The sequence below is a fragment of the Anabrus simplex genome, chromosome 3, assembly GCF_040414725.1.
Source record: "Anabrus simplex isolate iqAnaSimp1 chromosome 3, ASM4041472v1, whole genome shotgun sequence".
NCBI lineage: Eukaryota > Metazoa > Arthropoda > Insecta > Orthoptera > Tettigoniidae > Anabrus > Anabrus simplex.
In genome coordinates this window covers 275,674,533-275,818,711 of record NC_090267.1, presented here as the reverse complement: position 1 = coordinate 275,818,711, position 144,179 = coordinate 275,674,533, and the positions used below count along the sequence as shown (strand labels likewise).

Below are 144,179 nucleotides of genomic sequence, written 5' to 3'. Positions count from 1 at the left end.
TATGTGTGTGCACCCCTCTGAGTGGGAGTGGAAAGGGAATGAAGTATACAAGTAATAGAAAAGACCAATATTACAGTAGAATCCATACTTTTCGGCGTTGCTGAGATGAACAGTGACACTCCAGGTGTCATTTAAGTCCGAGTTCACCCGCATTGGCACGGGGGTGAGAAGGGGTGAAAAAGAAAAAATCTAAAATAACCGAGATTATGGATGAATGTATGTTCCAGCATATCTTAAAAACAAACAAACAAACAAACAAACAAACCAATAAAAAATGACTGTGGGGGCAGGACTCCCCTAACACCGAGACACTTGGATGCCGTTTAAGTCGTAGTTCGGGCCCAGTCGGAATGGAGGTTGAGAAGGGGTGGAAAAAAAAAAATGTCCAAAATGACCGAAACTATTGATGCATGTCTTATATTCCAGTATAGCTCTCAACTAAAATTGGTGCACACGACTTGCTATACTACTGGAAAAAAATGACGTGGGGTAAGACACCCCTAGCACCCCTGGCGGGAGGGATGATACTAAAATATAATTGAAAACAACAATATTACTGTCAAATCCATAGTTTTCGGGGTCACTTAGATAAATACTGACACTCCGGATGCCTTTAAGTTGAAGGTCATACCCCATCACAGCTCTCAACCAAACTCGGTACGGATATGAGTTACTATCTCGAAAAGATACCGTAGGGGTAAGGCACTTCTGGGGAAGGAGGTGATGTGTAGAATAATCAAAAACAGCTGATGTTTAGTGTCGAATCTATAGTTTTCAGGCTCACTGAGATGAATAGTGACACTCCGGATGTCGTTTTAAGTCCAATAATAATGTTATTTGCTTTACATCCCACTAACTACTGTTTTATGGTTTTCAGAGACGCAGAGGTGCCGAAATTTTATCCCGCAGGAGTTCTTTAACGTGCCAGTAAATCTACCAACACAAGGCTGACATATTTGAGCACCTTCAAATACCACCGGACTGAGCCAGGATCGAACCTGCCAAGTTCAGCACCCATCGGAATAGTGATTCAGAAGGGGTGACAAAGAAAATGACCAAATCCACCAAGTTTAACGTTTTTTACACAGTTTTCGGTGCCGATTGGCTGATTGGTGACAGTCCCAGTGACAGCTGGAATCGTGTAGACCATATCTACAATGCAACGCATAAATACATTACGTTATAACTTATTATTATTATTATTTGTTTGAAAGGATCAACTACTTCCCAGACTATGTGGGCTGCCACAAGGAAATACTTAAAGGCAAAACAAAATAATCTCAAGCTAGAACGTACAATTATACACATAACAATATTTCTAAATTTACAAATTTATTAAAGAGTTCATAAACAAACAATCAATCAATCAATCAATCAATCAATCAATCAATCAATCAATCAATCAATCAATCAATATCACAATTAAGAAAACTTTATAAAAAATCCTTGAAACAGGTAATACAAATCCTAAAAGTAAAAGGTGTGAAAGAGAAAATTACCAAAATTGTAGATATATGTGTGTATAGTATCTTCCAGAATTGTTCTTAACCAAACTTCGTACAAATACGAATTATTATCTCAAAAAGATACTGGAGGAGTAAAACACCTTCTAGCAAATCTAGGGGAGGGAATAACGTACAAGAACAATTGAAAACGACCAATAATGGCGTCGAATCCATAGTTTCCGTGGTCGATGATTTGTATTATAGCACTCGAGATGCCGTTTAAGTACCAGTTCAGCTGCGTAGGCATGGCGAAAAGTGGTGCAGGCAAAATTGTAATTTTATTTAAACATATATTGGTAGGTTTATTTACTATGGATCACATACATAAATTTCTCATTCATTTAATCATTTTTCTATTTGTATCGACAGGCAAAGGTGACTTTATACTCATTTTCACAGTCTACACACAAATGTTACAGTATGCAGAGAAGATTGGAAACAACTGAACGATGACTCCTAAATTCAACTGTATAATCCATGACTCCAGAATTTCTCATCCTATAATGAATGAAAACCTACAACCTGTTTTCCAGTCAATGACCAGGTCAGGGATGGCGAGGATAGGAATTGTACCAGCTGCCAAAGCCTGTTGCACTCCTCTGGGGCAATGATTAATGACTGACAGATGAAATGAAATGATAGTGGAGTGTGTTGCTGGAATGAAAGATGACAGGAAAAACCAGAGTACCCGGAGAAAAACCTCTCCCACCTCTGCTTTGTCCAGCACAAATCTCACATGGAATGACCGGGATTTGAACCACGGAACCCAGCGGTGAGAGGCCGACGCACTGCCGTCTGAGCCACGGAGGCTTCTCTCATCCTATAAGTTTGACTTTATAAAGCAGAGTGTCTTCATACAAGTAACACTTAAGCAAGTATAACTTAACAAAGCAGAACTTGACAGATGACTGCGAATACCAGAAATGTTTAAGTTGACTTCACAAATAAGTACAACTTTATTAAGTCATTCTTGTGAGAGAAATAAGTCATTGATTATGAATACTGGCCTTAGGCTCCTTTTATAGTTACATGCCACATGCTACACGCCACACGCCAAGCATGTGAATTAACATTGCTTAAATGGGACCATTTTATACTTACCTGCTCGCATCTCGTGGTCGCTTCCTCCCGCCAGGCATGTGACTGAGGCGAGTCGGGACGAGCAGGTGGCCGCCACGCCTGACATGTCACGCCGCGCGGGTGGGACCAAAACCTTATGGGAATTTTTATAGTTGACGCTTCATGCCGGGCGGTTCAGTACAGTTTGTGGTCTAGTCGAGTGCTAACCAGGACAATGGATGCTGGATTAGATACGGAACTGCTCATTAGCGAATGCAGTGTAGATCGGTATTATGGGATCCAGGTAACGAAGACTACAAAAAACGAGATCTTCGGAATAAGGCGTGGGAGTAAATCTGCAGCGTTATCACCCCTACGTATGAAGAAAGATTCATATAATGCACACTCTCGAAACCAAACCGATTCGGGTCAGTCCCAATTGAGTTATGTCCTCCCAAATCAACCTTCTACATCTTTGTCTGATCCAGGTAAATTCCAAATTTATTATAATGATCCACATCCATGCCGGCCATCATATATTTGCCTAGATGAATCTACACATTCTTGGAAATCAGCAAGTTCTGAATAGTTTTAAATGTGAAATGACTAGTCAGCAATATACAAAGGACATGAACTTTACTCAAAGCTAAAGTTACAAACATAATGTTAGAAATAATTTACATTTAGTTTTTTACATGGTATTTTATATAATGTTCTTTGTATTTAATACATCTGTAGATTGTAGTTTCACAGAACCACTCTACTGGACGAATGGGCAGGAAGTGTTTTCTTGTAATATGGAACTGACATTATATTTTTCCAAATAACTCATCAAATGATTTTGGGGTCATCCTAAAATAATTAAAAACATTGTTTCGTCCTCTCGTGGGTCAGTGTAAAGGATTTTGAAAGCTCCTATCATATACTGTATATTTGAATGTTCAGAGGATGAAAACTGAAATGCCTTTTCCTCTTTTTTTTTCCTGCCCTTATCTCGCAGAGGTATGCAGCTGAGAATACTTTAGATGTAAACTCTGACATTGTACCTGCTCGACAGATACGAAACTATGAAAGGGTCCTTTCCAAGTGCGAACGCCACATGCCTGGCTTCAAGCATGTGGCTTGTAGCATGTGTCATGTAAGTATAAAAGGAGCCTTAGATATATTGTGTACACCATTGTGTGACAATAGCTTTGAACATTTTACCTTGGTTTTATAAAGGACAGACAAGTAACCTTACCAATCAACCTACCAGATATCAGGATGAGCCTTGGTAGATTAGATGTACAGTTTATTCGTATGTTCCATGCAAAATGTCAATTGTGTATGACTGACGGTTTCAAAGCATCAAGAGGAACAACTTGACACAATAATTTAAATAAGTAAAATGATTACACAATTTATGTTTCAAGACCTTTTTGTATTGAATATGTGAGATAAGCAGATAAGAGATTTTGATAATGGCAATATAAACCAAACTCCATAGTGCAACAGCCCTGAACAGCCTTGGGCTACCAACTGACTGCTGCTCAGCCCAAAGGCTTCCAGATTAGGAGGTGTCATGTGGTCAGCACGATGAATCTTCTCGGCCATTATTCTTGGCTTTCTAGACTGGGGATAATTACAACATACAATGTAATATTATATTACACCACAATTAATGTGCCACATTCATCAATGTATAATTTACCAATATCAGCAATTTGAATTCAATTATTAAATATGAACATATTGTACCAGGAAAATGTCTGACAATGATTGTTGGACCAGTGTTGCTGGTTCAATACCAATCAACCAGGTACCCTCCCAGGTAACGTTACACTCAAATCATGTAGACATAGCATAAGTTCAAGTCTCCACGCTATGAAAATGTGGATAAATATGCATTTTATAAGTTAGACTACTCCAACTAGACAGTGTGATCAAACAGTTCTTGCTCTTAATGCTCTGAAACCAGTCATCATATGCAGCTGAAATTTTGTATAGAAAATATCAATAAACTGAATTTCTTGTCTACCAAGTCTCATTCCAATATCTGGGGGATTGACTGGAAAGGGTTCCTTGTAAGAGATCAGATCAAGGGTGAAAACAGTGACTGTGAATGCAGTGAACATATTACCTATTTTATACATTTCATTTTGGGTTCCATATTGACATATAATGTTGATGAACTCAATTCTTAAAAAGAATTTATTATACAGTTCCACCAATTCAATACTAATAAATTATTCATATTACCTATGTATAAAATGTTCCCCTCAAAGAAGCAAGCAGTCTATGTGAAGATCAATGATGACAATTTGTATGGAAAGATAAGGAGAACAACTACAAACAATCCATATTCACATACTCATGCTGCAAATATAGTAACTCACTCTCCTTGAGTGAAGAGCATTGCAAACACGTGTGTGTGTGTGTGTGTGTGTGTGTGTGTGTGTGTGTGTGTGCGCGTCTCTCTCTCTCTCTCTCTCTCTCTCTCTCTCTCTCTCTCTCTCACACACACACACACACACACACATAAAAAAGAAAGCTGGGAATTACCTTTTCCAGATAAAATCTTAAATAAATTTGTTATACATACAGCACATGAATATTACATTTTGTAAAAAGACATATAATTAGATGATGCAACTGCTCCTATCTTTTCTGGGACAATAATGAGAAGGGTTTAGTCCTTACAGGTTTGATAACTTAGATGTACACCTGAACATGTAAAATCCACTGACAGTTTGGCACCAATAAGATGCATTTTTGAAAAGTATGTGGCTAAAAATACCAGCCAGTACTACACAGAAGATTTTTTTTGCTATTTGCTTTACGTCGCACCAACACAGATATGTCTTATGGCGACAATGGGATAGGAAAGGCCTAAGAATGGGAAGGAAGCAGCCATGGCCTTAATTAATGTAATTAATTAATTAATTTCCTGGTGTGAAAATGGAAAAGCATGGAAAACCATCTTCAGGGCTGCCGACAGTGGGATTCGAACCCACTATCTCCCGGGTGCAAGCTCATGGCTGCGCGCTCCTAACCGCACAGCCAATTCACCCGGTAGAAGAATCCAACATCCAACAAAATTCAGAAACTTGTCCTACATCATTTAAAATTTAGGCAGAATATACCTAGAATCAAAATCTATGCATCAGTGGATTCCAGAATGTTTTACACTAGTAACATGTAAACGTATCCTGATACACAATCCAAACCCCTGTCACCACTGGCTGTAATTTAAAAATGGATGATTATTTTACATGAAATGAGTTGGCAGAAGACCTGAAGAAACACAGACACACTATAGCAGGCACTTTATGGGCTAAGAAGGGTATGATTTACAAAAGAGTTGTTGCATCTAAAAGAAAGACCTCTTTATAGTTGCATGTTTGCCTATGGCAAAAATGCCTGGTTACATCTTACATGCCAAGATTAAGGAAATCATTCTTATGCTTTATACTATATGCTCACCATCAATGAAGAATCAAGTGATGCTAATAAACTTAGGCTTTTAGATTTTATATCTTACCTGACCAGATGAGATAAAGGTAAGCTGTTCTGTCTCACAAATCAGTAACAGATGGCCACTAACAGTATTTTTCACAGTAATTACTGAAGGATCTACCAACAGCTACATTCCTTTCAAAATGAACACAGGACTCTACAGGACTGTCATACAATTCTTGAGACTTTGACAATGGTATTACAATAGCTTTCCGAGCATATACTGGAACTATATGTAAGTCAGACCACCACTTACAATGTTTCTAGCAAGGTTTGGTCCAAAGGGAGTGACGGTTTTCCATTTCCATTTGACAGGTCAGGACTCCTTTGAAACAACTTGGCAAAATAAATGAAAATTAGTGGGGTGCTATCTGTACCAGTAGAGCTTATGGCAGAAAGGTAGTAAAGGTAAGGGACTATGGCAACCAGTACACGCCTCCCGTTGAAGCCAATCCCAGCTATATAGCCTCTCTTCCTTTTCCTACTCTCTCTGTCTTAAAGCTCCGTGAGGAGGCCGGTCCAAGTTCCACGTTGCCAATTGGTTAGTAGCTTTACGTCGCACCTGCACAGATAGGTCTTATGGTGACGATGGGATAGGAAAGGCCTAGGAGTGGAAGGAAGCGGCCATGGCCTTATTAAGGTACAGCCCCAATATTTGCCTGGTGTGAAAATGGGAAACCACGGAAAACCATCTTCAGGGCTGCCGACAGTGGGACTCAAACCCACTATCTCCTGGATGCAAGCTCACAGTCGCGCGCCCCTAACCGCATGGCCAACTCGCCCAGTGTTGCCAACTGGTATACCGTAGCCAAAGTGGTCGGACTATATAACAATGTCTGCTTTAAGTCATATCATTATTTGTAAAGTGTGTTTGTGAAATCAGCTAAATATTTATAGTGCTAATGTGTTCATGTTAATAAGTGCTAATAATAAATGTACTGTTATCAAGACTGGCATTTTAGTGCAGTGTAAATTTTACATAGTAAAATATTCATAAAATGTAATTTCAGATTTGTCTCAAAAATTGGTAATGCAATTTTTCAAATTCTAGCATTAAGCCAGCAAACTTGGAAAATGCCTTCAAAAGTTAATATTTGAATTGAAGTATAACATGTGTTACTAGCATCCTTCAAAATTATGATAATGTTCATGATTTTTGGTTTCTTACGATAATAATACATTCTTCTTCTCCTCCTCCTTTGCTCCCTTCTCATTAAGGTGGACAGGCTTCAATTTTTGAAATTTTGGGCAAAGCATGTGAGATTTTAGAAATTAAGAATCATGATCTGTGGTTAGAATATCTAAAGTTTTGTTTTTGCTTCGGATTTCAATAAAAAGAGGTCCTATAACTAACGATCGCAAGTTTAAAGGCACTTGAAACGACAAGGTAAAAGATGGCCTTGTACCTATCACAACCCACGTTTCAATTATAGCTTTGCATCTTACATTGTGCTGATGCCTATGGCAGGGTCCGAACAATTTCCCTTCTTTATGTATACAAAAATGTCTTAAATATTTCTCCCATCCTCACCCAGATTTGAACCCAGAATGTTGGGCAGGCCAGTCAAAGTGCCATTCTGCTGCTGAAATGTACCTAAAAATGAAAGCAATCGTCTGGAGATAGACTGGTAAAAGCCTGTGAGGGAGGGGAATTATGAGTATGTCTTACGATATTTGAGCTGATAAAATTACTGCTGAGCCACCATAGAATTTAATGTTATTCTAATGCTCTCATGCCCTACAAGAGCACTTGAAAGAATACCTGTGTTTAATTTGAAGAACATCATTAGAATGTACTGGAGGAATGGTGAAGCTACTGGTTCTGTTGTAGTAGAACTGAAAAGTTATCTTCACCATAATTTATTTTCAGCTTTCTGTTTCTGTAATGACTACTAGAATGTAACTATTACAATTTTATTTCAAGAAGTAAACTTAAATTACAAGTAAAAATTACATTTTGTAAAAAGTAACGTTTACAGGTAAAAATTACTAATAATCACAAGTAATTTGATTACTTTTATTCAATTACACTGCAACTCTGGTAATGGAATAACAACTGCTTGTAAGGATTGCAAAGAATATACAGTAGGGGAAATACATATTCATACAGCCTGATATCAACACAAAATCACTATTTGTACACAGTTCAGATCACTAAAACATAAGACAGATATGCTTCATCACTAAACATCATAAACGAAACAATGTGAATAAACGGAGAAAGTTTGTAAATAATAACGAAGTATGTCATTGGTCTGGATTAACCCAGTAACATAAGTATTCATACATCTTATTTGTCTTTCAACTGTACAGGGAGTGGATACATCCCCCTCCCTGTTCAGTGCCCAGCTGTTATTGACTAGACGTCGATGAGCAATGCACAGCACCGGTTCAGAGTTCAAGCTGGTATTGTTATCCGAATGAGGTGCAAGACCAACAAAACTATGGTTGCTGAGAGAGAGATCATGGAATGGCTTCATAATCAAAATAAATCATATTCTGAAATCACAAATGTAGTATGCAGAAGCTGTGCTACTGTCCAAAGTGTCAAACAACAATTTTATACAAACAGAACTCTTGTAAACAGCAAAAGATCTGGCTGACCCTACAAACTGACGACTCGAGAAAAGAGGATGGTAGTGAAAACAATCATGAAGAATCTGAAGATAAGTGCGACAGAAATAGAAGCCCATGTAGAATATTATGGTAAATATATCACAAGTAGAACTATCAGAGGAATCCTTCTTCACATGGAGTATAAAGCTCGGGTCCCCAGGAAGAAACCCTACATTAGTAAGAAAAATCAAGTAGCCAGATTGCAGTTTAGCAATGAGTATGTAGGAAAAGATAATGGATTTTGGGACCGAGTTTTATTTAGTGATGAAAGTACATTTAATATATTTCACAACAATGGACGAGTGTTGATCTGGAGAAAGCCTAATACTGAGCTGGACATCAAAAATATCCAGGCTACTGTGAAGCATGGAGGAGGTGGAATAACGGTATAGCGCTGCATGGCAGCTTCAGTGGTAGGAGAAATAGTTTTCATTGATGGAATTATGGACAGATTTGATTACCTGGATGGACTGAAGGAAAATTTGCAAAAGTGTGTCGACAAACTGCGCACTGGGAACAAATTCTATTTCCAGCAAGATAATGACCCCAAACATACTATGGAAATTACCTGTCTCTGGCTGCTCTATCATACACCACACATCCTGAAAACCCCAGCTCAGTCCCCAGACCTCAATCCAATCGAGCATTTGTGGAACGAGCTGGGGAAAAGAGTAATAATAATTATGTAATTTGCTTTACGTCCCACTAACTACTTTTATGGTTTTCGGAGATGCAGAGGTGCCAGAATTTTGTCCCACAGGAGTTCTTTTACACGCCAGTAAATTTACAGACATGAGGCTGACATATTTGAGCACCTTCAAATACCACCAGACTGAGCCAGGATTGAACCTGCCAAGTTGGGGTCAGAAGGCCAGCGCGTCAACCATCTGAGCCACTCAGCCTGGCTAAAGGGGAAAAAGAAGAAGGAAGCATGACATTACAAGGAAAATGAAGGTTAAAGGAACTTTTACTACACGAATGGAACGTAATTGGTTCTGAAATAAAAAGGGACTTGGTATATTCCATGCCAAAACGGCTTACACAAGCTATCCATAATAAAGGAAAGCATATCAAGTATTAAGAAACAACTTGGTGGAGGTGTTACTTATAGAAACAATATACGTTTGTTCGTATATGAATACTTATGTCCTACGTAAAAATGACATTCCAATGAGGTGTTTTTTTTTTTTTTTTTTTTTTTTTTTTTTTTTTTTTTTTTGTGTGTGTTGATTTTCTGTATGTATATGTTTAAATCAAGATGTTAAACAAATGTTCATTACTTAAATATGTTCTCCTGTATAATTAAATCTGATAAAATGTTGTTTCCACATAGACCCATCTGCATGAATACTTATGTCCTGCACTGTATGTCTTTGTGAGATCATAATGTCAGGGTAACTTGTAAATATAAAAAAATGCTTATCATTAACGATATAAATAGGGAATATGTTGAGAGAGAAAAAAGAGACCAAAAAGAAATTACAGGAAATATACTTTCTTTCTTCTACTACCAAATTCCACTTTTGCAACATAACTCTTCACACTGCTCTGTTTGGAAATCTGGAAGACAATCAGAGGGAAGTCCTGAAGAAGTGGATATTGGGGAAGCAACAAATTTCATCAGGTAATTCTCAGAAATTGTCTTCAAATGCTAAAGCAGATTTTGAATTGGTGTCACCAACATTTATTCAAGATTTAGGAAGGCTGGAATTTATCCTTTGGACCCCCCACCCAAACAAATCCAAAAATGTCAGCACAGGAACATGAAGATTGTGGTGAACAAGTTTAATGCAGATGTGATACAGAGGTGAGAATTAAAGCAAACTTGGCAGAAAATAAAAACTAAAAGCAACTTACCTGAGGCAGAAACATTTGAGAATATGAAGATAAAACTAAATAAAGAGGTTGTGAAGCAGATGGAAATGCAAGTTCTGGAAAGGAAAAACAGGCCAGAACGGTCATAAACAAGACAACTACACTTTTCTTTGTTTGCCTTATCCATTCAAGATGTTGGCTGTCAGCATGCTATGTTTGGTTTGTCAACTGTGATTTTGAAGACATGAGCAGAGTTCAAATTATGCCATGGTATATTAGTGTGAAGGAAACAACACTATTCTACATAATCTTCATACAGGAGAGTGAATCAAAATTGATTTCAGAGCTTTAAGGGAACTGCAAAGTATATCATAGGTAAAGCTATCAAAGTTGTCAAGGAAGGATTAATCCAAAAGGGATCATTTCACAAAGAATCTTCCAAGGACTGTAACATCCAAATATTTCTTAAAATATAACATATTTCAGAATTTGACCAAACACATGTAGTTCAGAAAATAAAATATCACAGAGTTAGGAAAGACTGACATGTTTTCAAGTACTGTAATTGTTTGTAAATTAGGCCTATACTAATAGTAGGCTAATACATACAAGCAGGTTTATGAATTAAAATACATAAATGTCTGTATTCAGTTTAGTTTACGATACCATCGGTTATGTAATATATCCAACTGTCATAATAATGTTATTTGCCTAACGTGCCACTAACTACCTTTTCGGTTTTCAGAGACGCCGAGGTGCTAGAATTTAGTCCCGCAGGAGTTCTTTTACGTGCCAGTAAATCTAGCAACACGAGGCCGACGTATTTGAGCAGCTTCAGATACCACCGGACTAAACCAGGATCGAACCTGCCAAGTTGGGGTCAGAAGGCCAGCGCCTCAACCATCTGAGCCACTCAGCCCAGCAATCCAATTGTCTGTTCAGAATCCGGCGCAAGCAAACCTGATAATGTACAGTGAGAAAATATTATATCTGAGTCACCATTCTCTTCCTACAAAAAACCCCCATGGTGCAACAGCCCCAAAGGGCCATGGCCTACCAAGCGACCACTACTCAGCCCCAAGGCCTGCAGATTACGAGGTGTCGTGTGGACAGCATGATTGATCCTCTCGGCCATTATTCTTGGCTTTCTACACCGGGGCTGCCATCTCACCGTCAGATAGCTCCTCAATTGTAATCATATAAGCTGAGTAGACCTCGAACCAGCCCTCAGATGCAGGTAAAAATCCCTGACCTGGCCGGAAAAAGAACCCGGGGCCTCCGGATAAGAGGCAGGCACGCTACCCCTACACCACGAGGCGGGCTCCTACAAAATAAAAAAAATAAAAAGCCTACAATTTACAACTCAACATAAAATAATTTCTCAAAATCTTGCAAACTTTCTACTTTTTTTTAAGCACTGGTGAATGAAGTAAATTTTCATATTTCCAAATTTCTTTCAAGAAAACTATATTTCCCCAGTTTCTGTAGATAAGTATAAGAAAGTATTTCGAACTCACAATTTATGCATTTCATGCTCAGAAAGTAATCATCAATCAGTATTTTGAGAAATCATCAGTACTAGAGAAGCCTTGAAAATTTAATACAAGTTCATAATGAATATCACTCCCCACTTGGTATGAGAGAAACCTTTAATTTATATCAATGATTGGTATAGGTGGCAACGGACTAGGCCTACATGGGAGAACCAACTGAGGAGATATGGGACCCTTTTTTTTTTTTTTTTAACAATTTGTTTTACTAGAGAAATAAATTTCATTTTATGGGTCCGTATTGAACTTTGATTAAACTAAATTAAAATAATAAGTGAGTTAAATCCACCTTTTCAATACAAATTAAATAGTGTTTATTAAATAAACATTTAATGGGACTAGTTTCGACCTATTTAAAAGTCATCTTCAACCATTAAATGTTTATTTAATAAACACTATTTAATTTGTATTGAAAAGGTGGATTTAACTCACTTATTTTAATTTAGTTTAATTTGTTTTACGTCGCACCGACACAGATACGTCTTACGGCAACGATGGGATAGGAAAGGCTTAGGAGTGGGAAGGAAGCGGCCTTGGCCTTAATTAAGGTACAGCTCCAGCATTTGTCTGGTGTGAAAATGGGAAACCATGGAAAACCATCTTCAGGGCTGCCGACAGTAGGGCTCGAACCCACTATCTCCCGGATGCAAGCTCACAGCTGCGCGCCCCTAACCGCACAGCCAACTCGGCCGGTGGACCAAAAATGGCCAAAAAATCTTTAAATGCGATTTTGGTACAAGCACACCCTCCAAACCTTGGGGCCTGCTGATATATTTAAACCACAACTTTGAATACTTTTAACTGTGTACACTCAATCCAGCTTTCCCTTTTCTCAAAAGTAACATTTTCTAGAATTCAAAATATTCCAGACTAATCTGTTTTACACTGACTAGCTAGCTTCAAACTTTGCCCAAATGAGCACAACAAGTTGTTCATAATTTGTAGTAGGCCCATCCATTTTTAAAATGGTTGAAAACTTTCAGAAATACCATAAGTAAATGCATGGAAAAACATCAAGTTTTTAAGATGCAATATCATTTATTTATTAAAATGTTGTTAGAAACATAATCTTTAAATTAATGACAAACATACCATAGTACTACAAATTATTCCTTTGACCTTCCCAAGCTTAACAGCTAAGTTTAATATCAGAAAACAAAAACTCAGTGTGCCTGGAGCATTTTGAATAAGACCTCTTTTGAGAAGAAAAAAAGATCCATAATTCTGCAACTAACTTAGGCCTAATTACTCACTTCAAACCAAATTTTGAATACTTTAATGCAGACTAAATTAACTGTCTCACCAAATGTGGTATGAAATGGATATAAGTTCAGCAGCATCCCCATTAAAATAAATACCATAAATAAATAAATAAATAAATAAATAAATAAATAAATAAATAAATATAGCATTAAAAGAGAAAAATCTGAGAAGACAAATCTATTATCAGCACACTTTTCCTGGATAGATTTACACCCTAGTGCTGAATCGGTAGACCTCGGCAATCTTTGAGATTCATACTGGCAACCTTTGAAACACAAACTATGAATCGCGTATGCATAGCCTGTGCGACATCTGGTGTACACTTTACGTACTAGTACTGCTGTTGTTTACACAACAAAGCCAAACTATAGAATTCATGCCAGGAACAAGATTCACATCGAGAAATTTATATAATGTGTGTGTGACACAGTTGTTGGCTTAAGATAATAACGGTTTAGAAACTTCATATAGATCGATCATATTATCGATTCAATTCAGATTTCATTTCCATTCAGTTGGCAGCACTACCGGAACCGGGATAGCTCCCTCCTTACTTCTCACCCCCATATACAAATCTATCCAGGAAAAGTGTGCCGATAATACACTTACGATGGCCACAGTTAACGCCGATCTCAGAACTCAGATTTAGCAATGGTGCACCTTTCTAATCAGCGAGTGTTATCTAAGATAAACCAGTGTTTACATTTCCAAATAAAAATGAAGGGAGATGTTCAATAAATTTCCAATTCCTTTGCAATCATTTAAGAAAAGGCTAGGAAAACAACAGATAGGGAATCTGCCACCTGGGCCACTGCCCTAAATGCAGATCAGTAGCGAGTGATTGATATTTAAAGAGCACAGGCCAAATACTGATTGCAGCTTATGCTAGCATGCTATTTGTTACATAGTATCTGGAGAAATATATTGAACAGTTCATCAAACATAAAATTTAGTATTATTTTTCAAACTTAAATACCTACACATCCTAGCAAACAGTAAAAATAAAATAAAAACTAATTGGTCTCATTTAAACACATAGGCCTACAACTTTCACAATCACTTCCCATGCTTTTTTTGCTTTCGGCTGTCAGACATTTCACTAAGTGTTTTCTTTAATTTTGAACTGGCAGCCCTTCTTTTTATAGGATCAACTTTTGGTGGAGAAGGATGTTGGAATTTATACCTTGCAACTCTGCGAGCTGCTTCTCCACATCCATGAATTTCTGGAAGAGCATGACTAAAGCAGTACATTTTATTGCAATGTTCACACTTCTGACCCATTAACTGAACAGAGGTCTTGCAGCCATTAATATTGCAAGTATTGTTCAGTTTCTGAAATGCTTCAAGGAGTGAATCAACATCTTCTGGCTCTTTCTTCTTCTTTTTAGATCTATTAGACTTGCTCAAATTTGGCTGACATGTTGTCGAGGCATCTTCACAAGATTCCAAGAGTGGAAGGTCCAAAACTTCAGCACTAGGGTTGCAAACAGCTTCACTAATCTTATTAGGTTTTGAATGGTCAGATTTTGTGACCTGTTCCCTTTCTAACACTTCAACACCACACTGATTGGAAGATGACTGTCGTTCAGGTTCCTGATTCAGATGCTTTTTTGACTTGGTTTTCTCTCGTTTTAAAACAGGTAGACATACGCTACGCACAACAATATGTCGCTTGTCTCCCTCACCAACACTTTCATGCTGAAAAGAAAGGCTTTCTGCAGCCTCATGTACCATTTTCCTCTCAAATGATGTAAGATTAGAAGGAAATTTATACTCATTACAACCAGTTTCAAGCATTAAAGTTTGAATTTTATCCTTCCAGAAATTAATATCATTCTTGTTTTCATTTTTGGATTCTTCAAGCACCTTTGCAGTAACTGAGAGGTTCTTCGACTGTTTTTGCTTAGGTTTAGTGTCACGTGCAGAACCATTAGTCTTATTTGAAGTATTTACTTTCTTCTTCTTTGCTATATTTGTATGTTTAGCTACAAACTGAGGCATTTCTATCCCATTATTAATTTCTTGCAAAAATTCATGGGCAGAAACTACTGTTCCCTGCAGTTCAATATGATCAAGAAGACTAGCTATGGTTTTATCTCGACCCACAGTATTGGAATCAGCAACCACACCCAGAAAACGGCGTGCTCTGCTGACGGCCACATTAAGTCTCCGACGATCAGAGACAAATCCCAAATCACCTCGTGCATTGGACCGAACGAGCGATAAGAGAACAGCTTCTTTCTCTCGTCCTTGAAATCCATCCACTGTACGAACTTCTACTGCTGGATAGCTAATTAACTTAGATTTAATACATGCCACTTGTAGAGAATAAGGAGTTATCACAGATATTAAATTTTCAGAAACACCAGCCTCAATCAAATGCTTTACAAGCATATAAATTATATTAGCCTCTCCTTCATTACCTCGAGATCCAGCATCATCCTGCTCCATTTCGCCTAGGTCACAGCCAGCTGTATTTACAAAGAGAAGAACAGAACTTGTCTCTTCAGTTTCTTCAACTCCAGGAAGATCTCTCAGCAAATGATCTTCCACTGAGGAGTCAGCCTCAAGTTTTTTATCATACATTTCCTGTGAGACCCATGTCATGATATCTGCATGCATTCTATACTGATGAGTAAGAAGTCTGTAGCCTTGTGATCCAAACTTCTCAATGGCTCTCTCCATCAAACTCTTACAGAGACCACCCTCTAATGCAGTCTTGCTCATCACTGTGGGAGGTAACTGAAGGTGATCACCAGCAAGAATGACTTTATTTGCCCACGGCAATGCTATCCAACATTCTGCCTCTAAGGCTTGAGAACATTCATCAATTATAACAACATCAAAGTGATCTTCTGGTAAATCTCCTAAGGGCCCCTCTCTGCTAGCTGTGACCAATGTTGTTAAAACTACATTTGCCCCAAGAAGAACTTCCTTCTGAGCACGATCTTTTCTTGCATGGAGTTCTCTTTTCAGTTCCTTCAACTCTCCACGTAAATGATAACGTTGTTTGTTATTGTTAGTCTTTTCTAACTGTCTTTCACAATTTTTCAGCTCCTCTTTCACATCTCTCAGAACCTGTGCACTTGAGCCTGCAGACACAGCTGAGTCCAAGGAATAAACTTTGATACTATTCAACATTCTAGCTGGGTGTCCTAACCTAACTACTTTAACACGGAATTTCAATAATTTTTCAAGTACATTATCAACAGCTATATTGGATGGTGCACATACAAGTACCTTATTTCCCACATTTGTTAACTGTATTATAATTTCAACTAAGGTTGTCGTTTTTCCAGTTCCTGGAGGGCCATGAATTATAGCAAAGTTCTTCTGCTTCAGAGCATATTCAACAGCTTCCTTCTGAACAGAATGCAACTTATCGTTAACATATTTTAACTTGCCTTCTGAATTTAAAAGCTTTGGATGAATAGGAACTGTTTGCAGTGATGCCTTCCCAAACAATAACTCCACCAACACAGAAGCAGACTGAGCTACTAAGGTTGGAATTTTCTGAAGTGCCTTCCTCATTCTCTTGTAAGTTATAAAAGAAGCAGTGCGTATGATAACAAAACTACCACCACTTTCAAACTTACTTGTTAAGTCTATATTGAATGACACAGCTATAGAATCATCATTAATGCACATAACCACTCCAATACCAATCAAAGTTCTCTGCATATCCACAGTTGTCACAGCATACACAACATCCCCTGAGGTTATATGCTGCTGATACTGTTGTTTCTTCTTACTTTGTTCCCTTTTGAATTCAACAACATATTTACCATGTAAGGATGAACAGGAGTCAACACATAAGTTGCGAATTGCTAAACCATTCACTTCAAGCTGTGATAAGTTTGAACTGTCTTTCAATCTGTCAGATTCCTTTAACTCTTCATTATATTCTGCTTCCAGAAGTCTTAAATGTAACTCGATAAAATCCTTCAGTTCCTTTTCATCAATGGTATCCATTCTTAACAAAAAATCTCAGACCAAAATAATTACACCACGTAAAACTTAACAGGGAAAAACATTAGGTAAGATCCTTTACATAGCACATCCACTAACATTTTCATACACACGAACACATGGTGCGAACAAATAAATGACATTCAGAAATGAAACAGCTGATTAATATCAGGGTAGCCAATAGTAGCAATAAAAATAGCCCATCCACAATCTAACTTCTGTGAATAAATGAATTAATAAACATAAAAACCTATTTTCTAAGCAAAAATAATGCACGTATAATTAAATATATCACCACCATCACTATCATGCCTCTGGCAGTTGTCTGGCAGGATTCACTTCAATCCATCGGTTTCTTCATTTGCAACAGAATGGCAAGATTGAAGATATGTATCGTATCGTCATTCGGATTCGTTCCCATATTCACTCCTAGGAGGCAATGTATCCTCACAATAAACCTAACATAATTCGAAATAAACTTCGAATAAACAGCGTAGTATTTCTCAGCGCGAAGACATTGTCGAAAAATAACAATAACGAAACCGGAAAAGTTTTTTAAAATGTTGTTCGATAATTTCAATATTTATATACTATAATAAATAATGGCATACATAGTTCCTCGGTAGTATAGTGGTCAGTATCCCCGCCTGTCACGCGGGAGACCGGGGTTCGATTCCCCGCCGGGGAGGACTTTTTTCCAAATTACTTTACAGGTTAATTTGATGCTATTCGTTTATACAAGTTTGTAAAGTTTGTACAGTCTTACCTGAAGCTTATTGTTGTTTTCTTCATCATCATAACTAAAGGATCTTCTGTTTTAGATGGAATCTGAACCACAGAAATAGGTACCTTCTGTTTTAAAAAATACAGGTCGCCTTGGTAAAAAGCCAGCTCGAAGGTTGTTAGGATCCCCAGCTCGATGTACCACCCAGTGTCCTGAGGTGAGAGAAGTGAGGTCTGCATGTTGCTCCTTCACTGACCCAGATAGTATTATTGCATATCATTCAATCAAACACGCCGAAATGTACACACCCCACAAACCTTACCGTACTTTAACACCAAAAGGATTCTTATGTACAACTACAAGATAATTTGTCTCAGTAAAAACCTTCTACTTCTTTTGCAGGTCACGGATGCCATCTGTATAGTATACCAGGACCTGGCTCAGTTTTCCAGTCGAATGCCCTTCCTGATGCCAACCCTAATTGAAGAGACTTATTCTAATTGTGTGTGTCTGTGGTGATTGGAAGTGTATTATGTTGTGTCACAGCAAACAAACTATTCAACATACATTTGGCATAATTTAAAGATCAAATGTTATTGAAATTAAAGTAAATAACAGCTTAAGAGTAGGCGATACTCTATCTACAAGTATACCAGTACGGTAACTAAAATTCTGTGTAAAGCCTCCAACCAAATACACATACAAGACTATTTTTGTGGTTATATTTAATTTTTCATCCTTTACTGTTTTTAATTTTTGTTCAGATATTGGCATGACAATGAGAGATTCATAGCGACTTATTTGTTGTTCATCAACAAACCCGTGTTGCTGTAGCCACAGTTTTCTGTTCTTGGTAGTCCTCTTCATTTCTGTATGAAAACCACGCCCCCATCTCATTGATCATGTTTCACAGGTAGGACATCATCAGTCACCCTCTCAGTTCCTTCCCCAAAATCTTGCCTTCAAGAATATTCTGCCTAAGGAGGTGTCCAATTAGCTTTGCTTTCCTCTTCGCTGTTTTCATTAATAATATTGTCTTTTCTTTCTTCATTTGTTTGGTCTAGAAAGCCAAGAACAACGGCCGAGAGGATTCGTCGTACCGACCACACAACACCTCGTAATCTGCAGGCCTTCGGGCTGAGCAGTGGTTGCTTGGTAGGCCATGGCCCTTAGGGGCTGTTGCGCCATGGGGATGTTTTTCTTCATTTGTTTACCCTCCAGGATTGGTTTTACCCTCGGACTCAGCGAGGGATTCCACCTCTACCGCCTCAAGGGCAATGTCCTGGAACGTGAGACTTTGGGTCGGGGGATATAACTCGGAAGGAGGACCAGTATCCCGTCCAGGCAGCCTCACCTGCTATGCTGAACAGGGGCCTTGTGGGGGATAGGAAGCAGCCATGGCCTTAAGTTAGGTACTATCCAGCATTTTTCTGGAGAAAGAAGTGGGAAACCATGGAAAAACACTTCGAAGATGGCTGAGGTAGCAATCGAACCCTCCTCTACTCAGTGGACCTCCTGAGGCTGAGTGGACCCCGTTCCAGCCATCATACCACTTTTCAAAATCATGTCAGAGTTGGGAATTGAACCCGGGCCTTCGGCGGTGGCAGCTAATTGTACTGACCACTACACCACAGAGGTGGGTATTGTCTTTTCTCCTATAACAGTTTATAATTTCTTATTGTGAAGAGTTTGGAACGTGCTAGAAAACAAATATTTATTTCAAGAAGAATTGTTGCTAAGGTACAATTTTCACTATTATTTTCCAATATTAGCACTCATAATTAGCGTTAGGCTTCTTCTTCTTCCCACCACCACTACCACCACCTCCTCCTCCTCCTGTTTCCAGCCTTCTGGGTCGGGCTGTGAATCAAGGACCTCCACAGTGGTCCATCTCTCCACCACTCCTTTCTTTCTCCAATATTTCTTCTACTTTTACTCCTCTCTTCTTTACAGGCTTCACCGAACCAATCCACCTTTTTCTGGGTCTTCCTTGTCGTCTTCTTCCTATTACTTTCTCTGTAAATACTGTACTTGCTTTAGAACTCTATCACCTTCCATTCTCACCAAGTGTTCAAACCATTTCATTTTACAGGTCTCAGTCTTGTCTTGCAGTTTTAGGAATCCAGTTCTCTCTCTAATTTCTACATTTCTGATCTTATCTCTTCATGCCTTCCCAATTATTCCTCTAATGAACTTCATCTTGGCTACTTGAATTCTGCTTTCCTCACATTCTGTTGTTATCGATGTGCCCGCTGCATATGTCAAAATTCGTGTGTAATACATGGAGTACTGTACTTACAGAATATTTTTGCATTTCTCTGGGGCTTCCTGGTTCCACACTATACCTCTCACACACTGGTAAAACCTGTTGGCTCGCTGGATTCTCTTTCCAATGTTTTCATTTATTTTCCCATCTTCTGTAAGTACACTCCCCAGATATTTGAAGCTTTTCAAAACCTCTAAAGATATTTCCTCTTCCTTCTCTGTTACCTCTCATCATCATTATTGTCACACTCTTCTCCACACTTATTTTATTTTCATATTCCTCTGTCTTCTGATTCCATACAGTAACTTTGTCTTGTACTTTCTCTTCATCTCCCCATATTACTGTCATCTGCAAAGTCTCTCTTTCCTCTTTGCTTCTCATGACTGTGATGAAGAGAAAGGGTGAATATACTTCCTTGTTGAAGTCCTGTTTCTACACTGGACCATTTTCATCCTAATTTGATTTTCACACTATCTACACACTTTTCATACATAATCATTTGTACTTTTGTTCTGCCTGCCCCAGGGGCTCTTAACTTGGGAGCGTGGGTTGCCAACCATGGGGCCTTCAGCTGAATCCTGGCATTGCTTCCACTTACTTGTGCCCAGGCTCCTCACTTTCATCTATCCTATCCAAACTCCCTTGGTCAACACTTGTTCTTTTCTGACTCCGATAGTATTTCAGCATTGGAGGCCTAGGGAGTCTTTCATTTTCACACCCTTCATGACCCTTGTCTTTCTTTGACTGATATCTTCATTTGTCGAAGTGTTGGATCCTTCCCATTTTTCTCTCTGATCAGTGTTATATAGAGGATGGTTGCCTAGTGCTGTTATTTCCTCTTGAAACAATAATCACCACCACCACGACCACCACCACCACTTTTGCTCCGCCTACCTGTTTTATATCAATGGATCCCAGACCAGTTGCCATGGAACACTGTCATATAATATATTTTTGCTATTTGCTTTACGTCGCACCGACACAGATAGGTCTTATGGCAACGACGGGATAGGAAAGGGCTAGGACTGGGAAGGAAACAGCATTTGCCTGGTGTGAAAATGGTAAATCACGGAAAACCATTTTCAAGGCTGCCAACAGTGGAGTTTGAGCCCACTATCTCCCAGATGCAAGCTCATAGCTGCACTAACCTAACCGCACAGCCAACTCACGCAGTCATATAATATCTATTTCATTTGGGGTCTAGGTGCAAATAGTAAACACCAAATGCTGATTGTCCCATCATCGATGCTAGGGGCAGAATACTCATAGATTTCTTATCATTGCACGGTTTGCCTTCAGTAAAAAAAAAAAAAAAAAAGGACTCACATACTTTGGTCCTACAGGTGAAAGCTGGATTGATATTACAGTAACTACAACAAACTCAGCTCACAAAGTACAAAACTGGAGAGTAAGCGAGGAGGTCACTTTGTCGGATCACAATCTTATTCTCTATAATGTATTACCTCACATCACTACAAATATGAATTTCACTCGAAAAGTCAGCAACTCCCCAAAAATTTGCCACTCAAGTTGGGAAGTGGTACTTGTTTCATCAATAACCATTGGAAGGGCCTAATAAACAATTCTGCAACAAAGGAACAATTAGAAACTTGTATTACGATGACCTGGTATGAACTGAACGAAATTAATAAAAGTTTCTTTTCATCATTCTTACCTATGACAAAATATGATCCATGGTGGTCTCAGGAACTTAATATTCTTAGGAAACAGGTTAACACACTGAAGCAAAGATTCAAGATGTGAAAAACTATTGATTTCAAAGAAATATACAATAAACATTTTAAGGATCTTAAACCCTTAAAGCAAAACAAGACTCCTGGACAAAATTTTTATGGAGAGTAATATAATGTCACCTTGGAAATTGTACTAAATATGTAAAATGGCTTTACAGGAAGATCAGCCCCTCAAACTCTAACTCTTCTAGGTGGAGCAAAACCAGCAACTGAACAGAAAATGTCTAAGACACTTCTTCACAAAGTTTTTCCAGATAATAACCTCGAACAAGACAAAGAGCGACATACAAGCATCAGAGCCTACTTGATAACAGAAATTACTCCAGACTCCCTACTCATAGATTTCTTATCATTGCACAGTTTGCCTTCAATAAATAAATAAAAGATGGACCCACATACTTTGGTCGTACAGGTGAAAGCTGGATTGATATTACAGTAACTACAACAAACTCGGCTCACAAAGTACAAGACTGGAGAGTAAGCGTGAGGTCATTTTGTTGGATCACAATCTTATTCTCTACTAGCTGATGTACCCGTGCTTCACTACGGAATTCTACATTGTATACGGAATTCTAGTGTACACGTGAGCAAAATTATATTAAACTGCATAGCTCTTAACGTTACCCTAGAAATGCGACAGGGAAGTCACCAAACATCTTTTCTCATGTGAAGACTGAGTTAAGGAATTTTCACTGTAATGGTAGACCTGCTTGCATACCATCAGTCACAATCAGGTTGGGGAGTTTTCATTGTAATGGTAGACACTCTCCACCTGCCTTTTTCGATCCTCAGCAAGAGTGTCTTTGTGGTTTTCCCAACTGATCCATATGAAATACTCGTTCAAATGAAACACCACACATTTTGTCACTTTCAATGAACAGGACTACACTGTCGATCTAACAGTCCAAAAATCCAGAGCTGGAATGACCAAGCCGCAGACAGCCATGATTTGTGAACAATCTTCGTCCTTTTTCGGCGGGGAGAGGGTCGGATAGTGGAGACTCCCAGGGCAAAAACTATGCCCTTTTACTAATCTGTTTCCTAGGAGTACCCGATGAGTCGGAAAATATTTCACTACACTGGCGGCGGAAAAATCTATCTGACTTGGAGGCAAGTTTTTCCTCCAAGCCAGAGGATAATTTGGAATAAAATGAATGTAGAATTTAATAAAAGAGGAAAGTGCTTTTCTTAAGAAACGGCTCTTTAAAGGGGTTGAATTTTGAGTTATTTAGTGAATTGTGGTGCTATAATTTGGAATAGTCCTAAATTGTTATTCTAGACCAGGTCATACTACTACTACTACTACTACTACTACTACTACTACTACTACTACTACTACTACTACTACTACTACTACTACTCTGCTTTAAATATGTACACTGGTCATTCGAAACAGCACGTCAGAGTAGGGGTCGAATAACTGGCATACTATGAAGAACCAGTGTGTTACGTACCAACTGTATCAGAAAATGTATGAACCAGAGGAATGGCATCCTAAAGAAGAAAGTTTTCTAACTCCCCAGCTATTTCCCGCCAATATTCGGTCAGGCTATTATAATCCGTAGGCAGCTGGAGCTGAGAGGCAGCATAAGAGACAAATAACATCACAACAAACAATGGTCAATGTGATGTTATTGTTGATCAATGTTATCAATGTTTCGGTATTGCAGTCCTTCTTCCTTTCTTCCGATTTTGAAATACTACTAATCATAGTCAGTACGGTAAAACTGAATAAAACATAAATGATTGGAAACTGTACTCTCTATAACTTTTATTATGTAGTACTTTTCGATAGGACCAAAAACATAGGTATTTAAAAATTAAATTTTAGGCACCTTCCCCAGGGTAAATACAATTGTTTATAAATTATACTGTAGTTTCTTATTCCCCGACTCTATATACCGATTTTCATTAAATTCGGTTAACCCATTTTCTCGTGGCTCGGCGTCGATATGCACTTAGCAACAAAAATACAAATTTATGAATATCTGTGTTATAGCTGATACGGTAAAAATATATGACATAAAAGGTCGGAAATTTAAATCTACATAACTTTGGTTATGTAGTATTTATCGATACGACCACTAATAATATAAATATTTGAGAATTAAATTTTAGGCCTTCCTCTAAACTACCATTTCACTCAGCGTGAATAAAATTATACCCTAGATTATAGCGACTTGTTCTCCGACTTTGCATACCAATTTTTATTAAGATAGGACCAATAATGACATATATATTTGAAAATTAATTTTTAGGCCTTCCCCTAAACTACCATTTCTATTAGAGTGAAAAAAATTATTTATAGCTTAGATTGTAGGGACTTATTCCCCGACTTTTTATACCGATTTTCATTAAATTCTCTTTAGCCATTTTCTAGTGATGCGTGTACATACAGACAGACAGACAGACATGATGGAAAAGTAAAAAGTGCATTTCCTTGTTACTGTGGCCATGACCAATGCAGAAATACCATTTTTTTCAAATTCTGAGCAATGTACAGACAAAACTTTTATTTTATATATATAGATAATGTATTACCTCGCATCACTATAAATATGAATTTCACTCGAAAAGTCAGCAACTCCCCAGAAAGATGCCACTCAAGTTGGGAAGCGGTACTTGTTTCATCAAAAAAACTTTGTCTTGTACTTTCTTTACATCTCCCCATATTACTGTCATCTGCAAAGAGTCTCTTTCCTCTTTGCTTCTCATTGTTTTTAAACTTTCATTCATGACTGTTATGAAGAGCAGAGGATGAATACACTTCCTTGTTGAAGTTCTGTTTCTACACTGAACCATTTTCTTTGTCCTAATTTGGTCTTCACACTACTTACACACTTTTCATACATGGCTATAATCATTTGTACTTTTGTTCTGCCTGTCCCAGGGACTCTTAACTTGGGAGCATGGGTTGGCAACCATGGGATCTTCAGCTGAATCCTGGCATTGCTTCCACTTACTTGTGCCCAGGCTCCTCACTTTCATCTCTCCTATCCAACCTCCCTTGGTCAACTCTTGTTCTTTTCTGACTCCGACAGTATTACAGCATTGGAGGCCTAGGGAGTCTATTTTTCACATCCTTCATGACCCTTGTCTTTCTTTGACTGATATTGTCATTTGTCAAAGTGTTGGATCCTTTCCATTTTTCTCTCTGATTAGTGTTATATAGAGGATGGTTGCCTAGTGTTGTATTTCCTCTTAAAACAATAATCACCACCACCACCACTTTTGCTCTGCCTACCTGTTTTATATCAATGGATCCCAGACCAGTTGCCATGGAACACTGTCATATAATATCTTTCTGCTATTTGCTTTACGTCGCTCCGACACAGGTAAGTCTTGTGGCTACAATGGGATAGGAAAAGGCTAGGATTGGGAAGAAAATGGCCATGGCCTTAATTAAGATACAGCCCCAGCAATTGCCTGGTGTGAAAAATGGGAAACCATGGAAAACCATTTTCAAGGCTGCCGACAGTGGGGTTCGAACCCACTATGTCCTGGATGCAAGCTCATAGCTGCGTGCCCCTAACCGCATGGCCAACTGGCCAGGTCATATAATATCTATTTCATTTGGGGTCTAGATGCAAATAGTAAACACAAAATGCTGTATTTCCCATCAACGATGCTAGGTGCAGAATACTCATAGATTTCTTATCATTGCACGGTTTGCCTTCCGTAAATTAAAAAAAAAAAGAATGGACCCACATACTTTGGTCCTACAGGTGAAAGCTGGATTGATATTACAGTAACTACAACAAACTCAGCTCACAAAGTACAAAACTGGAGAGTAAGCGAGGAGGTCGCTTTGTTGGATCACAATCTTATTCTCTATAATGTATTACCTCACATCACTACAAATATGAATTTTCCGGGTTGAGTGGCTCAGACGGTTAAGGTGCTGGCCTTCTAACCCCAACTTGGCAGGTTCGATCCGGTCTCAGTCCGGTGGTATTTGAAGGTGCTCAAATACGACAGCCCCGTGTCTGGCACGTAAAAGAACTCCTGCGGGACAAAATTCCAGCACCTCGGCATCTCCGAAGACTGTAAAAGTAGTTAGTGGGACGTAAAGCAAATAACATTATTATTATTACAAATATGAATTTCACTCGAAAAGTCAGCAATCCCCAAAAATTTGCCACTCAAGTTGAGAAGTGGTACTTGTTTCATCAAAAAATTGAATGCAGTAATAACCATTAGAAGGACCTAATAAACAATTCTGCAACAAAGGAATAATTAGAAACTTGTATTACGGTGACCTGGTACAAACTGAATGAAATTAATAAATGTTCATCATTCTTACCTATGACAAAATTGGATCATGGTGGTCTCAGGAACTTAATACTCTTAGGAAACAGGTTAACACACTGAAGCAAAGATTCAAGATGTATAAAACTATTGATCTCAAAGAAATGTACAATAAACGTTTTAAGGATCTTAACCCTGGACCGCACGCGCCACTCTGTATCACACTACTGTGCGCGCAGCGGTGTTTGGACCGCATAACGCAGTTTGCCAACTTTCTCGAACATTATGTGCATTTTATCATTCTTAGGTTAAGAAAATTTATTGAAATAATTGAAAGATGTAATGTGTATTCTAAAAAGGCAAAAATATATCCACTTTATGAAATTGAACATGTTTTAGAGAACACGCAAATACAAGTCAAGAAATGTAGAGTTATGAAATCAAATAGTGGATTTCTGTTCCCAATGAAATTAAGCAAATTTAGTTTTCATCTTCAGCTTCTTGACTGCACTTTTCACAGGTAACCTTATGCTGCACACATTTTGATGACATAGGTCACAGGTAACACCAGTCTTCGTATTTTTGTGCGTTCCACAAATGAAGCAGATTTTCTTTTGTGATGCACTCTTCGCAGTCTCCTTGACTTCACGAAACTTCAATAAGAATACCTGTAAATCACTTGGAAGAGACAGAAGCTGAGCTCTTTCTCAGAGATTTACCTCCATCGGACTCAGTCCCAATTCAGTGAGATATTTCCTTCTCACACAATCCGTTGATGGGCTGTTGGCCAGAAATATCTTGTACAAGTTTATACCTGCAATATCGAGTTCATGGAGAAACACTACAAGAGGCCATCGCCTGGTTTTCCTTGCTGTTGTATATGTAGAACTCATCTGATCAAGAGTATCTGTGCCACCCTTGGTCCCTTTATAGTCAACGATCACGAATTGTTTATTAGTTGTGGGATCGATTTCACCTGTGTCATACATAGTTGATAGAAGAAGGACAACTGTCTTCTTTTTCGTCACATAGGACACTAATGTCATATCAGGTTGTAATCCAAACATGCTAGAGCCAACCTGGCGAGATTTGTCCATTAGAAATTCAGGAGGTATTTCCCTTTTTTTTTTTTCTTTTTTTTTTTTTTTTTAAGTTTCCCAATGAATATCAATCCTTGCTCCAATAGGTATTTGGCCAATGGAATGCTACTATAGTAATTATCAGTGGTAACATTCCTATGTGAATTCTTTATTGGGTCAGTTAGTCTTTTGACGATGTTCATCGGTTTGTTGGAACAACTGTAAGGACCTTCGGCTTGCTTGCCACAGTAGAGTTCCAAATTGAATGTGTAAAATGTCCTACTGTCGCACAGAGCATAGAATTTGAGCCCATACTTAGCTGGTTTTAGAGGCATATACTGGATAAATCCACAGCGACCACAGAAAGCTACCAACATCTCACCAATTATCACAAACTCCCCTGAAGAGTAGGAAGCCTGACAATTAGCAACAAACTTCAAATGGAGTTCTCTGATGGCTGCTAATCTGTCTGTCGCAATTCGTACATTTCTAGTACTTACGTCATCAAAACGCAAACATCTCATCAAAAACAGAAAGCGGCTGGAGCTAAAATTTGCTCTCAGAATTATCATTGCAGTAGGGCCTACCGTCTCATGACCAAAGTTCTAAAATATCTGCACGGTTGCCCTTTTTAGTTGCAATAACAAATAATGCCCCCAAAAGTGCCATAATCTCGGTACATGTAGTATCCTTGTAGTCCCTACTTCGCAATTCCGGATTCTTTGACTGACACTTGGCAACATAAATGTTAGTGTATCTCACGATATCATCGATCATTTCAAGGGAAATTATTTGCAGGAAAGCATCCATCGGTGTTGGAGTGTTTCGTGCATGTGCTTTTGGCCCAGGAAACGTCTTCACGATATTTTTTGAACGGGTTCTAGAATCATTCATAACCACAGGAGTACTTTTCCAGATTGTTTCACCATCTTTTCCAATATAAAATCTAACATCGTTGTACCCCGTGTCCTCTTCAATTGGAATATCACTCATAATAGATTGTGCCAAGTCACTAGAATGATCATCATCTACCAACCCTTCTCCTTCAAAATCGATGTGACTTTTGAAATCACAATCACTGTCTACTCCGTCTTGCTCTGAGAGTTCCATAAGCCACTGTTGGATGTCATCAGGTTGAATATATCTTCTTCGATCCCTGTAGCGAAAAAAATAAAAACAGATTACTCTATTTATATACGTATAATACTTCATACCTGCAATTATATACATAATGAAGTATCCACCTCCATTAGACACTAAAACATTCTGGAAGGAATGTTGTTACAGTGGAAATAATGTATAACACCACTTGGAACAGTAAACGTAAGCTCTAAAACATACTTACATTTCTGTGCGCGTTGTGGTGCATACGCAATTTTACGATCTATTCCTAATAAGTTAGGTGGAGTAATTGCATTAGTAATATCCATTGCAATCCTTCTCATTCTCCCCTTTACTGCAAACAATAAATTCCGTGGAATCCAATTTTATCCAATATTAGGAGATCCTGATAATTTTACTCCTGCTAACCCTTTAGTTACACCTGTCCATATTCAACCCAACCCATATCCCCCCAATTTCAACAATACACCTGCCAAAATTATAGATCTAGGTACTGGAGCTTCCACATGTGCTTTTGGTAATCATAAATGAACAAGAAATATTGGAATTTTTACTAAAAAGGCCAACGGTGGAGACTGTCTTCACGACTGTTCCCACGCTGAACTGCAGCATTACACAACATATCAGTAGTGCTGTCTGATGCTTAGCAGAGTAAGCAAAGATTAACAGTGAACCTAATCAGGCTGAGCGTGCATTAAACGATAATACAAATCAATCATTCAAAAGTGCGGTCCAAACACCGCCTACGCGTGTGCTCTGAAGTTCTTAAAGCAAAACAAGACTCCTGGACAAATTTTTTATGGAGAGTAATATAATGTCACCTTGGAAATTGTACTAAATATGTAAAATGGCTTTACAGGAAGATCAGCCCCTTCGACTCTAACTCTTCCAGTTGGAGCGAAAACAGCAACTGAACAGGAAATGGCTAAGACACTTCTTCACAAAGTTTTTCCAGATAATAATCTCGAACAAGACAAAGAGCAACATACAAGCATCAGAGCCTCCTTGATAACAGGAATACTCCAGACTTGCTACTCATAGATTTCTTATCATTGCACAGTTTGCCTTCAATAAATAAAAGAAAAGATGGACCCACATACCTTGGTCTTAGAGGTGAAAGCTGGATTGATATTACAGTAACTACAACAAACTCAGCTTACAAAATACAAAACTGGACAGTAAGCGAGGACGTCACTTTGTCAGAACACAACCTTATTCTCTTTAATGTACTGTCTCACATCATCACAAATATGAACTGCACTCGAAAAGTCAGCAATTCTGCAAAAATTTGCCACTCAAGTTGGGAATTGGTACTTGATTTAGTTGCGCTTTGCACTTGATATAGTTAATGTATTTGACAATGCTTGATATCCAGGCATTCTTTCCTGGTTGTCAAAATTAAAATGTCCTCAAAATATTTACAAAACTGTGAAAGAATTCTTAAGTAACCAAACTGCCCACATCATATTAGGCAAATCATTATACTCCAAAATCATCACTAAAGGTTGAAGAAGTGATGAACATGAAGTAGATGAAATTATTTTAAAAAACAATAATGAAAAGAATAGTCCAGGTCCAGACAGGGTAGATCACATCATTGTGAAACAGATACATAATACTGATCTGGACTTCTGGATTCTAATTTTTAATAAGTGTCTTCAGTTAGGATGCTTCTGGAAAGAATGGAAAAAAGCAAAAGTAGTTCCCATTCCCCAAAGTGAATAAGTCCAAATCCAGTTATGTATCAGGATGTTGTGGTACAAATTTGCTGTCAATACCAGGAAAATGCTTTAAAAAAACTAGTGATTGAAAGGTTAAATTTCTTTCTCAAATCTGCTAGACTCACACCAACACAACAATACGGCCGAAAGGTAAATCCACAACAAATGATATTAAAGACGTCACTGATTTCGTTTGACATTGTAGACAACTTAGTCACAAGTGCTGCCTTTCCTGTCCCATCGTCGCCATAAGACCTATCTGTGTCGGTGGGACGTAAAGCAACCAGCAAAAAAAAAAAAAAAAAAAAAAAAAAAAAAAAAAAAAAAAACTTACTACATATTAACTACATGTATTTTCTCTGTTTTTGCCTTCTTTAAATTATTTTCCTGCATTCCTCTGATAATATTACATAATTTTGCTGTCCTTCCTGGTTTCTTCCATTCCTTATTTAATAGGCTAGCAAGAGTGTAAAGTTTAGGTACAATTATACCTACATCTTTCCCATCTTTCTTTCTGATTTTTGTTGCTTTCTTACAGTTTTTTAACAGATATGTGTTCATGACTTTCATTATATTTTTTCTCTCATGTCTTTATTCTTGTATACTCCCATCAACCACCAAATTATCTCTCTAATTTCCCTTTTTGTTAGCATTTATATCTTTATTGCCATATTTTCACTTATTTTATGAAATTCGATTAGTGCTCTGCCTTTGTTGTTTGTCTTTCTGTGTCTCATTCTTTGAACAACCTTCTTATAAAATCTCTTGTCATCCCTTGATAATTTCTTTCCCAGCAGTATCCCATTCCTGTCATCTATAATCTTCTTCACCCCATCCACCCAGTAGCCCTCCTGCTGATGTATCATTTGGTGCTGATATATTATGTGTAACATTTCATATCCTGCTCCTGTTTTAAGTCTCAACAAATACTTAACTATTAATTTCACAATACCTGCCCGTATATTCATCCTTTCGCACATCATTCTCACTCCACTATTTGCACTACAGTCTGGTAATCCCACAATTATTTTGGCAAATTTACTTACAACTACACCTAGAATTCCATCATCTACTCCCCAAATTTCAGCTCCATACAAAAACTTTGCTTTACCTACTGTATTAAATATGTTTTTCTAGACTTTATGCTCAATGTTTGGCATTTTTTCAATAAATTACTTTTATACCAGCCAAAGTATTTCATTTTTGCTCTCTTTACCTGTTCTATCCATCTTTCATTGCTCCCTAGGAAATCAACTATTTTTTAAAATACCGGTAACAAAAACGGGAGTACCCCAGTGCTCAGTACTAGGTCCTATTCTATTTTTTATTTATATTAATGACATACAATCTTTAAAGGGAAAATGTAAATAATTTGCCTATGATATCTTAATAATCTATAAAGGACTAAATGAAACGCAAATTATGGAAGATATAAATTGTGACTTGAACAAGTTATCGGACTGGGCTTTATCTCAAAAAATGATCATAAATGTGACTAAAACAAAATACTTAATCATTTATAAAATAGCCCATAAGATCGCAGCGGCTAACACTGCTACCCTAAAGGACCAAGTAATAGAGAGAGTCAACTCAGCTAAGTATCTTGGTATAATATTAGATTCAACACTTTCCTGGAAAAGCCATATTGATTATGTAATCAGCAAAATTACCCCTTTGATAGGAATAATGCACAGATTAAGATACAGTAATTTCTCTTATCAACAATTGAAGCGTATATATTATGCAATGATCCACCCACATTTAACATACATAAGCTTCATTTGGGGAAGATGTATGTCAATAATTTGGAAATCCTACAAAAAAGAGCCATCAAAATCATGTATGGATTCCCCAAACCATCACATGAAGGTTTTTTCAAAGTCAAATATTCTGCCATTACATAAACAAATTGCATTTTCATCATCAGTATGTATAAGCTAGACAGGAAATTAACCCACTCTATTGTTAACTTCTCCCATTTTAGTGAAATTCATAGATATGAAACTAGTGGATCATTAAGGATATATCACTCTAATTCAGTCAAGTATGGAGTGAAAGGCATAGAATCATCAATGTTTAGGGAATATAATGTTTTGCCTCCTGTTATAAAGAACTCTAAATCTGTTATATGTTTTAAGAAAAAACTGAAGGAATACGGTATTACTCTTATACAGATATCTTAATGTAATCTCTATATAACTTGCTTTAATTAATACAATAATATATTGTCCATATTTAATATTTTACAGCCATGCAATATCTGAATATACTTCTGAAAAACTATGATGCTAACATGTTAAAAAACAGTATGTCTTAGGTATCCAAAAATGTACTTGTCACTTTACAGAAAAAGCTATTATATATAATTGTGTCGCCTTAAGAAAAGTATGTACCGGTACTGTATTGTCCCTATCATGAGCCAGAGGCTCATGGGACCTTTTTAAACAAATAAATAAATAAATAAATAATAAATAAATAAAATTAATTAATTAAAAAAACTTCTAGCTTTGTCTTACCCATCCACTCTTTGAAAGCTTGTGATCCCTTTTACAAACCATGACTCTGGTTTTCTGTAGATTAAATTTCAGATTCCACTCCTTACAATACAGGTAATACTAATTTTCATCTAGACAGGTTTTAATGTACTGTAAGTAGAAGGATGTTGTCTGCAAAGATCAGGTGTGAAATATCTTGGTTCTCGGTACATGAAGAAGCTCCTTTCTCAAAGCTTTTGATTGGAAGATATCTTTAATAAACAATAAAAATAAATTGGTGACAGTTTATCACTATGTTTGAGACCCATTGAAAATATCTCCCCAATTACTACACCATCTTTCACTTTGATAGAAAATTTAAATTCTGAATACGTATTTTCAATTGTTCTTATAATTTTCCCTGATATTCCGATATGCCTTGTCTTAAAGACCCCATCTACTCACCAAATCAAAAGCTTTCTCTAAATTGATTACTGTAATGTACAATGTGCTTTTTCTTCTTTATGTATTTATCCATTATTGTCTTTATTACCATTGTATTATCACTTGTTCTGAATCCTGATTGAAATTTTGACAGGATCAAGCAACTTTCTGCCCAATACACTTGTTTTGCCAATATCCCTGTATATATCTTGCTTAGTGAATCTAATGTTATCCTTCTGTAGGCTCTGTGCGTTAATGGGAGAAATGCACTGCTGCGCTGCGAATAGTGAACATTGTAAGTAATTGCATGTTACCACTCAAATATCTGCAGTAGTCTCGCCATGTGTTACAATGGCCAACTAAATAATAACAGTGGGTCTTCAGAGTGTTTTATGTGACAGCTATCAGCCTAATTCGTCCAATCTTGCAGAAAGTGGTCATATTTACAAAAAACAGTTTGCAGGAAATAGCAACAGAGTAATAATTGCTAATGTGATAACATAAAGATTGGTTCACTGGATAACCTACCCTACGTAGTGATTTATGCATCAGTAGTGGTGATAATAAGATTATTGTTAATGTACGCATTCAACAATGCCGTCTTCAGAAAAAAATGACGTTTGTTGTTTAAAGGGGTCTAACAGCTAGGTCATTGGCCCCAGAAAAATGTAGTTTTGGCCTATTTCTAATACGATATCATGTTAGTGTATGTTAATGCTGCTATGGAGGCGATTTTCTTGTGAATGCCTTCCGTCAGAGAAATGTAAGCATACTTCAGCTGTTATTTATGCAGTTCACTCTGAACTAATCAACCCTGTGAATGTTTTGTTGAGAAGGAAGCCATATTTTCCAGTGTCGACTCAGTAAAATGTAACTTAAAAGCTTTTCAGTCTGTCAAACACACGGGTTAAATATTACACCAGGACAAATAGAAATTTCTATTCATCCTGATTACACTATAATATACCTGTAAAAAAAAAAAAAAAACTATTGAACAAGGAACAAAACTATACACTATTGAACAAAGAATGACATGTTTCGTTCTTTATTTAATAGTGTGTTTTTACAGGTATGTTATAATATAATATTTCTATTGAACTTGCATGTTCGACAGACTGAAAAGCTTTTAGGTTACAACCCTGTGAATGTTCTTGCCCTCGCATTTCAAACACGGGAAAAGAAAAATTTAACAAGGGGAACTGATTAGAAGAAGTTTTTCTAAGGCAGAGGCTTGATATTGGTCCAATTGAAATTCCTCATTTTGAAACCGCATGTGCATTATCAAAAACGTTGCATAAAGAGAAAAAATCAAAACACTTCAAGGTGCCAAATGAATGATTATTTACATTATATTTCTGTATTTATAGTACCAGTGATCAAGTCCACCTCCATAGTGTAATGGTCAGCACTGTAGCCACCATCCTTGGGTTCCCGGTTTGATTCCCGATACTGCCAGAAATGTAAAATTGATATTAGGGCTGTTATATGGTTAAAATGGTACATGCAGCTCATATCCACTAGGGGTGTGCCTGAAAAGAGTTGCACCACCTCGGAACAATGAATGAATTTATTTATTTATTTTCCGTGTCCAGATACACTGCTAATTAATGTTTTTCCAATATTTACGTATGATTGCACATTTGAAAAATATGTTTTTCTGCGAGCTTTTGGTATTGTGTAATGTAGGTCTATTTCTGTAAATATATCTGTATACTACATTTTAAAATTAATTTTGTGAGATTGTGAATTAATACTATAAAATTTCATACTTTGCTCTTTATTGAAATATGGTATTATTATATTATTATACTGGCTATCATTAAGACTATGGTTATAGGAAACAATAGTGTGTCTATTATGGGCTGATGACCTAGATGTTAGCCCTGTTTAAACAAGAAGCATCATCATCAAGCATCATCTACTATTATGATATATGTGCTTTAAAACGATGGCCTACTGCCGCTTACTTCGCAAATATAACATTGCTATAATAATTTGTTTGTAACTGTTAGACTACTTGTAAAAAATTAAAAATAAGTTTCATAAAGAGTTATTTTGTATTAATTAAAGTATTTAAAATGAGTTGCTTCTTGCAATTCACTGCTAAGATCCATCATCTTTTCAAATCAATTTTGCGAGATTGTGAAAGAAAGCTCTGTATTACAGTATCCATTAATGCAGCCAACAGTAAGCACATAATTCTGCCACAATATTATAGCATTAAAAATAATAATCTGAAGATAGCACAATAAAATTATTAAATACAGTACATGCATGTAAGCATCGTATGTACTCCAGCTCCTTACGGTCAATTTTTTATGAACATGCCGCTAAGTAGTTCTCGTAGTATCCGCCCAAAGTAGCACACTACTATACGCACGGAGCCTATAGTTACATGGATTTGATCTTTCACCACGTTTCTTATATATAGGGCAGAAAATACCTTCTTGCCATGTTTTTGGTAATATCACTCCATCGAAAACCTTGTGGAATGTTTTTACTATGTTTTAAAGGATAGTTAATCTTGCCTGCTTCCTTCCAAAATTCATTGTTGACACTCAAAATCACTCCTAATTTTCCCTTCTACCCTTTTTCTAATAATTCTTTTACTTCATCAACTGAAATTCCCTTATCTAAACTAGGCAGGGTGCACTCCAGTCTCCTCAAAACCCTCATCTTTTCTAAATCTAAATATCGTCACCATTTAACAGTTTTCTGAAGTATTGGATCAATCCTCCATGACTTATATTTACTTGTGTCACTTTTTCTTTTTTTAACGTTCAAAAGACCAAGGTCCTGGTACAACCTTCGCCAGGCACAACTCTTCCACATTTCAACATCTCCATCTCAGATACTCCACTGAAGCAGGTGGACCACTTTTCGTACTTGGGTAGTATCCTATCTGTGCACTGTAACTGTGAGCAAGACGTGAAGAAGAGAACTGGAGCATTTGGATGACTATCACATTGGATGTTCATGAATAAAGACCTGACTGTGAAAGACAAAACTCATGGTGTACCACGCTGTTGGTATCACAACATGGCTGCATGGTTAAGAAACCTGGATCCTTTACCGACGTGACTTGAAAAAACTTGAACACTTCCACCAACAAAAACTTTGATCCATCCTTAGGATTAAAAGGGAAGACCATGTTACTAACATGGCTGTTCTTGAGAAAGTGCATGCCAAGAGCATAGAATCGTCCTCCATTGGTCATCAGCTTAGATAGATTGGCCATGTCTGTCAGATGAGTGATATCAGATTTCCATGCCAAATCCTGTATGGAGAACTTCATTCCAGTACCATCTCATGGAGCCCCTTTGAGGTGCTACAACGACCAGCTTAACCTGGAGCCGCCCAAGATTTTATTTTTTGAGAATCATCTTGCAACTTTTAGCGTTGGATAATGTGCATATGAAGATCCCAGAAAAGCTTTAATTTTATTTATTCGACATGTAACTTCCGAGAAAAGGCCCGTGCCATATATGGCACGCTGGGCGGTAGTGCTGTTTTTTGTTTCACATACGGGAATTTGGATGTTATTCCGCATTTGGCTTACAGATATGCCTTTATCCAACACTTTCGTTTGTAAATTATCAGTATACAAGTTTTTCTTCAATATATTCATATATTACAAAAATAATGTTGTTCCAGAACTATTAAAAATACCTAGATGTTTCATTTTTGGTGCTAGGGATGATTTTATTAGGGTTGTAAATGACCTGAGTTGTTAATTGTATGAGGAAATGAATTTATATTTTAAATAATAATGCTAAAATATCACAAGCTACCCAAGTCTCAAGACAATCAGTCTGTATGAGGAATTACAGCAGCGGTATGTACAGAGATAAGTCACCTGTTTATGTGAGTACTGCACTAACGGTGATGTTCTGAAAGGCAAGTACAGACTACTTATTACCTTTGTGCGAGTGATAATAAGTAAAACAGTCTACATATAAACCTACATTGCACTTTGTACACTAGGTTCTAGGCCTAGCAAGGCAATTTTCTCTTCGCTCCTGGAATTATAGAAAGCCAGTGATGCATTCCATCGTACCAAAGTTCCTGTACTGCATTATGTCCAAAACAATGAGATCTGCTGAACAAGGGAGCAGCTTTGTAGCATGTAAGATAAGTCTGGACAACTGCTCGTCGAAAATCAAGGTGAAAAATGTCTTCTCGAGACGTGTTTCAGCTGCCATGCATTATGCATTATTTTGCTGAAGCTGGCTACCAGGTAAATTGTCGGCGAAGCCACCTCTAGTTTCATCCCCGCGGTCATCATCCGACAAAACTGCAGCGTCTGGAGGCTCCATGAATGCCTTTTCTACGTTGGAAAGTTCATAATTTTTCAACAAGTCGATTACTTCTCGCAATGAAATTCTCTTCGAAAAATATATGAACCCATAAATGTGAAGCATATGAAAAGACAGGATGATAACTGCATAAAAGATACATTTCAACAAGAAAACTGCAACGTAGTGTCAATTTTATGTGAAATACTTACTCTGTGTGATTAAAAATTGTTAAATTAAATCATATGATTTCCAGCCTACACTATCGTGCGTTGCTAGGTTGATAAAGAAAAGTTAAATGAACGGAAAGGAACATCGGAACTATGACAATTATATGCTGAGTTGTGCCGGACAGAAAGACAGCACTTCCGCCCAGCGTGCCAGATAAGTACCACCAAATTTCTACTTCAAATGAAAGGACACCTATCATCACCAAGACGTATCTTAGCTAATCCTCATACATATAAGGACCTTAGAGAAAATATAGCACAACTGGGTACATATAAATAACTATAGAAGTAAACCAGGAATTACTTACTTCAAAGGGTGCAGCCATTACTGGCACTCGTAAAAACAAGACTTCTTTTTTATGTAGCTGTATCGTACCAATGAGTACGATATACTAAAATAAACTACGTAAGATGTTCGGCGAAACTTCTCTGAACACGACAATACTGTAGTAAACAAAACAGTTTCAATAATAAGAGTCCAAGAAGACGGTGTAGTTTGCCGTGCCATATATGGCACGCTGGGCGTATCCAGGTTAAGCACACTATGAAGATGACAGGTCACAATCCACAAACCTGGGACACACTTGCTCAAAACCGCCCACAGAGATTGCACAGAATTGTTGGAGGAGCACATGGTTGGGCTGCATAGAGTTTTCATGCTTCTCTCCTGGTCTCTTCACATCTGTGTTATTCCCCTTCAAACAGATTGACAGCAGCAGTGATGGTCCGGTGTCAAACTGAATGGTCTTGGATATTACATTTCCCATATGAGCTAAACAGACAATGTTCAAAGCATGCCTTCTGCCAATCATGACATATGGCTAAGTGAGTTGTGTCTTACTGAAGCATGCCTTCTGCCAATCATGACATATGGCTAAGAGAGTTGTGTCTTACTGAAGAGATACATCAGAAAATTACAGGCATGTGAAATGAAATTTTTGAGATCTGTTATGCAGAAGAAGAGAGGAGACAGAATCAGGAACAACTGTATTAGGAGGAATATGCAGGTGACTTTTGTTACGGCCTCTCTACTACATCAAAATTTTTTCTTCTTACCGTCTGCCATCCGTCGCATTCTACTGCTGCCATTTTCTCTCCATCTGCTTGCTCACCCAGCTGTTCACAAAGTGGCCTGTTCCACTCTACTGCTGCTGCTCTGCTATGATGTCATGCTACATATTTTTCTTCGAGTAATTTCTGGACTCACTTCACCACCTATATAAGGGTGCTATTACTTTGTTTCTCCGGTCAGACATCCAGTGAAAACATCCCCGAGTGGAGAGAGCGGAACATTTCGCAGGCGGCTGGCCCGTTGCGATGTTTTACATTTTTATTCTGTGAAAAGCTGCATTGAAAATCTTCAGACTGGGTGAGCAAATGTTACAACTTTTTCATCTTTCATGTTTCCATCAAGACTTAAAGACTGAATTATTGATTATTCTATACCCTTCTGGCTTTCATTCTAACAGAGTCCTTCAGACTGATACCTTAATTAATCTTCTACTTTACATGATAAACTGTATCTGGACAAATGTTAGAAGTGTTGCCATTTCCTGAACTTTTCTTGAGGCCGGAGCAGTCGCTCACACTGGCAACTTATAGGGTTTAAGCAGCCTGGAAAAATCCCCCTCCCTTTCCTTCCCTTCTCAGTCTGTCTCCTTTTTTTTCACGGTATTTAGTCGTATATTCCTGTCTTGTAACGTGCTCTAACTCTCTAACCCCCCCCCTTTGGGTTTGATATTTGATTGTAAGTGTGGCCTTTAATCACTATTGTCAAATTGTATTAATACCTCCCCCTTCTTTCTTAACCCGTGAGTGGTCGCTATATGAGATTTTCTATCACATTATTTTTTATTGTGATATTACTTCACAGTGATGGAAGGGAGGTGAATGTTCCCTCTTCTAGCTGAGTTTATAACTGTCGTGAGTAGAGCGATTCACATTTGAAGGGTAAGCACCCCCTCCCCTACTCAGAACAAAGGTTCCTATGTGTCCGTGCGCGCTCCGTGAGAGTTTCTCTCATCGCGCGACCAATGACGTTGGTGTTATGTTGAAGTGAAGCGGGAAACTTACTCATGTTGTACGCGTAAGTATTTGTATTATGAGCATTTCTTGTTTTCGAAAATGTTATTATGTTCAGAAACCTTGCTTTGTACGTAAATATTACTAGATATAATGCATGTGTGAGATTTTTTACAACTTTAGGACGGAAGTTATTTTTATGTACATTGCATATGTTGTTTTAAGTAGTAATTTGTGTTTTTAATAAACAACTAATCATTTCATTTTTATCTAAAATAAGTCCAGCTCCATGGCTAAATGGTTAGCGTGCTGGCCTTTGGTCACAGGGGTCCCGGGTTCGATTTCCGGCAGAGACGGGAATTTTAACCTTAATGTGTTAATTTCGTTGGCGCGGGGGCTGGGCGTATGTGTCGTCTTCACCATCATTTCATCCTCATCACGACGCGCAGGTCGCCTACGGGTGTCAAATCGAAAGACCTGCATCTGGCGAGCCGAACATGTCCTCGGACACTCCCGGCACTAAAAGCCATACGCCATTTTGTTTCACTTATCTAAAGTATATAAGGTAGAACTTGCGTTACATTTCAATAGTAAATTTCAGCGTTACACCCCCCCAAAATTGTGAAAAATATCATATTTATTTTAATGTGAGAGAAAGTCTCACGCGCGACCACTCACGTTACATTTCGGCTAGCGACCACTTGCGGGTCAATCAGTGTCATTTTTAAAAGAAAAAAATATTTAAATAAAATATATACTAATTGTGGTTTTCTGCCAAGTGCGGGTCTTGGGCTTTTGCAGAAACTTATTGGTGTTATTCGCAAGAAGAAAAAAAAATCAAGATCTGTCTCAATTGCATTTTATTGCTAAAAGGGCCAAGCCCTTACTAAAATCGTTGTGATTCCTATTCTTGGATTGTTGCACTTTGCCTGTTCTAGTCTTTTATGGTTGAAATATAACTTGTCTAAATTGATTCCCTTTTCTTTAATATTGTTTGTTGTAAGCTCCCTCCCCTCTGTTCTCTCCTTTTTTCTTTTTGACTCTGCACTTACCACGGATGGCCCTCTTGGTCGGCCCGCCGAAGTTCCACTGACTCTGCTGATTGATAAATGTCATGTTTAACACATCAGTTTTTGTGTTGCCGTAACCTAACGAGATTTATGGTTTTGGGTATCTGACATATGCCCTTCCGTGGTCTGACAAGTTCCCACCAGTGAAATGATACCTGCCTGCCTTAGATGCTGAGTAGCTCGAAATGTATACTGTTTGATGATCCTTTGTGCCGTGAGTCGATCACTTTTCATTACCTGTGCTGTGATTTACATCATTTTCATCATTCCTATGAATATATCATTTATTGATACCACATACTATCACCCTTCGTCACAAATGGTAGCAGGCAATCTTTTGTACTAATTATATGCCCTGTTCTTTTTTCACTTGTAGATATGGCATGTTTTTCTGATAATTTTCCTCTGGGTGAAAGTTCCTATTCTTCACCACTTCCTTCATATCATAATTTGTCCTTGCCCAACCCTTCTGTCGGGGACTTGATCTCTTTCTCTCCTTCTTCTAGTTCATCAATGCATTCTCCTTTAACTGATCCATTCAATGATGACAGAAAAACCTCCTCCAGTCTTTTCTCAACATGCAATCTCTCTGTCTCCACTACCCCATTTTTCTTCTTCCCCTCACCTTACTTCTGTTGACAGTGCACTTAATGTTCAGATAGTTAAGCAGTCATTGCTTCTTGTACCTCAATTACAGGCTACTGATCTTGAAGCTTGACCATTTGGCTTTTCTCTGTTAGAAAATTTTAAAATATTACACTAGCTTCCTTTTCTCAATTAATCGGTCTCTTGTCGGCTAAAACTACTGGTTTCTTTTCAAAATTTTGGCTCGATAATATGTCTAATTTCTCTTCATGGTTTCACTTACGGACAATAATACATAATTATTTTTTGCCATATGAGATTCGTTATAAACTAAGTACTGAGTTTGTCCGTCGCCACCAACTACCGACTGAACCTACACATGACTACCTTGATTCTATTACCACCAATAGTGATGTATTAAACATTGCTTATAATACTTCTGAATTAATTTCAATTGTCCTATTCTATGCTGCTCCTTCCTTTCGTCAGCTCCTTGATGCATTTAACCCCCCTACTACCATGCTTCAGTTATATAACTTGGCTCAGTCTCATGTCATCAATTCTTTAGGAGACCTCTCATATTATTCATCTATTCCCCCACCTGGTATCATACCCCCTCCCCCTCCTACTTTGCTACCTTCGCTTTCTGTCTCCCCTTCTCCATCAACAAATCGTTCAACTATAACATGTTTCCACTGTAAAGGTCAGGGACCTATTTCTAAATATTGCACTGCCTCACTTTCGGGAAATGCCTTCCACTCACGTCGTTAGGTAGTCGTCGTATTATTGGGGAAAACCTGCCTTCATCTACTTTTTCTGATGCTCAAAATGTTCCTCAATTTTCTTCCAGTATAAGTAATGTTTCCTTTCTTCCACGTACTTCTCATGTTTTAATAACTGTGAATAATTTGCCATCGATTGCTCTTTTAGATTTGGGTGCGGCTGTATCCCTTATTGATTTATCATTTATGAATCATTAAAAGCCAATTTTCCTTATTTGCAGTATGTTCCATCTTCTCAGCAATGTATTTCTGCATCTAATCAACTCCTTCATGTCCTTGGAACCATTTCTTTAAACATTAAAATGCAATATTTTTCCTGGCCTTTTACCTTTCTTGTAGTTGAATATTTATCGTCTCCTCTCATTTTAGGTTTTGATTTTTTTTCTCACACTGGTCTCATTCTTGATTCAGTTAACTCCCAGGTTTCTTTTCACTTTTCATCTAAATCTGTTCCATTGATAAACCTGTTTGATTTTCCTTTTTCCCATCAGTCTACTTTATTAATTCCCTTTATTCTGATCAGGTACAGTCTCTGCTCAATGAATTTTCTGATGTGATCACCCCCAACTTAGGTACTGTTAAGAACTTCACACACCGGGCGAGTTGGCCGTGCGCGTAGAGGCGCGCAGCTGTGAGCTTGCATCCGGGAGAGTAGGTTCGAATGCCACTATCGGCAGCCCTGAAGATGGTTTTCCGTGGTTTCCCATTTTCACACCAGGCAAATGCTGGGGCTGTACCTTAATTAAGGCCACGGCCACTTCCTTCCAACTCCTAGACCTTTCCTATCCCATTGTCGCCATAAGACCTATCTGTGTCGGTGCGACGTAAAGCCCCTAGCAAAAAAAAAAAAAAAGAACTTCACTGCTCATATCGATCTGACTGACACTACTCTGGTTCATTCTTCTCCATATTTTCTCAGCCCTCCTAGGATGAAAATTCTTAACCAGTTAATTGATAAGATGCTTCGTGATGGCACTATCGTTCTCTCATCCTCCAATTATGCTTTTCCTACCTTAATTGTGAATAAACCTGATGGATCTTTTAGATTCATTGTTGACTATAGATAATTGAACTCTCATATATTGTATGATGCCTATCTGATGCCCAAAGTACAATCTGCTTTTCAACATTTTTCTAATTCTCATTTTTTTTACTATTTTTCATTTTAATTCAGCTTACAATCAGATTCCTCTTGATCACAGTAGCTCTCGCTACAGTGTGTTTATTACGCCTAATGGTTTATATCAGTTCAAAAAAGTTCCTTTTGGTTTAAATCTTGGCTCCCAGATCATGCAGCGTTTTGTTGATTCTTTATTTTCCAATATTAAGTACAAATATTTATTTCCTTTTATTGAAGATATCCTTGTTTATTCTCCTGATTTTGAATCTCATTGAATGCATGTCCGTGAAGTCCTTACACGTCTTCGTTCAGTTGGTCTGACTGTTAACCCTTCCAAGGTTCTTGTAGCTCAAACATCTATCAAATTTCTTGGCCATATCCTAAGTTCACAGGGTGTCGCTGTTGATCCTGACCGCGTTTCCGCCATTCACAAAATTCCCCCTTCTCAGAATTTGAAATAGTTGTGCTCCTTTTTATAGTCCGTTTTGGTTGAAAGCGTCCTGCGCGAGAAATGGTTGCGCATGCAGTGGTGGGAGCTATCGTCCCCCCACTCCTACAGCTGGTCCAGTCGCCAGGCTAGCGCTGAAGTGAAAACGTCTCTCAAGCGGCGCGTGTTGTTACGTGCGAGCTAAGTTGAAATTACTGAAGTGACGAGCATGGCTTCTAGGTCCTCTTCTAAATCTGGGAGACCACTGCGAGGCTAGGCACGTGAAAGTGTTTATACCATGAGTGAACATATGAAACATATCATCCAGATCTCAATCACACTGAGTCGGTTTGGGGAGATATCAAAGGAGAGGTCCGTGATAAGAATATATCTCACCGGGCGAGTTGGCCGTGCGCGTAGAGGCGCGTGGCTGTGAGCTTGCATCCGAATCCCACTATCGGCAGCCCTGAAGATGGTTTTCCGTGGTTTCCCATTTTCACACCAGGCAAATGCTGGGGCTGTACCTTAATTAAGGCTACGGCCGCTTCCTTCCAACTCCTAGGCCTTTCCTATCCCATCGTCGCCATAAGACCTATCTGTGTCGGTGCGACGTAAAGCCCCTAGCAAAAAAAAGAATATATCTCAATTAAAAGTAATACAGCATAATTAGTTTTTTAGCATAAAAATGTGTGCCATAGCATCTCTAATGCCTTCACTGTTCATAAATGGGGCGCTCCTACTCCCAATATAAATAAAAATGCTTATTCTGTACGAAATATTTCTCTGTCTTATAGATCACTCGTGACTTGACAGCAGACACACTCGACAAAAAGGAAGCTCTTTGCGGATATTGCTTGCACAGTATTCGCAAGACAAACGGAAAAAATGTTGCGACCACGTAAAAGACACTGAGCAGGAATACTGGGAGCGTGACAACACCATGCATAAGGAATTAGAATTAGACCAGTCCGACATCAACCTCGGTGAAACTTCAGATGACACTGATTCAGACGAGAGTGAAGGTTATTCTGAATAATTTGTAAATACGATCCCTGAACTCCGAATATTAAACAAACGTGACCATAGAACACGTAAGAAGTCCGATAATATTTTTGCTCTGATTTTATGAGACAGATTTATATTGTCTATTGTTCCGGAGCATTTTGTTGCTGTTTTCGTTGTTGTTTTTGTTGCTGCTGTTGCTGTAGGAGACCTGTTCTCTGTCATAACAATAGCAGGTTAATGGAAATTCTAAGTTCCCATGGAGGGAAATAGATTCTTTTCCACCAATAGAGCATATCAAAAAATCAGATCAAAAATTAGATGGATGGGTTTTCCGGCGTTTGCTCTATTAACCAGCGTTTCGTCTTAGGTCTGACACTAGACTCTTCAGAGTGGGATGTGTCAGACCCTACCCACTGACGCTGGGGTGTATGCAGGTGAACTTATCAGAAGCTTATTTATGAAGCACAGTCTGATAACTGCATACGGGAGATAAAAACTCCACAATGGAATTAATGCCCGCCTAGCAATTCCAAATGGAAATTCTAAGTTCCCATGGAGGGAAATAGATTCTTTTCCACCAATAGAGCATATCAAAAATCAGATCAAAAATTAGATGGATGGGTTTTCCGGCGTTTGCTCTATTAACCAGCGTTTCGTCTTAGGTCTGACACTAGACTCTTCAGAGTGGGATGTGTCAGACCCTACCCACTGACGCTGGGGTGTATGCAGGTGAACTTATCAGAAGCTTATTTATGAAGCACAGTCTGATAACTGCATACGGGAGATAAAAACTCCACAATGGAATTAATGCCCGCCTAGCAATTCCAAATGGAAATTCTAAGTTCCCATGGAGGGAAATAGATTCTTTTCCACCAATAGAGCATATCAAAAATCAGATCAAAAATTAGATGGATGGGTTTTCCGGCGTTTGCTCTATTAACCAGCGTTTCGTCTTAGGTCTGACACTAGACTCTTCAGAGTGGGATGTGTCAGACCCTACCCACTGACGCTAGGGTGTATGCAGGTGAACTTATCAGAAGCTTATTTATGAAGCACAGTCTGATAACTGCATACGGGAGATAAAAACTCCACAATGGAATTAATGCCCGCCTAGCAATTCCAAATGGAAATTCTAAGTTCCCATGGAGCGTCAGTGGGTAGGGTCTGACACATCCCACTCTGAAGAGTCTAGTGTCAGACCTAAGACGAAACGCTGGTTAATAGAGCAAACGCCGGAAAACCCATCCATCTAATTTTTGATCTGATTTTTGATATGCTCTATTGGTGGAAAAGAATCTATTTCCCTCCATGGGAACTTAGAATTTCCATTTGGAATTGCTAGGCGGGCATTAATTCCATTGTGGAGTTTTTATCTCCCGTATGCAGTTATCAGACTGTGCTTCATAAATAAGCTTCTGATAAGTTCACCTGCATACTCTCAACACACTTCGTCGCGCCCAACTTTTTGCGGCTGGGTGGCTCTTTCCTCATCGTAGCCTCAGCCGGGCCAATCAATAATAATTCGGCAGACGCCTCGTTGGCAGTCGCCTCCCTCCTCAACATGTATGCCTATCTTGTTAAGGGCGTGGACACATCTATTCCAGACTCCTACATTTACGAGAGAATTGCTGGTGGCCCCAATGACCCTCCCGGCTCGTCGCTCTCCGAAGTTATCCGGCTTCAAGACCGTCTTTCGGGTCAACCTTCACCGGATGTTCTGCTTCTATACCGAGACTCGTATGAAGGATACTGCCTGACAACCAATCGTCTCTTTCTCAAGAATCGTCACCACGAAGTGGTCACCGCTCCCGAGCATCTCTTGCGAGATCTGCGTCATCTTCCCGACCCTCCTGTCACTATTCTATCCCGTTACCCGCATAAACCAGCGCAAACCTCTGCTCCCACTACCACAACTACTACTATTACTACTACCACTACTACCCCGTCCACCACCACTGCTTCCCCTTCCATCGTTCTTACTACCTCCAGTCATCATTCTCCCATCATGTCTGCCCCATTCACATCCCTCCCTCGTTCTAATTTGCCTCCAGATCCTTCCATTGCGGTTACAGTCGCCGACCATTCAACTGGTGCTCCCACTTCGCAACCCTTCCCTCTTTCGACTAGTACTGTCTGCGACACTGATCCACTCCTTCCCGCCTTGGATCCGTCTTTCAGCCGTTCTCCGGATACCGTCAACACGGCTCCAACACACCTCACTGGCAACGCAGATGTTTCCCGACCAGCGCGCCAACTGTCTCCCCCTCCAAGCTGTGTCATCCGGGGGATTGATCCTGCTATCACCGAACGGGACCTACTTCACGAACTGCAACGGACAGGCATCCCAGCTCGCCGGGCGATTCGGATTTTTAACGATGAAGGCCCGACCTTCATGATGCGTCTACAACTGTCATCTGCTGCTGACGTCGATCATCTCCTTGCGACTGGAATCCGTTTTCGCCGTCGAGCGTATAGAGTGGAACCTTCCCGCTCCTCATCTCGTGCCGGCCCCCTGTTCTCTCCCACCCCTCCTCTTCGTTCTCCTCCCATCACGCCACCCTCCCCACCGTCGCCCACAGTCAACCTCCCTGTTACACAACCACCTTTTGTCCTACCCCCTCACCAGATTTTGGACCTCCTCCGTCTCTATGCCACTTCCGTCACGAATATGACCACTATCCTCTACTACCTCCTCTTACAATACTATCCCATTCCGTACTCACACTTCCTTCCGCAACCCCCTCTCCCACCCACTAATTTGATGTAAATATATGTAACACTTTTCTTGTATACTGTACTCTGCTTTCTCATGTATTTTGTTCTTTTCTGCTATTGCGCGCCCGAGATATACCAACTCCTCCCTCAATAAACATGTACCCAGTTGGGGTCCGCCCCGGTGTGTGTGGTGTGGGTCTGCCCTGTGGGCCCCTTTGCGGATCACGGCCCCCTGCGCCACAGCTATAACCTGCTCTTTTACGTATGTACGCTACATACTCTCTTAACTATGTCTTTCAGTACTATTTCCTTCCTTCTCATGGCCGAAGAGCTGCTTTGTTCAGCTGATGGCCCGCCTCCCCTTTGGGAGGAATGAAATGACCTCATGGACGACGAAGGACGACGTTCACCTGCATACACCCCAGCGTCAGTGGGTAGGGTCTGACACATCCCACTCTGAAGAGTCTAGTGTCAGACCTAAGACGAAACGCTGGTTAATAGAGCAAACGCCGGAAAACCCATCCATCTAATTTTTGATCTGATTTTTGATATGCTCTATTGGTGGAAAAGAATCTATTTCCCTCCATGGGAACTTAGAATTTCCATTTGGAATTGCTAGGCGGGCATTAATTCCATTGTGGAGTTTTTATCTCCCGTATGCAGTTATCAGACTGTGCTTCATAAATAAGCTTCTGATAAGTTCACCTGCATACACCCCAGCGTCAGTGGGTAGGGTCTGACACATCCCACTCTGAAGAGTCTAGTGTCAGACCTAAGACGAAACGCTGGTTAATAGAGCAAACGCCGGAAAACCCATCCATCTAATTTTTGATCTGATTTCTGAATAGCAGGTTATTCAAGAGTATTATATATTATTATATTTCTTCTGATGGACAAGAAAAGTAGACATTGTTAATGTTATTATGAAAGTAGCTGAAGTATTTCTACTAATGCTTCTTCTCTGCATTTTCCCGACAAATTTGCATTAATTAATCTCTTTTATACGTATTTCACTAGAAATCACGTTAAGTAGATGATATCTCCAGGCTGTCAGTGGAAACAACTTCCTCCTATTCGTTAGGCAATTGATGAACTGATAGCGCGTACCGATGCGCCTTTCCTTGGTATACAGTACAGTACAGTTTCAAACGAACTTCCTTTATTCGCAGTATTACCAGTTGCAAGTTACTGTCTTATGTTCAATTGATTTTCTACCAAATGGTTCAAGCCTTTCAATTTTATATAACAGATTTCATATTCGTAAGAATGTATAAGAATAAATTAAAGGCTACAGAGTGCCAAAATATTGACCTCCACTTTTGCTATACACTGAGATTTATTTCACGTTGTGTCGAAAGCAACATCCGATATGAATTCTTTTAGGCATGACCCTCTGATTTCTTGACGTCACCAACATTTACGACGAAAGTTACGAAGTATTTCCGTACTGGAATAGAACTGAAATTTTAGAATGTTATGCTCAAAGGCCTGTGTAGTTAATTGACAAGGTTTTTTTTTTTTTTTTTTGCTAGGGGCTTTACGTCGCACCGACACAGATAGGTCTTATGGCGACGATGGGATGGGAAAGGCCTAGGAGTTGGAAGGAAGCGGCCGTGGCCTTAATTAAGGTACAGCCCCAGCATTTGCCTGGTGTGAAAATGGGAAACCACGGAAAACCATCTTCAGGGCTGCCGATAGTGGGATTCGAACCTACTATCTCCCGGATGCAAGCACACAGCCGCGCGCCTCTACGCGCACGGCCAACTCGCCCGGTGACAAGGTTTTAAGGCAGACAATCGAAATATAAGACTCGATTTGTACAATGTACGGTACTATTTTATTTTCACTAGTTTATCATATTAAGTAATTCCTACACCTTTGAGTTAGTGTGATGTATGTACACCGATGAGCCACTGCATAATGACCACCCCGACCCGGGAACGTATCGCGCCTAAGCTTTCCACACTATTTCAGTCAGTTCCCAGGGCTACGTCCGCTGCCTGAACTCGACTGTGTCAGCTGGAGGAAAGGTTCAAGTTCTTCCCCCACCACCAGCGCGAACGCTCCCATAGTTCCTCGCACACGAGGCTAGGCCACACCTCCGGTCGTCCAGAAAGACGCTTACTACGAAGATGGACTATAGGTATGGTTGGCTTTTATGCCAAATACATTCCAAATTTCTCTCAAATTTCGGAACCTTTAAATCTCCTTAAAAGAAAAGGCATTAAATTTCAGTGGGCTGCTTCTCAACAAACTGCTTTTGATACCTTAAAATCTAAACTCTCTCACGCCCCTCTCCTGCAAATTCCAGATTTTTCCCTGCCCTTTGAACTTTCTACTGATGCCTCTGACGTTGCTCTTGTATTACAACAAACTTGTAATGGCCAAACCTTACCCATCGCCTATTTCAGCCGTCTTCTATCTCCTTTCGAACGAAAATATTCTGTATACGAAAGAGAAGCTCTGGGGCTTCTTCTGGCTATTGAACATTTTGCTGAGTACTTGGACCATTGGGAATTCGTAGTAAATACCGATAATCAAGCTTTATCCTGGTTGCTTCATAATGCTCCAAAAATAGGTCTACTGGTCGTTGGCTCCTCCATTTATCTCACTTTAAATTTTCGCTCAAGTTTGTATCGGGCATTCACAATTCGGTTACTGATGCTTTATCCCGCCTTTTTGAAGACAATCAATCCCATGGACCTGAAATTGATTATTTGCCTGTTAATGCTATTACTTCTATTTCTTCCCTTACCAACTTCTCTCTTTCTTTTCACTCTTGTGTAGACCATCAGAAACAAGATCCATATTGCCAACAGCTGATTCATGACTTTTCTCTTCCAAATTACTCTGGTCCTTTTCGTCTGCACAATCATCTTCTCATCTTTAATCCTACTTCACGTGCTACTTCTCACCTCGTTCTCCCTTCAAATTTACGTCCTATGATCTTTCAGTATTTTCATGGTTCACCTGTTGGGGGCCACTTTGGAATGGCTAAAACTTATGCTCGTCTTGCTTCTTTATTTTTTTGGCCACAGATGAGAAAAGACGTGTATGCTTGGGTTCATTTACATGATTCTTGTCAGAAACTAAGCCCCTCAACCTCCAACCTTAGGGTACCTATGCTGCTTCTCCTGCTACTCATCCTGCTGAGAAATTCTATATTGACATTGTTGGCCAATTAGTTAAATCTTCAAAAGCAAATGTTTATACATTCACCTTGCTCGACGGTTTTTCAAAATTTCTTATTGTTCGTCCGTTATGCAATATTATTAATTTATTATCCAATAAAATTTTTCCTATTACTGGTCTTCCTAAAGTATTATTTTACGACAATGCCTCTATCTTTACTTCCAAAGCCTTTTACAATTTTTGTTTCTCTCATGGTATCAAGAAAGCTTTTACCTCCCCATATCATCCTCAGGCTAATATTGTAGAACGTTACCATCGAAATCTCAAAACCTTTCTTTCTATTTTTCACTCTACTGATCATAAGTCTTGGGATTCTGAACTTCCCCATTTTGTTTTCGCATTAAATGCTACTATTAACTCTTCTACTTCTTTTACTCCTGCTAAATTGTTTCTTGGCAGAGAGTTATACACACCCCTCTCTTTATCTTGGAATTTATCCTCATTATTGGATACCCCCTCCCATCTTCTTACTGATACCCAATTGACTCACGCCCTTCAACAACTCCTTCAGGCCAGCGATCTTCATCGCAAAGTCTGTAATTCCCGAGTCCGTACTCCATCTTTTCAACTTTCTGATCTTGTATTGTTAAAGAATCACCCCATTCTTCTCACAATTTATCTGCAAAGCTCTCCCCCCGGTGGACTGGCCCTTTTCGTATCCTCTCCTTTCCCTCTCAGACTACTGCCCTCCTCCAATCCCTTGACACTCCTACTGATGTTAAAAAGGCTCATTTTTCTCAGATTAACAAATGTTTTGCTCCTTCCTTTCCTAATGGTCAGGGATAGGGTTTTTTTCCAGGCTAACTTTGTTGTTCCCTTTTGTTAGATTATTTATCTTCTTTCATTTGTCCATCTTTGAGTTTTTTAAACTTGTGTTTTTCTTCTTTTCCTTTTGCTCACTCAGTTCCACTCTCTCCACTCACCCTCGCTCCATGTCTGACACTCCCATATAATAATTATTGGGGGTTTCTTATCCCATTTCTGTTTTCTCATATGGGAGATTTTACTATTACTTTAAATCAAATACATTGCTCTAAGCATCTCTGTTTATTGCATCTGTTCATTTATACAGTATATCAAGGCCACTCCTTTTTTTTTTCATTAATGTATATATGTATACTTTTGTAATTCCTTTTTTTTTATCCGGATCGTTTTTCTCCTCGTTATTCCCTACCCCTTAATCCCCTTTTTATCTCTCCACCCTATCCCATCCTTTTTTCCCTTTTTTTTATTATTTCGCTGCTTATGCCTGTTTGGTTTTTGCTTTCTGTTTCTGTTGCATCGTTCTACGAGCACTTGCGAAGGTGCCTCGCTCGGACAACGTGGGACTTTCTTCTCATGCTTTCGTCATCATCCCCCCATCATTCGGATTCGCCGAGTGGTGGGAATATGTTACGGCCTCTCTACTACATCAAGATTTTTTTCTTCTTACCGTCTGCCATCCGTTGCATTCTACTGCTACCATTTTCTCTCCATCTGCTTGCTCACCCAGTTGTTCACAAACTGGTCTGTTCCACTCCACTGCTGCTGCTCCGCTGTGACGTCACGCTACGTATTTTTCTTTGAGTAATTTCTGGACTCACTTCACCACCTATATAAGCGTGCTATTACTTTGTTTCTCCAGACATCGAGTGAAAACATCCCTGAGTGGAGAGAGCGGAACATTTCGCAGGCAGTTGGCCCGTTGCGATGTTTAACATTTTTATTCTGTGAAAAGCTGCATTGAAAATCTTCAGACTGGGTGAGCAAATGTTATAACGTTTTCATCTTTCGTGTTTCCATCAAGACTTGAAGACTGAACTATTGATTATTCTATGCCCTTTTGGCTTTCATTCTAACAGAGTCCTTCAGACTGATACCTTAATTAATCTTCTACTTTACATGATAAACTGTATCTGGACAAATGTTAGAAGTGTTGCCATTTCCTGAACTTTTCTTGAGGCCAGAGCAGTCACTCACACTGTCAACTTATAGGGTTTAAGCAGCCTGAAAAAATCCCCCTCCCTTTCCTTCCCATCTCAGTCTGTCTAATTTTTTCCTTTTTTTCACGGTATTTAGTCGTATATTTCTGTCTTGTAATGTGCTCTAACTCTCTTAACCCCCTTTTGGGTTTGATATTTGATTGTAAGTGTGGGCTTTAATCACTGTTGTCAAATTGTATTAATCCCTCCCCCTTCTTAATCAGTGTCATTTTTAAAAGAAAAAAATATTTAAATAAAATATATACTAATTGTGGTTTTCTGCCGAGTATGGGTCTTGGGCTTTTGCAGAAACTTATTGGTGTTATACACAAGAATTTTAAAAAAAATCAAGATCTGTCTCAATTGCATTTTATTGTTAAAAGGGCCGAGCCCTTACTAAAATCGTGATTCCTATTCTTGGATTGTTGCACTTTGCCTGTTCTAGTCATTTATGGTTGAAATATAATTTGTCTAAATTGATTCCCTTTTCTTTAATATTGTTTGTTGTAAGCTCCCTCCCCTCTGTTCTCTCCTTTTTTTTTTTTTTTTTTTTTTTACTCTGCACTTACCACGGACGGCCCTCTTGGTCGGCCCGCCAAAGTTCCACTGACTCTGCTGATTGATAAATGTCATGTTTAACATATCAGTTTTTGTGTTGCCGTAACCTAACGAGATTTATGGTTTTGGGTATCTGACATATGCCCTTCCGTGGTCTGACAAGTTCCCACCAGTGAAATGACACCAGCCTGCCTTAGATGCAGAGTAGCTCGAAATGTATACTGTTTGATGATCCTTTGTGCCGTGAGTCGATCACTTTTCATTACCTGTGCTGTGATTTACATCGTTTTTGTCATTCCTATGAATATATCATTTATTGATACTACATATTATCACTTTACGTCACAAAGGAAGAAAGACTGCGCATTGCAAGCCTGAAATGGTTTGGCCATGTACAAAGGATGCTGGAGACATGTATTCCTAGACTATACTTGGAAAGGAAGGTACCTGGAAAGAGACCTGTTGGATATCGCAGAAGAAAGGGGTGGCTAGACCAAATTAAAGTGATCTTCTAACAAAAGGAATGACATAACAAGATATTAAAGGAGAGGAAATCTATAATGATAGAGTTCAATGGGGGTATATCATCCACTGAAATCCTACCCAGCCTGCTGAAATGATCACTAGATTATTATTATTATTATTATTATTATTATTACTTCCATTTATTCTCACTTAAATATATGACAGCCCAGGTTCTCACTAATTTTACTGTAATTAGTTTTCATTTTGTCTCCATGTTACTGGAAATTTTTTCACAATATAATGAAATCATTCTTGTAGGAGATTATACTGACAATGTTCTAAAACTTTGTTGGTTGCTAATGGTATAATTAAGCAAATGTGAGTAGGAATACTACAGCATAAGATACTGATGTATGATCATACCAAGTTACACACTGGACAATGAGAGAGAATAAAGTAAGTTTGTTAATTTAAAACAAGCATTGGAATTCAAAATTCATCTTGAATCTAGGCACTCCTATTATTTTCAGCTCTTCACTGCAATTAATGGATGATCTCTACCTGCCTTCCAGCTAAGAGGGAATGTTATTGATTAGTAGCCACTGGTTTCTACTGGCTGGAACTTGGCTCCCGAACAAGGTGCACACTATGTGTTTTCCTCGAGATGACAGAAGCCTTCTTTTCCCCCCAAGACTATTGTAGTACACAACCGTACTGAACGTCTGATTGTGTAGTTGGTAGTAAGGAATGCCTTTAAAATCTCACTTCTTTTCATGAATAACCAGAAAATTACCACTAAACCTTGATTCAAGAACACCACTCTTACCATACACTTCACAATGTTCTTACACGTTTGTTCAGTCTCTTCCCTATTTATATAAAAAGAATAGTATCACATGCCAAAAATGTAACTTTGGCCCACTCATAATTACTTAAAAATTATATGAACATATGGCTCCCACATACCACAACCAAATTTTACTGAAAGAGAATTGAATGTTACTTTGCAAACTGCAAATGGTTACAATTTAAGCATTTTCTTACAGTACAATTGCATACATAATGTTTTAAAACACGCCAATCATAAATGCTCATAACTTTCTGGAGAACTCAGAGCCAATTACAACAGAAGTAATTTGTGATACAAGGTCAACTGGTAGAATAATTAACTTCTTTGTTATAAAGTGGTTTATTCTGTTATGAATGGAAGCAATTCATATAAATACAGGGGTACAAACACACAGCAGCAACCCTAAGGAAAATGTGAAAACAGCAGAGCAGTACCAAATGGAAACATAGCAATTACATAGTCATGAGAATGACTAATTGAAGTATAAGAAGATCTACACATGCATTAAATGATGAACTAAATTCTTTGGTTAAATTCATTAAAAATATGACAGGATTCTTTTTGTCACTGCTATAAGATATCGTATTTACGCGAATAATCCCTGAATGTTTTTTAAAAAGTTTGAGGCACTAAATTGCAGTGCAGGTTTTATTTGCGTCAAGGTTGGCAAGTTTTCGATGTTACATGTACAGTTAAGCTTTTTGTAACCGCAGATGGAAGAAAACCACCCTATTTGTCATATTTAAATGGAAAACAATTCAGATTCTTAATTTAAAACTGCATTTACATTTTTTTAAATTAATATTTTTCAGAGTAATTTAAATTAAAAATTTCTCCGTGTCACGATAGAATGCGTCTTCCAGAACATGCAGGGGTAGCTTTCCGCACTTTTTTTTCATTTCGGTGTGTCAACAGTGTGTTTCATAGTTGCTAAGTTTGAGTGAAATCGTAATTATTTTGTATTCAGCATCTTAAGGAATACCACAATATCATGTAACAGGCAATGTGCGGAGAAGCAGAATCTGCGAACACTCCCGATGCCTACAGTTGGCGAAAAAGCGTGGCTCGTAATTATAATCAATTCGTACAACCGAACAATACTGTCAATGCCAATGAAACTGCATTGTTTTTTATGCCTAGCCAAAATGGACGTTTTTAAAGGAGATGGGGTTACTGTACTGTGTTGCAATGCAGACTGAAGCGAAAGACTTCCTCCCCTCGTTGTAGGAAAGGTTGATAAGCCACTATGTTTTAAGGGTGTTGGGTACTTTCCGTGCAAGTGCAAGGCAACTAAAAATGCAAACAGTACAGTAATTCAACCAATAAAGCACTTGCACAATGAAGCCAGCATAATTTGTCCTCGACTTTGAATCGTGTTTCATTTTTTCTTTCATTGTGTGAGGTTATGTTTGCCACTTAGTTATCCAAGTGTATTATTTGAATACTGTAAATGCACCTTGTTGGATACTTTTTGGAAATATTTTTTTTTCCATGGCATTTGAAAGGTTTAAACTGTGAATCAATGCTAGTTGCATGCAGTAACGGGTCTTGAATATCTTGTGATGCAGCAAGGGTTGGCATTTCTGAAGCACGAGTAGGCAGTTAATTCAAAATCACGCAATTCAAAGTCAAATTTTGTATCCCAAAGAGTTCGAATTAACATGGTTTTATGTATCGCAAAACTAACATCAGTTTTTTTTTTTTTTGCTAGTTGCTTTACGTCGCACCGACACGGATAGGTCTTATGGCGACGATGGGATGGAAAGGGCTAGGAGTGGGAAGGAAGCGGCCGTGGCCTTAATTAAGGTACAGCCCCAGCATTTGCCTGGTGTGAAAATGGGAAACTACGGAAAACCATTTTCAGGGCTGCCGACAGTGGGGTTCGAACCTACTATCTCCCGAATACTGGATACTGTGTTACTATTCATATGTTACTGGATACAGGCCGCACTTAAGCGACTGCAGCTATCGAGCTCGGTAAACTAACATCAGTGTTTGCTGGTGTGTCTGTTTCAAGTGTTTACATTGCACAAAAAGAATTATCCACCATTTGTCGTGTTAATATCCGCGTGCAAAAAGTGTTTTAGACATGGAGTGTGATGAATTTGTAAGTAATTTAGGAGAGGTTTCTAGTGATGTAAGAGACAACGAATCTTCCGATCTGCTGGGAATCGAGCCAATTGCAAGTTCGGATTAATGAAATACCTAGGCCTACTTGCTAATTTTCATGACAAATATATTTTATAGCAGTGATAATGTATTTTTACCATCTCAAATATGTGCAGGCAAAGCAGCCATATCCGTAAATTTACACGTTCATATTTGCGTAAAGACTACGTGGACCTCACGGAGTGATATGAAATGTTTGTTTATGCCTACTTTACTCCTCCGATGGAAGGAATTTTAGTTCATTTCATTTTTTTTTTCAAAATGATCCTTCCTAAAATTAGGGTGCGGGAATTATTTGGGGGGGGGGGGGATTATTTGTGTAAATACGGTATTAGAACAATGTGGAACCATGGAGGGAGGAGATACATGAAAATCTCTGATCACTGCTCCCCTGCTCTAATGCAGCTCTGATAAAAGTTCCTTCTATTGTTCAATAACACTGCACGAAATAATCAAAAATATATTTTGTTTTACAAAAAAACTTAGTCTCTCTTGTTAATTAAATAAGACATTAACATTCTTAAATCTATAATACTCATCAACTACAGTATAACAATAAAGAAATCCTAACCACATCTTACTCCAAAGGAACCTCAAACAAAGCAAAAGTGAAATACAATTCTCATAATTACTTCAATACATAAAGTGATATTCAGTCTTGAGATGTCCAAACAGACACTAAGCTATTCTACTGGCTTTCTTCATTAGACTACTGTACTCTCCTGATATGTCTGAGCGTTGCAGTACAATCATTACACCAGTATGCTATATCTCAAATATATCACAGAATACATTTTAATGTTAGTACAACATTACTGCTATCTACAAAAAATTAAATGACAATGAAACACCCATTTCAAGATCTAGAATATGTGTGCATTTTCTCAGTTACTGACTAGATGGGTAAAAACCATAACAGTACATGACCATTTTCTGTAAGTAGGAGAAGCCTTCAATTAAAAATATATATTTGTTAAACTTGAACATTTTTGGAAAGCAAAAACTTCATAACACATTATACGGTCTAAGACCAGGAAGTGTAGCAAAATACAGATCTTTACAGACTTCACAGTCTATGAAATGTGTTCTATCACTAAATGAGATATTGCTTATTCTGTTGCAGATTACATCCATTCAAATTGATAAGAGTCAACTAAATATATATATATATATATATTTTTTTTTTAAAGGAAATGTACACTTCAAATCAATATAACAACTGAAGTAACTATAAGATTAGTTAATCTTGTAAGTGACATGTATTCTACTCTGTGGGGTCAAAGAACTTTCTAAATATGAATACCTTTCTTAATGTTTCTAATCTTGTCTTTCATAATGCATATTGACATTTAATTAATAAATTTAAACAATATCTGTGCTAATTTTTTGGATATGAAGCCTTTTGATATTAAAAACACACCTCAAATATTACAACTAAACAAAGTTCAAAAAAGGGAATTTTAGAAGAGAAATGTTTTAATACTTCAAGTACGGTATTCTACATAATTTGTTCACAGTCATAAGTATCATTTAGCCTCTTGGTTGCCATCTGTATTGTGAAGATCATCTGTTTCCAAGGAGAACAACATATACCTGAGCACTGAAGTATGGCAAAACAAGGCCTCAGAGAGGCTAGAAGGAAAGAACACCGTATTTACGCGAATAATCTCCGCACCTTAACTTTAGGAAAGCTGATTTGGAAAAAAAAAAAAAAAAAAAGAAAGCCAACATTGACGCAAATGAAACCCGCACCCCAATTTCGTGCCTCAAATTAAAAAAAAAAAAAACATGTGGGTATTATTTGCGTAAATACGGTATACATTCGTGATTGAGACAGTGGAGTGAGCGGATGTGCTGAGTAAAGTGCTCAATATGGGCGATTCACTAGTGCAGTACAGGACAGCTATAGGAAGGTGGAATGGAGGAGTGAAATGTGAAAAAGTGAGAGGAAAGACAAAAAATGGGCAACAAATAGGTGTATTGGTAACCTTGTTGGTAGTCGCAGTGATGGCAATCTTACTGAAATTGGTGGAGTTGAGCTAGACCTGGGGCCTGGACCAGTTGGTGCATGATGGGAAGAGTACGAAATGATTAAGGAACTGATCAAAGAAGCATGTCAGGATGAGCAAACAAGAGACCTAATTAGAGAACAAGCCAAGAGTTAAAACAATGTGTTAAAGAGGAGATGAATGTGATAAAAGAGAGAGTGGCTCATAACACGGAAGAAGTAGAATGACTGAAGACCAAAGTCAGGGATTCAGAAGAGGAATTGAGTCAAGTAAAGTGGTCTGAAAACAGGAACAACCAAGAGCTCAGGAGGAAAAACCTTTTTATTTATGGTGTGCCGGAATGAGACAACAAAAGCAAGGTGGAAATAGTATTTAAAGTGGTAGAAGTAATACAAAGTAAAATGAAGATAAACTTTAGTGAGGTGGACAAAGACGATGTATGTAGAGTGGGGAAAGTGAAGGGTAGGAGACTGATCAAGGTTAAGTTAATATCAACCCTGATGGCGGAAATAGTGCTGGGGAATACCAGCAACTTAAAAGGTGAGAAAATTTGGGTGGGTGGGTGGGTGAGATCTTACATTTGAAGGTAGTACAATGAAATGCCACTATAAGTCACTGATAAAACACAGAGGTGTTGTCTAACTAAACACCAAATTTTTCAACCTTGGCACTACAGAGCAGTAGGAGTTGTCAAAAATATCGACTCTTTGCACTTGCTGGGTTGATACGCGACGATGATTCAACCAAACATCATGAAGACATATTCAACACAATTTCATATTTTAAAAAAGAAAAATACCAAACCACATGGCAGTTCTGCCCTAATGGACCATGGCTTACTACAAGACTGTTGCCAGCCTCAAGGCCTGCAGAATAAGAGGCAATGCATGGTCAGCATGACAAATCCTCTTGGCCATTATTCTTAGCTTTCTAGACGAAGGCAGCTATCTTGCCATCAAATAGCTCCTCAATTGCTCTCACACAGAGTAAGTGGACCTCAAACCAGCCCACAGATCTACATAAAAATTACTGGCCTGGCTGGGAATTGAACCTGCGGCCTCTTGGTAAATGCCAGCTTAATATTCTATATAAATATATTAAATTTAAAACCTCACACTTCAGAAAAAATATAATATTCTTACAAGATCTTTAAAGTAGGAGTTTCACTGTAAAAGTAATTAATAAAAAGCTTTAAGCATGTTTATGCAAATTTATGAGAGGGCTGTACAAAAGCAACACATTTGTACACATTATAACATCTGTTCCACAACTTCCTTTTTTTTTTTACAGATAACAATAAATAGCTCTTAAACCCAAGAAACTTGTTCACATTTGAAAAAAGAACAGTGCATCCATTACTTGTACAATATGTTCATGATTGTTTAAGTACAAAATAGAATACCATTACCAATGTAATTTTTACACATTATTTCTTTCAACACAAATACAGTTCATGTAACAGACAATTCTTTAAGTAATTAAGAAAAAATCATAATAAATCTACTTCCTTTGTATAGAATAATGATGGGAATTTTCCACCAAACAGAATTCACTGTTATTTATTTCAGATTTTAGGAAAAGCACAAGCAGAATATACAGCTAAAATGACTGGATCTTTCAAAAATTAATATCACATGCATACCCCAGGTAAACAGAAATATGCATTACTTGCATCTGAAATATCAGATGAATCAATTATGCTAGTTTCAATAAGCATGAGAAAGAAAAAAAAAATGTATTATTGAGATTACGACAGTTTATAAATAAGAGATTCATATGTAAAGGCACACTTGGAAAGAAATTACTACCTGTTTCTTTGCATCCAAGACTGCCCCTCTATGCAATAATCCTTGATTGATTGGTACACAAAATATGCCATTTCATTTACCTTTGTCCCTATGAATTAAATATACAATATTTATGACAGATGAATGAACAATCAATTGTGAATTGCTATTGAAATTTGCTTCTCAACCATGCACGGCCAATGCAAGATCTGTAAAACTAAGGATGTTGACATAGTGAATGTTCCACGGTTTCATACCCGAGTAATGTTTTAAATTGATGTATTTGCTGTTTTGTTACTTGATGTTCATGAAATCTTCAGCAGTTGAAAATGATCTCTTATGAGATCAAAACTAGTATTGTGATATAATTTTTAATGTAAATTCATACTCTTGTAATTATAACAAGTATTGATCAGATGGAAACTCCCAACCCTATAATTGTGATTGTCGAACTATCAATACGGATTTGAAAATAATAACATATGAAAACTGTGTTTCAAAGGAAATCGTTGTACTTATGGAAAAGACTGACAATTAGACAGCAAAATGATACACAAGGAGCGAAAAGTGTTATTATTCCTCGATAATGCAGCATCAAATCTGGATACAATTAATTTGCAAAGTGTGAAGATCGTCTTTTTCTCACCAAATGTAACATCAGTTTCTCAGCCGCTTGACCAAGGAGTGATCCGGACCTTCAAGGCTACGTACAGACAGTTAGTGATGAAGCACATTATATCATAACTTAATGGGAATGTAACCCTTCACACACTGATAAAGGGACTGAATATTCTCCTAGCAATTTGTGGATAACAAATGCATGAAAAAATATTACAGCTTCAACAGTTCATAACTGCTTTCTGAAAGCTGGATTTCCTGCTAGTGGTGGACATTCTGAAATAGAACCTGATATTTCTGACAACACGGAAGCAATACAACAGATATATAATGCAGCAAGTTACAGGGTAGAAGTGAACACTTATATTGAAATTGATTCAGATATTCTAACAGAGTGTGAGAGTGAAGACACGAAAATGATTCCTCAATCAATCCAAGGAAAGGAGGACAAAAATGATTGAGATGAAAGCAGCAGTGAAGGTGATGCTAATAATGATTTTGAAGAAAATATGGAAATTAATGTGCTGCTAATAACCTCGTAGTCAGGCTCTTGGCTTTGTTAAGCAACTGAAAGTATTCTATTATTTTAAAAAAGATGATAAAGGTGTAAATTTGACAGGATTTAATTGCATACAGTGAAAATATCATTGCTAAACTGAAGTGGACAAAACAAACTAATATTAAGGATTTTTTCAAGTGCTAATTTTTAATAGAGATTGCTACATGTACAAATTGATTTAAAGTTTCAAAAACTCGTATGTTCTTAATTTTAACATGGTGAACTGTAATAGTGTACAGTATGCTCAATAGATGTTTCCATAGAAGTGCTTTTGTATCTTTGATACATCGCAGCTGCAGCAGTGCATCTACAACTTTCTCATGTGAGTACAGTAGGTCTAGAGTAGTGTATATTGTACAATACTATGTACAATTATTTATGAGAGTTTTTAATGCGTACAATACCTGGGTTATTGTGATCCAACTTATATTTAATGGTACCGGTTTCATACCCTCTCTCGGGCAGACAGCTCTTCATAATGGACAATTTTTTCGCTCCTAAAGATGTCTGTTATAGACAGGTTTTACTGTATATAGCAACATTGACCTCTTTCTCCATCCCAAGGAGTTCTTATCAGCCAGTATTTAGTAACTGTAGTGACATGGGATACGTAGTACAGACATGGCCACTTCCTAGGAAAAATGTATAGAAGAGAAAAAATGAGTCACATTTAAAATAAACAATATGTTACCTGTCTAGAAAGTTTGGGGATTGATTTTTTTCTAATCTACAAGTGACATCATACGTTGGACAACAGAAGAATCAAGTAGTAGTAACATTCAGCTGTGACCATGCATGTGGCCGAGTTAGAAACAGCCCATTTATGGTAAACAGTGGGCTTGATGGTGTGTTTATATTTCTTGCATTGTTAAAAAGTTGTGAGGGAACAGAGGACAGTCATCATATTGAATTTCAAATTTAATAAAACAGCAACAGAAACATATAAGCCAATGAAAATTCTTCACATTGATACAAAAGGTTCAAAGAAGACCGAGAGTTGCTTGAAAATGATGCAAGGTTAGGGCACCCTACTGCAAGTTCAAAATATGTGAACATCAAATTAATTTGTGGTAATTTTGTCAATGACTGCCATCATATGTGAAAAATGACTGCAGAAAAGTTCACTAACTTTAAAGCAGTGGTTCATGACAATGTCTGCTATGTACTGAAGAAGAAACTATGCTTGAAATCTGTTCCACACAGTGATTGAAATGAATAACGGTGACAATTCCCTTCTATGAAAATATATAAACACATATAAGCACAAAATGCCAAATTGATAAGCTTCTTCCATTGGAAGTGTAAAAGATGAACTCGGCGATAAAGGTCATTTTCATTGCATTTCTCAATGCTCAGGGTATGACTCACATTCATTCCCAAGGGCACTATGGTGACTTCTCATTATTACTTGAGAGCACTTGAGCACCTCTGCAACAGGATCCAATGTGTTCAACCAGAATGGTGGCCTGGGAAAGATTTCTTTATGTTGAATGACAACGTGCCTCCCCAAACATCTCTACAAAAATATGAGTCCTGTAACTTTCCAGACAGACGGTATATGTGTCGGTGGTGAATACAAAGAATAATAGTTCACTAATCTAGTGAATATAAAATTTCTTATTCTCTTTTTCTAATGAAAGTCATACAACAATCACTATAGGAATACATCCCTTGCTTCACAAAACTGGTATAAATAAGTAAAATTCTCAAATAGCTCCAAAACCTCAATTTTGTAAAACGTAATTGCTCAGAATTACAACAATGAATGAATGAATGAATGAATCACAAAGGAAATGAAACTCATTTATTTTATGATAAAGATATTAGACTGGAACATAATAAGGAACATGACTGAATACTAGAACAACTAACCTAAGAATACAAAAAAATAAATCAATACTTCAAAAACAGCCAAAAATATTCTCAACATAAAGTGCAAAATTCTTTCAGAGGATATGAGAATGTCATTTGTAACAAATTTAGATTAACTTTACAACAGTGTGGATCCCATATGGATCATAAAATATATGTTGACACATGTGCAATGTGGTAAGAAATGTTGTTTATAATACTCCCAATACACATGTAAGAATGCCACTGAATTCTGTTTGGGTTGTAAAATATATGTAAAGCAATATGCAGGGCTGTAGTCATATTTAGTATCTTATGTCAAATTTTAAAAACAACACTTTGTAAGGTCTCCTATATTCATTAACTCCTCTGTCATATGCAACCTGGCAAGACCATCATATAGAAGATCTGGAGAAGATGATTAAGTGAAAATTTCACATAAACAAATTTAGCTAAAAATGGCAGAGTACAGACAACACTCTCAAGCTGGAAAAAGGTAAACAGAAAGGAAGGATAAGTTTGTTGTCCAAAGACAACCATCTCAACTCCTCCATCGCTGGATGGTGGTTTTATATGGCTGCCACTATAACAAATGCATAGTGCACTAAGCACAGTGTGGACAAACATTACTGTTCATCATAACAACTCCAGAGAGCCTGTGGGGCCCCACTATCAACCCGTGATGGTTACTTTTAGTGACAGGTTAGATTCTGTTTTGCTGGAAAGCACTAATAGCGATACGGTTAGGTTAGAGTTCAGTGAGGATGCTCAGAGACCTTAAATCTTATAAGTGTCAGAATTACTAAAGGGGTTAGGTTACTGTTTAGTGAAAAAATTACTAATAGTGATGATTATATAACTGTTTGTGCTAAAATTACTAATAGTGAGAGGGTTAGGTTAGAGTTTGGTTAGGAACAACTTATTGGCATGACATAATTACTAATAGTGATGGTTAGATTACTGTTTGTGACAAAATTACTAATAATGACGGGGTTAGGTTAGAGTTTAGTTAGGAGCGACTTTGGCATAACATAATTCCTAATAGAGATTGTTAGATTACTGTTTGTGACAAAATTACTAATAATGACGGGGTCAGGTTAGAGTATGGTTAGGAGCAACTTATTGGCATGACATAATTCCTAATAGAGATGGTTAGATTACTGTTTGTGACAAAATTATTAATAATGATGGGGTTAGGTTAGAGTTTGGTTAGGAGCAACTTATTGGCATGGTATAATTTCTAATAGAGTTGGTTAGATTACAGTTTGTGACAAAATTATTAATAATGATGGGGTTAGGTTAGAGTTTGGTTAGGAGCAACTTATTGGCATGGTATAATTTCTAATAGAGATGGTTAGATTACAGTTTGTGACAAAATTTCTAATAATGACAGGGTTAGGTTAGAGTTTGGTTAGGAGCAACCTGTGGCTCGCACAGGGAGTATCACTACTTGCTGGCATCCCTGATAGTGTTCGGTGCCACAGGATGCTTGGGTGGAGGAATGGAGGCAGTACATGATATCAATGTGGTTACTGTGTTAATTACAGATTTTTGTCCCTGTCTGCCATGTATTCCCATAGTAAAGTCACTCTTCCCCTCTGTTACTTCTTTCACAATAGTCTTTTTAGGGTTAATGAACTTTTCTTTAAATGCTTTCATACCTTACCTCTGAATAATATACACTAAGCATATCATCTCCCATGATTATCTTTTCAGGGTCAATGAGCTTTTTTAAAAAAAAGCTTTCATACCTGACCTCTAAATAATATACACTAAGCACATCATCTCATAATAAGCTGACAATTACTGAGACCACTTCACTGATCATCCCGTTATGTGTAGCCTGCTGTTCAATGAATAAAACATAGGCCCTACTCACGTTGAATTTTGAAGAGACATTCTGAATATTGAATACAGATCTTTGTATCTCATCTTCCAATGTTACTAACGATGCTAAGTCAATGGCAAACAATATGGCATCCAGCTGTCTGAATTTTCTTTTAATTTGGATGGATCTGTGTCTTGTATATCGCCATTCCTCTATTAGGGCATTCATATAGATGAAAAATGGGCCAGCCGCCAGCGAGCGTAGCAAGCGATATTCTATTATGAGTATTCAATATAGTTACGGATTAATTAAGTTGAAACTGAAAAGAAATGGCTTCCACTACAGCAAGCGATACTGCCAATTGTCAAACACGTTTGCATTTCCAAGCAATAAGTTAGTACATGAGATGTAGGCATGAAGTATGTTCAACTGAGTTTCTATCCGTGCCGAAAGATGAATACAGCATCAGTAATGTTCCTTGTGCGAGATATCAAGCAATAGTGTGTTATACGTGTTTGTTAAATAATAATTAAGCCATTCTGTTTAATTCCAGGTTGTAGATTGGGGTACAATAAAACACCCAGCGTTGAGCATTTTTTAAGCCTGCCCAAAACAAAAGGTTTTCATTTCTCTAAGTGTCGATTCTTCTTCAGGGTAAGGAAATCCGGAAACACTTTCAAGCTCAGAAATCTGCTAAGTCTGCTTGCGAATTTTCAAAAGTGGCGGAAAGCTGCTTATGGTGAGTATTTTAATTCAGTTCAGTGTGTAATCTCTTGCATGTATTACGAATTTACAGTAAATAAGCTCCTAAAGACAAGAGTTTCTTTCCAGTTTAACAAGGACCAATATTGGTGTAAAATAAAAAACAAAGCTAGTTAGTGGACCTACCTGAAATTCATTGACAGCTTCTAGCGCATGATGAAGGGAAAGGAAGCAGAGAGGGAGCTTGTTGTGACAGACTGGATAAAAAGGTAGAACCACTGCTTATAAGCAAAGAGTGTATTTCTCACTGACGGGGACTTCTTGTAGGCAGATAAATATCACACCAATGTAGAATAATTGTGCAGCCGCAAGAAAATATGGCATAGGCCTAAGTAAAGCCAATATTTGGCGTCAGCGTGAAGAGAAAGATAGCTTAAAAAAATGTGTACTGAACAAAATATGCCATCAGTGGGCCGCAAGAAGGACGTTTTAAAGAAGTCGAAAATGAAATTGTGAGGTATGTGCACGAAAAAATGCAAGGGTCGAATGGCCATACCATGGCGCAATAAACTCGTTCGTTGATCTTCAACTTAACTTAAAATTGGCATCATAATATCGACGAGAACCCGCTGAAGATTTTCCGGCAATACCTGTTCCACGTATCTTTATAACTATCCATCACGAAAATATTCCTGCTGTCTATAAAACTTAATTTACTAAGAGTCAGATGCAGTAGACGCGCTATAACTCTGGCACTGAGTTGCCTTTCTAAGAATTCGAAGGCTTGCATGTTTTGATGCCATTCTGCAGGTTTGAGAAATGTTTTTGTAGAGGCTAATAGAATGTCATTCTCTCTTCACTATTTCCCGAGATCCAGTGATGTTACACACAGGCACCGTACAACTGGTTGTCACGGCTAGCGATGTATAATAAAGAGGCGGTCGTTTATTCTCAGCGAATTTTGTGTGTGCGTGCAGGGGTGAAAAGAAGCAGCGTGGTTACCACGGTAGTTACCAGTGGTACTCATTACTGTTAGGCCGCGAATGCAAGACAACCGTTGATTTTTTGCATGAGATTCTGAGGAGAAAAAAAACCGTCTTAGATTCGGAGAAATACGGTATCACTCCAGAGTTTCCTTCTTCAAATGGCGTCACCTAACCTAACCTAACCGTAAAAGTGTCATGAAAACATATTTGAAACACACGTAGAAAAATGAGTTATCCTCGTTAAAAATTTACATGTGAACAGCCTTTCCAAAATTTAACTAGACACGAGAAAATATGAACTATCTCTGAAATCAATATTGTAGGCCTACTCTGCCATATCTTGAGGTGTATCACATTCTTAATTAATTTCAGTATATAACATTAAAATTAAGACATCGTTTACTTCAGCCATTATTTTCAATGAATTAACAACTGCTGTTGGCCACGTTATTTACGTATTTATTACGAAAACTTGTTACAGTATCCTTTTTCATTTCAAATTTTCTTTACAGAGCAGCAGTTGTTGGGTATTACTAATCGACTCCAACATAGCATTCAATGTCGACGAGAGAGCTCACAAATGCACATAATGAGAAAACTATACCGTACCAAAGATGATCGATCGCATTTTGTGGCAAACGTTTCCGTTTCCTTATTCAAACAGCATCAGCTATCCTAACCTAACCGTACTATACATGACGAAAACATACTTCAAGCACCAGTAGAGAAATGATAAACTTCTCGCTATAAATGTACATGATAATAACCTTTTCATAATTTAACCAGATGCGAGGAATATAAACTAACCTCTGAAATCAATTATGCACTCTACCGTATCTCGAGGTGAATCCCATTTTTACTTAATTGCAGTTTTTATCATTCAAATTAAGTGATCATTTAGTCAGCCTTTATTTTTAATGAGTTAAGAACTTTTGTCGGACACGTTATTTACATGTTTATTACGAAAATATGTTCTCTTTCAATTCAAATTTTCTTTACAGAACAGCAGTTGACGGGTATTACTAATCGACTCCGAGATCGCCTTCGAATGTCGACGAGAGAACTTGCTAGTAGACATAGTGAGGAAACGATACTGAAGATAATAGATTGCATGCAACATAATCGCTGGGGTGCATAAATATCGGTAATGGAAAAAATCGCGCACGCTTAATCGCTCGAATTCACGGATGTCTCAGTGATAGGGCTCTCGCTGTAACCGAAGGATGATACACAGTTTAATATAGGAATTTTGAAGGGACAGCAAAACACTGTCGGTATAATGGGGTTCTCGTTATATGCCGTACTTGCTATAGCAGACTTCTACTGTATTTTGTTTGAGGCTAAAAGTGTACATTTGTGATAAAATTTTCTGTATGGAAAAGTCTTATATTTTGATAACATATTTATTATTATTATTATTATTAATAGTAATAGCACCTTTCATGGTCAAGTTACCCAGTCGTCTTGACTCGTGATGGGCAACCAAAGCGTGTTATCTTGATGAATCAGGAATGTGATTTTTAGTTTTAAAATTGCACATGAACTGGATTTGAATCATATTGTGAGAAGGCAGAGCCTGTTTTCCAAAAACACTTGTATTTTTCTTTTCACTGAGTGAGTTGGCTGAGCGATTAGGGCCATGTAGCTGTTATCTTGCATTCAGGAGAGGGTGGGTTTGAACACCACTGTTGGCAGGCCTAAAGATGGTTTTCCAAGGTTTCCCATTTTCACACCAAGCATTCGTATGATTTTACAAAGCACTTTTTGAGCCTGATTTAATTTTTTTTATGGAAAAAGTGGGGTTCATCATGGATTTGGAGAAGTACGGTACTGTAATTTTTTAAGAATGATGGTAAACATACACTTTCACGCAGTATCGGATTTCGAAAAATAACAAACAAGTAAGCTATAGTGTGGATATCATCCGCGGAAACGCACGTTTTGAACAAACTTTTTGCCATTTCATAATGATTTTAATGTGTATGGGGGTTTTTCCGACTTTTATACAAAAGTCGGATATAACGACAATCCGCTATAACAAGTAAATTTTCCGCTGTTGTGAATTCCCGCTATAACAGACTTCTACTGTATTTGCTACTTGTCCACATTCTGAGAAGATGAGAAAGAAATCCTCAAATAAAAAAATAAAATGTGCAATGCAACAGCCTGGCTTGCTACTTCTCTGACCTATAGCTAAGGAACTAATTAACAAAGTATGATGGCAACAATTAACATTCCTAAGGAAAATCAAATAGATGATAAAATAGATAACAAGAAATATTATCAAGTGCAGACAATAGCCAATGAACTTGCTGCCATTAAGACCAATATTATGAATACTCACTTTTAACTGGTAACTATATAGGGAAAGATAAACATCCCTCTTCATCCCTGACTTCTTACATTTATTCAGATCTTATCAGTATCATTTAAATCCAAATAATACCTTAAATTACAAAACACTAAACTGTTGAAAATTTACCACTGATCAAATGAATTTTTCACCATGACAGCAAAAAAAAAAAAAAAACACCAAGGAACAACAGTAACCTGAGATTTCTCTGTAGTATGTTAAGGTTAGAGAAAATAAGCATCAACTGGAACAATAAAATTCATTGAAATGGAAGGAAACAACAGTCAATACGAGGTTTGTCCGGAAAATACGTATAAATCCGTCGGGGTAACGTATCACGTATCGTGGAGGCGCCGCCAGGTGGCACTGCTGTTGTCGCCAATCTTCTCAACGCTCAGTTCGAGTCGGAGAGCTCTGCGTGTCAGTAGCAGTGTGCAGCTGCTTGTTGAAAGTTACCCGTTTTCACCTGCCGTCGGTATGGAGCTCTCTCTGATTGAGGAACAGCGCATCAACATCAAGTCTCAGAGCTCGTGTGGCCCGAGTTCGACCGGATTTGGCACAAGGGGGCAGGTGGATCCTTCATCACGACAATGCGTCCGCTCACACGTCGCTCGTTGTGCATGAGTTTTTGGCCCGAAGCTCAATCACCGTGACAGACCACCCGCCTTATTCACCCGATTTAGCCCCTTGTGACTTCTTCCTGTTCCCGAAATGCAAAATGGTGCTTCAGGGGCGGCACTTGGGTGATGTGGAAGCTATCAAGGGAGAAACGACACGGCAACTGAACAGCATCACAACTGAAGACTTTCAACAATGTTATCAACAGTGGAAACGGCGTTGGCAGAAGTGCATCTTGTCTCAGGGAGAGTACTTTGAAGGAGACCATATTGTAATACCTGAATAATTGTCAAATAAAGTTATTATTCAACTTTTATACGTATTTTCCGGACAAACCTCGTACATTGCTCCTTTGTATAGTGTTTCTACCCTGCCACTTCTGCTTAAGGAATAACCAATACTTTTTAAAAGAGTATGATAATTTTATCAGTATACATCCTTAAGTCTAATAACCAAGCAATGACTGTTTAGTGTACAACCTTTGACTACAACCCTGGCTGTTAGAAGATATACTGATTCTCAGTACATAACAGAATAAATATAATACTTTAAGTTAAAGCTAAAGAAGAACTATAAGCATATACTGTACATATAAATATCACAAGTTAACAGTTTTCTAATTCAGAGGCGATAATAATTTTACCTATATAAAGTCAATATTTTTTAAAAATTTGTATAGAAAATTTGTATGCACTCTCCTGTTACTGTCACTCCACATCCAAATCACAGTGTAAAGTTCTGAAAGTCTCCTCGATCAGCTCTTGGAGGCAGCGAATGGCTTGGAAGAAAGCTGCTACCAAGAGAGAAAGTGATAGGGATAGCAGTTTACTAGGAACAAGTTCACCATCCTGTGAAGGAGTAGATGACCCAGGTGGCTGACCACTATCATGCCCCTCATGAGCACCTGAAATGATCACAACTGAGTGTGGCACTTTCTGTGAGCAGTCATTTGTCTGCACATCATCTTGACTAAAAGAATCGCGAGTGTCAGCTCGACATGGGTTAGACCGGCTAAAACCCGACGTGCTTTCTTCCTCTTGAACCTGAGAGCTGTGATGACCACAATGAGTCTGACTTGATGCAATAATAACGACAGAATGTTGGCTGCCTGTATCACCAGTGTTGACATGAGAACTTGCTGCACTGTGATTTGCTCGAATCTTCAATCAGGTAATAATGCTACCTCCTCCTTGACTAACAATGACGTCCACTTCCTCTGCAGATGATGTATGTGCAATGATGGGAGAAGTGTCATTATTAATACCTGTCCCACCACTCCTTTCTACATTCAGAAAAACCTGAAAAACAGACCAACTCTTTAGTTACATAGCACAGAAACATGATTAATAGATATACAACATACAGGAATAATTCACAAAGAAGAAAAGCAAATTTGGATAACAGTTTTGTAGGAACTCTGTGGCATGAGTGACATTGAGTAAGTATGCTTTTCCATACTACCTACAGAAATGTTAGTACGCTTTTCATGTCCTAGTCCAAAAGATAAAACAATTACACAGACTATAATAATGAAAAATAAACTGTCTTCATATTCCTCGAGGTGATGCAGCTCTTTTCAGGCACACTCCCAATAGAGGTAAGCTGCATTTATCTTCTTAGCCACATACTAGCCCTCATGCTAATCTTAAATCTCTGGCAGTACTGGAAATTGAACCTAAGCCTTCAAGTGCGGCAATTAACAGCATTAACAATTAAATTACGGAGGTGGATACAGACTAGAATAGACAATATAACAAAGAATATAAGCAGAAACCATGCAAGATGGTGGTACGGTTAGGTGCATGCAGCTGTGAGCTTGCATTCGGGAGAAAGTAGGTTCGAACCCCACTGTTGGCAGACCTGAAGATGGTTTTCCATGGTTTCCTATTTTGACACCAGGCAAATTCTGGGGCTGTACCTTAATTAAGGCCATGGCCGCTTCCTTCCCACTTCTAGTCCCTTCCTATCCCATAGTGCCAGAAGACCTATCTGTGTCGGTGCAAGGTAAGACGAATTGCACGAAAAAAAAAAAAAAAAGAAGAACTTATACAAAAGTGCACTGGTCTGACAACAATGCCAGATCATCCCCAGTAAAATAAGGTAACATGTAAATTATAAGGTCACCAGAACCACAGTACATTAACTTAGTGGAGCTAAAATCACACTACAGGCATTTTCGTTGCATAAATAATCTTCTTGAGACACGTTGTCATCCTGCTTTTACAAAATACTGCCTTTATAATGATGCACAAACAATGCTACTAACATACTCTGAAAATACATGTGAATATTCAGAAATTAATGAAGGCTGCTGAACTCATTAAGCCATTTTAACACATTACTTGCAGTTAGGTTCCGGAACATATTACTTGTATGCGTCGTCAGCGCGAACGTCCCAAAATTGTGGAGCAAATAACTGTGTCATAGTTACAAATTTCCAATAACTAATGGCAACATCATTTTCATATTGAAGCAAAGGATTGAGGCATGCTGCTAGTTTTGATCGGCCCATCGGTGACCCGACGGAAATTTTTTGCATACTTCCAATCATATCGCTTCGGGCCACCCTATGTTTGTATTGTTGTCATTGTTACAAACATGTTATAAATGTCAGAAGGGCTATCTAAATTTTTAATACCAATATATTTGGTCTGTTATTGGACATTATAAATTTTCCGGCTGATTCATTCTTGGTTGCCAGCGTTTTGCCCCAGTGTGCTAAGTTGGGCTCATCAGTTGATAAACAGCACACCTACGAAGATGCATGGCTACTGCATACCGTGGAGGCCACTGCGTAGGCTACTCGGAACCACCGACAGTGCCAATGCACTATGAGAGACTTTGTCTCATTTTCAAAAATTGATGCCTGCCTGGCCATCAGATGATAAAGATGTTGATAAAGATGATAAAGATTGGTATTATAAATTTACTCATTCAGAACAAATATTTCAGGTTCCCTATGGGAATCAACGTCTTTATCATCTATCTAAATTTTAGTCACCATGTTCACTTGTGAGTCATCACAAAAAATGGGTATGTCAACATCATGCCCGCCTACTGGACCCCACCTTGGAAATCGCTTAGCGTGGCAGATTGCTGTTTAATACGAAGAGTACCACCATCTCGTCTAACCTATTCCTTTTTAAATTGCTCTAAGGTAAGCGAAGATAAGTTTTCAGAGTTTTATTTATTGGAGTAGTTACTGGCATATTTGTTGTCTTCCCTAGAAAATATTTACATGTAAGTTCACGCTCCTTGTTTCTTCTTTTAAGCGTGGAGCCCTCACATTCTGCCACACCGGTGACATAGAAAAGGAAGAGGTTTAGGACAGCACTGAATCCTGGATGAATTGCTCATTATTTGGTACAAAGTGATTATAGTGACGGTGATTTCTCTCTAGTACCTAATGATGACCCTACATACAGCCTCCAGGATAGTGCCTCATTTTCCGACACAGATAGTGACTCTGAAGCATGTGGGTCAGCTATTTAAGGGAACGAAAATTCAAGTGGTACCTCTCCAAGTCAGATTGCTGGTGATGACGATGTGCCAAGGTGGGGTTCGGTAGATGTGCATGACGTTGGCACACCCTTTTTTGGTGATGACTCACAGGTGAACATTGTGACTAATTTCGACAGCCCTTCTGACATTTATAACATGTTTGTAACATAGCAAATTATACAGACTATGGTAACCGAAACAAACAGACTTGCTGCACAAAAGTTAGCCAAGTGTCCACCATTTAAAAAAAAAAAAAAAAAAAAGGGGGGGGGGTATCCAAGTGGACTGATACCATGGAGGAAGAAATGGCCAAGATTTTGGGGATATTACTTGCCACAGGATTAAATTACGTCTCTGAACTCCCACTTTATTGATCGAAAAACCCTTCATATGAAAATAGGGTAATAAAGACCACTATGGCTTGTGATCACTTCCTAGCTTTTCTCTTCTGTTGGCATTGTGTGATAATGAAGCCCCAAGACAGGGGAAATGAAAAACTGTATGAAGGTAATCCCAAAAATAAGGTCTCCTATTCTTTTATAAATACATAGGCCTGTTTAATTCTACTTTACTTTAGATCATTTTACACCTTGAACATTTAGCTATTTTTCTACATAATCACCATTTCGGTCGATGCATTTTTGTAGACGCTGTGGCAGTTTTTGTATGCCCATGTCATACCAGCTCGCCGCCATGCTGTTCAGGAAGTTGTGAACCTCATCTTTCACCTTGTCGTCGGTGCTGGCACCCATCTTGCGCACACCTTCCCGTATTTCAACTTTTCCATTAAAATTCTGTGAGCGGCGCTTTGGGAAACCTCAGGAACCAAAGTGCAGAGATCATCCCAGAGTGATCCGCCGATATTCACGCATGTTTTGCTCAACCTTCATGACTGTCTGGACGGAAATAGATGGTCTCCCGCTCCTTTGTTCGTCGTGAATTTCAGTCCGACCAGCTGCAAACTCTCTACACCACTTACGAACAATTTTGACCTCCATGCACTTGGCGGTAACATCCAACAGGAGTGCCATTCTCAATGTCTGCCAAGCCAAGACTGAGTGCCTCAGCGCGGCGTGAGCATGTTTATATGCGAGTGCGGGAAACACTGTTCAGAATATTGTGACCAACAACCACACAAACAGAATTCTGTATTTATTAAAAAAATAGGAGACTTTATTTTTGGGATTACCCTCGTACAAAGTGAAATCTCTAGTAGACCAGCTTCTGAAAAATTTTCAAAATGCCCTAACCCCTGGGAGAAACGTTGTAGTAAATGAGTCTATGGTGCCGTGGAGGGGTAGATTGCTTTCCAGGCAATATATTCTGAACAAGTCACATGTAAAAAAAATGAAATGGCGTATGGCTTTTAGTGCTGGGAGTGTCCGAGGACAAGTTTGACTCGCCAGATGCAGGTCTTTTTTGATTTGACTCCCATAGGCAACCTGCGCGTCATGAGGAGGATGAAATGATGATGAAGACGACACAAACACCCAGTCCCCGTGCCATTGGCATTAACCAATTATGGTTAAAATTCCCGACCCTGCCGGGAATCGAACCCGGGACCCCTGTGGCCAAAGGCCAGCATGCTAACCATTTAGCCATGGAGCCAGACGTCACATAAGTAATGGAATTAAACTCTACGTAAGTCTGCACAGAAGATGGGTACACATTTGATGTAAGAGTTTATCAAGGCTAAGACAAGATGCGACCTTTTCCCAGCAGTGGATCACGCATTTTCATGGTGATTGCTTCAGTGTGACCTGACATTTGCAGCTCATCACCTGAAAATCAGTCATTTTATTTGATGACTCTTCTGAAAAATATAGGCAAGTCATGTTACATTTTAACTGTACATAGCTGCAGTTTATACATTTCATAGTAATGGTTTATATTGACTCTAATTCAACTTTGATTTAGAGGTAGTTTCCACCTTTCAATTAATGTTCTTATATCCACCACTAGCAGTTACCCGTGGCTTCACTTGCATGGATTTTTAAATTTGTTAAAAGTACTCATTCCTCGGTACTGTACTAAGACATTATCTGAAAAACCTAAAAACTCACCAAAAAATTGAGTTTTCATTTACCCCAGAAACATTTTCTAAACCAGTTTGAGGTATTGCCTTTTGGGGCAAAGATGACTATGCGACATAGAACTGTACATGTGAAAAACAATCTTCTCTCAAGTTGAAAAAAAAATTTCACTCCTTTTCACCCCCATTAAATGCCTTTTCCAAAAAAATACATGTTCCTGTATTTTTAAAGGACTTTCCACATACCAAGTCTCACGTCTGTAACATGTTAACCTTTTGACATACGCTGTAGATATACCAGTCCTCATTAAAAAAATTTACCCGCTTTTTCAATTATTTTCACCCCCCTTAAGTGGATTTTCCAAAAACAAAAAGATATGTGTTACTTTATTTTTAAAGAAGATTCCAAATACCAGTTTTCACATCTGTAACATCTTCAGTTTTTTAAATGAATTGAAATTCTTCTTCTTCTTCTTCTTCTTCTCCTTCACTTCTTTCCACCCCCCTCCCCCCTTAAGTAGACTTTCCGAAAACAATAAATACATCTTTCTTTATTTTTAAAGGAGTTTCAAATTACCAACTTTCATGTTTGTAACATCTTCAGTTTCTAAGACATAAGTACACAAGAACCTCGTTTATCCGGCTCTCATTAATCCAGATCTCCGGTTTATCCGGATCGAAAATAATAAAAATGTACTTCTACTTGTACAGTATTTCTTTTATGGGGTCGATTCTTCTTCAATGTCTTTTCCACCAAGGATAGTTAAGGACAGGAATTGGAAGCAAGTCGGCCGTGGTCTATCAAAGGTACTGCCCCGGCATTTGCCTGGAACTGAGAATGGGAAGCTGTGGACTTTTATGAGTTCCTTGACACATTTGCACACATTCTTGGATGCTCGGACGTAGATGTTAACGACGTAAATGACTGGTTGAAAAATGACTGTAATTCAGGCTACGGTATAATGAAAGATGAATAAATTATTGCCTCTTGTTCCTCGGCAGGTAATGACGAGAGTGATGGTGAATTTAAAAATGAAACCGGGACTCCAACAGAAGAAACAATGACTCATGGAGATGCAACAATGCAGCTGGACAAACTGATGGCCTGCTTAGAAATCCAGACTGAAACCACACCGACAGAAATGATGTTACATAAAATCAGCTTCATGGTCCGTATCGCACTTCAATAGATTCACAATTAAGCATTTATTTTCCACCTAGTCGATACAATGATTGCTTAATGCAATTTAATGGTTAAAAGTGGTACATGTTTCGTATATTATCAACATCTTCAGCCACATAACACTGTTTAGATGAAAAATATATAAATTGACAAAGTAATGCTTTAGAGGAAGTGTCCTTAAAATTAACATAAGATTGACAACATTAAAACAAATGATGTTAGCAAAACATCTTTGTGATCGTGCTGTGCAGAAACGCTATACAAATGTAAAACAGAAAAGGCTCACACATTATTTTAGTGCATAAAACAGAGTCGTAAATGTAAGAAAAATGTTCTTATATATTCGTTTGTACAACTGAAAAAAGGTATTACTGTACAACTTATGTTAATATATTATACAGTATAACATGTACTGTATTGGTTGTTTAATTTTTCTGGATTATCCAGATTTTCGATCATCCGGATCAGTTCTGGTCCCACTTAATCCAGATAAACAAGGTTCTTGTGTATCCTCAGAAACAGAATTCAACTCCTTCTTTACTTATTTTCAACCCCCAACCCCCTTAAGTTGATTTTCCAAAAACAAAAAAATATGTGTCTCTTTATTTTTTTTTTAAAGAAATGAAATGGCGTATAGCTTTTAGTGCCGGGAGTGTCCGAGGACAGGTTTGGCTTACCAGATGCAGGTCTTTTGATTTGACTCCCGTAGGCGACCTGCGCGTCGTGATGAGGATGAAATGATGATGAAAACGACACATACACCCAGCCCCTGTGTCAGCGAAATTAACCAATTATGGTTTAAATTCCAGACCCCGCCAGGAATCGAACTTGGGACTCGTGCCCAAAGGTCAGGATGCTAACCATTTAGCCATGGAGTCGAACTTTGTTTTCAAAGGAGATTCCTAATACCCATTTTCATGTCTATAACATCTTTAGGTTATTTAGATATAAGTATCCTCACACAAATAATTCAACTCATTTTTCAACTCTTTCATCCTCCCTAAGTAATTTTCTGAAAATGAAAGAATACGTGTTTCTTTATTTTTAAAGGAGATTCCAAATACCAGGAGCCTCCATGGCTCAGGTGGCAGCATGCTGGCCTCTTACCGCTGAATACCGTAGTTCAAATCCCGGTCACTCCATGTGAGCTTTGTGCTGGACAAAGTGGAAGCGGGACAGGTTTTTCTCCAAGTACTGTGGTTTTCCTTGTCATCTTTCATTCCAGAAACACTCTCCATTAACATTTCATTTCATCTGCCAATCATTTATCATTGCCCCAGAGGAGTGCGACAGGCTTCGGCAGCTGGCACATTTCCTATCCTCACCGCTAGATGGGGGCTTCATCATTCTATTCCTGACCTGGTCGAATAACTGGAAACAGGCTGTGGATTTTCATTTTCATTCCAAATACCAAATTTGATGTCTGTAACATCTTCAGAGCTTGAGATATAAGTATCATCATAAAAAGATTCAACTCCACTATCATGCCCCCCTCACCCCAAAATGCCTATTTCTTTATTTTTAAAGTAGATTCCAAATACCAATTTTCACATCTACAACCTTCAATTTTTGAGATATAAGTATTCCTATAAATGGGATTCAATTTTTTTCAATTCCTCTCACTCTCCCCCCTAAGTGAATTATCTGAAAACAAAAAATATGTTTTTCTTTATTTATAAAGGGGTCTCCAAATATCAATTATCATGACTGTAACATCTTCAGTTTTTGAGATATATGTATCCTCATAAAAATAAATCAACCCCTTTTCCACCCCCATCCCCTCTTAAAATGCACGTTTATTTTTAAAGGATATTTCAAATACCATTTTTCACGACTGTAACCTTCATTTTGAGATATAAGTCCCCCATAAAAAAGAATTCAATTTTTTTCACTTCCTTTCACGCTCTCCCCTTACGTGATTTCCGAAAACAAAAAAATATGTGTTTCTTTATTTATAAGAGAACATCCAAATACGCTTCACCACAACTGTAACATCTTCATTTTTTGAGATAGAGTATGTATCCTCATAAAAAGAATTCAACTCCTTTCTCACACCACCCCCTCCGTCCAAGTTGATATTCCCCCAAAAATGCATGTTTCTTTATTTTTAAAGGAGAACCCAAACAACAATTTTCACGTCTGTAACATCTTTAGTTTTATTAGTATACTCATACAAATAATTCAACTAATTTCTCAATTTTTAACCCCACCCCCCTTAAGCACATTTTCCAAAAACAAAAGAATACGTGTTTCTTTATTTTTAAAGGAGATTCCCAATACCAATTTTCATGTCTGCAACATCTTTAGTTTTTGAGGTATAAGTATCCTCATACTCATACTAAACTAATTTTTCAATTCTTTCACCCTGCCCTCCGCCCCCCCCGAAAGTGGATTGTCCGAAAACAAATATGTACTTCTTTATTTTTAAAGGAGACTCCAAATATCAATTTTCATGACTGTAACATCTTCAGTTTTTGAGATATCACTATCCCAATCAAAAGAATTCAACCCCATTTTCAGGCCTTTTTACCTCTGTTTAAGGGTTTCTTCCAAAAACAAAAATATACATGTTTTTTCCCTTTTAAAAGATTAAAAATACCAATTTTCATGTCTGTAATACGGTAAGTTATTGAGATGTTCTGTAGATATGCTCATTTTAAAAATGCACCCCCTTTTTCAGTTCCACTCAAGTAGACTTTCTGAAAACAAATTATCTACACTATGTGATCAAAAGTATCCGGACACCTGGCTGAACATGACGTACAAGTTCGTGGCGCCATCCATCGGTAATGCTGGAATTCAGTATGGTGTTGGCCCCACCCTTAGCCTTGATGAAAGCTCGCAGGCATATGTTCTATCAGGTGCTGGAAGGTTGCTTGGGGAATGGCAGCCCATTCTTCACAGAGCGCTGCACTGAGGAGAGGTAGTGATGTCGGTCGGTGAGGCCTGGCACGAAGTTGGCATTCCAAAACATCCCAAAAGTGTTCTATAGGATTCAGGTCGGGACTCTGTGCAGGCCAATCTATGACAGGGATGTTGTTGTGTAACCACTCTGCCACAGGCCATGCATTATGAACAGATGCTCGATCGTGTTGAAAGATGCAATCGCTATCCTCGAAGTGCTCTTCAACAGTGGGAAGCAAGAAGGTGCTTAAAACATCAATGTAGGCCTGTGCTGTGATAGTGCCACGCTAAACAACATGGGGTGCAAGCCCCCTCCATGAAAAGCACGACCACACCACAACACCACCGCCTCCGAATTTTACTGTTCGCACTACACACGCTGGCAGATGACGTTCACGGGCATTCGCCATACCCACACCCTGCCATCGGATCGCCACATTGTGTTCCGTATTTCGTCACTCCACACAACATTTTTCCACTGTTCAATCGTCCAATGTTTACGTTCCTTACACCAAGCAAGACGTCGTTTGACATTGACCTGCGTGATGTGTGGCTTATGGGCAGGCGCTCAACCATGAAATCCAAGTTTTCTTACCTCCTGCCGAACTGTCACAGTACTTGGAGTGGATCGTGATGCAGTTTGGAATTCCTGTGTGATGGTCTGGATAGATGCCTGCCTATTACACTTGACGACCCTCTTCAACTGTCGGCGGTCTCTGTCAGTCAACAGACGAGGTCGGCCTGTACGCTTTCGTGCTGTACATGTCCCTTCACGTTTCCACTTCACTATCACATCAGAAACAATGGACCTAGGGATGTTTAGGAGTGTGGAAATCTCACGTACAGACTTCTGACACAAGTGACACCCAATCACCTGACCACGTTTGAAGCCCGTGAATTCCGCGGAGCGCCCCATTCTGCTCTCTCACGATGTCGAATGACTACAGAGGTCGCTGCTATGGAATACCTGGCAGTTGGTGGCAGCACAATGCCCCTAAGATGAAAAACGTATGTTTTTGGGGGTGTCTAGATACTCTTAATCACACAGTGTATGGTTTTTTTTACGTTTACAGGAGATTCTCAATGCCAATTTTCACATCTGTAACATGTAACGTTTCTGAGATATACTCTACTGTAGATATGTCTTTTTTAAAATTCACCCCATTTGTCACACCTGTTCTACCCACTATTAATTGGATTTTCCAAAAACAAAAAAAATATGTATTTCTTTATGTTTAGAGGAGATTCCAATTACCAATTTTTACGTCTGTAATCTTTTAAGTTTTTGAGATATAGATATACTCATTTAAACAATTCACCCAGATTTTCACCCCCTTAGTGATGGAATATCCAAAAATCCTCCCTTAGTGAGCACCTACACTCTAATATAAATGTATCCCCAAAATTTCATTTCTTTCACAAGTCCAACCCCTCCTCCACTTCGTGGGAGAAAGGCAACATCATCAAGTAGGGAATAGCCTGTGGGGGTGAAGTACAGTGGGGACTGTGGGTGCCCCGAGACCACTACTGTAGCTGTGAAGGCCCTACAGGAATCCTGAAAAAGATGGCGGTTAATGGGGCTCTGGTGAAGTCACGACAGGCCTAGCAAGCCGGTGATGGATATTAACTCGCTTTCAAGGAAACAAAGAAACGATAAGTCGGACGGATGTAACAGACGACGACCCTGGCGAGGAACAGGATTACGAATTGGCACAATGAATATACAAACACTGACCGGAAAGCAGAAGAGGTCGTAGACATGATGGAAAGAAGAAAACTGGAGGTACTAGGGCTGACAGAGACTAAGTGGAGGGGTGAGGGTAAGAGAGTGCTGCGGAATGGTTTTTGGTTGTACTGGATAGGAAATTATGAAGGAAAGCGAAATGGAGTAGGAGTGGTATTAAGAAATGGATTGAAAGAGGAAGTAAAAGGGATAAGTGACAGGTTGACAGTTCCTTTCCGCTCCTCCAGTCCCTTACCCCCCACCAACAGCATGTGGCAACCCATCCAACTCCTGACCACGCCCAATGTTGCTTAACTTCGGAGATCTCACGGGATCCGGTGTTTCAACACGGCTACGGCCGTTGGCTCATTTTCAAGAAGGGAAATAGAAAAGATTTTAAGAACTATAGGGGAGTCATATTGATGTGCCACTGTGCAAAGGTATTTGAGAAGATTCTGGAGAATAGAATCAGAAAGAGGGTGGAAGAAAAGTTAAGAGAAGAGCAGTATGGCTTCAGATCGGGACGGTCTACAGTAGACCTTATATTCGCAGTAAGACAGCTACAAGAGCATTATTACGAAGGGGGTAAGGATCTTGTGATGGCCTTCATGGACTTTAAGAAAGCTTATGACCGTGTGTGTAGAAACAAGGTATGGGAAGCCTTACAGAGAAAAGGTGTCGAGGAACAGATCGTAGAAAGAGTGAAGGAGATGTACATTGGGAGTGTCAGTTGTGTGAAAATAGGAGGAGAGAGAACAGGCTGGTTTGAGCAAAAAGGTGGATTAAAAGAAGTTAGTGCTCTGTCACCTTTGCTCTTTGTAGTAACAATGGACGAGATAATGACATAAGTGGCAGAAAAGTTGGAGAAGGAAAAATGAAAGTGATGATGTTTGCAGATGACCTGTTAGTCTGGGGAGAAAAGGAAGAGGATATCCAGGAACAGTTAGATGCTTGGATAGATGAGGTGGAACAATATGGATGAAATTTAATGCCCAAAAGAGCGAGATAGTGATCACAACTAGAAAGAAGGAGAGACCTACGAGAGGGAACAGCTTAGGAAGGTAGAGTTTCAAGTACTTGGGAAGTATCATAGAGAAAAGTGGAAGAAATGATAAGGAAATAATCAAGCATGGAAGACAAGCAGGAGCTGTCCTGGAAAGTGTCAGAAGCCTGGTTTGAAGCAAGGATATCCCTCAGAGAAGCAATAGGGTGATATACAGGATGTACTATATATCTATTCTGACGTACACAGCTGAGACTTGGGTAATGAGGCAGAGAGCTGTGAATAGCATACAGGCAAGTGAAATGAAATTTCTGAGAAGCAGGATAGGAGTGACAAGATGGGATAAGATGAGAAATGAGAAGGTTCGAGATATAGTAAAAGAAGAGCCACTACAGAATAGGACAGAGGCATCTAGACTTAGTTGGTATGGACATATGAAGAGAATGACAGAGGAAAGGATACCGAGGAGGATGCTCGAAATGGAGATAACAGGTAAACGACCAAGAGGAAGACCAAGAGACAGGTGGATAAAAGGAGTGGAAGAGTGTGCACAGAAAAGAGGTGAGGACTGGGCAAGAGTGACTAGGGAGAAGTGGTGGGAAGACAAGAGGAGATGGAGAGGCTAATGTTCCAAGCAGACCCGGCCGACAGCTGGAAACTGCAGAAGATGATGATGATGATGTCCAGTACTTTTGGCTTGGCGATGATGAATCAGTCAGTAAGGACATGTTATTCTATATATATAGACATAATTAACACTTAAAATATCTTATGACATGTTAAGTCTTTTTCTGGAGACATCTTCAGCTAAAACATACAAAAAATGACACAGACAATGATGATGCATTAAAGCAACTTTAAAATCCTTAAAAACTCGAACAATGATAATACGCTTGTTGTTTATGTTTGCTGCTTCTTCGTCTTTTGAATGTGAAGTGTTTTTATCCTTGGTACTGAATGGTCATAAAATAAGATGTTCAGTCTTAATTGGATGCTTCTAATACGAGATTTGTACCTGTTTGAGTACTAACAGGACCGTCTAATTTCTATTGACGGGGGAAACTCCTCTGTACCTTGATTAAATTTTGGTATAAAGTGTTGTGTTATCTGTTGATAATAATTATATTGAGGAGGCCGAAAAAAGAGAAAAGGGGGTTTGTTAAGTTGAAGAAACCTTGCTGAAACGATGTTAGGGTTATTGGAATGTTTCAAGTACTAACCTCCCCGCTGGTTCCGTTGGGTCTTGTTGTACGTGTGCTGTCTGTGAGCTGTGTGTTCGCGTCAAGCAGCTGACCGGTAGGCAGGACAAGAACGGGAACGGAGGGGAGAGTAGGGGTGTTATTGTGGTAGGCCTAGGAGTTGTGTTTGTTGGGGTGTTTGCATATTTTATGGTATCTTTCTTTAATTGCATTTCTTCATGAATCTATGTCTGAAACTTCACCTAGGAGTACGCTTTGTGTAATCTCATTGATGTTAGCCAATTATGCTTTGGGCCTTTATTGAGAACCTGTAGTTCTTTGTCATCTAAAATTTTTTTTTGCTAGTGGCTTTACGTCGCACCGACACAGATACGTCTTATGGCGACGATGGAATAGGAAAGGCCTAGGAGTTGGAAGGAAGCGGCAATGGCCTTAATTAAGGTACAGCCCCAGCATTTACCTGGTGTGAAAATGGGAAACCATGGAAAACCATCTTCAGGGCTGTCGACAGTGGGATTCGAACCCACTAACTCCCGGATGCAAGCTCACAGCCGTGCACTCCTAACCACATGGCCAACTCGCCCGGTCTTCTTCTAAAATTACATGGGTTAAATTTTTGATTGGGGAGTGAAAAGTTTGCTTAGTTTCGGTATTGCTAAGAGTTTGTTTTTTTAGTGTGAGTTTCTTTACTTCTCTCTGACCTAAGATTGATCAGTTTTTGTTGATGTTTTTTTACAATTTTAAGCTGGCGTGTTCCTAGAATGAACCCCATTCTAAAGAGACCGTCAGGAAGGATCTGAATCAACTTTAGAAACAGCCCTACTTACAATTTATCCACAATTTTTTAAACCTTCCAAAGTAAGACATCAATAAAAATCTCAATAGAATTTTGCAGCACCACATGTCTGGTGGTGTAATCGCAAAACTTTGAGTGTCACTGTTATTTATACAGCAAAGGCAAAGAAATATTCAAAGAAATATACTGTAGAATGAACTATTGCAACCTACTGCAATGGCTGAGGAAAATCCACACACATACATGAACACCTCAGAACTACTCACTATACACAGTGCGAGCAGAAAAATAATAGCAAAAATGTTTATCAGAGTACATATGTTCCAAGTAGCAAAATTAATTTCTATTTTGGTTCGACCACAAGTGATGTACCCTCTGGACGCGGCTATCCAGTCGGGTGGAAATAGACTATGTTTAGGGGACCTTTTTTAGCACCCTCCCCATTCAGGTTAAGCAGAGTGGATCCTAAATAGGCCTGCTTAGTCATGAATGCAGCATACTTATTTGATTACCGTTTGCATGAAGGAGGGATACCAAATGAATGGAGAGTTGCAATAGTAGCCCGAGTGAGCAAGGGAAAGGGATATAAACATAAAACAAAAAATTACAGTCAGTTTGACATGTGCTGGGAAAACATTCTATATGATTATAGTAGGCATGTTTGTGAAATTACTAACTGCTCTGATAGAAGACAGTTCCAGTTTAGGAAACGTTAATCCACTGAGGCTCAACTTGTAGGATTCTAGCAAGATATAGCAGATATTTTAGATTCAAGAGGTCAAGTGGACTGTATCGTTATTGATCTATCTATTGATCTATTCAAGTCTTTTGATAGGGTACATTATGGGCCATTACTGATGAAAATGAGGGCTATTGGACTAGACAAAAGAGTAGTTGAATGGGTGGCTACATTCCTAGAAAAATAGAACTCAGAGAATTAGAGGAGGTGAAGTGTTAGCTTATCCTGTAATGATTAAGAGAGATGTCCCACAGAACAATATTACTGGACCTTTATGTTTTCTTATTTATATAAATGATATGAATAAAGGACTGGAATAACAGATAAGGCTATTTGCAGATGATGTTATACTCTATAGAGTAGTAAGTAAGTTACAGGATTGTGAGCAACTACAAAAAGACCTAGACAATGTTTTGAGATGGATAGCGGGCAATGGTATAATGGTGAACAGGATGAAGTCAGGTTGTAATCTTCACCATGAGGAGAAGTCTTCTCACTTTTAATTACTGTGTTGATGGGGTGATAGTACATCATGTGGATCACTGTAAGTACGGTACCTATGTGTTAATATATGAAATGATATTCATGGGGTAATTGCATTAATAGGGTTGTAAAGAAATTTATTATTTATTTTGCTATTTGCTTTACGTCGCACCGACACAGATATGTCTTATGGCGACGATAGGATGGGAAAGGCCTAGGAATGGGAAGGAAGCGGCCGTGGCCTTAATTAAGGTACAGCCCCAGCATTTGCCTGGTGTGAAAATGGGAAACCACGGAAAACCATCTTCAGGGCTGCCGACACGTGGGGTTCGAACCCACTATCTCCCGATTACTGGATACTGGCCGCACTTAAGCGACTGCAGCTATCAAACTCGGTATTGTAAAGAAAGGTTACAGATCTCTTAACATGGTTATGAGGGTATTTAAGGGTTGTAGTAAGAATGTAAAGGAGGTGGCGTAGAAGTCTCTGCTAAGACACCAATTAGAGTATGGTTACAGCATATGAGACCAATGTCAGGACTACTTGATATAAGAACTGGAAAAAATCCAAAGAAAAGCAGCACAATTTGTTCTGGTTGATTTATGACAAAGGAGTAGTGTTATGAAAATGTTGCAAACTTTGAGCTGGGAAGACTTGGGAGTAAGGAGACAAGCCAAGCTGTCAGTGGAGTTAGTTACAATTGGCTTTATGCCGCACCAGCACAGACAGATCTTATGGCAATGATGTGTTAGGAAAGGGCTAGGAGTGAGAAGGAAGCGGTCATGACCTTAATTAAAGTGCTTTGTGGAAAATGGAAAACCACGGAAAACTATCTTTAGGGCTGCCATCAGTGGAGTTTGAACCCACTATCTCCCAAATGCGAACTTACAGCTGTGCGCCCCTAACTGCATAGCTAACTGGCTCAGTACTGTCAGTGGAGAGATGACGTGGAATAACATTAGTAGACGAATAAGCTAGAGCGGATATTTTAAATGTAGGAAAGATCTTAATATGAAGATAAAGTTGGAAACAAGGGGACAAATAGGGGCACATATTCATTTATAGGACGAGGAATAAGGGATTGGAATAATTTATCAAGGGAAATATTTAAAAAAATTGAAGTTCTTCAAAAATATTTTTTAAAAGTCTAGGTAAACAACTGATAGGGAATCTGGCACCTGGGCAACAGCCCTAAATGCAGATGATTGATTGGTTGATTGACTGATTGATTGATTGATTGATTGACTGACTGACTGATTGAATCTAATGGAACACTCAAGGTTTGGTGGTTCCATACATGCCTTTATTAAAGGTCACTTGAAGATCTGAAACATTTGCATGCAACAAGTTCCACAAAACTTGATAAAGGAACAAGGGACCCACAGAATGGTTGTATGTCTGGATCCCTTGCAGCAGTACCACAAGAAAAAGCATGCATGCGACAGAACAAAATGAGGTGCTACTATTTTGAGTCCAGGACAGAACAGCAAAGCCAACAGTGAGAACGTGTGGATTCTTCCCCTCTGACAAAGTCAAAGCTGTACACACAAGTTCTGGAATGGTTAAGTTGGCACCCTTCGACTGCAAACACCTGCTGCTTGCTCACTTTATCGAGCACGGGAGCACAATCACTGCAACATGAAGAAACTGAGGCACATCATAAAGTCAAAATGTTCTGGAATGCCACCGAATAGAATTATCCTTCATCATAATGCCCACCCCCAAACTTCCCAATGGGTGAAGGGTACCCTTCAGAAATATCAGCTGAAAACACACCAATAACTTCCCTTCTGTCCACACCTTTCACCATGCAATTTTAACAATTTTGGTGAGCTGGAACATTCATGGAAATTAATTTGCAACAAACATAAATATATGTGACAGGGTATCGTAGATCCATTAGTGGTTTATATGCTACTACAAGAATGGGACTTGACCATCTTATCTCCCAGTGGGATAAATGTCTTAAGATTGAATAATTGTGGTATGACAAGTTCAAGGACAATTTTTTGGCATATAACCCATTTTCATCTGATTGCCCTTGAATATCAGAATATTCTCTTGGACACTATAGCAGCAAAAACTCCTTCACTGTCTCATCTGTGGTGTTCACCACCATTTCAACAACCAGCATGTACAGTACTCCGAAATAGGTTATATCAGTATATGTTGGTAAACTTACATAAACAGAAAAACTATACACAGAAAAAAAAAAGTGATGCCATTAAGTCACATCATTAGAAATAATCTAACAGAGCACTAGTATGGGCAGTCCTGTGGCTAGATGCCAAATAACATGCGAGTGGCGTCCACTTCAGAGTGTTCTAAAAAGTCATGTGCAACACCCTGAAAATAATGACATGGCACTGCTACGGAAGAGGAGAAAGTATTCCAGAGAGATCTAACCACTGATCTGGGTGTAGACAATATGGCGATCAAAAGACTACTGATGTTAGATACTTTCCTAACAGCAGGACCGATGCTGGGTTAGTAAATATTATATCTGACTGTTTTATTTCAAGAATGAAAGTATCAAGTATCAAGTATCAAATAAAAATGGTATGGACTTATCTGTAATAAAAACCTTTTAAGACTATTCAAATAAGAATCTAATAGTATTTTAAGGAAACATTCATTGACTTACCTTAGTCTCTATGCTAATAGAACGAAACTCTTGGGAGAATGAGAGGATGTAGATACAAAATGCAATAGCCACAACCCATTCAGATGCTGTACTCACAACATGTAGTTCCCAGCCACCATCTTCAGGATACCACTTACGAGGATTTGTGCCTTCAATTAAAACAAGATATTTACCTCATGTCAGAAACTGTCCATTAATATTATCAGTTATAGAGCAGGACAGCTAGGACAGAAAATTAGTGACAAAAAATATGAAATTAAAAGAATGTTTGGCTTTAAATAATACTATGGTACTACTAGACAAGAAATTGAAGGGAAAAAATAGAATGCTGTAACAGACTTAAGATGAAGCTAAAAAAAAAAAAAAAAACTTCAACTGAGAATTTGTTTAAAGTAACACCATTCCTCATCAGCCCTACTGCTGTTAATGGCTTCGCCTGATGAAAGTTCTAAAACCAATCAACTACTGTTAAAATATTTAAAGATTTAAACTTCTTTCAAATGAGAATCACTTTGTCTGTATACACTGAACTACCATTTATGAACACAGGCTGCTGATTTATCCTTCAACCATATGAAGGCGTCATCAACAGGAGGAAGCTGGCTGGCATGACTATGGACCGATTCCAGATGCCACTGCAATGAATAAGTATCACATCAGAATGATCGATAGCACTTAGTGAGGCAAAGTGCATCAGGTTCACACCTTGGTTTGGCCACAAAAATACTTCTGCAAGGTTATGAAACAAGGTTCACTCCCCGATGAGAATAATAGAAGTGCTATCTGGTACAGGAAAGTGGTTACACTTTACTAGCTTGTTCACATTTTTAGCAAGGTCATGATGCAAAAGTGATGTGAAATGATAACTAAAGTAGATTAGAGGACAGACCCTTCCTTTATACTTGCTAGGGACTGACCAACCCACCCCTAGAAGTATTCTTGCTAATATAGAAAAATTAAAACCAATACTATGTCAATGAAATGCCACCATTTCCTGTCTTCCTAGTGACTGCAGGGCAGTTCCCATTGTCTCGAATAGAACTTACCTCATGTGTGGTCCACTGCTATCACATTCTGTGAAAATAATGAAACCACAGGGTTTGAAAGTGATGTGCCATGGCATGTGCTAGATGTAATGGCAGTAGCCACGCATAGCTATCCAATGGTCTTGTCACTAGCTAATATTATCAGAGGGGATGGATACTAGAGGCCTGTTGGCCACTTTGCAGCTCTAACCTGGGGGCATTACCCCTTTCCTTGCCCTTGCCCAATGGTTGTCACTAGCCAGACCTAACCAATATCAGTCCTGCCATCAGGCACCTGACAGTCAGTAGACATAGTGTCTGATAGATCTGCAGGTTGGTTTATCTTTAATGAAGTCATTTGTGGCATTTAATTGACATCTTGGTAATCTTTTGAACATTTTTTATTTGCACAAAACATGGTTGAACAAAAAAGTTTTTTACAAGGAAATATTGAGTTAGCATGAAAAAACACTTGCCACATGTGAGAGACACAATGTAAAACCCGACTGACTTTTGATATCCTAGACTAGGGATGGCGAACCTATGCCACACGTGTCACTAGGTGACACGCGAACATGATTTCGGTGGCACACCACATGAACACAATAATGTTTTATATACGTCTTGTACTACCGACAATACATATCTTATAATGTTTCACGTGTAAGAAATAAATATAAAAAATCTAAATACTTGTTCCATTCGGATGTGCAATATGGCAACACTAGGTCTGAAAGTCAAGTGAGATAAGTGTTGTTTTCTGGTGGTTCTGTATACTTACCTTGCAAACATGGTTTCAGTGCCGAAAAGAACAGAAACTTGACAAAGGCAGTGGCCGAATTTTTCAAGAACAGTGGACAAGGGAATTCGGGATGATAGAAAGATGTATTGCCTGGGTTCGAAAACAATACTGTATTCCCCACATTTAATGTAAAGGGCCATTTCAAGACTAATCATTCAAATGTTTGTTCCATGCCAAATGAAAAAAGAAGAGAGTTCGTTTCACAAAATATGGAACTTTACACAAAACAAACTGATTCTTTTGTATCCTTCCACCCTAAGAATAATATCAGTGGGGCTGTTATATCTGTCTCACTGCATAGTAGGCTACAGCATGCATGGGAAACAGCTTTCTGACAGTGAGTTCTTGAAATAACAATTCTTATTGACGGCCGACACATTATTTGAGACCTTTCCTAACAAACCACAAATAATTAACAGAATTAAAGAAATGCCAGCCAGGTGAACTGCTGTCAAGGACAGAATAATAAGAATGAGTGAAGTAGTTTCTGAGCAATTGAAAGCTAATTTGGATAACTCTCAGATGTATGCAGTATATTTTGATGAAAGCATGGATGTGACCTTACAAGCGAGGATAGCTGTTTTTCCGATTTTCTTGTGGACAATATGGAAAGATAATGAAGCTAAAGGAGGAAGTGAAGTCCACTGGCAATATTAATATTTTTTATTTTTATACCTAATATTTATTTTCTTACAATTTGTTTTACGTCGCACCAACACAGATAGGTCTTATGGTGAAGACAGATGAGGAAAGGCTTACGAGTAGGAAGGAAACCGCCGTGGCCTTAACTGAGGTACAGCCCCAGCATTTGCCTGGTGTGAAAATGGGAAACCAGGAAACCATCTTCAGGGTTGCCGACAGTGGGTCTCGAACCCACTATTTCCCGGATGCAAGCTCACATCTGCGCACCCCAACCGCGCTGCCAACTCGCCCGATAATAATATTTATTGATGAAGTGTGTTACATTGGGAGCATATTATTAATATTTTTACAAATAATATTAGGTATTCTAAAAACGTACATATTTAAAAATGTATTTTTTGCAGTATTTGCAAAATACGACCTCGGAACATGTAATCAAATGTATTTACAAGATATTTTTCTCAAAAGCAAATACATCAGTAAATTAATAAATGAATAAATAAATATTATGAAACATAATTGGAATGAGGAAAGGAAGTCGCGGTTGTGGGGGGGTTGTAGGTTGTAGCAATTTCTTAAAGGAAAATAACAAGTGGCACAGTCAACAGTGGAGAATAATAAACGAGGCTTAAAATGGCACACTAGTTGGAAAAGGTTCGCCATTCCTGTCCTAGACAGTGACAGAAAGTTAAAAACTACCCTATACAATTGCAAATAGGAGAAGTTTGGGCAAGGTAAAATACTTAACTTTCAAACTCAATTACTGAGAAAATGAAATATCAAAAAATTGTTTGGTTTACTTGCAACACGTGTTTATTCAATAAACTACAATATTTCACTTTGTCCCTCTGTATGGGAGTAAAGTGAAATTTCTGAAGGGGCAAAGTGAAATGGAAGAAATATTCAGAAATAATTGACTATATAATTAAACTAGCTGATGTACCCGTGCTCCGCTACGGAATTCTCAGGAAGACTGACTTCGTGGTTTTCCTAACTGAAGATAACATAGGTCATTACAAAAACGTCAGTAGGAATGTAGCAATTAAAAGCAATGTTACCATATAAAATACTCGATCAAATGAAAAACCGCACATTTTCTCACTTTTAACGAACAGTACTAGGGTGCCAATCTAACAGTCCAAAGTCCCAGAGCTGGAATGACCAGGCCGCAGACAGCTGTGAACACTCCTCTGCCATTATTCCATTAAATAAGCACACTTCTCATTCCAATCAGTGCCTCAGAGTAGGAATTGAATAGCTCGAATGCTATGAACCAGTGAGTTACGTACCAGTAATATCAGAAAATCTATGAAACAGAGGAATGGCATGCTAAAGAAGAAAGTCACCTAACTCCCCAGCTACTTCCCGCCAATATTTAGGCAGACTGTTACACTCGGTTCGACTGGGCGAGTTGGCCGTGTAGTTAGAGGCGCGCAGCTGTGAGCTTGCATCCGGGAGATAGTGGATTTGAACCCCACTCTCCGCAGCCCTGATGATGTTATTCCGTGGTTTCCAATTTTCACTCCAGGCAAAAGCTGGGGCTATACCTTAATTAAGGCCAAGGCCACTTCCTTCACACTCATAGCCCTTTGCTATCCCATCGTCACCATAAGACTCATTGTGCCTGTCCCAAAAATCTCTCCTGCAAGCAATACATCTGACTACCGACCTGTCTGCATCCTCACAGCACTTTCTAAGGTTCTGGAGAAGATAATGCATAAACAAATTGTTAAATACTTGGAAAAACATTCTGTACTTGATCCCTTACAGTCTGGTTTTAAGAAAGGACACAGTACCGCAACTACACTAATCAAAATCACGGATGACATTAGACGGGCTATGGACGAACGAAAACTGACTATAATTATCCTTCTAGACTTTAGCAGTGCGTTTGACACTGTAAATATAGACATATTGTTAGCTAAGTTACAAAAACTTCACATGGCTCATTCTGCTATTCAACTCTTGGGCTCATACCTCAAAAACAGATGACAGCGAGTTGTATCAAACATGAAGACTACAGAACGGAGGACTAAGCTATCTGGCATTCCCCAAGGGTCTATTCTTGGACCTCTTTTATTCTTAATCTATATTAATGACATTTCTGCTCATCTAAATGACTGCAACAGATTTTCTATATATAATACCGATACAGTTGGTCCGTTTCTGGACATTATATTTTCTATGGTATGTCTGGACCTTTCAACCTAAAACAAGGATTAACTTGATGAATTGTGTTGGAATACCCATAAGTAAAGTAGTATTTCATTTTTCCCCCGATAGTTCATTTCACTCGTCTATTTGGCCAAGAACCCCATTACGGTAATGAGTTGAACATACAGCCAGCGTCTTAACACCGAAAGTCAGCTGCAGAATACAACCAGGTCCCCTAATGTGACCAACTTATTTGGGTGAATAAGTTTCTTAGGTGGGGTGATGGTCCCGTCGGTGAAGGAAATGACACTGGAACCCATCAAGTAGCATCTGACTCCAGGTTAGAGGCAGCTGCAAGAGGCATCTGTACCTTATGTTCGGAGTGGACAGACCACCTGCTGGCAATAGCTCTAAAATGCATTTGGAAGTGGCGACCATATTGCAATAATAGCCTAAAATGAAAATGGCACTTTTAAATCAGCTTCAGAAAATGCTAGGGCATTTCCCAGAAGTGGGGCGCAGTTCTTATACTGAGGGAAGTGTGAAAAGTGGACGACCAGTAGAAAATATTATGAAGGTAGCAATAATCAACCTCAAGTTCACTAACTGGAAAGTCGGAAGAGATGACTGATTTCATGTAGAAGGAGAAGATAGAAATGAGTGAGGTTAAGTGGAGAGGGAAAGAAAATATGAAATTGAGGATGAATACACTCTCGACTGGAGCGGAGGACATAAAGCAAAGAATGGAGTGGGGATAATGACAAACAAAATCCAACAATTCCATATTTGATCCTAACATGCACAACAAAAATCTCTGTAAAATTCAGCCGGAACTTTATCATCTACAATCAAGATTTTCTTCCGTACACACTCCTGAGCAAAACATCTGCATCGATGAGTCCCTCCTTCTATGGAAAGGACGACTGGGCTGGGCGCAATTTATTTCATCTAAAAGAAGCAGATCTGGTATGAAATTTTATAAACTTTGTGAAGGTGGGTCTGGTTACCTATGGAGTTTTTTTAGTTTATACTGGCAAGGACACAGTTTATGGACAAAGATATCCTAGTGAGAAAATTTTGTCCAGAATTTTACTAGAACTTACTCATGACCTTCTAGATAAAGGGTATTTTCTCTACCTTGACAACTGGTATACTAGTCCACGACTAGTTGATACACAGTGCAGCAGAAATACTGTTATTGTGGGGACTATGGGGATGAACAGAAAGGAATTCGCAGACACAGTGAAGAGCACTAAACTGCAGAAGGGGGAAACAATTGCAGCTTTAAGTAAAAAGCAAATGATCATGAAATGGAAAGACAAAAGAGATGTTACCCTAGTCAGCACAATCCATGATGTCAGCATGAGTGATGTTCAGACAAGGAAAGAAGTAATCCATAAATCACCCCTAGTTCTAGATTACACCAAGGACATGGGAGTAGATAAAAATGATGCCAAGTTCCCAAATAAACTTGCCAACGAACGCCTAGAAAAATATTACCAGAAGATGTTCCGTCACCTGATGGATCTGACGGGTTTGAATGCATTTACAATTTCATTACCATGATGTGTAATTCAAAAATATTCCTTGCTTTTGTTTGTTTTAATTTTAGATGCTAACATATGAACAAAATTTTAACCCAGGTAAATGACCTTGCAATTAATGAAAAATGGTTGAGAATGACACATGCATGATATGTAAATCAGAAATATCCCTTGCTTTTATTTGTTTCAACTTCCGACTGTAAAGTATAGCCAAACACACAAATTCCAACCATGTAAATGACCTTGCAGTTAATGTAAAATGGTAAACAATGTCTCTCTCTCTTTTTTTTTGCTATTTGCTTTACATCGCACCGACACAGATATGTCTTATGGCAATGATGGGATAGGAAAGGCCTAGGAAGTGGAAGGAAGCGGCCGTGGCCTTAATTAAGGTACGACTGCAGCTATCAGGCTCGGTAACCATGTCTCTAACATTAAAATTAATTCATTAAAATTCCTTTATTTTATGTTTTGTACCACAGATTAATGATACTACTAACATTTCTGCCCATCCTGCCATGTAACAACAATCTGCTGAAAAAATACACAAGGGCAGGTTACACCAAGCACATCAAAAATACCCAGTTAAGAGGTTAAGAATAGAGAATGGAGTAAAGGATTTCATCCAAGTGTATGTACCCCAGGCTGGATAAAGAAGAAGATATGGACAAATTCCTGGAGACAATGGAGAGAGAAATAAAGGATGTGGAAGTGACTGTCATAGGAGACTTTAATGCAATGGTGGGATACAACAGAAAAGGCATGGAAGATGTAACTGGACCTACTGGGTATGGAAGGGGGAATGAAGAGGGAAAGAAGTTGGTGTATTTTTATGTGAGAAATGGGTTAAATGTGGGCAATAGATTGTTGAGGAAGAAAATAGTAGAAAGATTACAAGATATGGATGGGAAAACAGAAGGAATAAAACAATAATTGATTACTGTAGACAGTTGTTAGATGTAATAGCCTTGCCAGAAGTAGCCTTTGACAGAGATCACAGAGTAGTGGTAGCAAAAATGAAAGTAGGAAAAATAGTAAAAATTAAAGAAATAAAAGTATGGCAATTAAAATATATGGAATTAAAAGGATAATTCCAAAATAAATTGAAATTACACATACCCAGAATTGAGGTAGAGTGTGTGGAAGTGGAAAGTTTTATGTTCAAGAAAGAATTTGTAAGCTGTGCAGCGAATGCTTTTGACAGAATAGCTGAGAGAGTAAAAGATAAAGATGAAATGAGATAGTAAGAAGGCAGTGAAAAATAAGATGATAGCTTGGCAAGTATGGAATAGGGCTAAAACAGAAGAAATTAGAAGAAAGTATCAGGAAATGAAAAGAAGGTGCAAGAAAGTAATAATAATAATAATGTTATTTGCTTTACGTCCCACTAACTACTTTTTAAGGTCTTCGGAGACGCCGAGGTGCCGGAATTTAGTCCCGCAGGAGTTCTTTAACGTGCCAGTAAATCTACCGACACGGGGCTGTAGTATTTGAGCACCTTCAAATACTACCGGACTGAGCCAGGATAGAACCTGCCAAGTTGGGGTTAGAAGGCCAGCACCTTAACCGTCTGAGCCACTCAGCCCGGCATGCAAGAAAGTAGTAAGTGAAGAAAAGATGTAAAGGATTTATACGAGAGTTGGAAGAGGATGTACATATATAACGCTAAACGGATGCTATATGGAGTTGGAATAGGATTTACGTATATTAAGCGTAAGGAATTTCATTTTTTTATCCGCACTGAACTGCACTCGTTGCAGCCGTCAAGCAAGGTATACAGCTTTAGAGGTTTCCATTGAACTGAGAATCCATGCCCGCTTAACAACTGTAGGGCAAATTAATATCACAGTTCAACCACTACACATACAGCATTAAAAATACTACGTTTTTATACTCAACAAAGATAAGAAGACGGCTCAGTTTTAATAATTCTATTGTATATAACAAACTTTTAATCCAACAAAGTAACATATACAAAAAATGAATATTTTAATATCAAATGGACTGCATTCAACTTCAATCCTATAATTTTAGGATCGCATGTGAAGCCAATATTACGAGTGTATAAAATCATAGACATTAAGGAATTGAAGACCACTCATATACCAAATGAGGAATTTTATATTTTGACTTGCAAGAGTTTCCTTGTCACACATTATAATTTTAATCTAGTATAATAAGATGTTAATATTTAATTATAACAACATTCTATTGTCTGTATATATGGAGTTAAGTTAAGTATGCTTTTTTTTTTTTTTTTTGCTAGTTGCTTTACGTCGCACCAACACAGATAGGTCTTATGGCGACGATGGGATAAGAAAGGGCTAGGAGTGGGAAGGAAGCGGCCGTGGCCTTAATTAAGGTACAGCCCCAGCATTTGCCTGGTGTGAAAATGGGGAAACCACGGAAAACCATTTTCAGGGCTGCCGACAATGGGGTTCGAACCTACTATCTCCCGAATACTGGATACTGGCTGCACTTAAGCGACTGCAGCTATCGAGCTCGGTAAGTTAAGTATGACAATATGCTGTTCACTGTTTTGATCGCCAAGTTTCTACACACTTTCCATGCAGCTGATGATGGTGTTAAAAATTGTACACCGAAACATGTTCTGTAATCTGTAATAAATAATATCATCCAACAACATTGCATATTTATTGAAAAGGTGGAACCCGCTATATGCTAATTTAAATGTGATTTACGTATATAACGCTAAAAAGGATGCTATATGGACTTGTAAGAAGGAAAAGTTCACACAAAGCAGATGAAAGGAAGGAAGGAAAAAAAAAAAAGGAAAGATCAGAGGAATACAGAAAAGATGGATTATTCTGATGAACTCCTGAATGCAAGAAGGGGTGTAAATGAGATGATAGAGTCAGGGTATGAGGAGATAGAATTTGAGAGTGAAATCACAATAAAGGATGTGGAAACTGCTGTCAAATGAATAAAAGTGGGAAAAGCAGCAGGACTGGATGAACTATATGTGAAAATGATAACAGCATCAGGACCTGTTGGTCTACAATGGGTGTATAGACTATTTAGATATATTTGGAAAGAAAAACTGGTATCAAATGGCTGGAATAAAGGAGTAATAATAACTATATTTAAGAAGGGGGACAAGAAGATATGGGGTAATTATCAAGGAATAACATCATATATCAAGTAGCAAAAAAATTTGGAAGGGTACAAAGAGAATGAGAAGAAAGGTGGAAGGATAGTTAGAAGAAGAGCAATACGGCTTTTGAAATGGAAGATCAACACTAGATTCCATCTTCAGTATGAGGAAGTTAATGGAAAAACATTGGGAATATGGAAGAGATGATATTGTGGTGTAGAGAGCAGACAGAGAGGAAGTACAAGGGCAACTTGACATGTTGAGTGAGATTATCGAAAATTACGGAATGAAAATCAGTGTAGTAAAGAGTAAGACAGTGGTGTTGACAAGAGGAGAAAAGGAAGGAAAAGGACTTATAAAAATAAAGTGACAAACCTCAAAATTGTGGAGAGCTTCTCAAGTACTTCGGAAGCGAACTGATTCAGGATGCAGGGCTGGACATGGAAATCAGTGAAATGATTCAACAGGAAAATGTGTTCTACTAGTGTGCGAAACTTGATGTGGAGGAAGTAAGTACCAATGAAATGTAAAGAGCTGATGTATAAGATGTACCATTGCCCAATACTGACATATGCAGTGGAGACCTAGACACTGACAAAAGGATAGGAGAATAAAATCCAGGCAAGTGAAATGATATTTTTAAGAAGCATGATAGGAAAGTCAAGAAAGGACTGACAAGGAAACATCGGCAATGGTTAAGTCGCTGATCGCAATGAAATTTGGAAAACACATTGAGGTACACGTAAAAAAGATGTCAGCATCAATTTTTGGTGCTGAGATTCATTAGATCATTAACTAAGGGGCCTAAAAGTTGCAACATTTCAAGTTCCATGTGAACAGTGATGAATACCTGCTGGCCAATGCTTAGCCGGCACACTGTCTGCCTTGTGACACACCTCGGCACCTCCTCCCCTTCAAACCTCCAACCCTCCTACTGGTTCGCCACCGCATGTTTCCCTTCTCACTGCACCTGCACGTCTACTTAGCTGTCGACGAGAACCAGTGCTCCACTTTGCATATTCTATCAGCCTTCCTCATATCTCTCCTTTGTAATTTCCGCATTGTATTAGTCAGTTTACATTTTCTGAACTATTTATGAAAACGTTTGTGACGATTCCTTAAGCGCAATGTCGTTGAGCATGTCAAAAATTATTTTTCATCTTCAAGCAAATCACGGAAGTTACGGCAAAGGAGGTCCGCTGAACTTTCGGGAGCTGCAGCTTTATGACGCGATTGAGAGCGAGTGTTAAGCAGTCAACTGTTTTCAAATAGGTTTTGACCCTCACGGGGTGATGTCCCACTGCGTGAAATAGGCCATAATAACGAAGATTGGTAGTCTTTTGTGCTGCATGTGAAATTATAGGTTTTAGTTTTCACCACTGGACCGTCATATGTTTATACCGTTAACTCTGTCGTTTTTAAAACAAACATTTGTGTTCTCCGTTGTTTCTGTCAATAAATACACATGTAACAACATGTATTTTAATTATTTTTAGTTTGTTTTCCAGAGCTTATAAGTTACTGTCTTGAGGTGACAGTCTTTATTTGGAGGACGTTACAAGTTTGATGTACAGGTCTGATCAGTCAGAGGAACACGAAAAGGATATTGAATATAGCGAGCCAGATCCGGGCCAAAAGCAAGACAGTGCCAAATCGACGGACATCGCAGACTTACAGTATAAAACAAGAGCAGTCAACTACTGGAAGAATGGAAAACGGAAAAATTTGAAATTTGCAACTCTGCATGTTGTTTGCATAGTGAGGCACAGTTCTCCGCCTGGAAAACAGTAGTGGATGAAGGAGGCTCTCTCTGAGACAAATTTGATCTTATTGCAATGGATTGCAAGGAAAAATATGACTCGGAGTATTGTACGTCCACCATCCATGACATCACAATCAAACAATGGGCAATGCAAAGTGTTCGCTTTCGCGGGATCCATAAAGTTAAAGCATCCTCAGGCTGGTTGTACGACTTCAAACAAATTTGGAATCACATCCCGAAAAATTACTGTTGTGACAACAATGAAAAACTTGATAGGGAAATAGACGTTATGGTGGAAGCCGAAATGTTTATGGAAAATGTAAGAGAAAAAATACAGTTACACAGCCCAGCACATGTTTTTAACAGGGACCAAAGCGGCTTTAATTTGGAAATGTACACCGGCAGAACGTTAGTGCCCTGAGGAGAAAAGTCGATTAGCACGGTGGTCCAATCAATTCCCTTTACTACGCACCGTTACACGACTATGTATACCGTGATGATACAGATGTTGATTTCCATAGGGAATCTAAAATATTTGTCCCGAATGAGTAAATTTGTTATATATTCTGGGCTGCGACTTATGAATACCGGTATCGTGCTGCACCACCGTAACACCATCTTAAAGTTGCAATCACTGTTACATTTCAAGCTGACTCCCCCCCCCCTCCCCCCCAATGGCAGTACAGCCCTTGAAGGGCTTTGGTCTACCAAGCGACCGCTGCTTAGACCGAAGGCCTGCAGATTACGAGGTGTCGTGTGCTCAGCACGACGAATCCTCTCTGAGTTTTTCTTGGCTTTCTAGACCAGGGTCGCTATCTCACCGTCAGATAGCTCCTCAATTGTAATCACGTAGGCTGAGTGGACCTCGAGCCAGCCCACAGGTCGAGGTAAAAATCCCTGACCTGGCCGGGAATCGAACCTGGGGCCTCCAGGTAAGAGGCAGGCACGCTACCCCTACATCACGGGGAATGCTGATATATCCTCAATTCAAAAACATGTGGAAGTACTCCTGGTACCTTGATGATCATCCTGAACAATTTGAACACCCGAGGAACACCACTATTGTAAAGCATATGTCCCGTGATAGAAGTATGGTGCCTGTTGTTAACTGCGTTTTGTTTCAGTTTTCTTTTCACTATTTTTTAATGTTTCGAATAGACCAAAGATTGTTTTTGTTTACTATCAGTGACTGACGGGGGAGTTTGCCCGATGTAATGTATACGGAGTCATTTATTGTGTTGCCTTGTAATTGTTTGTTGTTGTACCAGTTCATACAATAGCCATTTAAATTTTTGCATATGTAACTGCCATTGTACCCACAAGACTGTCGTGTGATACTTTAATATTGGTATTTGTTAAACACATAGACCTTCGTCAGCTATAACGCAAAAATACCGGTAAAGTAAGACTACAGGTCTGCCTGTGATCACTGTATATCTACTGCATAATAAATGCACATCTTTTTTTTTTCAAGGCTTTTCTTATTACATCAAACTTTACTACATTCCATGTCACACTCATATCAAAGTTGTCTATGCATTAAATTGATTTATATTCGACAACCATTGCTGCAATTGAAATGTGTTGTGTCTGTCACTGCAAAACATAAATCATTCAGTACAAGCACAAATCAAAACATTCTACCTATATTCCTTATATCAGAGTACGCAATACGGAAAATACCAGTAGTTTCAAACTCGGAGTTTATAATTGTTGTTGTTGTCGTCCCCGATTTTGTTTCATTATGAAACAACTCACAGCGTACACAAAATTGGTGGTGGTGGTGGTGGTGGTGAGGGGGCCATAAAAAAAAAAGATCCGGACCTGTAACCAGGTTTAGATATCTCAATGTACCGAATTTCATTACATTCATTGAGATCCTCTACCCGGGCACGTAATTTCTTTAAATAAATATATATTTAACGTTGTTTAAAGGTGGGTGATTTAATTTTTATTCATTTCATATGTAGGCCTATGTCCACTCTAAAGGACACTACTGACAGCTTTAAGGCGTTTTAGAAGTAAATGAAATAACGTATGGCTTTTAGTGCCAGGATTGTCCGAGGACATGTTCAGCTCGCCAGGTGTAGGTCTTTTGATTTGACAACCGTAGGCGACCTGTGCGTCGTGATGAGGATGAAACAATGATAAAGATGACACATACACCCAGCCCCCGTGCCAGCGAAATTAACCAATGATGGTTAAAATTCCCGACCCTGCCGGGAATCGAACCTGAGACCCCTGTGACCAAAGGCCAGCACACTAACCATTTAGCCATGGAGCCGGACGTTTTAGAAGTAAATAATAATTTAAGCGTAGGTCGGACGCGGTACCCCATCCCACGTTTGTCCACGCCCGGTGGTGCTTAACTCAGGGTTGTACCCACGAATGTGACAACTCACCGGAATTAGCAGGAATGAAAACATAAAATTTGAATAAAATACGGGTGTATTAGTTTAGGTCATTTATTTTCATTATGTGTAAAACGGAACGTTATTTAAAGGATTTCAATAATTATACAGTAGTACGAAAAGGAGCAAAGAATAGCGAAGGTCCCATTCAACAGTTAAGCAGTCGGCAAGCGCAGAGAGAAGGGAAACATGCGGCGGAGAACCAGTTGGAGTGGGGAGGGTAGGAAGTGCAGAGGTGTGTCTCCAGGCAGGCAGTGTGCCGGCTTAGCATTGGCCAGCAGGTATTCATCGCTGATCGTGAGGAACTTGAAATGTAGCAACTTTTAGGCCCCCTAAGAAATGTTCATGGAATTAAACCATTAAAATAAAAAGTTAGCAGCTTTAATTTGATCAACACATTTCTTTAATTGGAAATAAATTTCAATAATATTATTAACAGTAATAGTTAACACCTTAATGAATGTCGGCACCCAAAACTGATGCAGACATCTTTTTTTCGTGTACCTCAATGTGTTTTCCAAGTTTCATCATGATCGGCGATTTAACCATTGCCGATGTTCCCTTGTGAGTAAGAAATGAGGACATCAGAAAAGAAATCTGATTGGAAAAGCTTGAAATTATGTAGAATTTCTTCAAAAGAAATCACAAGGTCAATCCACCAATGTAAGTCAATACGGACCACATCCTGAAATGTATCACATGTAAGTGGAAAAGCTTTATGACAGAATGAAGAGAGATAAACACAGATGGCTTGGACATGATAAAAGGATGGAAGAAGGAAGGATACCAAAGGAGACCTAGATAAGAAAGAGGGAGGGCAAGAGGGATACCCAGACTAAGGTGGTTGAAAAATCAAGAACAGTACAATTAAAAGAAACCTGGATAGGAACACAGTTAAGGAGGAACAATGATGGTTGGATAGAGGAAGATGGAAAGGTGCCATAAATATCCCAACCCGGTAGGAGCTGGCTGAGGGAAATGGATGATGGTGATGATTTCATTTCCACTTTGCCCTACAACTCATCAAGTTAATAACAAAGCTCCACATGGAATGATGCATTAAAATTTTGATTTTTCAGGTAGTATTCATAGGTAATAAATGAAGTCATTTCACTAAATGTCTTATTTCAAATTCACTAACTGTCGTATTTCAAATTCATAACACGTTTATGTTGAATACAACACCTTACAATACCTACATACAGAAATCATAAATTCAATACAGAAATCATGCTTTTGCCTGCTATGTCTGTTTACAATGTTCAGCAGCCATTTGTAATTCCAAGAGTTACCAACAGTAGAAAGACAAGTATTAATGGTGATAGAACTGAACTGCATCATATTCAAATAATCTAACTGAAAAATGTCACTCTCCCCCAACCTTCCCTACACTTCCCATGCACCCCATTATTTTCAGTAGAACTTTCCCTTACACCCTGTATCTACAGTATAACAATCCATGGCATAGACAACACAAAACCCTACAATTCCTAAGTAATGAAAATATCAATACTGTGGATATATACATTACTGAACACCATGCCTCGTCCACCAAACCTGTATATATATATATTTTGGTGCAGTGCGTACTTCATCGATGTCGTATATGAACGGGGTATAGTGTCATGGTTTGAAATTCCATGGAAATGCTCAAGGAAGTTCTGTACAGCAGATATACCACTCCATTTTGCTTGTTTCAAAAGTGATCTGATGTTATTTCAGCTTCCTTGGAGTGGAATATCTTTCCCACAAATATGTAGCCGTGTATACATTCAACTCCTGTTGATGAAGAAATTGAATGTTTCCTCTTAAACAGAGATTCTGGAGAGCTATATTTTGATAGTGAATATGGAAAATATAAAGGGGGCAATACTGAAATACAAGAAAGTGTGAGACAAAGTAGTAATGATGAATCTCATGCAGAATTGTCACCCCCTCCTCAGATAAATTATTTTTCCCCCAAATGTTAAGGATTTTGATAATACCAGTTCTTGGGTCAACAATTTTGTATTATATTTCAGTAACAGTATCACTGAGTGGAGTAGCCGTGCATGTTAACATGCTATGACTATGGAGCCAAGCTCTGAACTCTGCAGGCGAGTGGGTTCTTCGAACCCCACCATCAGCTGTCCTGAGAATGTTTGTTTTTTAATTTCACTTTTGCACTCCCAAGCAAATGCTGGGACAGTTCCTATTCATAAGCCACAGCCGATTCCTTCCACTTCCTTACTCAGTTTCGCTCACCATCATTCATTCCCTAACCTCCCCTACGCTTCCCATGCACCCCATTATTTTCAGGCAACACAAAGCCCTACTATTCCTAAGTAATGAAAATATCAATACTGTGGATATATAATGCACAATAGTGCAATTAAATTAATAACTTACTAGAGAACCCGTGCTGCTCCACAGCATTCCTTATAAATAGGTCATGTGACGTGCCTTCATATGAAATTGCTCCATGCACTGCCCGGGTACTTCTTGAATGTCTATTTTTTGGATTTGGATTACCTCTTTATGACATGTCAAGTGAATTTTTGAGATGTCTTTATTGTGATGAAAATGAAAATCCACAGCCTGTTTCTAGTCATTTGACTGGGTCAGGGATGGAATGAATGAAGCCCCCATCTAGCGGTGAGGATAGGAATTGAGCTGGCTGCCGAAGCCTGTCACACTCCACTGGGGTAATAATAAATGAATGACATATGAAATGAAATGATATTGAAGAGTGTTGCTGGAATGAAATATGACAGGGAAAACTGGAGTACCCTGAGAAAAACCTGTCCCGCCTCTGCTTTGTCCAGCACAAATCTCACATGGAGTGACTGGGATTTGAACCACAGAACCCAGCGGTGAGAGGCTGGCACGCTGCCACCTGAGCCATGGAGGCTCTGTCTTTATTGTGATACTGATTGATATTTTACGAACTATTTTATAGTTTTAGAGTTAATGTTGTGTGTTTAATTAAAAGTTTTAGATTCTTTTGTTTCACATGAAGCTTTGTCCTTATTGCAGCTCATATTGCCTAAAATTAGTTGACTGGGTGAGTTGGCCGTGCAAGCAGCTGTGAGCTTGCATCTAGGAGATAGTGGGTTCGAACCCCACTGTCGGCAGCCCTGAAGATGGTTTTCCGTAGTTTTCCATTTTCACACCAGGCAAATGCTGGGGCTGTACCTTAATGAAGGCCACGGCCACTTCCTTCCCACTCCTAGGCCTTTCCTATCCCATCGTCGCCATAAGATCTATTTGTGTCGGTGAGACGTAAAGCAAAATAGTGAAATTAGTTCATCCCTTCAAATAAATAATAAAGATGAATGATAAATGTATTTATGTACTGATATGATGTACAGTACATGATTCGACTGTCATTGAAACTGTCACAAATCAGCCTAGCGAGCCCGAAAACTGTTGTTTCAACACTAATCTTGATCATTTGGGACATTTTCTTTTTCACCCCTTTTCATTCCCCATGCCGATGAATACTGAACTCTGATGTAAACGGCATCCAGAGCGTCAGAATTCATCCCAGTGTCCCTGAAAAGTATGGATTCAACAATAATATTGGTCCTTTCGATGATTTTTACATGTCACTCCCTCCCACTTTCTCCAGCTAGTAAACCATATGTGTATGAAGTCTGGTTGAGAGTTATGCTGGAACATACACATACATCCATAATCTTGGTCATTTTGGACATTTTCTTTTTCACCCCTTTTGACCCCCCATGATAATGGTGGCTGAACTTGGACTTAAATGTCATCCAGAGTGTCACTATTTATCTAAGCGACCCCGAGAACGATGGATTCAGCACTAATATAGCTTGTTTTCAATTCTCTTGACATGTTGCTCATTCCCCACTCCACCTCTAGGGGTGCTAGGTGTGTCTTACTCCCACAGTATTTCTTTCCAGATAGTATGAAGTCACATGCGTATCAAGTTTGGTTGAAACTGCATGTTTGCCTATAGTTCCCATCATTTTTAATTGCTGATATCTTTATGTAGCTGGTGCACCCCAGTAAGAACAGAATGTATGTGGCCTAGAGTAAGTCTTTGCCTGGTATTATTGTAGTGGATGTTTAATAATTTGATTTTAGGATTACTTAATACTGACCAAACTTAGAAACATATCAATCCCTGATGATTCACTGGCAGGTAATTCAATACAACAAAAATTAAGCAAATTGGTCCAGTAAAATGGACAGAGAGATTGGACAAAGCTGTTTCTTGTAAACATTTTTAATATATAGATTTAAAATAACTATATGTATCACTTACCTTTATATTGTATGTGAGATATAACACCAGTAATACTCAGTAAAATGAAGAATACAGTACAAATCATGGCCAGAGCTAATCTTAAATGAGCAACACTGATACTATTGGCCAGAGGATGCATGTGGTAAGAACACACAGCCTGAAACACAACCAATTTAAATACTATCACAATATATACACTGCCCAAGCTTATTTCTTATTTCTAGACACAAAATGGATGAAAGTACTTGTGTATTTTAGTTACAACTTTATAAGATCAGGATGAAGATGAACATACTGTGAATACAAATTACAACACATGAATCAATACATTTAGTTTTATGAATCTTTCTCACAACCAGTCTGGGTTTTCTCCTACTAGTAGCTGCAATGTCTGATAGCTGTTCAATTTTGATTCCTGACCCTCACTCAGACTTTTCTTTGGTGTGAGAATGAGTTTCTTTCACACAAATATTTGGGGTGCTCCGCCGGAAGCTGACAGCACCAGGTACATTTAAAATTATTATAAACTATTTATTTAGGATTATTTGTATATCATTTCTGGATGTAAAAAAAGCATGACTGACAAATTATAGTGTAACACCACGAATCACAGGCCTTTCTAATTAGCATATTATTTATACCAGTTTATATATAAAATTGAAATTTTGCGTATCCAGGTTTGGCATTGAAATAACCAAATAGATCCTTGGAAAATGCAGTAATACAGAGAAGCAAGATAAACTGCAATACAGAATTTATTAATTTAGTCATCTAAGCCAACTAACCATTCCTACTGGTACACCATAACTTCTGTAGCAATGGAAAGAATGTGAACTAATGAAGTTTCTCACTTCATTCCTCCACCACTCCTCTCATCCCCACTTCTATCTTCAGCTCAAGGCATACTGGAAGTCTCCAGCATTGTCACATGCTCTGTGCGTGAGGTATGGACAATCTACTGGACAGTCCACTACATAAGAGCAACTTTCTAGTTTTAGGTTCCATGCATACAACAATGTGCTGCTGTGGGTGGATATTACAAGAACTATTTAGACGCCTGTTCATCAACAGCTGACCACAAAAAGCTGGAGTACGTGTGATGTTTACATGTTGGCTGTAGTAATAGACATTGTAATACACAGCGGTCCTTCACGACCTCATGAAACAAATTTGAAAGCAGTAAATCGCAAGTTGTAATTCAGGATTTAAATATTTTAATTAATTCAAAATAACTCTTTACAAAACTTATTTTAATCAATTTACAAATAGGTTAACAATTACAAACAAATAATTACAGCAATGTTATACTGTATTTACAAAGTAAGCTGCAGTAGGGCATCATTTTAAAGCATGTACATCGTAAGTGTAGACAAACATTGTATTATATTAATGATAATGATAATAATAATAATAAGAAGAAGAAGAAGAATAAGAATACTGTAATATGCCATACTGTAATACAGAGTAAAGTATGAAAAGGATTTCTTCATTTCCTATCAACCCAATATTTTTTCATTCTGGGAGGAGCTGCTTTCCTTTGTTCTGTAGAAAATATCCTCCCATTAGACCTTTTATTGGTCTTGGTCTGTAACCTGGTGTGTGTGCCTTGAAGTATCTTAATTTTTCTGTTTTGTTTTTGGGATTGTCTATTGTTATTTGTAGTTCTTTAATATCCTCCTTAATTTCCGTGATCCATTTAATCTTCTTCTGCCAATTCTGGTGTCAGGTGTTCTGATAAGATGTCCAAAGAATGATATACATTTTTTCCTAATTGTGCTCAATACTGGTTCAATTTCCTTATAAACTGTTTTATTTGATACTATTCTCCATTGTGCATTAAATTGATACTGTTTATTTATGAATGTTCTAATTATTCTTCTTTCTGTCTTAAGTATTTTGTCTATTTCAGCTGTATTAGTAGTCTATTAATTTTGCTGCTATCGATAAGCTTTTTTTATTGTATGTAGTCTTGGTAATATAACCTGCTTTGTTTAATTTAATTATTCTGTTATGCAAACCTGGTTTCTCATTAACATAATAAGTTATAATTTATCTTCAATACTTAAATTTATCACCATTTTGATTTCTTGCCCTTCAATTCCTACTTTATCAGTGGGGGATGTGTAAACATGATCTCAGTTTTTCCACAGGATACTGAAAGACCTATTTTTTGTGCTATTTCCTGTAGAGATTTAATTTGGTGTCGAGTTTCCTGAATATTATTGGACAACAGAGCAAGGTCATCAGCAAATCCTAAACAGTTTAAACTTTAATTTTGTTTGGAGCTTCCAACTTTTATGTTCTTCGGGTTGACCTTGTACCACTCCCTTATTATAAATTCTAATGCACAATTAAATAGTAGCCTAATGGTGATAAACAGTCTCGTTGTCTTAAGCCTGTTTTAATCTAAAATGGTTCGGAAACCTCTCCTTTAAACTTTACTTTTGATATGGTATTAAGTTAAAGTAAGTTCTATTAATTTAATTCATTTAGGATGGAACCCAAAATTCTGTAAAATTTGTATTATTATTATTATTATTATTATTATTATATTTGAGTGTCCAGCTCCTTGGTTGAATGGTCAACATACCTGTCTTCGGTTGAGAGGGGCCCAGGCTCGATTCCCGGCCGGGCCGGAGATTTTAACAGTATATGGTTAGTTCTTACATCTTAGGGACTGGGTGTTTGTATCTGTCTCAACAAATTTCTCTTCATATTCACACAACCCATCACACTACTAACCCCCACAGAAACATGCAATAGTGAATACATCCCTCCATACAGAGTTGGTACCAGGAAGGGCATCCGGCCGTAAAACCGGGACAGATCCACATGTGATACGGTTCACACCCACAACCCCACCAGTGTGGGGAAAAGCAGTAGAAAAAGAAGATGATAAGATTTGATTAACAGATAGTGTTTTAGTGCCTATGTAGTACCCTGTAATATTTTATCATTTACTTAAATAAGTAATTTTACTTGTGCTTTATTAAAAAATATGCATAAAATGTTCATAGTAGTGAAAGAAACTTAACTGCATGTGACTACAATGTGCAAGGGAAAAGAAAAAAGGATGACTGGAAGTTTTGTCTGGAAAATCTGTGTCTTATATTAAATAATAAAGAGCGAGAGGAAAAATATGAACACCTCTGGAGAAAATTCATCAACTACTGGAAAGCGTACACATGGGGTGTGCAAAATATTGATGGACAATATGGACAGATGTACTTTAAGACAAAAGATATGAAACCTCTATGCAGTAAACAGAGAAGTGCTGACAGTTCAAAAACTGCTGATTATTGCCACCAAAGAAATAGATTTTGGAGACAAATGTACAGCCTAAAAAAAATTCTAACAGAAACAGATTTCAAGTTTAAGAGGTGTAAGAATATAAGAAGCGGATTAATAGAAAGGAGAAACACTGTTACATGGAGGGCTAGATATCTCCGAGAAATAAATAAATTATGCAATGTTTATGTGGATTAAACATGGATCCTTCTTAATTATGAAGTCATGTTGGCAGTGTGATGAGGTGGGAGGTGTTCTTACGTCTAATAGCACTAGCCAAATATTGATTATATTCCATGCAGTAGGTGACATGGGATTCATAAAAAAATGTGGTGAAAAGCTTCCATGCTAAAAGTAACTCAATTATCAATGTTGATATGAATTCAGAAAATTTTGAAACGTTGCTGAAAGAAAAACTCATACCCAACCTCTCATCTGAATCCATTGTGGTCATGAATAATATGCCGCACCATTTGATAATAAAGAACAAAATACCTAAAAGCTCTACTATAAAAGAAGAGATTAAATAACATCTTACGAACCAAAACATAATGTTCAATCTGTAACAAACAAAACCAGAACTGCTCATGTTGGTGCGCATTCAGTGACCCAAGCCTGTATACAGAGCCAATTTAACTTCAAAAGCTCAGGGCCATATCACTGTGAGACTGCCACAGCATCAATGTGATGTGTCCGTAATAGAGTATATTTGAAACTTCCGTCAAACATTGGGTAGCAATGACAAAAGTCAGTTCCAACATCTTAAACATTAGGAGAATCACTAAAGAGGAACCATCATGAAATACAGTCAAAGAATGGAGGAAAGCACGCAGCAGCAATGTCACTGGCCGAGAGGTAGGCTAAATACAAAGAATGATACCATAATAGAGGAAAAATTTTACACTCGAGAAATCCACAATGCCGAAGTCCTAACAGGAATAGACTCAGGGTCAGACCACTACATTGTAAAGATCTGTAAAACTAACCCCAATGGTAAAGAAAACACCTCCAAGTTCTTAATTCAAAACATTTTCTTTTCCCAATACTTTTACAGTTCAAGCCTATGAGTTGGTCTCTTCTTTAGCTCTCAGCCTTTTTTGGGATTGATCTCTCATAGTCTCTCCTTTTTTTTTTTCAGAAAGCTTTCTTGCCTACAACAGAGGAATTAAAAATTCTGGAATTGAAGTAGAAGAATTATGTAGTATTATTCTCCAAATACAAGAAATGTATGGGGTTTGTCTTGTTGTATTAAAGGTATTGAACAGGTATTTATGCGCGGCAAAAAAGACCTGCGAGAGCAAAATGAAGGAGGCTGAGTTAGAGGTTGGACAAGGGAGTAGGGGGATGGAATAGTTTTGTATGTATATGGGAAGAGTGTGGATATAAGGGAAGGGGATAGTATGATAAGATTCAAATGAGATAGGGAAGATAGGAGTTGTGTACTTAGTTGAGTATGGGGAGTTGGGTAATGATATGGGATTACATGAAGGCAAGGTCTTTCTGTTTGTGTTAGAGTTGGTGAGAATGCAAGTGTTGAAATGCTGAGTGGTGTGGTTTGCAGTATTGATTAGGTGTAGGTCAGTAACAATAAAGTGACGAAAGCGCAGAACGAAATAAGGACACTTGATGAGCATGCTTGAATATTGAGTAAGAGACTGCTACAGCAAATGACTGTTACGAATAATACTCTTATACATAAATTATTATTATTATTACTATTAGTATTACTTTCATTATTATTATTACTATGATTCTCTCTTTTAGTTTTACTCTCTTGATTCTGGGGTGTTAATTCTACGGAATGAGGGGCATGGCACGAGGCTCTGAGGATGACTGCTGTGGTGGCTCTACTTTAGGGGTTTCACGTTTCCGGGGTGTCCATCGAGCCTTATGGCATGCCCAGGGGATACGATAATTTTCTCTTTTTCTCTCTTGGTGATCTGAGTGGTTTATTATTATTATTATTATTATTATTATTATTATTATTATGAAATTAGGGCAGGTGCCTTTTCTCGCCATTCATGCATATTAGGGGGGGGGGGAATAAGGGAGGATGGGCAAGGGAAATGACGGGGTGGGTAAGGCCCACTCCAAATAAGCAAAGAAAGGGAAGAATGCAATAGGTAGGATAGGAGAGGAGAGTGGATCCAGTTAGATGTGGTTTGTTGCAATGGAATGGTGAGAATAAACGCACTGTCATCTGATTAGAATTGTTGGGGTTTCGCCTTAGGGCCCCACAGTTAGTGCCGGCTGTGTCATCATGAGGAGGGCGGCCTTTTTCTCACCAGGGTGATGACACGGCCGGACGGTAGCAGTAGTTAGTTAATTTGTATTCTCTATTGTTTATTTTTCCTTTTCTCTGTATGTGAACATGTATAGGGGCGAAATCGCCTGTTATGTTCAATAAATTATCTAATTATTAAAGGTATTTTTTACTATTTGCTTTACGTCGCACTAACGCAGACAGGTCTTATGGCGACTATGGGATAAGAAAGGTATAGGAGTAGAAAGGAAGCGGCAATAGCCTTAAGTAAAGTACAGCCGCAGCATTTGCCTGGTCTGAAAATGGTGAACCATGGAAAACCATCTTCAGGGCTACCGACAGTGGAGTTTGAACCCGTTATCTCCTGAATGCAAGTTCACACCTGCATTAAAGCTATGATCAATATTTTCAACTTCTTTCTGAAGTTTATTATGATGGTTGTAAGGAGCACAGAATAACACACAGATGGCAACATGTACTGCAATACATTTGCTCACTGAGGCCAAGATTAGTGCCCATCGCCATACTAGCAGCCAATGAGCATGGAACAAGATACTATAGAGCACCAACATGCTGCCAGATATGAAACAAATATTGCTTGGGTCACAATAAGATAGACCAGTTACAGTCTATTATTGATCACCGATCAAGTTACATAAATACAAGAATTCTGCATTATGATTAGAGTTTATTGAGATGTTGAAAGGAGTTGCAACAAAAAGGAAGGTATAAATTTAGGAAGGAAATTAGAAAACTACATGTATATGACAAGAAATATAAAATGATGGTCAGATTAGCTGCAGAAGTATTGAACTACTTAAAATGATTTCATATGTCAGTGCCAGCCGATATTTGTGTTTTCTTTGCAGCCAAATGAGAATTCAGTTTCTTTTCTATCATCAACCAACAGGTCCCGAGCATTCTGAAAGGTGACGAGATAACGTACATTGGAAATGACTCCATAGAAGGCACTGATGCTTATAAGTAGTATATTTTCCTGTTGAATTTCTTAGCTCTCTTCATCCTTCAGGCATGCAATATCACAGTATATATATAAAGGTTGGATGCATCATAATATTCTTCTTCACAGTCTAAATGCTAATGCTGATTTGTGCAATGGAATGAGTTTCATAGTGATGAAACTAGACGAAAATATTGTTCATGCAGAAATTTTGATGGGCTCAGCTTCAGGAAGAATGTGTTTTATTCCAATAACAGATATGGAAATTCTAACATAAAATTTGTTCTTGAAAGGAGGCAATTTCCTACAAATTTAGCCTTCTCTGTAATAGTCAACAACAGACACAGAGACAAACTTTACATAGGTTTGGGATAAATTCCTCCACTTTAGTGTTTACCCAAGAATAACTATATGCAACTTTAATGTAAATAAATAAATGAATACTGGATTAAAGCCACTATATATATTTATTTAATTAAGCTGAGCTTTCAGCCAAATTGCATTGGCCTTCATCAGGGCATGTTAAATTTTGCCTCCGACAGCGAGCAAAGAAATTCGAAGGAACATAGAAGTATGACCGTACTATCCACGGCCTACCCCACTAATTGGACTCAAGGATCGTAGTGCAGTGATTCACCGCCCTCTGTCAACAGTTTTGTGAGTGCGTCCCGCTGTTCCATGGTGGTGTTATGCTTGTATTTCTGCAGTACAGGTCTCCATGTATTCGATAACTTGAAGCTGTCTTCCCTGTTGATGTTATTTGGGTGCAGCTCTATCTCTATGGGTTCCCTTACCAGTCAAGCATAGAAGTCTTTTACAGGCGCGATGACCTTCGCCTGGTCAAAGAGGATTTCATGGTCTGTACTGTAGAAATGTTCTGCTATGGCAGACTGGCTTATGGCATTCTCCGTGGAGGATGAAAGAGTGACATTCTTTACCGACCTGATGTGCTCTTTCACCCTGGAGCTGACAAGCCCTTTCGTCATGCCAATATATGAGCAACCACAACCACATGGAACTTCACACAAGATCGGTGTTTCCAGATGTGGTTTTTCTTTGAATGGTTGAAACAGGGATTGAAGCTTCTGGTCTGTGGTGAAAACTGGAATGATATTTGTACTTCCTAAGAATGTGCTATACCTGCCACGTAAGGAAGGAATACTTTCTTCTTTTTACTGTAGTCCTGGTTGGTAATATCCCTGTTAGGCTCCTTGATCTTCACAGCTCATGCTATGTCTCCTGATGTATAGCCATTTTTCTTCATGGATGTTGTCAGTTTTCTTAATGCACTGGAGCAGTTATCAGCGTCTGCAACGATATTCACCCTAGTACATTGCATGGCCTAGTGTATTATCAAACTTCTTGTATACTAACACATCAAAAAAAGGTAATTTACCTTCATTTTCTACTTCCATTGTGAACTTGATCTTACTGTTAATGGAATTTAGGTGCTCCAAAGATCAAGTTCACAATGGAAATAGAAAATGAAGGTAAATGACCTTTTCTTGATGTGTTAGTATACAAGAAGTTTGATGGTACACTAGGCCATGCAATGTACAAGAAACCTACACATTCTGAAAGAAAGTCCTCACATCACCACCCCTGTCAAAAAGCAGCTCTCCTTCGAACGTTATATACTAGGGTGAATAATGTTGCAGACGCTGATAACTGCTCGAGTGCATTAAGAGAACTGACAACATCCATGAAGAAAAACGGCTATACGTCAGGAGATATAGCACGAGCTCTGACGATCAAGGAGCCTAACAGGGATATTACCAACCAGGACTACAGTAAAAAAAAGACAGTATTCCTTTCTTACGTGGCAGGTATAACTGACAGAATAGGGCGCATTCTTAGGAAGTACAATATCATTCCAGTTTTCACCACAGACTGGAAGCTCAAATCCCTGTTTCGACCATTCAAAGAAAAACCACATCTGGAAACACCAGGCATGTATGAAGTTCCATGTGGTTGTGGTTGCTCATATATTAGCATGACGAAAAGGCTTGTCAGCACCAGGGTGAAAGAGCACATCAGGTCGGTAAAGAATGTCACTTTTTCATCCTCCACAGAGAATGCCATAAACCAGTCTGCCATAGCAGAATATTTCTACAGTACAGACCATGAAATCCTCTTTGACCAGGCGAAGGTCATGGCGCTGTAAAAGACTTCTATGCTCGACTGGTAAGGGAAGCCATAGAGATAGAGCTGCGCCCAAATAACATCAGCAGGGAAGACAGCTTCAAGTTATCGAATACATGGAGACCTGTACTGCAGAAATACAAGCATAACACCACCATGGAACAGCGGGACGCACTCACAAAACTGTCGACAGGGCGGTGAATCACAGCACGACGATCCTCGAGTCCAATTAGTGGGGCAAGCCGTGGATAGTACAGTCATGACTTCCACGTTCCTTCGAATTTCTTTGCTCACTATCGGAGACAGAATTTAACATGCCCTGATGAAGGCCAATGCAATTTGGCTGAAAGCTTGACTTCATTAAATAAATATATATAGTGGCTTTAATCCAGTATTCATTTATTTATTTATGTTAATACAATGAGCCACGAAAACCTACGTTCATTACTTATATGCATCTTTCTCTGCAAAACATAGACATAAAAGTATGCCTCCCATCTACAACAACAAAATAGTTCATAAGGAAATTTTACAATAGCTTTTATACATCTGACATGTATGTAACATGTGAAACGTAAAATTTATTCTTAGGAAATATTAACATGTTCACTTCAAATTTCTAATTACATTTCCCATACTAATCTAGACTATCAAAGAGTTTACATACTAGTATAATATAAAGTGGAAATTCAAGAGGATAAAATGGACCAAATACTGTATTTATTTCTAGAAAGAGGAATTAAGGATTGGAATAATTTATCAATGGAAATGATTCATAAGTTTCAAAGGTCTTTGAAATAATGTAAGAAAAGACTTTGTAAACAACTGCTATGGAATCTGTCACTTGAGTGTGTGATGCGCGTTTACATGGGAAGTTACAAATACATACCAATGTGCTAAGTGACGTACAATTATACAGTGGAGTTATAATAAATACAACATAATTACTGTGATGTGCCAAGTTGCAAGTTAACTTAAAAACACTGTAACGCGTGTAACACTGTGACATACGGATCACTACATAACTCACTACCACCCAAAAAATTGAAATCAAGATATCACGGTGGCTAGGTAAATAATAACAAGATACCCAGTACTAGTTTCAGGTTAGGTTAAGAATGACATACCATACAGTTACCCCCACAACACAAATTCCACAGTGGAGACGTCAAGCACAAGGTAATTAAAACAGTAAATATGAAATCAACATGCAAGAACAACTTACCTCAATGGGTAAATGAGTGAAGAACGAGCTAGGAGTGGATCGTGCAACGTGACCTTTATATCAGTACCAACTTACCAAATTCAGAGTATAATACCAACTTTTGTCTCAAAGGATAACACAGTTTTAGGAACATTAATTTAATAAAGGAATATTAAGATTACAAGGTTAAATGATCTGCGTTGTCCCTTTTTTTTTTTTTAAGGAAAAATATTGGATAAGGAAAGGGACAAGTAATAAGTAAAATTAACAGAGAAATAAGGAGAGAAATGAAACCAGTTTCTTAGTACGGAGTAAATACCTTAGTGTATCACAGGAGCTGAAATCCGTACCAGAAAAGTGAGGGCAGAATTTCCGAAACTAATTAAAGAAGTGCGATGATTAAACAAGGACTGATCATATAATCATTCAGGTCAAGGCCCAATGTCATCCAATGGAGTGAAACTCCCAATTACCAAACAACGTATTTTTTCAAAATCAGCAGAAACAAAGACTTGACACAGAAGGTCAACCAGAGAGGTGATATCCAATAACAACGGTATCACCTTAAAATCATCAGGCCGAAGTTCACAGGGAGTAGAGCACACTCCCTAATTCAATATTTCCATAGGTAGAAGGTATAGATTACAACAGAGATTATTGCAGATAATCCAGAACAAGACTAGGATTAAATCAGTAACAGGTAATTAAATATCAATCCAGAATATGCAGGGTAGATCTCACGTGAAATAGAGACCTACGTGTCACACCACCAAATCCAATCAGTCCCAACTTCTTTTTTTTTTTCAAAAAAAAAAAACATCAAACAATAGTCACCAAGAGGACCCAAAAAATAAAAATATGCGGTCAAACATGTGGAAAATCACCGTAAATAAGGTGGTTTCATTTTACTCTTTACATACCGGAACTTCTTTACATTAAATTATAGTCATTTTCAAGGTTAGCCTTGCCAACAGATGGGTAAAATACATGAAACCCTTTCGGTATTTAAAGCCAAGATGAAATAATTCAATCTAAGAAATTGGGCAAGGTTTCCCTTAAAATATGATGTAATACGAGTAGTATCTGACATAAGCAGAATTAAAAAACGTGTAATTAAGGACACAGAATTACCAATGGAAAGATACAAGTTTGAAGGCCTCCTAAACGGAAAGGCGTACAGAAAATTACTGACCTTGGTAAAAATTTAAATCCACAAACCAGAAGGAAAAGGAGTTTTAGAAAAGGGCCAGTAATGAAATTAAGAAAAGAACACATCTTACAATATGATATACACTAACCAGAATACTGGAATAGGATGGGAGGTTGGAGGAGAAAGCAGATCAAACCATTAAAGGATAAAATGTACATACCCAGTAAAAAAAATAACAGGAAAAATTGGAAAAAAAAAAAAAAAAAAAAACTTAAACCAAATTCTTCCCCAAAAGGGGGTGAAAACCGGGATAAACGCCGGAAAAATACAGAAGACTACATTGCACGTCTGTCTCGTAGAAAGATCAGGCAATAACTACCAACGTGGCTACCCCCAACACCAAGGCCATCCGCATCCGCTTAGCCATACCAAGAAGGAGAGGGGATAGAGCAGTATGTGCAGAGCACATTACAGGACTACACGGACATGGTCCATAAAGTTCTGTTTACATGTTGAGAGGGACTTGAATTAAGAAATTCATACGTTAAATTATCCTCACAAGTGACAGCCCTAAATGAAGATCAATGACAAATGCTTGATTGACGGATTGATTGATTTATTTATTTCAGTTGATTTTCCCTTACTTCCACAACCTTTCCATACTCCATTTATTTCCAACCTGCACCTCTTAATCACTTTATTTCTCTGTTACAATACAGTGAACCTTTGCCATCCCTTGCCACTTTTAAAGGTACCTACCAGTTTTCACGCTCCTCAATAATTGAATTAAACCCATCCCATAAGCTGTTTATATTATGTATAGTTACCATTTTCCACTGATCATAATTACATTTTAAGAACTCCCTTATATTGTATTATCACCATGTAGTACTGCCTAACATTCCTGCTTTAACAACCTTCCTTTCTATCACATTATTTTTAACTACGATGAAAACAGCTTTGTGATCACTTATACCACGTACCACTTCAGCATCTCTATAGAGTTCATCTGGTTTTATCAGCACCACATCTAGAGCATTCTTCCTTCTCGTTAGTTCCAGCACTGTCCGATTCAACTGTCCTTCCCAGAAAAGATAGCACGATTGATCCATATTACGAGAGATGGATGGCTAAGAACAATAAAAAGCAACGAGACCTGGACTGGAGAATGGTGATGGATGTGGAAGGATAGAAGACAGAGTGAAATGGAGAAGAACCCTATAGTATTTGTCCCTACCTGGCTGTACCTGGATGAGGAGAAATTATGATAACCACATGGACTCAAATATCTTAACAATGTGGGTTTTTATTTCACAATTTATGTATATCAGATAAAAAATTCAAAAATTATACTAATTTGAAACGAATGGACATTAAGTTAAGTTTTGAAAATGCACAGCTGTCAACATGCAATGTATGAACGCCAAGTCCTCAGCATACAGGCTGGTTGAACCACCCTAATACCTCCACCATCAGCTGCCACAGCCAATTCAAAAAAACAGAAAAGAAAAATCCTCAGTTTCTTTCACACATATGCAACTTTGTTTCCATCCAAAGTAAATTGTGTACAAAATGAAACATTACACTTTTGTATTTTTCTGTCTGGAAGAACATCCCATTTTAAGCTTTGCATGTAAACAATAAAAGAACTCGAATGGCAATGGAAAAGACATTCATCACCCTTGAACAGGCCAGTAGGATGGAACTGAACATCAACCAGCAGAAAACTAAATATATGACTGCTGGGAAAGCATGTGAGGAGAACATGCCAGCCTCAATAACTGTAGGCAATTACACCTTTAAGAGAGATGAGAAGTTTAAATATCTGGGATCAACAGTCACTTACTCAAATGATAACTCCTAGAAATTAAATAGACATTAATAGCAGAAAACAGAGCCTATTTTGCTCTAACAAGACTTCTCTCCTCAAGGCTCTTGACTTGTACCACCAAATTAACCATCTAGAAAATACTTATAAGACCAGTGCTTACATATGACTTGGGAAATTGGCCATTAAAAGCAAAAGATACCGGAACGCTGGATGCCTTAGAAAGAAAGATAATTTGAAGAATTATTGGCCTAGTCTGTGAAAGAGAAAAATGGAGGATAAGGTACAATAATGAATTGTACACCATTTATAAAGATTCAAATATTAGAAGAATAGTGAAATTAGCCAGATATTAAATGGAAATCCAGGGGAACAGAGGACAAGGTCACCCAAGAAATGGATGGCTGGGAAAAGGGCCACAGAAATTGGAAAGCTTTAGCATCGGATCGAGATAAAGGGCGGAAGATTCTTGATGAGGCCAAGGTTTACAATAAACTGTACAGCAAAAGAAGAAGAAGATTTAAGCAATAATATATATTGAAATAACAAAGCTTCAACTGTCAAGCTGCATCTTTTTGGATGGACACCTGAGCAACTAGTGGATACATAGGTACTGGTAACAGGCAGTATCGTTGTTAACAATATTCATAGAAGTAAAATCAAAAACTCTGTGTGGACAGATCAGAATACAAAATCATCTCACCAAATGAACACCTAATCTATTCACCAAGGTTCATGTACAAGCCACCATCACTGACAGGAGTGCTAGAGATTTCCTCATCTTCAAAAATTCACCAAGTGGAGCCACAATTGTACTTAAATGAACATATAAATATAACAACTATAAATTATAACTTAATTTTTATAATCAAAAAGTACAATTACTACTTAACAGGAACTGTACCTGGATCCAGAAATACACCGTTCCAAAGCCAAAGCACAAGAAGGCACCTGCAAGATGTACAGTAAGCACATTGGTCTCCTGGAAGTTCGCCACAAAACTCAGTCCAAGGCAGGAGACTAGGCCAAACCATACGCCTAATCTATTCAGCTTCAGTACTTGTGAAGACAAAGAATAACTGGAGTAATACTCATTCACTTGACGAAATCGGACGTATATAACCAAAGTCACTGAAATAATTGCAGTTAAAATGAGATCAAGCTTAACTAGTTCAGGGTTAATCAGAAATGCAGCATACAAATATTCATAAATCTACATCATATATTTCCTAAACATTTGCATAGCTCTTCACGCCATATTAAGGGGTTTGTCTTGTAAGACCGTATGTTACTGCCTCTCCAAATACAGTACTTCTAAGGTCTATGCTTCCCCAAGAATTACTGTACCAACCTCTCAATGTAATCATCAAGGCTGTATTCTTGTAAATTTAGGAAAGAATGACAGTAAAACCAACAGGACTGTAGATTATCCCAACTGTTATGTCACTTATGCTATCTGCATATCTACAGACTAAAATTAACTTTCTAAAAAATCAAAATTTATTTTGAACATTAGTAATTAAAAACAATATTTCAAGTACACAGGAAGCCTTCTTAGTTTTTTATTTACTCAGAAACAAATGTTACCATAATGACCTCTTCTTATTTCTTATACATACATACTTCTGTGACCACATAGGATCACTTTAGTCAGTTCACTATCCTAGTCTTCGAAGGGACTGTTCAGGCCATGCGATTCACCCAGTACTTTTTCATATGTTCCATTCTTTGTGCCCTTTGGTGCAGACAATTTTCGTCTTGTGAGTTTCTTTCCTGTAAGTGTGAATCTCTAATGTTTGTGCCCTGGATTTTTTTATTTTATCTCTGGTGCCTTCTGGTGGAAGGCCAACTTCCTTCAGATCATCCCTTTATTTCTCTGATCCATCTGCATCCTGTTGTGGTATTTTTTGAGTTGAGATTATACTGTACCAGTTGTTTCAGAAGTCTTGAATCCTGCATTCTCATCATACGTCCAAAGAATCCCAGTCTCCCCTTATGTATAGTATCAGTAATGCATTCCAACATTTTGTACATGACTTTGTTAGGCACTATCCGTCAATGTCCGTCTTTCTGGTATTTTTTGTTAATATAGATTCTTCCAATTCTTCTTTCAGTCTTCTGGAGCTTACAATTTACAAATTTCAGGCCATGGAGTTTCTGGAGTTTGTCGGTCTCTGATTGTTTATTTAGGCTGAATAATGTTTCTGCTGCATATGTGGCTTCTGGTTTTATAACTCTGTTGTAGTGTTCTAGTTTTGCATTTATGGTTAGGCTTTTTTTGTTGTAGATGTTCCAAGTTAATTTTAGTGTTTTAGCTAGCGTGTTTGTTCTCATTTGGAGCGAGGATTTTTGCGTTTAGGTTGTTTATTATTACTTCTCCGAGGTATTTGAATTGGGTGACAATTTTGACTTTATTACCATTTATGCTTATATCTTTTAATGATGTTGGGGTTGAGACATAATTTCTGTCTTTTCAAAAGATATTTTGAGGCCAATGTTTTGAAGTTCTGCTAATTGTGTTTTAGCTTCGTTTAAGTCAGTTGCAATTAAAACCAAGTCGTCGGCAAAACTGAGGCAGTTTGTTTTGAGTTTTCTGCCTATTTTTATTTGGGGATGGGGTGGGGGGACAATTCTTAAACCATTCCCTCATTACCATTACTAGAGTGCCATTGAACAGTGATGGTAACAGTCCATCACCCTGTTTTGATCTCGAATCGTTCCGATAATTCGCCCTTAAATTTCACTTTTAACTTGCTATTTGTGAGGGCCAATTCTATCATATTTTTTTAATTTGGTGTATAGGCCAAGGTGCCTTAGCTTTCTTAGTAGAGATACCCTGTGGATGCAATCACATGCTTCTTTGAAGTCTATAAACTTTATAACCATATCTCTGTTTCTTATTCTGTTGTAATCCATTGTTAGCTCAAGACTCATGATCTGGTCAGGACAGCTCCTCCAGGGTCTGAAATCTCATTGGTATTCACCCAGTTCCTTCTTGAGCTCTAGCCTGATTCTGTGAAGGATGATTCCTGAAAGGCTTTCATATGTTATATCTGGGAGTGAGATCCTCCTATAATTGTTAGGGTTAGTTTTGTCTGCCTTTTCGTATAGTGGGTGGACGATGTCTGTCATCCAATGTTCTGTCTGTCCATATGTTGATAAGCTGCTGATGAAGGGCAATGTTTGCTAATCTTCCTTAATTGTGGGGGGCTGATGTTTTCTGGTAATGGTGTTATTGGGGTGTTGGTGTCCAAATTAAGGAGTCCTGTCAGTTCCTTGCAATTTAGGATTTTACCGAAATATTGAGCCAGGATTTCTGCATTGTCTTTATTATTGTGGGCCAGCTACACAGTTTCACCTTTTCTTGCTAGGGCTGGAGATTCGCATTATTATGTGTCAGCCCTGACGTAGCCCCCTTTGGTACTTCCTAGAAAGGACTAGTGAGTCTGACTATGGAGCTCCCAGCTGGCCTGGAAGGCATGCCCAGCTTTTCCATGTATTGTTCTCTTCTTCTGGTTTCCCCATGCGCTTTTTGGAAAGTGCAACGAGAATGTTTCATCTCTAGCTGAGTCACGAATATTCCAGTACTTTATCACCAGGATATAAAAAGGGGGTTTGATACGAACAGTGAGTCAGTGTTAGAGCTCAGTCATCTGACTGCGGCGACAGCAGTGCTGGCTGCCTGAACAAGTTCTTGTTGTCTACTTTTAAACTGATTGATAGTGATCAATTGTCAATATGGACCATAATGAAATTCATAAGTCCTTGTTATGTCAGAGTGTCGAATGTTGTGTTGGAGTATGGAGTACTATGTGTGCCTTGGAGTACTGACTGGAGTACTGTACATGTAGTGATGTGGAGTGAGTGATTAGAGCTTAACAGCAGTAGTGCTAGTTGTCTGTGCCCCACCAGAGTCAGAGTACTGTTGAGTAGTGAGCGAAGTACTGGCTGCGCACTGTCTTGGGAGTACTGTGTGTGACTAAGGACCATCGTTGTCGTGAGTGTAATTGGAACAGTGTCAATGGTCGTTGTTGTGAGGAGTATTGTAGTGCTGGTTAGCACTTTTGAGCTGTTGCTGTTTAGTTGTCAGTGTTAAGTAGTTCACAGTGTTTGACTGTGTGAATTACTGGACTTTCCCTGGAGTCGAACCAAGGAACAGTCATCATGTGTTGTGTTGGCCAGAAGCCTTGTGTTTGAATCTGTCTGCGAAAGACTGTTGTGTGTAAAATGACTGAGCTTTCAGAAGCTTTCAATTAGGATTACTATCTCCCAGCGTGTGTACACTTTAAAATTTTGGGTGGTTTCCTTTCTTTGCTTTACTAGATTTTCAAAGGATATTTCTGATTTCTGGGATTGGTGCAATAGCCATGCTCATGTCCTTTCTCTACTGTTTCATCACATTCACTGTTCCACAATTGATGCATTTTATGGGGTTTTAATGGGGCCAATTCTTCTGCAATTTGTTTAAGGTGGTTATTTCTATTCCACAGAGGACTTTGACATTGTAAATCTCTTTGTGGTGTTGTTTGTCCATGAAGACATGATATAGTTACCATTTTACTTTAATGTGGTTGGGGAGTTTCCATGTTTTGAGCTCTTGAGGTTTTCACTTGAAATATGTGGATTTTGAGATTAGGCTATGGTTTCTGCAGAGATCAATGAGGCTTTGTCCAGTTTTGTTTGTTCTCTTTTGGGCAGACAATTTTTTGATGATGTTACAGTATCTTCTTTCTCTGCCTAGTTGAGTGCTGAAGTCTCCAATTAATAGTTTTACATGGTTTTTAGGGATGCTTTTTATGTTCTGGTAGAATAGGTCCCAAAATTTTTCAGTTTCCATACGGTCATTTAAAGAATTATTTTTATTATTTATGGGAGTGTAACCGTTTTTTATGATGTAGATTTTATAGAGGCCTTTAGAGTAAGTGTTGAGATTCTTAAGGATTGTGACTTGAAATCTTGTATAAAGTTTTATTATTTTAAGGCCGACCATAAAGCCTGTTCCAAACTGTGGGACTTTTTTTATCACTCTCTTCCCCTGTATACCTTTGTAAAGCCTATATCCTTGAGATCCCATTGTGATGTGGTTGATGTTTCTTATTTCCTCCAGTCCCATGATAAGTATTTCTATATTGCTCCATTAAGTCAGTTATTTTTAGTCAACCAGCCTGCATGAGTGACTTAATATTATGTGTGGAAAAGAAGGTAATCTGTTTTGGTTTGAGTATTGATATTGAGTGTGTGAATGCATTAGGGTATTTCAATGCATCTGATCACATTTTATCTTCTAAGTGGCAGCCCACTGTATCCGAGTCCTGCCTTCTCTGAACTTTTAGTTCAGCCGGTGGAGTATTCCTTAAATGACTTTTCATGGTTGACTGTCAATGGGTCAACTGTGGTGGGACTAGGTTTCGAGTTACAACTCTGGATGTGATCTAGTGAGGTTCCTATTAATGTTGGGGTGGGTCCCTAGCCTTTGTAGGTCCCACTACAAATTGCAAGGCATTATAAACTGTCATGCCTTTCCGCATTCAGTCTGCAAACCAAACCTAACCCTATGGTGCTATAGCCCTGATGGGCCTTGGTTTACGAAGCGACCGCTTCTCAGCTTGAAGACCTGCAGATTACAAGGTGGCGTATGGTCAGCACAACAAATCCTCCTGACCACTATTCTCGACTTTCTATCCGGGGCCACTATGTCACTGTTAGATAGCTCCTCAAATGTAATCACACAGGCTGAGTGGACTTTGAATCAGCTCTCAGATCCACGTAAAAATATAACCTGGCCAGGAATCGAACCCAGAACCTCCATGTGAGAGGCAGGTGCACACTACTTCTAGATTGCAGGGCCGGTACTGTCTGCAAGTTTCTGCTAATTGACTAAACGCTTACAAAGTCCTCTACTTGCAACTAGCTCTGTGGGCTCATTTAGTTCCATAACTTTTATCTACAAATAATTAAAAACAAGAGTCTAACTACCATTGCATTGGTCTCCCTTTGCTTCTCTTACAAATCAAATACTGTTGATCTGCATTTAGGGTTGTAAACCCGGGTGGCAGATTCCATTATTAACTGTTTACCTGGTCTTTTCTTAAATGCTGAGTCAATTATTCTCTTAGGTAACCAAAGTCAGTTTATGTGAACAGTTTCATCGATCGAGTTCATACCTAATTCAACCTTTATTTCTTCATTCTGATCATTGTCTTGCCATTGTTCCCACCCATTTGTACCAGCATTTTACTTTCATAGCTGTAACTTCTAACTTATGAACATTTACTTTTGCTCCCATACAGCAAAGCCAGTCCCAAAACAGACTGGTGTAAGGATAGTTTCATCCGGGAGCTGACTGTTTCCTTTCAGAAAACCACTGACCACAAATGCGAGCTCACTGCATTAGCTTTGCTGCACCTTGATGCAGTTTGACTTCTTATATTACCATCGTGGGACAACATACATCCTAAATACTTGAAATGGTCTACATATTCCAGTTTTTTATCCCTGAACTGACATTCAGGCAGTCCTCTTAGGTTTCTTCCTTAATGACATCACTTTAGTCTTGGAAATGCTTGAAATGCTAATTTCTGTATCATACTCACAGTACCTATCTTCTAGTTCCAAGATATTACATAGCAGGCTTTCCACACAGTTTGCTGTAATTAAATAAATGACCCGTGCAAATTATGAACAAAGGTGAAAAATTACAGCCTTGTTCTCTCTCTCTTTTTTTTTTCTTTCTTTTTTTCATAGGCTTGATTTAAATTAATTTCATAGGATGTATATGTTGTTACTGTTTGGGTTATCAGTCCACAGAGTGGTTTGATGCAGTTGCCCAAGCCACCCCATCCTGTGCTAACCTTTTAATTTCTGTGTAACTACTACAGACTATATCTAATCTGTATGTCATATTCATGCCTTGGTCTACTCCCACTGTTCTTACTGCCTACACTTCCCTTAAAAGTTCAGCTCCATGGCTAAATGGTTAGCGTGCTGGCCTTTGGTCACAGGGGTCCCGGGTTCGATTCCCAGCAGGGTCGGGAACTTTAACCATAATTGGTTAATTTCGCTGGCAAGGGGGCTGGGTGTATGTGTCGTTTTCATCATTTCATCCTCATCACGACACGCAGGTCGCCTACGGGAGTCAAATTGAACGACCTGCACCTGGCGAGCCGAACTTGTCCTGGGACACTTCTGGCACTAAAAGCCATACGCCATTTCAATTCCCTTAAAAGCTAACTGAACAAGTCCTGGATGTCTCAAGATGTGTTTTATCACCTAATCTCTCCTTCTAGTCAAATTTTACCGAATCATTCTCCTCACACCAATTTGATTCAGCATCTCTTCATTTGTGATCCACTCTAATCATCTCACCCTCAGCATTCTTCTGCAATGATATATTTCAAAAGCTTCTATTCATTTTCTTTCTCAGCTAGTTATTGCCCATGTTACATTTCCATAAATGCCATGTTTCAGACAAAAGCAATCATAAAAATCTTTCTAATTTGAACATCAATGTTTGAAATGAGCAAATTTCTTTTCTTAAGGAAGACCTTCCTCGTTAGTATGTCTGCCTTACTTCTGCATTTGCCAATTAAATACAAACACAAATTAATTTAAACCGATTTTGTTTCTAACAGTCCAAAAATTATAAATTACTGTGAAATTATCATGAAATAATTCTTACTTTGAAATGGAATCTAAACATGAGTATTTAAAAGACAGTAATATAATTTATATACATAAACAGTAATAATGACTGCAGAACATTACCCCACAGGAGTTCTTTTATGTGTTGGTAAAGCTACTGACATGAGGCTGGCATATCTGAGTACCACCGGAAGAACTGAACCCACCAAATTGGGTTCGAAAAGTCAGCAATCTACCATCTGAGCTGTTAGTCTGACCATCTTAAAGTTGCTGTACTAGTAGACTATTTTCTTTTCGACTATGCAAATGTTTTCAGTTATCATTTTAGAACCAACTCATCAAGCATGGTCTGCATGCAAGTTGACAGTGCATGGTATTGAAAGATAATATAGATGAAAAATTACCAAAAGGCTACTTACACAGCATAGTACCAAAATTCATAAGTTGACCAAATACACAGCTTTCTGGAGAATATGTTCCTGTATCACTTATGTACGGAAAATCTGCCTCAACATGCTTCAATAAAACTGCTACCACATACCTAGAAAACAATATTTATTTTAAAAATTCTGGATTTAAACTCAATCACTAAAACATTACAAGAATTATACTCACGTTGCTAAAAACGTTGTAGGAAATAGTACAAACACAGTGATGGGAAAGATATGCAACTTCTCAAATGCCATGGTTGTTCTTGATGAAGCAATAGGCCGACTAGGTTAAATCCCCTCAGATCATGATTTCAACAGTGTACAGAAAGAGGACAAACTTGCTCCTAGCACTCTGTAAACTAATAAGCATCCTTAGCTTCAATGTGGACATCTGAAAATAAACAAAATGAAAGTATACAAACATAAACAACAGTAGGAAGTTAAGGAAATGTAAATTGGAATCATATAGAAAATATCCTATAAAAGATACACCAATATAAATAAAACAAATGCAAAAATACATCAGTTGACAGACATCCCTGATTTAATGGGTGATTGGTATTTTTAAGGGGCAAGACTAATGAGTACAATGTCAAAGCTGTTCATAACATGTTGTATTTTTAGGTTCTGTCACAAATTTCATGTTTAATGAATTAATTACAGCATAAGCACTTTTATGTCAGCCTTACCCCAAATATGTCTGCCTTTGTAGCGTAATGGTTAGTACTATTAGCTGCCCTCCTCGGGGGTGCAGGTTCGATTCCCGGTACTGACAGAAATTTAAGAATGGCAGGAGGGCTGGTATGTGGTTAAAATGGTACATGCAGCTCACCTCCAATGGGGGTGTGCCTGAAAAGAGCTGCACCACCTCGGGATGAGGACACAAGTTTACTTTACTCCAAATATTATCTACACATTTTATTTCACACATATGCACATTTTGGGCAGTTATCAAATTTTGATGATATTTCCATAATTTTTGAGACATAAAGTTTTGTGATCAATTTTACCCCAGTAACGGCATTTTAACTCCTCTTTTTTTTTATATATTTTTTTTTTATAAGCTGCCTTACATCACACCGACACAGGTCGGTCTTACGGCGATGATGGGATAGGAAAGCATTAGAAGTGGAAAGGAAGCAGCCATGGTCTTGAGGAAGGTACAGCCTGGTGTGAAAATGGGAAACCACAGAAAACCATATTCAGGGCTGCCGACAGTGGGGTTCGAACCCACTACCTCCCAAATGCAAGTTTACAGCTGCGTGCCCCTAACCACATGGCCAACTTGCTTGGTTAACTCCTTTCTAGCAGAGAATATGCATTTATATTAATTTACATTAAAGTTGTTATTTTATGAAGATTTAACATTCACACCTGATTATTATACCTATCACTACAAGGAAAAAAGAATGAGGTAGACCTGTAACCTGGCTGAGAATGGACCATAGGGTCATGCAAAACTTGTATCTCACTAAAGAAGATGCACTACAAAGAAATAAATGGCACCTCAAGATTAAGAAAGCCCACTCTGCATGACGGAAAAATGCGAGGGAACATCCGAATAATAATAATAATAATAATAATAATAATAATAATAATAGGAGTTGATTGACTCACGCATCTGAGGATAACATTTAAATAAACAAACACAATTCCTCTCATATTTCACATGCATTCAAAAGATATATACAGTACATGTACATTCTTCCCATCTTATGCAAATAGTCAAATCAATAATTAAACTATTTGTCCTTGATTTTTTTTTTTTTTTTGCTAGTTGCTTTAAGTCGCACCGACACAGATAGGTCTTATGGCGATGATGGGACAGGAAAGGCTTAGGAGTGGGAAGGAAGCGGCCGTGGCCTTAATTAAGGTACAGTCCCAGCATTTGCCTGGTGTGAAAATGGGAAACCACGGAAGACCATCTTCAGGGCTGCCGACAATGGGGTTCGAACCCACTATCTTCCGGATGCAAGCTCACAGCTGCGCGACCCCAACCGCATGGCCAACTCGCCCGGTCCTTGATTTTTAGCATAGTTTGAATAATCATTAACCAATACAGTTCATGACAAACTATCAACTTTTACATAAATCAGGATGTAACTGAAATAAGGTAAATCCATTCAACAGATGATTGAAGAGACTATTCTAAGTATTCTAAGCAACCTATGTGAAGAAATACTCAGCTGTCTTTACATTTAAAGTTAAATATTATAAAATCTTTGTTTTTTCAGATTTTCAGTAACTCTTTGGACAGCAGTGGCAAACTAAGTCTGCTGTAGCTACAGGGGGTTGCGTCGAGGCAAGGTCAGTGAGGGGAAGTTGCTGAATAATCCAAGCCTGACTTTGTCTGTTGGCAGGGATGAGGAGGGGAGGGAGTCAGCTGATAAGGGAACAGCAACACTCATCTTGTAAAATCCCTATGTAAACAAACTGCTGCTGTAGTTACAACCTCACATAAAGGATTCGGATATCTGGACTGGTAGTACTGTGCAACCTACCTAGTAAGTGTGGAAGTCATTGATTGATTGATTGATTGATTGATGTTTTAAAGGACAAAATAAATAATTAGCCATGGTGTAGAAGCATGTTTGAAAACATGTTAATGCATCGTATGTCAAGCACTGCCCTACATACATGTCACATGATCTGACCGAGATTTGAACGCAGGATTCAACAGAGAATTACAAGGAACAAAAGAAAAAAAGCTCTTCACTATGTGGAACGTTAAATGATGAAATAAAAGATAATAAAGCTCCTCACTCTACTGAGGGTTAAGGGATGAAATTAAGAAAAAAAACAATGCTTCTCACTGTGCTTAAAATAAACAGATAAATTGTATGATGTGGACCGAGGATGCAAACTTAAGCAAGTTCTTGATTTACAAGAGGTGTACAAAGTTATCACACCCAATCCAAACACTTGCTTTGGCACGACGAAGCAAACTTGCTTACACGTGTTTACACATTTGTGCATAATTTCTTATTGCAGCTGCAGCATCAAATACACGCCTTTGGAGGAGGTCATCATGGTTCTGTACCTCACTTCTGTAAACTAATTCATTTATATGGCCCCAGAGATTAAAATCCAAGCGATTTAAATCCGGGCTTTGAACTGGACAATGTACAGGACCATTTTAACCAGTCCAGTGGTCTGGAAATGTATTGTCTAAATCCTGCACACAGGTTAAGAAATGTGAAAGGACACACCATCGTGTAAGAACCACGTACCTTTATGTGTGTTCAAAGGAATATTATCCATAGCTTCTGGTAACACATCTGTGAAAAACTGCAAGTAGTATTCTCCTGCCCAATGAGGAGGGAGTACAAAAGGACAAATAAATATGTCCCCTAAAATTCTTACCCCAACATTTAAGGAGAACTACTCTTGAAAGTGTCTCTGGACAATATGATGGGGATTTCCTATTCTCCAGATATGAGTGTTGTGAAAATTTAATACTCCATCTCGTGAGATACAAGATTCATCAGTAACAAAATTTCTGGTAAAGAAATCCAGCTCTTGCCGTTTCTTACTTAGAAATCACTGACAGAATTGCTCCCTGCAGGGAAAATCTGTTTCTTGAGGGAGCTGAACACGTTGCACATCGTATGGACGCAACTGTTGTTTGCTAAGTGTTTGATATATAACATAGTGAGACACACCGATCTCGTGAGCTATTCCTCTAGTGCTCTTCCCCGGATCATTTTCTAAAATGTCTTCCTCCGTTGTCAATACATGTTGTTGCCATGAATGACCCCTTCTCTACAATGTTGGCTGTAATTGTCCAGTGTCTCAAAGTCTCTAAAGAACAGCAACATAAGCCCAATCACTTGGGTGTCTTTGGTTGGGAAAGTGTTCCTGATACATTTGTCCCACCCTTGCTTATTACATCTTGCTCCCAGAGTTCATACCTGTCTGCACGTCACAGTGCACTGACCTCGAGACACATTGACCTAGAACATTGCATATCCTTGGAGGGGAGAGCGATCTGGGGAAATCACAGCTGTGTTGATGTTCTGTTTAGAAGAGGGGAGTATCCAGTGACTACTGACTTCTCAAAAACATTGACCGAATATAAGAAAGGAGTAAAATTTTTTATGATGTTTGCTTAGAATACCATCTTCCAACCTCAGTTCAAATGACAATCCATGACATTTTAATTACACCCTACATATTGGTCTTTTGAAGGTTGTGTGAACATGCATTATTTATTTATTTTTGCAATTTTTAAGAAAATGATCTAAATCCTATAAATACTTATTGTAAATTAATATGACGATGTGTTTGTAAAACCAAGTTAATACAAATACATTCATATTCTTTTCCATACAAGTACAGAAAAATATTTTGTCAAGCCAACTGCTTCACATATTCGGGAAAACCATTTGAACTAAGAACCAGTCACACCTTGTTTTTCCTATCGGCGACATGAAAACCAACTGAACTTCAATGCATGGGAGAAGTACGCTGATCTGCTGTGGCCTTGGATGCAAGACAAGCTTTGATAGTGAGCGGAGTGCCTATCAAAAAGACGCATTTGTAAATAGTGTGCTGTTCTGCTTTGTACATTATATCATGACATGTATTACGGCTCACCAAATGTTTACTACTGCACAATGTGTCTTTATTTATGATTCATACGTGTGAACTCTTTTGTAACATGGATTTAAAATAATGGAGGACAATTAGTGAGCCACTACTAGAAGAGGAATAATATGGGTTCACCGGGCGAGTTGGCCGTGCGGTTAGGAGCATGCATCCGGTAGATAGTGGGTTCGAATCCCACTGTCGGCAGCCCTGAAGATGGTTTCCCGTGGTTTCCCATTTTCACACCAGGTAAATGCTGGGGCTGTACCTTAATTACGGCCAAGGCTGCTTCCTTCCAACTCCCAGGCCTTTAATGTCCGATCGTCGCCATAAGACCTATCTGTGTCAGTGCGACGTAAAGCCACTAGCAAATATATATATATGGATTCAGGAATGGCAGATCTGCAGCAGACCTGGTCTTTGCTGTCCAAATGATTATTGAAAATGGCAGAGAGAGGAAAAGACCTAATATTTGTATTCCTCAATATAGAGAAAGCCTACAATAGTGTCCACAGAGATTCTGATTTGTCTAGTCAGCAAGAAAGTACTGGCATCATTGGTCAACAAGGTCAAGATGCTTCATGAGAATTGCCAAAGCTATGCTCAGATTGAAGAAGAATAATCAGACCAGTTTAAAACAACAAAAGGGGTACAATAAAGTAGTGCAATAGCATCATTAGTCTTGATAATAATAGTAATGGTGTCTGGCCTCCGGGGAAACCTGGGCTGGTCTTTCAATAATAATAATAATAATAATAATAATAATAATAATAATAATAATAATAATAATAATAATGGAGTGTGGCCCCCAGAATGGTCTGGTGCAGGTCCTTTTTCCTAAAACGTACAATAATGTTGATAAAATGTCCGCAATTCTGAAGATTCGGTACGACACTTCTATAATCCAATCCTGGCCGCCCTGATCTGTAGCCTAATCAGTGAAGAAGAATTTAATGCTGCAACTTTTGCTGATGATGTGGTACTGTGCAGAAATACAGAAGGAGAACTACAGCAGAGTTTGGATGAGTAGAACAGACAGTTTCAAATGTTTGGCGTCAAAGTAAGAACATCAAAATCAGTAGTTATGTCAACTGCCAGGTATAGTCACCGAGTTAATATCTCTCAGAAAAGAAACAAGCTGGAACAAGTGGAAAACTTCAAGTACCTTGGCCATCGCTCTCTAGTATACCTCTCAGCCTTCCCACTTCACTCGGCTAGCGTGCTTCTTTGTGAACATCACGTAGGGACTACTTTGGCTGCTGTGGTGCTAGCAGCGTGCAGCAGACCCATGCTGGAAGGACATTAGGAACAACCAGAAAGAGGTAGTAAACAATGTGTTGAGTGTTGTTTCTTTATGTAGTTTATTGAGAATGTATTGAGTTATGATATTAGCAGAAGTATGTAAGATCTATTTCATCGTAAGAAGATATGTAATGGCAGTAATTAATTAAAAGACATGTCCGCCTGTGTGGTGTAGTGTTTAGTGTGATTAACTGCCAGCCCTGGAGACCCCAGTTCGATTACCGGCTCTGCCATGTAATTTGAAAAGTGGTACAAGGGCTGGAACGGGGTCCACTCAGCCTTAGGAGATCAAGTGAGTACAGGGGGTTCGATTCCCACCTCAGCCATTCTCGAAGTGGTTTTCTGTGTTTTTCCCACTTCTCCAGGTAAATGCTGGGATGATACCTAACTTAAGCCGATGGCCGCTTCCTTCCCTCTTCCTTGTCTATCCCTTCCAATTTTCCCATCCCCACAAAAAGCCCTCTGTTCAGCATAACAGGTGAGGTCGCCTGGGCAAGGTACTGGTCCTCTTCCCCAGTTGTATCCCCCTACCCAAAGTCTCACTCTTCAGTACACTGCCCACGAGGCGGTAAAGGTGGGATCCCTCTTTCCGTCAGAGGGAAAAACCAACCCTGGAGGGTAAATGGACTAAGAAAGAATTACAAGACACGCTTAAATCTCATGCACTGTTCAAGTTTCACATACCGTTTTCATCTAATTTTCTACTTTACGGAAGGCTATCGTGACATATTTGCTTTAGTCACTGTTTATGATCATGCCATAGGCTACTTAACTTGGCATATCAATGTCTTATTACACGTTTCAATCTATCAATAGCAATGGTATATTGCTGCGTGCCTCGCTGCACAAGCCAGAATAGTAAAGTGAGAGGAGTATCATTCCACCAATTTCCCAACCAAACTGATCTCAGAGAACAATGGCTTAAAGCAATATCAAGAGCAGACGTTAGACCCAATTTAAATTCTAGATGTTCTGTGGTATGTAGTCCTCATTTTCGTGAGTCCGACTATCGACCTGGACTGAAAATTAAGAAACTGCAGGATGATGCTGTTCCCTCCATTTTCTCATCGTATCCATCTTACAAAATCCAACAGATCAAATTAGAACATAGATCGATTATAAAACATTCTGTCAGTGCCAGAGGTAAGATACAGCAAAATGAATCAACTGAGCCAAACTGTGAAGAAAGTAATACCTCAGGTGTACCTGCACGAGTATCCCAGAAATGATGTTTGTCATCATTCCGTTGATATCCAGTGCGATATTTTAGACGAAAAGCTGTTCAAAAAATTGTGACTAAACTTTCATGTCTTGAAAATGAACTCAATAAAACTGTTCAGGAGATGGGGACTTATAAAAATAATTATCACGAAGCCTTGTCACGAATTATTAAAACACCCGAGCAAGATCCCTCAAATGACATCTTCATTCCTTCTTGAGCAAATAATAATTATTAAATTAATGTTGTGTCACCTTTTTCAATACTATATTATGCAATATTATTGAATTACATCACTAAACTAGGGACTAGTTTCGGCCTTGGATGGCCATCTTCAGCCTTTATGTAATACATCTAATAACTAAACAAACGTAAAAACACACAACTGACATGAAAACTAATGTACAAACACACACTTAACATTAAAATTTGGGATGAACTAAGTGTAAAATCTGAAAAATAAATTAGGCTTAAATTCTTAGCATCTGGAGTATGCTCATCATCCAGACTCTTTCTTGTATTGATATTCATAGAATTGTTAGTTCCATCACTGCTAATCATTACAATTTCAATTGCAAAACGGGAACTGGTAAATGTTGATTCTGTAGTCAGATCATCAATCTCCAAATCTACCTCAGTGGTGTTAGCAGTACGCAAGCCAATGGATGCCACTGTAAATAACCACCATGTGACGCAGAACTGCTAGATGGTGTTTCCACATCGACCAACAGGTGGACCAATATGATATATTCTTCTAAAGAATTGTTGGTTTTTCTATTTTAAGTAAGTAGTTGTGAAAATTATAGAGGTATAACCCTATTATCAATTGGGCTAAAAGTAATGGAGAAAGTCATAGACAAAAGACTGAGGGATATAATAGAAACACAGTTAGAGGAAGAACACTATGGCTTTAGACCAAATAGATCAACAATAGACTTGATATTTACAGTGCGAATGATAATGGAAAAATATGTGGAAAGGAACAAGGAAATCAATCAATCAATCAATCAATCAATCAATCAATGAATCAATCAAATCACTACTGACCTGCATTTAGGGCAGTCACCCAGGTGGCAGATTCTCTATCTGTTGTTTTCCTACCCTTTTCTTAAATGATTCCAAAGAAATTGGAATTTTATTGAACATCTCCCTTGGTAAGTTATTCCAATCCCTAACTCCCCTCCCTATAAACAAATATTTGCACCAATTTGTCCTCTTGAATTCCAAATTTATCTTCATATTGTGATCTTCCCTACTTTCAAAGACACCAGTCAAACTTATTCGTTTACTGATGTCATTCCACGCCATTTCTCCGCTGACAGCTCAGCACATACCACTCAGTCGAGCAGCTCGTCTCCTTTCTCCCAAGTCTTCCCAACCCAAACTTTGCAACATGTTTGTAACGCTACTCTTTTGTCGGAAATCACCCAGAACAAATCAAGCTGCTTTTCTTTGGATTTTTTTCCAGTTCTTGAATCAAGTAATCCTGGTGAGGGTCCCATACACTGGAACCACACTCTAGTTGGGGTCTTACCAGAGACTTATATATCCTCTCCTTTACATCCTTACTACAACCCCTAAACACCCTCACAACCATGTGCTGAGATCTGTACCTTTATTTACAATCATATTTATGTGATTACCCCAATGAAGATCTTTCCTTATATTAACACCTAGGTACTTACAATGATCCCCAAAAGGAACTTTCATCCCATCAATGCAGTAATTAAAACTGAGAGGACTTTTCCTATTTGTGAAACTCACAACCTGACTTTTAACCCCATTTATCATCATACTATTGCCTACTGTCCATCTCACAACATTATCGAGGTCATTTTGCAGTTGCTCAAAATCTTGTAACTTATTTATTACTCTGTACAGAATAACATCGTCTGCAAAAAGCCTTATATCTGATTCCACTTCTTTACTCATATCACTGATATATATATAAGAAAATATAAAGGTCCATAATACTACCTTGAGGAATTCCCCTCTTAATTATTACAGGGTCAGATAAAGCTTCGCCTACTCTAATTCTCTAAGGTCTATTTTCTAGAAATATAGCCACCCAATCAATCACTCTTTTGTCAAGTCCATTTGCACTCATTTTTGCCAGTATTCTCACATGATCTGCCGTATCAAATGCCTTAGGTAGATCAATCACGATACAGTCCATTTGGACTCCTGAATTCAGGATATCTGCTATATCTTTCTGGAATCGTACAAGTTGACCTTCAGTGAAATAACCTTTCCTAAACCCAAACTGCCTTCTATCAAACCAATTATTCATTTTGCAAACATGTCTAATATAATCAGAAAGAATGCTTTCCCAAACTTTACATGCAATGCATGTCAAACTGACTGGCCTGTAATTTTCAGCTTTATGTCTATCATCCTTTCCCTAACACACAGTGGCTACTATAGCAACTCTCCATTCATTTGGTATAGCTCGTTCATGCAAACAATTGTCAATTAAGTAATTCATATATGGTACTATATCCCAACCCATTGTCTTTAGTATATTCCCTGAAACCATATCAATTCCAGCTGCTTTTCTAGTTTTCAACTTTTGTATCTTACTTAAAATGTCATTGTTGCCATAGGTAAATTTTAATACTTCTTTAGTATTAGTCACCTCCTCTATATGGACATTATCCTTGCAACCAACAATCTTTACATACTGCTGACTGAATACTTCTGCCTTTTGAAGATTCCTGCATACACACTCCCCTTGTTCATTAATGAATCCTGGAATATCCTTATTGGAACCTTTTTCTGCCATAAAGTACCTATACATACTCTAAAATTTGTGTGACCGTCAATTATGTGCTTGCCATCATGTTATCCTCAGCTGACTTCTTTGCTAGATTCAATTTCCTACTAAGTTCCTTCAATTTCTCCTTACTTCCACAGCCATTTCTAACTCTATATATTTCCAACATACACCTCCTTCTTAGTCTCTTTACTTCTCTGTTATAATATAGTGGATCTTTACCATTCCTTACCACCTAAACAGGTACAAACCTATTTTCACATTCCTCAACAATTGCTTTAAACCCATCCCAGAGTCCGTTTACATTTTTATTTACCGTTTTCCACCGATCATAGTTACTTTTTAAAAACTCCCTCATGCCTATTTTATCAGCCATATGGCTCTGTCTAATAGTCCTAATTTTAATACCTTCCTTTCTTTCACACAGCTTTGTGATCACTAATACCATCTATTACTTCAGTTTCTCTACAGAGCTCATCTGACTTTACCAGCACTACATCCAGATTATTCTTCCCCCTAGTTGGTTCCATCACTTTCTGAATCAGATGCCCTTCCCATATTAGCTTATTTGCCATTTGTTGGTCATGATTCCTGTCGTTCACATTACCTTCCCAATTGACATTTGGTAAATTGAGATCACTCACTACAATCACATTCCTTTCCTTATCGTTTCCTACATAGGGTAGCTGATTATCTTATCAAATATTTCTGAATCAGCGTCAACGCTACCCCTTCCCAGTCTGTACACTCCAAAGACATCAAGTTGCCTATTATCTTTAGAAATGAGCCTTACACCTAGAATTTCATGCGTCTCATCTTTAACTTTTTCGTAGCTTACAAATTCTTCTTTCACCAGAATGAATACTCCCCCTCCCACCGTTCCTATCCTAGCTCTACGATACACCCACCAGTTCTGTAAGAAAATTTCTGCGTCCATTATATCATTTTTCAGCCATGATTCAACTCCTATTACAATATCTGGTAAGTATATATCTATGAAATTACTTAATTCTATTCCTTTCTTTACAATACTTCTACAGTTCAGCACTAACATTTTTATGTCATCCCTACTTGACTTCCAGTTCCCTGTTCCCTAATCATCGCTCCCTGGGCCACCCCGTTTCCCTGAATGTACATCCCTATAACTGTTCTATACAAATTTCCTAACTTATATGTACCAGTGCAGTTTAAGTGAAACCCATCTGAGCGCAGCCCACCCATTAGGATCTAGAAATCTCACTCCCAGTTTCCCATATACCCACTCAATCGTCTCATTTAAATCCCCAATCACCTTCCAGTCAGTATCCCTCCTACACAGTATTCCACTGACAATCTCTGCTTCCTTAAACTTCACCTGCGCTGCATTTACCAGATCTCACATATCCCCGACTACGTTTGTACTTATACCTGCTTGTCTTACGTTTTTAGTACCAACGTGAAACACTACTACCTTCTCCTTTCCCTCCTCCTTCTCTTCTACTTTCCTCAACATCTGCCTTAACCTAATTCCTGGATAACACTCTACCCTGGTTCCCTTTCCTCCACACACTTTCCCCACATGTCTAACTATGGAATCCCCCATGACCAGAACCTCAACCCTACCCACCTCATTTGTTCCCCTCCCCTCCTGGTCAGTCCTATCTTTCCTGACAGCTGCAGAAGCTACTTCCTCCTCCCATGACCCTGTTCCACTTGTCTTTTCCTATCTACTACTCCACATTTCCCTTTCCTACCTTTTCCCTTCCTCCTACTTCCACACTTCTGAGCATCAGTTCCTTGTTCCTTATTTTCCCTCGGTTGTTCTACCTGCAGTGACTTGTACCGATTTCTCACAGACAGCTGTCCTGAATTCTGATCCTGAATGGAGCCCTTAGCCTGCAATCTCCTTCCCCTTAAAACAATAGACCACCTGTCTTCTACAATTCCCCCTTTCCTTCCCATCCCTCTTTTACACCTACTGTATCCTGTTCATTGTTTGAGGGAGGTCTATTTTCCTTTCTGTCCTCTGAGAGAATCCTGATTATCTCCCTCAAACTCTCCAACTCCTCCCTCATACTCCTTAATGCCTGGCCACACCCACAGTCCCTACACTTCCACTCCTTAGCCATTCTTTACTGAATAATGAAAAGAAAAGGGGAAAAAAAAAAAAGAGAGAAATTCTGTGCAAAATAAAAATGAAAGGAAAGAAATATTGTCTAAGATAGTTCACAAAGATCACACGACAATAACGTAATTAATATAGGCATATTCGTATTTTTAGATTTGGAAAAAGCTTATGATATATTTAAGAGAAAACATATATGGGAATGCCTACTGAAAACAAATGTACAAAAATCATTAATTAACAAGATAAAAATGTTGTAGGGGAACCAGGAAAATTTTTTTTTTTGCTAGTTGTTTTACGTCGCACCGACACAGATAGGTCTTACGCCGACGATGGGACAGGAAAGGGCTAGGAATGGGAAGGAAGCGGCCATGGCCTTAATTAAGGTACAGCCCCAGCATTTGCCTGGTGTGAAAATGGGAAACCACGGAAAACCATTTTCAGGGCTGCCGACAGTGGGGTTCGAACCTACTATCTCCCGAATACTGGATACTGGCCGCACTTAAGCGACTGCAGCTATCGAGCTCGGTCCCTGGAAAAATTAGAACATGGGTTAATTAGAACATTATCATATAAATACCATACGTAAGAAAATAAAATACAAAATTGATAGGGTAATTACAAAAAAACTCTTGCACAAATTAAGTTACACTCTATAATGTGTGGGAATCCAGAAATATCATTAGTTACTTTTTTTTGTATTTATATGATAATGTTCTTTACCCCATGTTCTAATTACCCCAGGTTCCCCTAATATGAGAGTAAAAGCAGTGTACAAGTGAGGAGTGGTGACTCTGATAAAAAAAAAAAAAAAAAAAAAAAAAAAAAAAGGTCTCAAGCAAGGAAGTGTACTGTCGCCATTATTGTTTATTATTTTGATGGATGAAATCCTAAAACGTGTAAAACAGAGTATCAGTAATGATGAAGTGAATGCTTGGTATTTGCAGATGATGTGGTGATTTGGGGAAAGGGAGAAAAGGCAGTACAAAGGAGACTGGATATTTGAAATGAAAATCTGAAGGAGTTTGGAATGGTAATTAGTAAAAAGAAAACTGTAGTGGTGCACTGTGGAAAAGAGAAAAAAGAGAAGCCAAGTGAACATACACGGAGAACGGTTAGAGGATGTAGAACAGTTTACATATCTGGGTAGCATTATTACAGGAAGTAATGAAATCAACCCTGAAATTAATAACAGACTAAGTGAAGGTACCGTACAACATTTTATCATCAAGTCAGAGAGCTTTTATGGGATGACAAAGTACCCAAGAGAACTAAATTAACATTATATAAACAGTATATCATACCAATAGTAACATACGGAATAGAAACGCTGGTAACTAATAATAGACAAGATAGTAAGATCTAAGCAGTAGAAATGAAATTTTTTAAGAACATTGGTTAAAAAGACAAGAAGAGATAGAATTCAAAATATTAAAATCAGAGAAGAGCTAAATATAGAACCATGAGTACAGAAGATACAGTAAGCGAGACTGAGATGGTTCGGACATGTAAAAAGAATGGGAAAGGAACGGGTAGCAAGAAGGGAATTGGAAAGAGAAGTTAAGGGAAAGAGACCAGTTGGAAGACCGAGAAGGTGGATGGACCAGATTTGGAAGGACATTAGAGAAGCTGGATTGGATGTGGTGGAAGTAAGGGAGCAGGAAAAGTGGACGGACAGAAAGGAGTGGAGGAGGCTTTTTAAGTACACCCGGGCGACTGGAGTGGGACACTGATGATGAAGATGATAGTTGTTAACAGGAGGTTCACTTTAATAATATCTTCAACAGGATAATATGAAGAAAATAAATTCCATAGTAATAGTTCAAGTAATGGGTGAGTTGGCCGTGCGGTTAGGGGTGCGCGGATGTGGGCTTGCATCCGGGAGATAGTGGGTTTGAATCCCACTGTCGGCAGCCCTGAAGATGGTTTTCCGTGGTTTCCCATTTTCACACCAGGCAAGTCCTGGAGCTGTACCTTAATTAAGGCCACGGCTGCTTCCCTCCAACTCCTAGGCTTTCCTATCCCATGGTCGCCATAAGACCTATCTGTGTCGGTACGACGTAAAACCACTAGCAAAAAAAAAGTTTAAGTGTCTGATCTAAAATCTGACCAATGCATTAAGGAGTTTTACTGTTAACTGATGTTTCTGTGGTTTAGAATCACATTACACAGAAAAGAGGTGGTTGAGGGATTTAGGCCTAAAGGTGAATTTTTTTTTTTTTTTTTTTTTTTTTTTTTTTGTACCTTACTACAGGTCAATACTGAAAATCATCTTTGACTTTGATATTTCACATTTAAGCACTGTAAAAGGGATTCAGTCTGTCACCTTAAGCACACAAGGTGAGCATGAACCAATTATATTGTGCAACTGAATTCTTAGTCTGATGTTAGTAAGAACTCAAACAATTTATACGGAAACATTCTACAAACATAATATGTAGGCCTAGATCGTTTTTTCAGGAGGGATGATATCAACATTCTTGGTAAAATCTAGAACTTCAAATTTTACTTATACTTATACAACTGGAACTCAAGCTGGGGAAAGACTTTAATTACAAATTGATTTAAGACCTATAATATGAAGTGAGAAAGCGGAATATTAGAAAATAAGGATATTTTAGAGAAGATAAAAGTTCATAAAAAAGGTGGAGGAAAAAAAAAAAAGCACGTACAGGATGGAATACTCAAGCATCCTTAGTCTCTCATACTATGAGCAGGAGTGTAGAAAAAGCAGTCACAGCTACTTGTCAGGCCTGCAAATCTGGGTAACAAATAATAGTGTTGAAGCTAAATACATCAAACAGTGTTTCCTAAAGGCAAAAATTGGCAAAAGAAGGTCAATATGCATCCTCAGTGCTATAGAATTGTAAATACCTGCCCTATTACGACCACCAGCTGCAAGGAAGAGGCTACAGTAGGCCTATGTTACATAAAATTTTATTTCATGGGAGGATGGAAATAATTTGTTAATTGATTTATCAATAACTTTACCTTTTAAGAAGAATGGTTATCATTTTACCAAATTGTCTTTTAAGAAACTGAATAATGTACCTGTTACAGACCCTTTACCTATTAAATATAATCCGTCGCACAATTATAAATTTATTCCTTAGGATCAAATATTGGCCACAATAGTGGTAACGTGCACGTTACCTGACAGTTAACAGGTGAGGAATTATGACAATTAAAGATATTACACAAGATCGTAGATGGATGAAGATGAAATAAACATGTTGGTCTATACAAGCATCACAAAAAATCCTAACTTATTTACATTATTCCTCTTCTTCTCTATAGGCCCAACTACCGAAAGAGATTGAGTGTACAATCAGCATCTGGCTCTCCTCGCTTAATAGATTTAACAATGGAATTTAATCATGTGGGAAAAAAAAAAATACAATGTATGCTTTCAAAAGGAAAAATGAGTTCATAAAACCATGAACTAATTGGGTTTTCTTTTCCTAATGATTAGCAGGCAACATTTAAAGTATGATATCCCAACTGGGTTCCGAACAGTTTCCATAGCCTAAATAAACTTAGAACTCAGAGGAATAGAAAAAATATGGTACATATGAAAAAAAAAAAAAAGAAAAAAAAGCAGCTGAAAAGTCAGAACAAATTACTGCTAGTCAAAATAATATACTGGATATGAAAACACTTCAGCACAGAATCAAGTACTGTAGGCCTAAACAAATACCAGATCACGCAGTATTCCCCAAGGTGTACCAAGAGGACACACTGCATTATGAAACTTGTTTAAATTGTACGGGGGGAAAACATGTAGGCTCTAGTATAAGATACGAATTTAACAGACTGATGAGCTTGATAATAAGTCCTGAAACTAAATAGATCGATCACATGGCATCGATGAACGTTATTTCCGTATAACTGTAAATAGAAGTACCATTTCCTTGAAGTACGCTTAGTCATTCTACGATACTGTCGTAACAACGTTAATAACAAATGTATATATAATAAACAACACTAGCATGTGACTATGAGGTTGGGACAGGTTCCATAACGGCGTATATAACATAATTCTCAGTGTCAGCTTCATGTTTCTCGACACTTATCAATACGCCAACTTTGCACTTACCTTTGCTACTAGAAACATTTATTTTTTCTCCAGTATTTACAAGTTAGTGTGTTGAAGGAATGCAACCATATGATCGCGGTATGAAGTGACATTGAGGTTATACTACAAATGACTCATGCTGTCACCGGTAATTCTACAGGTAACTGAAGATTTGAAGAATATATTTATAACACAATCGACATTTGTTTCTCACTTTGTTGATCACTAAATCGAGTGAAAAACACCCGTTCAAGATGAACAACCAGCCTTGACATATGTCACCAACTCCTCGAAATATTCCATGGATAATTCCGGGAAACCTTCACCACAAGTGCCGCTTTGACATTTACGACAACAAACATTTGGAGAACGTATGTGATAATAAACATTGTTTCATCGCTTACTTCATACCTTCTGGGATAATATGAAAAAATATTTTTGTTTTGCCCCTTCAAACATCAACCATAAACTAAGCCAGGAGAATGTACCTAAACAAGTCTTTGAATTGCATGATAAAGATCAGGCGAACGTTTGGTATGAATTCGGGAAAAATACATTTAGTAGTACATAAAGCGCATAGGATACAGCAGAACTTCCACACAAATGATCATGGGCAATTACTTTCTCTTATCCTGCAGAAGTGCTAATGCATATTTCGAGAGGTTGCAGTACTGTTTCTTATTAAAATGTACGCGAAACCAAAGAAGTAGAATATCAGTCTTTCATATTTAAATTGAATATATTTCGATTATCGTTAATCACATCAGAAAACAAATCAGAAAAAAAGTTGTACCCCTGGTGGGACTCGAACCCACAATCCCCGGTTTAGGAGACCGATGCCTTATCCATTAGGCCACAGGGGCTGGTGACTAGCTGGGGAGATATAAGAGTATAGGATCAATGCTTCTGTATTATAAGAGTGAAAGTTTGCAGATTTTTCTTATATGAACATTAGTAGAATTATGAACATAAAAGCAGACAAGCTTTAAATACTATGTGACTGTTGATATGATGATCATAGCCGCTGTACCTCCAGTTTAACGTGGAATCGGAACCATAAGGACATGATTTTTAAATACATTATTAGCAATCGTTTGTCCAAAGCCGTTTTATATCCTCATATTCAAATAACGATTATGATACTTCATTACTGTTATGTCGCCTATTTCTAAGTTTTCAGCGTACCATACGGTTGACAATCGAGGTTCTATTTTATTTATAATCGAAGTATACGCTAGCTGTCTGGTATAATAGTTCCCCTACTCTCTCTCACCAGTCGTTCCACTCATCATGACCCAAGGACTTTATTGTTTGTTTTGTAAGCTGATGCTATTCTGCACGAACTTTCGTTTTCCGGACAGTAATTCTCCATGATTTCTCTTACTTGATCAACCCATCTTTTTGCCACCCGTCCTCGTGACCTTGTGCCAGA

At 38.4% G+C, this 144,179-nt stretch overlaps 2 protein-coding genes and 2 non-coding genes across 4 annotated transcripts; 1 reads left to right on the top strand and 3 right to left on the bottom strand.

Moving 5' to 3' along the window:
- Positions 1 to 12,877: 12,877 nt before the first annotated feature.
- LOC136866252 (DNA-binding protein SMUBP-2) lies at positions 12,878 to 17,346 on the bottom strand. The gene has a single exon (XM_067143049.2). The coding sequence runs from the start codon at positions 17,273 to 17,275 to the stop codon at positions 14,360 to 14,362; it is 2,916 nt and encodes a 971-aa protein (XP_066999150.2). The 5' UTR covers positions 17,276 to 17,346; the 3' UTR covers positions 12,878 to 14,359.
- A 542-nt stretch (positions 17,347 to 17,888) lies between these two features.
- TRNAD-GUC (transfer RNA aspartic acid (anticodon GUC)) lies at positions 17,889 to 17,960 on the top strand. The gene has a single exon. It is a non-coding gene; the product is annotated as a tRNA-Asp (tRNA).
- Positions 17,961 to 70,207: 52,247 nt separating this feature from the next.
- LOC136867222 (DNA damage-regulated autophagy modulator protein 2) lies at positions 70,208 to 142,903 on the bottom strand. Its single transcript, XM_067144360.2, has 7 exons — positions 142,769 to 142,903; positions 126,872 to 127,078; positions 126,676 to 126,797; positions 119,520 to 119,746; positions 105,798 to 105,936; positions 88,070 to 88,218; positions 70,208 to 71,159 (listed from the first exon to the last, which is right to left on the bottom strand). The coding sequence occupies exons 2-7, from the start codon at positions 126,940 to 126,942 to the stop codon at positions 71,028 to 71,030; spliced, it is 840 nt and encodes a 279-aa protein (XP_067000461.2). The 5' UTR covers positions 126,943 to 127,078; positions 142,769 to 142,903; the 3' UTR covers positions 70,208 to 71,027.
- A 634-nt stretch (positions 142,904 to 143,537) lies between these two features.
- TRNAR-CCU (transfer RNA arginine (anticodon CCU)) lies at positions 143,538 to 143,610 on the bottom strand. The gene has a single exon. It is a non-coding gene; the product is annotated as a tRNA-Arg (tRNA).
- Positions 143,611 to 144,179: the final 569 nt, after the last annotated feature.

Bases quoted from the DNA above. Each gene is read 5' to 3' on its own strand.
- LOC136867222 (XM_067144360.2), bottom strand. From the start codon at position 126,942: ATGGCATTTGAGAAGTTGCATATCTTTCCCATCACTGTGTTTGTACTA. The intron at 119,747-126,675 runs GTAAGTAGCCTT...CAATTATTTCAG, and splicing joins GAATTTTGGTACTATGCTGT to TGACTTTGGTTATATACGTC. The intron at 88,219-105,797 runs GTAAGTGATACA...TTTTAATTGAAG, and splicing joins ATCTCACATACAATATAAAG to GCACAAATCCTCGTAAGTGG.
- LOC136866252 (XM_067143049.2), bottom strand. From the start codon at position 17,275: ATGGATACCATTGATGAAAAGGAACTGAAGGATTTTATCGAGTTACAT.